Here is a 136,127-nt window from a genome sequence, read left to right on the forward strand (position 1 = left end):
GGCTCTGTGGGAGGCAGCATGCCTCTGAATATCACCTGCTGGGAATCGCAAGTGTGGCAAATGCTATTGCACCCAGTCCCTGCCTGCCTGTGGTCTTGTTGGCCACTGGGAGAACACTGCTGGACTAGATGTGTCTTTGATTCACTAGGCCCATTATCGTGTCCCCATCATTTTCTGCACAGGATTGTAATAAGAAAAAATATGCCCTTATTCCCTTATGGGGTACACAAAAGCCCTTGCAAAGTCCTTTGCAGATTCTCCATTGGTAGGAGTAAAAAACAGAGGCCAACCAGAGAAGATTGAGAAGCAAAGCAGCCAGTAAGCTTGATCTTTATTGAAGCTGTTGCAACAGCGGTGATTTTCAGGGAAAAAGACCCAGAACAATGCAGGCATGCTCTTATAAAGACATTTCAAAATCCCTCCTGGAATCTAGCCCACCCCCAGAAACATCAATCACGGAAGAGGTGTAACCCAAGCTCATCACCCAGATGCATCACAGCTACACCACACAAAAAGGCATTATCTGATGCCTCTTCTCAGTAGCCTGGCCATTCCTTTGAGATGGTAATCTTATTTAATTCCAGGAACAATTATTCCCTCATGCCTCCTTCCTTGCAGAGACCCATTTGGTAAACATTTGGTCATTTTGAGAGTCAAAATGGTGTGAGGCCTGTCTGCCTCAGACATGTGGCCTGTTTGCTTGGAAAATTAATAACAATTTATATAAGCTTGAAATTCTTACAACAGGATCATGGGGCTTTTACTTTAACCCTGCCCCGACTCTAGATTTCAAAAGAGCGTCACCTATCAAGAGGAGGAGCCACTGCCTTGGCCTCTGTCATCTTCGTGGGAGACCCTCCTCAAGCTTCATTCTCCTTTCCCAAACCGAGGGCCTTCAATGCATAATGGGAGGTGGATAGGGCAGGAATAGCAGGCAGCAGAGGGCAGGCATTAAATGTCCTCTTTGAGTTTTCCTTTCAAACACTTGAAAAGGGGTTTCCAGGTCAGGAATATCCTGGACCTTGAGATATCAGGGCCCTAACCTGAAACCTAGGGGTGCTCCCTGGTGATGTGATGTTATTGGGTCAGAGCCCCTGGTGATGCCAGAAGTGATGGCCTGGTGCCTTTTTTAAAAATTAAATTTCTACACCATCGCCATCCAAAGGTCACAGGGCAGTTTGTCTGTCTGTTTGTTGTTATTTATATACCCAGGGGTCTCAATATAAGAACACAAAAACACATACCGTAACAACAAAAACAATACCCACCCCACATAGTTTAAAAGGTCACAGATTGTTTCATTAGCTAAAGGCCTGCAAGAAGAGAAATGCTTTTACCTAAAAGATAAAGATATGTAATGATGGGGTCAGGCGATCCTCCCTGGGGAGAGCATTCCACAAGTGAGGCGCCCTGGGGGCTTTGGGGTATTTGACCAGAATTGCTCAACTGATTTGGGGGGGGGGGGGGCGGGAGCCTACTCCATCACTTACCTGGGTACTTGAAGAGCTGCTTTGTCCCATATGTTATCTACTTGTGTGTTACTTGCACCCCAATCTCTGAGCGGCATAGGTTTCATCTTATTTTGTAGGGTGGGGTTGTGGTTCAGAGGTGCTGAAGACAAGGCCCACAGAGCTGTGGAACTGAAGGGATATTTAGTTCCATCTGTGGCCCATGAACAGTCTGAGTGTTTCTTGTTGCAAAGGGCGGGCATGTGTTTTTCTGGGTCTGGAACTCTGGATTGCAAAAGCAAGGGGAAATAGGTAAGCGATTCCTGTGGTGACTAGGCCTCGCTCAAGCTATGCCACAATGGACTGCGGTGGAAAGAAGGTGCAACGTACGATATTCCCTACAGCCAGCATCACCCCTGCGCCAGAACACAAGGACAGTAAGGCTGGCAAGGCTGTAGCTGAGCCGTGATCATGCACCAAGATCGTGTACCAGGGTGAAGATGATATAAGATTTGCTGGCAGCTCTGAAGACCTTCATGAGGCTCTTTTCAGCTTTATCAAGGAATATGTCGCTCCCCAAAAATAATTGAATTATTTAAAACAAAAACAAAACCCCAACACCGCCTGTCGGCCTCTGACTTTTTCATTTACCAACACAGAACTGGATTTGAATGAGAAAAAAAGTAGTGTGAGGGAAAATATTGAATCTGGAGATGTTGAGAAATGAAAAAGAGGCTGCACCTCAAGTGCTAGAGCTCACTTATTTTTCTCCGTTTTCTTAGCTCCAAGATTCCCAGCAGTTCTTTGTTTCTTCTGGGCGCTTTTGACATCTTTTTTTTTTTTTTTGAGAGAGAGAGAGAGAGAAAGAGAGAAGGGTTTTCTCACCTTGAACATGTTGCTTCTTCAAGGTTGTAGCAGTTTGCAGCCATTTCCCTCTGAACCAATCCTTGGTCTAGAACAGGCATGGCCAAACTTGGCCCTTCAGCTGTTTTGGGACTACAACTCCCACCATCCCTGATCACTGGTCCTGTTAGCTAGGGATGATGGGAGTTGTAGTCCCAAAACAGCTGGAGGGCCGAGTTTAGGGATGCCTGATCTAGAACCTGGGTTCATGAGCAATATTGAAGAGATTGAGCTTTCCTGTACACACAAACACACAGGCATAGTCTATTCCTTGGTGATGCTGAAACTTCACCATTTTATTTTCTGCTTTTTCCTCCTCTCTTCTCTCTGGACTCTTCTGGGCCTTATTCTCTTGATTTTTTTTCCTTTCAGTCCTCCTCTATTCCTTTTAATTTCTAGTCTTAATATTTACTTTATCACTGTTACATAGTAAAGCTTTGAGCTAGCATGGACTGGTGGAAGTATCAGGGCACAATACAGAGTTAATTGCTAAAATACTTACCAGTAGTTGCTTTTCATGGTACAATTGCTACTTGTAATAGTTAAGTTGTGCATTTTTCTGCTGAACATAGTTTAAGCTTGCATATTTATATCCTGTTTTGTTTGCCATATAGTCATTACTTACATACAATGTTCTTTCTCCTTTCCCCAGGATTCTTTTTATGTATAATGTACCTATTTCTCTGTGGTATTATTTATTCTTATATGTTTTATAAACTGAAATGCACTCACTGGTCTTTCTGCTGATGTATTCCAAAAACATTTTAGCCTTGGGCCCCGTTTGATCACCACCCTGTTGCCCATTTGGTCAAATTCAGAACCTCACTTTCTGGCTGTGAGAAATAATCAGAGATCCCAATGCATGCTGTAGGTTGGGTTTCCTCGGTAGTCACTGGAGACAGATGGTGATTTTGGCAATACAAAGTTTACATACACGTGTATCAGTGCCGGATTTACATATAAGCTAAGCAAGCTGTAGCTTAGGGCCCCACTCTCTTGGGGGGCCCAAAAAAATTAAAGGGGAAAAAAACAATGTACATTTCCAAAATATAAGATAAAAAAACAAATAAAATAAAACCTACACACAGCAACAGTGTTTTGTGTTGTGTAGGCTCCTATGATGTAAGTAATGGGCCCCGCGTGCTAGCCTGCTCCCTAAAATACCACTGGTTTGCTCATTTCTATATCAATTACTTGGATAAAATACGTGTTTTGTTATGTGCAAATGGCTTTAGATACCTATTAGGTCCATAAATTACCATATAGAATAGAGGTAGGTAGCCGTGTTGGTCTGCCATAGTCAAAACAATTTTTGTTTTCTTTTGTTTTGCATATAGAATATATTCAACAACAAAAAACAGCGGCAATTTGTTGCTGCGAAAGGACAGCTGGCCCCATTATCTTCAGTAGCTTAGGGCCTCATCAAACCTAAATCCGCCCCTGACGTTTATGCAGGCTGAATGTCAGGTGGCTGGGCTTGCAGCATTAAAACTCCAACAGATCTTCCTCCCCAATGCCATAGCTTTAGATTCTTGGAGACAGCAAGAAAGGCCTCGGTTTCTCTTCTCAACTTCAGTCCCAAGATTGCCACAAGTTCCCTTTTCCCCCTTTCAGCCACAGTGATGACGGCACCTCCAGCCCTCCTCAAGCATCTCTGACTGATACCTCCTCTAGCAAGGGGTCACCAGCTTTTTCTGTATCTTCAATTGCCATACATCCTTACCTATGATATACTAAAGACAGTAATCAGTGAGCTGATTGCTACATGCATTCTTCCTTTTGTTGCCTGTATTATTACTTTTATTTCAAAATACGTTTCCGCGTTTAAAAAGGTGGAGATATCAGATATTTTCTTTGTATTCCCCGCTGCCATCCACCTCCAGATAATGACCAGAGTTACAATAGCACTGGGAGGCCTTGACCCTTAATGACCACTCTTTGGATCAGGGGTTAGCCACCTTTTTCAGCCGGGGGCCGGTCCACCGTCCCTCAGACCATGTGGGGGGCCGGACTATTTTTTTTTGGGGGGGGTGAACAAATTCCTATGCCCCACAAATAACCCAGAGATGCATTTTAAATAAAAACACACATTATACTCATGTAAAAACATGCTGATTCCCGGACCGTCTGCGGGCCAGATTGAGAAGGCGATTGGGCCGGATCCAGCCCCCAGGCCTTGGGTTGCCTACCCCTGCTTTGGATTAACAAAGGCTATTAAAAAGTAACAAACCAATCCACAAAGCACCCTTTTTAGTCTGAATGCCACAGGGTTGCTTAGAAAACACCACACACTTCTTTGTACTTGGGTCCTGTGCAGTTTCACCTAGTCACATTAATTTCTCTACATGTATTGTGCCAAACAAAAGTAGCGGCAATGAAAGTGTTCACATTCAATTGCGTGGGTCTTTTTTTTAATGTAAGCATCAACTATCACAAGCAGTACATTTACAAGTTCATATCCTCTACCCAACAGCAAACCCAATAAAACACTGTTCCTAAAACTTGCTGAATTTACAAATGAATGTTCCGAAAAGCTGGATAAATTATACAACCCTCTCGTTCAATATCCACACTCAAATCTACAGCAATTAAAAAATCCACACAGGCACATTGTTAAGGTAGTCTCTCTTTACACCCCATCTATTTACACTCGGCCTTTGTTGACACAGTTGCTACCGTTCTTTTAACTAACTCCAAGGTTCAACAAACATATCTAAAATATATTTAGCAGCATATCAAAGTATGTTAAAAAGGAAGGACACCTTGTTTTTCTCTTAAATAAAACATCGTGAGATGACGGAAACATAAGAAAAATAGATTTAAGGTTTTTCTGTAAGAATACTGTGGTAGGCAGAGCACTAATAAAATGTTAATAATTCGACAGCATTTTAGTTTCTAGTCCTGAGCACAGAGTAGACACAGCTGCACAACTTTGGTCAGCAAGAGTATAATGCTAACAACTAACGCAGGTCATACGGCATTCATTGTTAGCATGACACAGTCAGGGCAGTAATCTGTCTCAAACTAAGACCCCCGCCCCTCCCTTACACTCCAGTCTTAGTTTCTTACAGCAGCAAAACATAAGTAAACTTTTTAGGACCCCCGCTGCCCTTCCATTAAAGGCTCGGGAAATGAGACAATAGATATGCTGGCGCATTGCATACAACCAGAAAGTGAAGCTCAGCTGAACAGAAGGGGTCAGAGAGTGAGGTACATAGGGCACTTTCATATCCTAGGTTACAGGTCTTGAGACAACCATTCCAGGTGAAAGGCTTCCAGTTTGTTCAACTTACAAGGCTAATAAATGCACACAAATCCAGCCGCTATATGTGAGACAAGCATACCACCAACAGACTAGTGTTTGAAATATAGTACAGAAGGCAGTTCTTAAGGGCAGCGGTTTCAGCAGAATACGACACACTTAAAACGGTACAGTTGAGCTGCATCTTCTTCTTTTCCCCCAGCTGCAAGCAGGTGCCTATGAAGTCTAGCACTCTCGTCTTTAATTGCTGGCCACATCTTCGCTTGCATCACCAGGATCGGAGATCTGTCCATCGAAGCTGCAGGGAGCCTTCCAGATTCTCACAGTTCGATCGCTGCAAGATATTGTTAAGCAATTGAATCTATTATCGTGGAGTGGGAAAAGGAAGAAGCAGAGAAAAGCCATTTCCCCATTTATCTACCCGTGAATTAAGACAACCAAAAACTCTTCCACTGAAATGTTCCCTTAATCAAAAGCAGTCTCTCGAGAAAGCGAATGTGGAGCAGCTCAATGATTTTTAGATACTTGCTAGCTCAAACAGAGCAGAGATTCTCAAATGTGTCCCACAACAATTTAATTGCACCACTGTGAAATATAGGAAACAGACTGAGCAGCAAACTGAAAGAGGCTCTATATCCGGCATCCCCAAACTCAGCCCTCCAGCTGTTTTAGGACTACAACTCCCATCATCCCTAGTTAACAGGACCAGTGGTCAGGGATGGTGGGAATTGTAGTCCCAAAACAGCTGGAGGGCCGAGTTTGGGGATGCCTGCTCTATATTATTGATTCTGTTGGTTCACTAGGTATAAAGACCCAAATAAAATAGTAGCACATAACATTTATAAGGACTAAATAAAAGTCACATAGTCATGAGCAAGCTTTTGAGCTGATCAGAATTATAAGGCTCCAGAAGAGCTCCAGTATACCTGAAAGCTTGCTTAGTATCTTGACATTTAAAGGTAAAGGCAAAGGGACCCCTCACCATTGTTCCAGTCGCGGACGACTCTGGGGTTGCAGCACTCATCTCGCTTTACAGGCCGAGGGAGCCAGATAAAGCATATTTGCATGACCCACCCACCCCCCAGCAGCCCCCATGACTGTCACCCCAATAAGCAGGAAAGGTAAAGGGACCCCTGACCATTAGGTCCAGTCGCGGACGACTCTGGGGTTGCAGCGCTCATCTCGCTCTATAGGCCAAGGGAGCCGGCGTTTGCCCACAGACAGCTTCCGGGCCATGTGGCCAGCATGACTAAGCCGCTTCTGGAGAACCAGAGCAGCGCACGGAAACGCCATTTACCTTCCCGTTGGAGCGGTACCTATTTATCTACTTGCAATTTGACGTGCTTTCGAACTGCTAGGTTGGCAGGAGCTGGGACTGAGCAACGGGAGCTCACCCCGCCATGGGGATTCAAACTGCCGACCTTCTGATCAGCAAGCCCTAGGCTCTGTGGTTTAGACCACAGCACCACCTGCGTCCCTTACATCTTGACATTTACACTAGTCTTAATAAACTATGATGCCACTGCTGTTTTTTAATACATTGTATTAGGTATTATGGCATGACATCAAAGCACTTCCATTTGACAAACAAAGGCTCACTAACTGCAAACAAGCAGCTATGTCACAAGCTTACCTATTTTTATGCTTTTCCCTTACAAGTAACTTATAGCATAATATTCAATAAAAAATACATGTCTCCGTATAAAACAATGAACATTTTACATTAGTTTTTTTTTTTTTTAACAAACCCAACCAACCCAAATAATAACACAGTTTAAACCTCTGCCAGGTGTGACCGTAAATGTGCAGGAAATTAAGTTGGTGGTTCACAATGTAGACAAACCCTTTTAATTTCTGCACATACTGGAAAGCAAAGAAGATCACTCACGGCCAGTGTTTTAAATGAACTGGAATGCTCAGAATTATTTCCAGCTATGCAGCGTGTGCAAATAACATTAAAAGCAACTCACTCCGATGCAGTAAAAATCTGGCCGGAATTGGTGCAGATGGCATTGATGGGACTGTCGTGTCCCTTGAGTTCGCTTATTGGTGCGAATGTATCTACATTCCAGAGCTTCAGAACGCCTCCGCGGCAGCCGCTGAGAAGCACAGGGGAACCGGGCACAAGTCCAAGAGCACAGACCCAGTCCTTGTGGGCATTAGGAACTTGCTGAAAAGACATATCACAAAATCAGGTCGAGAAACAACATCATCCACAAGGAGGGGAAAGGCAAGCAGTTCAGATCTGAAAAAAGCATCAGATAATATGAAGCGGAGGGCAATGCATATGATTAAACTATGGAATACTTAAGTCTACCTCTTAAAAAAACTATGACTTGCTTACTCCAGAGCAAGTTGGCAATATAGCAACTATTGAAATTAGAGTGTGTGCTTTCCTACTCCCACATTTCTCTACTGCATGGTCAAACACATCCTCTGCAATTGTGAAGTTTAGAAACTTCCAGTTAAGAAGGTTGCTGGGAATTCTGCCAGAAGTCTGAGGACCACAGAAAAGTTCTGTCAACATATAGCATGCTGCATGTTGTCAATCCTCTGCTTAGGTGAAGAAAAGCCCAGCTGATTTAGAGTCAAACAAAAAAATTTCAATCCAAACTTTTTCAGATTCTGTTTTCTAGATCCAAACACTATTATTTTTAGCTTTCAAAATTTTCAAGCATCATTTTGGAGTAGCTGAAGAATTTCAATTTGGGGGCAGCTCTGTTTTGCATGGTTTGTATTATATTTTAACAGTACCTGGATGAGGTCCTTTTGAGCCAAGTCCCACTTTTTAATTCCATTATCTCTGGATCCACTAAAAAGGTTGTCTCCCATAATAGTAAGCGCTTCTATGCCATCATAATGGGGAGGCTCAAAGTTGTGTGTAGGGCTTACAGTTCCCAGAGCTCCTTCAGTTACATCAAACATCTGGAATAGGAGCAAAACAATTTCAAATCTGCAACAGAATCTTGGCCAGGAATTGACAAAACATAAATACCCACTCAACACAGTAGCATTATACAAACGTCTACAAAGGATTTGTAATAGTGCAGTAGTACCAACCATGAACTGATTTTAATAATTAATTCAATAAAAATGATGCCTTATCTGAAGTATATAACCCAGCACAGATTTACTTAATTTCCCCCTTTAACTCAAATGACAGGTGTATGGTTTTTTTTTTGGACAAATGTTGCCATTATTATCTCTGTCCATCTCACTATCACAGTATCGCAAAGAATGGACACCAGATTATTACACAGAAAACAATTTGAGGCCTTTTTGCTACACTGTCAATTTCTTATTTTATAGCCTCAATAGCAAACTATCACCAGATGATCAATAGCAATAACTGTGTGTAAACAGAGGTCTCTGTAGGAAGATGAGAAGATTTGACACCCTTTTGTCTATGTGGTAACTATGAACCATAAAAATTATAAAGTATTCATGTCAAAACTAAGGAGAGGCCAGAAGTAACATTTGGGATAATTCTTAAAGAAAGAAGGGAATAAAAGCAATTCCTGAGATTAGGTTGCAAACCTAAGCACAAATACCTGGGAGAAAAGAAGTGACTTTCACGTCTTAGTAAGTCCACATGCATACTAATATTTAGGAAATAACATAAAACTCCCTGGAAGAAACAGTATGTTTTCTTGAATAATGAGTGAAAGTTAATCCAATTTACTTTATTCTCCAACATCGAAACAAAATCCCTAGAAGCTCCCAAATACTTTTTGACTTTGAATTTATATATTTTTTCAGGCATAGGTGAGAATATCAGTTTGACTAGCCTTTTCTGGGAAGGAAAAGAAAAAAGAAAAGACAGACCAGCAGTGCCATCCTATACATGTCTTTATGCACTTAATGTGGTTTACCCCCCGTTGTAGGTATAGGATTGCAGCCTCAGGCATTATTCTGAGTAGAAATGGAGTGCAGTGCATTTCCACATCTTGCAGGGAAAGAACCAAAGAAAATGGAAGCCTATTCTCGAGTTTGTTGTATTACTCCTGTGGTAAAGATGCAGGAGGCAATACCTTGATATAGTGATCCTTTGAGCCAGTAATTATGAGATCTTGCCCATTGGAAATGCGGTCTACAGTAAGGCACATAACTGGGCCGAGGTGACCAGTTAGTTTTCCTGTAGACTGGAACCTAAAAAAAATGAACAGAAGCAGGCAAAGTGACTTAGCTTTAATTATTTCAAAGGAAAAGAAAGCATCTCCCCTGCCCATTTCCCAGAAGTGCACTGGAAATCAGGCTTTGATCCCTGCAGACAGTTATATGGGTACAAGTGGGAGTGAAACACCACATTAGTAACAGCAGGAATATCTAGTTTTGGACAGAGTAGTTTAAACACTGTATTTTGATCTTCTCCTACTGACATTCTTGATGGCAGGTGAATGCTACAGGATCAGAAATAGCTGTAAATACAAGGTTGGGAATTCTACTTATGACTTCTTCTTTTTCCACATTTGTGCCATTCTTTGTGTTATTTGTAACTCTTAATTTTTCTTCTCTGTTTGTTTCATTGGCTAAGTTCATATTCGACGCCATCAGTCACTTACAACCCCGCTTCTGAGGATAGGCAGCATCTCACACCAAAAATCATGGTTAAAAATAGGAGGCTAGCAGAACTTCAACTCCACAGAAAGGCTTAGACATCACTGTAAATCAGGCATCCCCAACCTGCGGCCCTCCAGATGTTTCAGCCTACAGCTCCCATGATCCCTAGCTAACAGGACCAGTGGTCAGGGATGATGGGAACTGTAGTACAAAACATCTGGAGGACCGAAGGTTGGGGGTGCCTGCTGTAGATGAATGGTGATGAATCAGGGAATGCTAAAGTTGCCTGGGCAGCGCAGGGCCTCTTGAGTTCCCAGGAAGAGAGGCACCCGCACAGGGAAGAGCCACAGCACGGATTCATCCCACATAGCCCAGGGCTTCTTGTATAAGCAGAAAGGTATGGGGGAAAGCCATAATGCCTCAGTTCCCACAACACAAACAGATTGTGAGAAGGCCCATAGAGCAAAAAGCCTATAGGCTGTTCCCTACCATGGACTATTGCGTGGACAGGCAGAGTCCCCCAAACCCCAGACGACCCCTGAGCAGAATAATGACACAAGACAGCATGCTATGGGATTAAAATTGGCCACAACTTTATTAAGATTCAGGTGTAGGGACACCTTGGCTCAGGAACTGAGTGTTTATCCTTCCCAGTCCCCAGCCGGGGATCTGGGAAACTTCAGGGTTATCCAGAATGTGTGGGGATTGGGTTAGCTCTGGAGAACATATGTTCAAGCACTGGTGGGGGAGAGCAATGACAACCTCTCGGCATATGGCCAATGCCTCCCCCCAAGACCCCTTTAATGGGGAACCCTGGTATCGCCGTCGCACTAAGGGCATGGGGTCACCGCCCCACCCCCCCATATAGGAAGATGACTAAAGGTCTGAAACCAGCAAAGTTGTGACATTTTGCTACGGGAAAGGCAAAACCTGCCAATGCAGGGAAATTCCTTTCTGGCCCTTCAACAGTGGCCTTGACATAGCAGCACCTGCGTACCTGTGGAGAATAGGTTAACCTCCAAAAATAAGCATTAATTGAGGGAATGGAGGGTGGGAGAAGCTCTGGAGCATGACTGCCACTTCCTAGGTAGGCTACACCTTCTATTGTGTGGGCTGGGTGGTGCCTCCCCTTACCTGGCCAATCCCCTGGCCAATCCCACCTGGGGAGGCATTGCCAGGGGATTGGCCAGGTAAGGGGAGGGACCACCCAGCCCACACAATAGAAGGTGTAGCCTACCTGGGAAGTGGCAGTCCCGCTCCAGAGCTTCTACAGAGAGCACATCGCTGGACTTCGTCAGCGGACAAAGTAGGCCTGGGGCTACACCTTCTATTGTGTGGGCTGGGTGGTCCTTCCCCTTACTTGGCCAATCCCCTGGCAATGCCTCTCCAGGTGGGATTGGGTGGTTAACTAAGGTAGGCGGAGACCCCAGGTATCCCTGCCTGGGGGAAGGCGACTCCAGCCCGAACTACCAGGAGTCACACTGGAATCCAGGGGACGGGATGCGACCACGCAAACGCCGCCCCCCTTTTGATGTGGGGAACGGTCATTGCCATGGATGTGCCAGTTGGCTGCAGCCGCAATGGGCTTCACGGGATCTTCGCATGCTCAGTAAGTATTTTGGAAAGCTTTACCTCTTCAGGTCCCACATTCTCACGGCATTTCCTGCGGCTGCGTAGAGAAACGTGCCTGTTGGGTTTAGAGCTATCTGGTTGATCTGGTTCTCTCCAGCTGGAATTGTCACAGTTCTATTGGTACTGCCAGAACATGCATCAACTGGCATCGCCTGGCCTGAAGACCTGAGTTTTGCACGCAGAAAAAACAAGAGAGAAATAAACTTGCAATGATCTAAGATGGGAAGACACACACCAAGTATTTCCATCAATCCTACAAGCACATTGTATTCTGAATGTGGACAAAGGATGAGGGGAATCATTCTTGCAAAGCGTCCTAGCCTCTTATAAGCAACAATTCCAATGTATTTATTTATATCTCATTTGTATATTTATTGCCCAAATATTCTAAGCAGGCAACTGAGAAAAATGACAAGACATCGTTATGGGAGCCATTCAGGTTCATGGGTACAAGGGAGAACTCAAATGCCACAATATGACCAATGTTTGCTGACTTTTCTAGTTACTTCTAGTTCTAGTTACAGCAAGTAAAATATTCCCCTAACCAGGTGCATTTTCCCTTAAAAAATGGTACTCTCATTTTGACTCCAGAAAATCACTGTTTTATAGTTCAAACTGGGAAAAATAAATACAGTAAATGGACAAAAGTACAAACCTTCCCAGAAAAAGAGCACTACCCAAACACACGTGTAAGTAATCAATCCATTTCAGAGGCCTCCAAAAAAAATCAAGAGTTCTAAAAACTGGCAATCCATCTGCACATGGCTTGAGCCATCACGTGACCAGGATGCATGTACGAATTGAAGACGTCAGTATGTAGGGGGAAACTTAAAATGTAAACTGATGCGTCCAAAGTCAGTGGTAGACTATATGCTTTCCAGTGCCAGATTACTCTCTGGCTAAAAAGGTATCAGGAAACAGGAGCAGTAAAGACATTGCCCTGTGGTTTTGTAGAAGCTTTCAAAGTAAAGTGAAATCCATAGTCTGATTTTTCTATAATAACTCCTGGTACGGGAGAGACTGGGTGAGGTGAACTCAGAACTTGCTGAGAAACAAAACAAGTCTCTTCCTGCTATCTCACATCACTTTCTTTCAGCCTTTTCTACTTGCTACTCTTCACCTAAGCTCGTCGTTTTTGTCCATAAAGCCTCTACTATATGCTGCCCAGGTGCTACGTGCCCACCTGTAAGCAGACATTAAAACAACATTAAAACTACTTTTTCTTTCTTGTATCCCCCCCCACTCCTCCACACTATAAGACACGGCCACCTTTCTTATGCTGCACATCTTAAAATTAGTAAATTCATTCACTTTTTCGACTCAATGGGTTTTACAACGAAGTAGCTGGGTTTTATCCTACGAGCTTTAAGATTAACTACATTTAACGTTAAGTACAATTTTCTCACCGCTTAATGCAAAATGTTACGCCAAATGTTAATATTAAAATTCTGCTTTTCGGAGTTGCAACTTACGTGAGCGTTCGGATGCACTTGGCAGAATCGCGGATGTCCCACACCTTAATATAAGATGTAGAGACTGTGAAGACCAAGCTAGTATAATTACAGTATTTTACAGATACTACGTTGTTGGGATGACCACCCAGAGACATTATTTCCTGCCCAGTCACCAAATTCCATACTTTACACGTGCGATCTAGACAAAAAGAAAGCAGAAAAAGAACAGCAAATTAAAAAGTGGCTACCATTGTAATATACTGTGCAACACAGATAATACTGTTTTGGTGTGTGAAACAACTTAGATACCACCCAATCACCAATAAATTGCAGGAGTAAGAAGCCCCACAAGAGCACAATAGACATTTCTTATGCATTTTACATTGTATTTTATATTACAGTAGGCTTCACTGGTTTTTCACCATACTCTTGTTTGGTTCCCAATTTTGCTGTGGGGATTTCATTACATCTTGAAGGGGAGCTGAATAATGATAATGCTTGGTTTTGCAGTGTTTTGGTAAGGAAGGAAGGGAAGGGCATGAAATGACTGTGGTCCGTGGCGAAATGGCCTGTTTGCTAATTCGGGTACTTCCTATGTGAAATGTTTAGCTTGCTATATGAGGTGTAACAGGAGAAAGGATGAACTAAGAGGGTTGGAGACAACACTTGGGTAATACTTGCTTAAGCAGGGTATGGCAAAATAAGGAATAGCAAGGGTCAGTTGTCTTCAAGATGATTATGCAGGGAGCATGCTGAGGATCGCCTGTTCACAATGCGCATGCCCCAGGAGTCGGGGCGATGTATGTAATGTGCCATAAAAGCTTATGTACGCTATTAGCAATGCCATGGGATGGCTGCTCTGAATCTTTCCGTGTTTTGTGAAACTATAACTGAATCTGTCTTGACATCCTAGGTGTGGTGTGGTGTTACTTGCACCAGTGCTCTTACCTTTCGTGCACACAAAATAAAGTCTTTCTTGATTCAGCCCCCCCTCCCCCCGTGGTGACTGACTTTCCAGCCATGGACCCTTGAAAGGGGAAACCTTCGACCTCAACCAGCGAAGCTCCCACAGAACCAGTGTTCTATATTCTTTGCAGCCTGTACACAAAATTACTTAGCTGCCTCACTCTGAAACAACAGTGGCTTGTGAATAGCCTTGAAGAGAGCTCCACGAAGAGCACAATGTGTTAGTTATCAGGACACCTATGGCAGTGCCCAAATTCCTCATTCCCAGGAAGTTTCTGTGGTTGGTGAATCACCACTCCAGCAAACACTAGGATCCCTGACCATGAGCAATGCAATCTTGTCTAGATTAAGCTCTGATTATTCACCCTTATGCACTCCACTTTAGTTTATCTGTAGGCTTTGTGGAACTTGAGAGCTTGCACATTCTTTAATTTTATTTTTCAAAAAAGAAAATGGTTTTTTTTACAAACATACAATAACAAAAACACAAATCCCATACATTTCTGAATAATGAAAGTCTAATACACATATATTCTAATACACATATATTTGACTTCCCCACCTGCCCTTTGTGGTTTCTTTTAAATTTTAATTTTCATACTGCATTTTCAACATTACTCCATATTTAGGTTATTCCTTAGTTTCTCATAATAATCTGCTTATCTGCTAGTTTTATGTTAGACCTGCTAATGAGCTTATTTGCATACGAGTTTTTCAAATACTCCACAATTTTTCCCCAATCTTTGATTTAAAAAAATATTATTGGTCTAATAGACTTTTACATAAATAACAAACCCTTATCAACACAAGAAATACAGGACAAATTAGAAGACACCCAAATGCCATGGCTAGCACAACACCAATTACATGCCCTCTTAAACAACCCAACAGTAAAATCAACAGCAACTAGACCCCTGACAACCTTCGAAAACCTCATCCTAATGACAAAGGGACACGGCAAAGGAATAGTATCCGCAATATACAAAATACTACTAAAGAATCCCACAAACCCCCTAGACACAATCAAAAGACAATGGGAGGATGACATAAGATACGAAATCAACCCCACCCAATGGACCAGAATGTGGTCTAAACCCCCCTTTAAATCCATATCAACAAAAAGAAGGGAACTCACCCTAAAACTAACCTACAGGTGGTATCTAACGCCAAGAAAATTAGCACAAATATGCCCAGGAACCTCACCAAAATGCTGGAGAGGATGCACCTCCACGGGCACATACTTCCATATGTGGTGGGAGTGCCCCAAAATCCAAACATTCTGGACAACAACCATACGAGAAATAAGCAAAATAACCAAACAAGTGCTAGAAACCACCCCAGAACTGGCTTTACTAAACATCTTCCAAGACAATAATGCCCACTTACAACACAAGGAACTCATAATCCATCTACTCTCAGCAGCCAGAAACATCATAACCAGACACTGGAAAGACCTGTCAGGAGTAAGCATGGACCAATGGTACCAAGTAGTATGGGAAACAGCCCTACTAGAAAAGTTAACCAGCAACCTAAAACTAGCACAGGGACAAGCAGGAGAAGATACCTTCACCCCCATATGGTCCCCCTTCATCACACACACAGCACAACAAGATAATGACAAAAACCTACCGGCAGCATACAAATCAATATGGCTAACCTGATCCAAAACACCCACCCACCCCACTCACACAGAAAACCAAAGATCACCACAGCCAACCACAAAGGAACAAGCACACCCTACGCCAACCGCGACCTCTCACCGCCAAGGAAATACAAGCGAACAACAGAGAACCAACACAAATGATGCTGACACCAAATCCTACATATACTAAGGAAAAAAGAAACAAGAAAATCTCTTTAAAAAAATATTCTTGGTTTCTTATTACACCTGTTAATCTTGCCATTTCAGCATAATCCATAAATTTTATTAGGCATTCTTCCTTGATTGGTACTACATCTTCAAGAGCTTGCACATTCTTACCAGTAAAAGCTTAACCTAATATTTACGTTTAATGGTGCACTGATTGGCAAGACTTTCAGTAGCTTAATTTCAGCTCCCATGTTCCACTATAAAATAAAGGGAAGCTTTTAATGTTTGATGAACTACTGTATTTTTATATTTTGTTGGAAGAATATTTACATTACCTGAATATGCTCCCCTTAATTCCTTTGTGGATAAAGACTGATAAAAACACTACATTTAAATAAGGTAAGGACTCACACGAGAGATTACAGACCAATACTTTTTAACCTCATCTACAGTATGGCTATGTTTGGTTTAAAGAGAGGTGTGGAGGCGATTCATTATTTTAGTGTCTGCTAAATGCAGGTCTACTACATGCGCATGTAAAAAATGTAACATGCAGCCTTACTTAGCATTTAAGGACATTAGCTTTTTAATTAATATACGACAGGCCTGTCCAACAGGTCGATCACTATCTTTTGTTCGATCACAGGGTGTCCTTGGTCAATTATTGCACCCACAGCTATTGGGGGGGGGGAGAAAAAAAAGAAAAGCTCAACTACTCCGGCTTCCTAAAAAAAGCTCAACAGCTCTGGTCAATCCTCCAATGACAATGGTTAGATCACTGCCAGGTTTTTTATACTGGGAGTAGATCGCAGTCTCTTGGGAGTTGGACGTGCCTGATATATGAAGACTACTCACTGTACTATGTGATTTGCCTTTATTCCTACACTTTTCTCTTAAGCCTTTCTGTCCCCTCCACCCCAGTCTCAAAGGTGCCATGCCACTGCCTTCTTAACATTGGTTTGCACATCACTGAAATGTGCTATGCTTTGAGCGGGAGACGGAATTAAAGAATGATCTGTGGTGTTTTGAGCCACAGAGCTTCATTTACACACGAGAGTCTCCAGTTAACATCCCGTTCATCATGTGAGAAATATGCATGATATTTCATGAATGCAAAGACTTTTATTACCCTGCTTACATGATAGGAGCAGTGACATTATCTAGACATAATATATACCACAATTATACTCCTTGTACTCCAAAAAGAACCTGCAAATGTGCCTCACTCACAAGGTGAGAGTAGTCTCACTGCTGGAGTTCTTTTCCTTGAGAACATACAGAAAGATCCTCCACCTTGGGACAATGGGAATCACACACACAGTGAAAGAAGACTTGCTAGTTCACACCCAAAAACTGGAAGAGGGTGATATTTTACTACCTACAGAAGGGATTTTCTGTATATTGCATTTCCTCTGACCAATAAATGAAGTAAAGTCAGTTTGTTTCCCACTCGTTTTTGTTTTAACAGCTAAAATTAAACTCAAGCTAATGTAGGAATTGCCATGTTCTTCTGTACTTCTCTACCTAAAAGGAATCCTGCATATTTCACTAAAAGCGGGACACAAATTCAGGTAACTACTGGGTTTTTTAAAAATGGGGAATCAGCCACTCTGTTTTTCTTTATCCCAGCAATTCTGCAACCTGAAACCTGCATGGCACCTAGGCTGAGTCTCATTCAACCAAATCTGCCATGACCCTCTATACTTCCATCGTAAGACTGACTAAAGGTAGACTGTGGCTTCAACATCAAGCCAGCCTCTTTCTCTCAACACCGCTCCCTGCCTTCTTTAACATCTGGCCTGACGAAGAGTTCTGCAAAACTCCAAAGTTAGCAATTATTTGTGATAAAGACACTGCCTCACGGTGGATCTCTCCATCAATTGCTTGCCTCCCTTCTTAGTAGTCAGCTTCCTCTCTTTGGGTAGCTCCATCGGTATATGAAGAGGATTCAGAAAGCTGCAAGACCAACAAGAGACTTGTCAAACCTTTTGATCCTGTAAAGAGGAGGTCGTCAGTAGAATCGACACAAAGCACAGCCTTCGTATGACCTTCAGCAATGTGAATACAATGAATTGGCGAAGATCTGACGCATTTGGATGAAGAGAATGGGTTGATTATGCCTCTAGAAAAGGAAACAAATGAAGCAGTGGATTAGAATTTGTGACAGGTCCTTTCTCCATCATACATTTCCCCCACCCTGCCAGAATCCTCAGAGATCTTACAGGAATCTGTAGAATAAGGCAGATGAATGTGTTGACCTATTTATATACAGCAGACTGTAAGTTCGGGTATTCTGCTCCTATCACAAAGGAGTTTTCCACCACTAGCACTGATGGTGGGGTCAACCCTGATCATTTTGTTGAGCCAAGAGCACCCACTGGCATTGCTCTGCAAAAGGTGAGGAACAGCACACCTCCGGGCTCTGGGTTTGAGCCCCACTTTAGGTGAAAGATTCCTGCATTGCAGGGGGTTGGACAAGATGATCCTCACAGTCCCTTCGAACTCCAGAATTCTGAGACTTTCCAGAATTCCATCAGATTAGGGCATTGGGTGCCTTCTGCAATCCAGACCACCCACTCATACAGATCCAAATTCTGTGCCAGAGAAACCAGCTCCTCTAGAACATGGCCAGCGGAATAAGAATATGTGGTAGAAAAAACTTCATTAAAATTGTGATGCATTTTCCCCCCAAAATGAAAGGTCCTAATTTTATAATGTCACACTGCTGTGTTTGATGTTTTTAAGACCACACCTTTAGTTCTGTTGATGGGATTCAAATTTGAGCTGATGCCAATTTCAGCCCATTGGAAGTCGTGCGATACAAATTTTCTCTGTGTTTCAAAGCTGGTCTCCCCTTCATTTTTTCAGAGGCTTGTTTCAGGACATTTAACTATTGGCTCTGGTTGAATTTAGCCCTTATTGGTTTGATTCCTTTAGTACTGCTTGATTTGCAAAAAAGAAAGCAGCTGGATTATAGTCATGTGAATTCTGCTATACTCATATGCATAGAAAGGAAATGTTTGTTTTTCCATGCATCTGTTCTCTTGCAATTTTTTTGCATTGAATTTAAAAATTAATGCTTTCAGGGCCAACTCGACCATACGGGCAGCTCAGGAGGCAGCTGCCTTGGGAAGCAGAAGCAAAGCTCAGGGGATGCTCATCATGTTGAAAGCAGCTTGCATGTTGCTTTTAGCATGGAAGGTTTCCACTGCAAGCTTCTATGTGTACTCTCTGTTTACCTGGCTATGTACTCAATCTGCTTGGCAACCCTGTGCTTGCTTTAAACCTTGAGCAGCCCTTGTTTAAGAACACAGTGAGAGCCCTGACGGATCAGATCACAAGCTCGCTTGTCTGGAACAAGGACTGCTCGCCTTAGAAGCTGTTGCTGCCATGGATTTCCAGCAGGGAACCAATTCACACATTAACACACCAAACTGGGTCCAGAGCCTTGGGGAACCACAGGGAATGCCCCAACTATGATTTAGAATGGAGCATGAGGGAGGGGGGCCTGAATTTTGGTGTCACACAGGTCGCTGCTGAAATTCAAGACCCCCAAGGTCCGACACCGATTATGACTTTTACAGTGGTGTCTTGGTTTTCGAGCATCTCGGAAGCTGAACGTCAAACATTGAAAACCCGGAAGTAATTGCTTCCGTTTTCGAATGCGCCTCGGAAGTTGAACGGCTTCTGCTGCGAGTTCTTCAATTTTTCCAATTGCAGCCAGCCCTTTGCACATCAGTTGTCTAACATTTCGGAAGTCAAATGGTCTTCCGGAACAGATTACATTCAACAACCAAGGTACCACTGTATAATATTGTTGGATTCTTGTGTCCTGTTTTGGTTCATCTCTTTGGGTCCCTGACAGGGCAGAAAGGTAGCAGGGGAACTGCACAAATAAATGCACGGAGGAATCGTCCATGTGGGATAGAAGGATTGAAGGCCAGTATTCTTCCTGAAAGGGTGCCTTTGCTTATTTTCTCATGGAGGCAGTTTCAGATGAGGAAAAAATTCCATGTTTTCAACTCACTCTTCTATGAAGGGTTTAGCCTTTACAGAAATTGGAAGTATGAATGGGTGTTTAGACTGACAGGATTCATAAAAAACTGATCCAGGGATGGAGAACCCCTGACCCTCTGAATGTTGTTGGTATTCAACTCCCATCAGTCCCAGCCAACATACAGTGAGGGGGGAAAGTATTTGATCCCCTGCTAAATTTGCCCGTTTGCCCTCTGATGAAGAAATGACCAGTCCATTAATTTTAATGGTAGGTTTATTGTAGCCGTGAGAGACAGAATAACAACAGGAACAAAAAGATCAAATGCTTTCCCCCCTCACTGTAGCTAATGATCAGGAATGAGGCAAGTTGCAGACCAGCAACATCTAGAGAGCATCCCTGAACTAAATTGACTTTCAGTCTGCATGCCATTTTGGGTTCCATTAACAAAAGCATCCATGGCGGAATTAACAGTAGTTAAGTCACAGCTAAAATGTATTCTATCCTGTTAAACGGGGACACCAATATCCCTTGAAGCCTCCTTAGTAGGCAGAAAGGTGAGTGCTGTGTGTGTGTGTGTGTGTGTGTGTGTGTGTCTGTCTGTCTGTCTGTCTGTGTTAAATTTGATTTAAGTAAAGATAAATTGGATGCAAAGTCAGAAGGAAGTGAGTAGCACATACATTCTGAGAAATGCAGTTGAACTTATCCTGGCAAGAAATGTATAGTCAAGGTAGATGCATGCAGCACATGGAGCATTTAGTGTTCCAACGTGATGTGGCACTTGAGGAAGAATGGGAACCAATTCCAGATTTTCCTTACAAATGCAACTGCTTTCAAACAGGGGAGAAACTGAATTCCCTTTGAATTGCTTTGAAGCTCCAGCATTTCAGAAACAATACAGGATTGCAGAGATGCCTATTGAAAGCCCAGTGACGTTGCTTGCTTTAAAAAACAAAAACAAACCACACACACACACACACACCCTAAAGTGGACTGTAGACATGCATAGTGCAAACCAGGTATCAGCAATAAAGAGAAGAGTAAAAGACTTCAGCAAAATTCTCAGGTGACACGGCAGAGAAGAGGTTACATATATCCTTGAAAAGGGCAATGCATACTGGTTGTGTGGCTGATACGCAATAGACTAACATTAAAAAAAAAAACAACTACAGTACAAGGAAGCCCTTACAAATAACCGTACTGGAGAGAGAAAGAGGGATGACTGTCCAAAGTATTGTGACAAACATCGACAAGCAGAAGTGGAATGTGCTGAGAGACGCACACATTGACCTACTTCCTCAGTTTAAATGAATGGAGGAGCTGTTGCAGGCAGAGGAGATCCGTGTGCAATATAAAAGCTCACACACAGCTGGAAAATATGAGAATGCCGTTGATCCTACCCATGGCCCCATCGCACTATACTTTTGCAGCTTTAAACAGCCATGGCTACCCTCAAAGAATCTGGGAACTGTAGTTTGTTAAGGGTGGTGAGTGTACTTAAGGGAGCCCTATTCCTCTCACAGAGCTACAGTTCCCAGGGAAGAGGGATTGTTGATTGTTAAACCACTCAGGGAGTTGTAGATCTACGAGGGGAATAGAGTTTTCCTAAGTACACTCAGCACCCGTTACAAACTATAAATCCCAGGATTTGGTGCGGGGGGGGGAGGGGAGAAGAGATGGATGTTTAAAGTAATATTACACTGCTGTAAATGTATAGTGCATACAATGGGCCAATTTGTCTCAACATGTAATCTGAATACAGGATAATACGAAATGGAACTCCTATCCCTGTCTGCATTTGGCTCATTTAGAAGTTGCTTATATATCTCCTAGCCTCTTTATTTATAGAAAGGAAAAACAGTTATCTTTGCTCAGTGCCTAAGCTACAGGTATAGGAAATAAAAATGCTAGTTATTACTGCTATTTGCTCTTTTTTGGTGAAACATTTTTTTCCTTCAGGTATGTTATTCTGCCCATCTTTAGAATACGATATTAATGTGAACGGCACAGGATATACCAAATAAAAAAACACCCTGACACAGTTCAATATAGCTTTTCGCTATCAACAAAGCAGATTGAGGACAACAAAAAGGTGCATATTGACCTATCGTGTTTTCCAGGGATTTAAAAGAAAGAAAAATATGTGTTTAAACAAAAAGAAGTGAACCACACAAACACAAATTTTGTCCATTGAATGCTATAAAAAGTACACATGCTGGACAAAGAAAAAAACCCAAACCAAATGTTTTACGCTTCCATCACAATAAAAATAAAACGATGCAAGGAACATATGAATGTTTTGGAGAGGGACGGGACGCGGAATAAAGAAAGCCATGCAGAAAAGAGTTAGTTAACTTAAGAACTGCACTAAGGTATTAAACATATCAATAAGATTCCAGAAGATGGAAAGGAGGAAGAGAGAGTACCTGTGTACCTCCGACAGAGAGGAATCACTTTCATCAGACCTACAATGAACGGTGGTAGGATTACGGAAAAAGAATACAGGCATCAGCAGAGTAAAGATTCCATTGCAAAAAAGAATGAACAATCGCATCGCTGTGTAAGGAGGCTGCACCAGTCTGCAGACTTTACTACCGAGTTTAGTAACTCTGGGGGAGTGAGCTGCAAAAATCTCTCTCTTTCCCCAGTTACTGTTTATATCATAGAGACTCTTGTGCAAGCCATTTCCAGCTTCCTCAAGAATTTTTACAGAACTCGGTTGGGGGAGATCCTGATAAAATGGCTGCAACGTGCCTGCTTGCGTTTATGTTAATTCGTGCATGCATTATGAGCGGGGGTGGGGGGGAATCTAAGGGTGCTGGTATCTGCTTTGGAACCATGTTCAAAATTACAGTTATCTAGTTTAAAATAAAAAAGATTAACCTCCTTGTGTGTTCTCCCCACCCCAAAAAAAACTAAATTGAGATTTGGTCGTGTTATTTTTGCTTTTCGCTTTGCAATAATTTAAAAAATAATTTTAAACATAGCAGTACAATATTCCTTTAAATAATTAAGGATATTGAAGCCTTCATTCTGATAACAAATCCGTGCCAAAATTTTGATTTTGGGTTACAATTACTAAAGCTCAAAGCATACAAACAGCCGTAAATGTCAACAGATTGTATCCAATTTAGTCATACTCACGAGTAGTATATGTCTACCACTCATTGAAATGAATCCGCGCAGTTAGCACAGGCCCATTGTTTTCAGTGGATGTACTCTGAGCAGAACTTAGTTGGATACAGTTACAGGTGGGTAGCCGTGTTGGTCTGCCATAGTCAAAACAAAATCGAAAATTCTATCTAGTAGCACCTTAGAGACCAACTGAGTTTGTTCAGAGGAAGAAGTGTGCATGCACACGAAAGCTCATACCAGGAATAAACTCAGTTGGTCTCTAAGGTGCTACTAGATAGAATTTTCGATTTTGTTTTAGTTGGATACAATCCATTATTTCCATTAGTGTATTGACAGCTTTAGAATGGTTACTACTTTTAGCTGGTATATAAAACAGCTACAAGCATTGGGCTTAAACTACGGGGACATTTGCAAGCAACTGTTAGAGATATGTGTAGTAGCTGCAGACTTGCCGGGGAAAACATTAGATTGAAACAGCAGAAAGACCAGCAACAGGAGTAAAGAAAAAAGAAAAAGTAAAAAGCCAACAGCCTACAATCAAAAGCTGAGAGTTAAACAAAACTGGGCAGCATTTGTAATTCAGCAATCTTGCAAGAGAGATTCTGGATCAACTCAAACATGTCGTAATATGAGAAAAATAATACTTGGAAGCTAGCGCCATTGAGATGTCTCCCCCAGGTTGTATCCTATGCCAACAGATCTACCCTAAGACATAGTTACAGGTAGGTAGCCATGTTGGTCTGCTGCAGTCAGAACAAAATAAAAAAATTCCTTCTGGTAGCACCTTAAAGGTAAAGGTAAAGGGACCCCTGACCGTTAGGTCCAGTCGCAGACGACTCTGGGGTTGCGGCGCTCATCTCGCTTTATTGGCCAAGGGAGCTGGCGTACAGCTTCCGGGTCATATGGCCAGCATGACTAAGCCGCTTCTGGCAAACCAGAGCAGCGCACAGAAACACCGTTTACCTTCCCACCGGAGTGGTACCTACTTATCTACTTGCACTTTGATGTGCTTTCGAACTGCTAGGTTGGCAGGAGCAGGGACTGAGCAACGGGAGCTCTCCCCCATCGCGGGGATTCGAACTGCAGACCTTCCGATCGGCAATCCCTAGGCTCAGTGGTTTAGACCACAGCACCATGAAAGCTCTTACCAATGACAAACTTACTCGGTCTCTAAGGTGCTACTGGAAGGAATTCTATTTTTATTTTGTTACCCTAAGACAGGTTGTTTATGGGTGCTGAATGAGAGCACCTGCCAAATTCATTTGTGTAGGAACACCCTAACTGTAAGTATATTGACACCCACCGAGTCGCTGTGCCGTTGAGCCTAGCAAAGAAGTACTCTTGAGACTTAAAAGGGCACGGCATGGGAAAACAGCTGAAAAGGCCACCCTGCCCCACAACTGCCTTGAGATGGGCTGGGGAGCGGGGTAAAAGAAAGCCAGAGAGGACCAGGCAGTGGTGGATGGGAGGCGAGCGCGCAATGGCAGCGCCCTTCTCAGCTGTCCGGAGTCCGCTGCCTTGAAGCAACCTCCTCCCTGAGCCTCATGAGCAGGCCCAGCCCTGGTTTAGAGGGAATGTAACTCATATAGAAGCACAAGTAGTAAGATTCATCAGGAAGCAAGAGATGGAACCGTGGCAATTCCATGCCATTTCTAAAAAGCTACTTTGAGGGGTTGGGAGTGGGGACAAACAAGAGGAGAAATTAGCAGTTATACTTTCAGTCCCTGGCCGGAGAGAGCCGGAGCATTAACATTTTGTAGCTATGTTTTAGGCTTACTATGTGCGCCTTGGGCACACACCCACGATGTGGGGAATCTGGGTCTTTCCCTTTGCGACTTACTTATCCAGGTGAACTGATGTGTTTCCCTGAGAAACAGTGAGACGACTAAAAACATTCAGTTCATTACGGGGCCGGCTTGGTGGGGAGGAAGGAGGTGACAGACTAGCCTCTGAGGTTCCAGAATCTGAGCTACAAGAAAAAAATCAAACATTAAAAGCCTCTTCAAATTAAAAGGGGGGAAAAAAGAAAATGAAATTGTTAGAGAGGTTAAAAAAAAAACTAATGAAACATGCCTCAGAACAACTCATTGGTGCCCTGCTTGCTTAATCAAGAAATGCAGTTTGCATGCTTCCCTGGCAGAACAGAAATATACTCCTTACACAGTTAATTTAAAAATAAATCTTCTGGCCACAAGATGGCAGTGTACTCAAACATTTATTTATTTTTAAAAATTAAGCAATACCTAGAAAAAGGCAGTGTAAAATGAAAGAATTCTAGGATGGAAAAATATAGGGCTGTGTATCTTTCAAAGACATTGAAGCCTTAAAAAAACCCAAATAATGACAGATGTTGCATTGATATTCAATGCAATGAATAGAAACTTCTTGAAGGAAAACAAGTATTCATCTATCGCATTTATATCCCATTTTTCTTCCAAGGAGCTCCAGGAGGCGTACATTTTATCCTGACAACAATGCTTTCAATATTTGTAACTCTCAAGCAACAAAGTTTATTAATATACAATATCTATACATATATATATATATCTTACTGTTTTTGCTCTTTTGTCTTTGGTTTATCTGGAGATTTCTCATAGGTTTTCCTCTTTGATAAAGGTGAGGGTTCTGGTAGTTTCTTTTCTGTCAGAGATGACTGCCTAGACCTGAGAGAACAGAAAATATTGCCTATTTCTTATTCTGCTTATTTCTCTTCACTGAATTTTATTTTCTTTCTTTTTACACTCTTGAGTTCCAATTCTATACAACAGTAGCTGGCAAAAATAAATAAATGAATAAATACGTTTTGGGGTAAATTCACAACAACAATAAACAGCAAAATGGCATTAGGTGCTGTTCTTCATGTACAACATCCAAGTCCATGTCATCATTGTCCAAGTTTCCAAATTACTACCTCATTTCACCCCAGTCACAAGATTACAATGGAAGCTTTGTATATATTCAGCTGCAAGTCAGAGCTGGTTCATATACGCATTGCTTATCACTTGATTTCTGAATGGGTAAGTAAAGTTTATAATGTTCCCTCAAACAAACATAGAATCATAGAGTTGGAAGAGACCACAAGGGCCATCCAGTCCAACCCCCTGCCAAGCAGGAAACACCATCAAAGCATTCCTGACAGATGGCTGTCAAGCCTCCGCTTAAAGACCTCCAAAGAAGGAGACTCCACCACACTCATTGGCAGCAAATTCCACTGTCGAACAGCTCTTACTGCCAGGAAGATCTTCCTAATGTTTAGGTGAAATCTTCTTTCTTGTAGTTTGAATCCATTGCTCCGTGTCCGCTTCTCTGGAGCAGCAGAAAACAACCTTTCTCCCTCCTCTATATGACATCCTTTTATATATTTGAACATGGCTATCATATCACCCCTTCACCTTCTCTTCTCCAGGCTAAACATACCCAGCTCCCTAAGCCGTTCCTCATAAGGCATCGTTTCCAGGCCTTTGACCATTTTGGTTGCCCTCCTCTGGACACGTTCCAGCTTGTCAGTATCCTTCTTGAACTGTGGTGCCCAGAACTGGACACAGTATTCCAGGTGAGGTCTGACCAGAGTGGAATACAGTGGTACTATTACTTCCCTTGATCTAGATGCTATACTCCTATTGATGCAGCCCAGAATTGCATTGGTTTTTTTAGCTGCTGCATCACACTGTTGACTCTCTCCACAGCTATGTATTTATTTACAGCAGGATCCCTCCAGATGTTGCCAAGGGACAACTCTCATTATCTCTCACCATTGGCCATGCAGGTTGGGGCCAATGGGAGTTGGAGTCCAAACAATACCTGGAGTTTCTCCATTCCCAATTAAAATAATTTCTATATGACCTCTTCACTTAAGTCTCAAGGCGGGGTGCACATTAAAAGACATAGCAGTATACAAAATAAAAAAATAATAATTCAATATTAAATACAAAACGATATATAGAATAAAATGCAGGCATAGGAGGGATCCCTCCCTAGATGCCAAGATGAAATCCTCTAAACTAGGCATCCTCACCAATATTTAGGTTTCATGTTTACATACAGGAAGCTTTTTTCTACTTTTGACGGAGGAACAGCCAATCACTGCAATCTGAGTGGTACATCCCAGACACAAATATTTTTCCACCTCAGAGGGAGGGAGGTCTAAGAGGCCACCTTTCATCTACTTGTAAGTCACAGCTTTAATTTTTGAGCTGATATGTGAAGTAAATGCAGAACAAGACATCTGCAAGGAGGAGACAGGAAACCGTGGTTTGAAGTTGGCTTGTTTCAAATAAAAATATGGCTAAAATTATCCACAGTTTGTTGGGTGTGCAGAAATTCAGAAGCTTTTACTTCTGGTTTTGATTAACTATAGTTTGTTGTTATTTTCTGCATTGTGGCCATAATGCCAAAATGAAGTCTTGTGGCACCTTAAAGACTAACAAATTTATTGTGGCACAGGTTCCTGCGGAGTGCGCCTGATTGAATGTGTTAAATCTTTAAGGTATCACAAGACCCTTTCTTGGTTTTTGATGTAACATACTAAGATGGCCAGCCTCTGGAAATAATGCTATGAAGATAAGGGACTGAGGCAAAGACAACCAGAGTCGCCTACCTGCCAATTGCTTGATGACACAATGATGTCAGGTGACGTTTTGGTCCACAGGGGTCTTCAGAAGCCTTTTTCAAAGCTTTACAGACACCCTTTCAGTCTCTGAAAATGCCATTTTCCCAGAGCCTTGCCCTTACCTGCTCCACACGTGACATCATTTATGAGCTCTTGCTCAGTGATGTCATACATGACGTCATGTGTGGGGCAGGTGGGCATGGCTTGACCCAAAAAGGCCTCAGGGGCGAAATGGGGGGGGGGAGAGACTGGTGGCCCTGATTAGGCAGGTGAGCCAGAGATTCCCCATCCCTGACTTAGGCGTACACCCTAAAATAAATAAAGTGGTTCTCAGTAAATCAACCCATTTTAAACACTTTTGTATTTGTTGTGGAAACTAAAAGCAAACAAATATTGCACTGGAGCAAAGGGAATCAGTGCACTGACTTCCAAAACGAAAGAAATGTGTTAAAAATTGCAGCGGTTGGGGGGGGGATTACCTGGACCCTGGATTCCATGACAAAATAACTGATTTTTGTAAGTTGCGTGATGCTCCAAGATCATTGCTGGGTTCTCAGTCTTTACACTCTACTGTTTACCCTGAGTAAAGCATTTTTTTTCAAAGAGTGGTTGCAAAAGCATTGAAGCCAAGACTATTAATGACAGTGCCTCCCAGGAGCAATTTATTGCTTACTTCTACTGCCACAAGCAACATGCATAAAAAGTGAAATTATTAGAAATCATTCTGAGCTGCTTGCTGCTGCAAAAAAAAAAGCATCGATAGCTTTATTGTAGCAAGTCGATTAATACAGGAAGTTACACATATTTTTCACTGTTTGCAATTTAGTTAATTTTACCGAGATCTTCCTCACATATGTGAGGGATTTGTATCTAAAAAGTTCTGTGTTATTTTACATTATCTAGTTCAAAATACCCGTGTGATGCAAGAATAAGACGGAAGCGCTAACTGCTAACAGTAGTCTCATGAACCTTAATTAACCAATGCTATTTACATAAAGAACGCAGCTCATGTTTGGAAAACCAGTGGAACGCTTCACGGGGCGTTTGCCTAAGCTGCCAGTCCCAACTTTCTGTGTGCTGAGCCATCATATGCAGCAGCAAAAATGGAGTATGATATTGGTAGAGTCCCAAGATATTTTAAAAACACTTAACTGAAGTTCACTTCAATGGGGAGAAGGCCAATGTTTCCAATCTGTTTGTGGACCGACTTCATCTAGCAGAGACCTCTAGTAACTTAGAAGGGCAGCCTCTGCCACAACCTTCCATACTGTTTTAGAGCGTATTCCCAAACTTCAGGAACATATTTTCAGGGACCTGATATGTAAGCTTCTGCTTCATCCTACGAGCAGATCAAACAAGTGGAAGAGCCACATCGGATATCATCTAGTGCAGGCATGTCCAACAGGTAGATCGTGATCTACCGGTAGATCACTGGACGTCTGTGGTAGATCACCAGTAGATCAGTGGCTCCCCCCAAAGAAGCTAAAAAACTTTGGCTCCCCTAAAAAATCTCAACATCTTTGCCCTGCACCCCTAAAATGACCTGAACCCCCCAAAACAGGGCTTTCCTTCCTTAAAAAAAAGCTCAGCAACTTTGACCTGAACCCCCCAAAAGGGAGTAGATCACTGCCAGTTTTTAACTCTGTGAGTAGATCACAGTCTCTTAGAAGTTGGCCACCCCAGATCTAGTGGATCCGCTCCAATCAAAGTATTTCAGATAGACTTTAAAACAACTGGGTTTTAGAACAGCACTTAAAAAAAATCTTACAGAAACTGGGGCTTATGGTACATAAATTAGTGCTTGCCAAAGGGGAAAAAAGAAAGATCTACTTAAAAAAAACTAAGCAGCCATTTTGAGGTAACAGCAGAGCAGAAGTTAGAGGATGGCGACGGCGACAGATTTCCCCCGATTAGATCCTAATTAGCACTCCAGACAGAGTTCATAAAAGGCCACAGGTCGATGCAACCTAGCAATCATGCATGTTAGGATGCCAAATGAAAGTTAGTGCATTGTGTGAAACTTACATGCCGCCCGTCTTAGAAGGCAAGGCTGCCTGCGAGGCCTCCCTATCCCTAACAGCAGGATCTCTCAGGTCAATGTTCACTGCACCTTCCTGAGCTTCTGCAACAGGCGGAAGAGGGCCAGCCAAAGCTGTGCTGTCTGCACTGACTTCAAGGGTTAGGTCACTGGTTAGGTCACTGCTATCGGCGTAAAGCAATTCCATCTGGGTCGTCGTCCTACGGCGGGCCTGCAATAAATTGGAAGAGGAGAATAAAAACACTATATTAGATGATGGAGTAAAAAAGGAAGATGGAAATTTGTTTTTGTATGCAGTAGCGGCTGCAAGAATTTTGATTGCATCTTACTGGAAGACACAAGAAGTACCTAGTATACAGGAATGGCAAGAAAAATTATTTAGCTTCCTGGATTTGGCAAAATTAACAGAAGTGATAAGAGGTGGTAGTAATCAAAAATTTAATCAAAGATGGGAGAAATTTGGAATACATATGAAAAAACAGTGCCCGAATATAAAAACTTGGATCCATTTCTAACATTCTGTGTTGGTAAAAAAGGGAAGGAAAGATAAAAAGTCGATAAATTCACATGAAATTTGGTTAAATGGTTGGAAAACGCAGTACCAAGTAAATTAAGCAACCCGGGAGGAGGGCAGGCGGAAGCCTAAGTCAAGTGTACAACTAGGTATTATGATTTATGATTAACTTGGATTGGTTATGATTTATTTATTTAAGTAGTGAATATTGATATTTTATTAATAGATAGCATAAATGAATGAATATGTATGATTTGTTTTGTTCAATTTTCTTTTTGATGTATTATGGTTATGTGTGTGTGTGATGTTTGTTTTGTTGAGCATTGTTTTTAATGTATGAATGTTATAATTCTCAATAAAGATTTATATATTAAAAAAAATAAAAAATAGAAAACACTTTTGCATGAAGCACAAAACAGTCAAGGTCCTTATCCCTAAACCCTGCCTGACTACAATTTAAAAATACAAATCTGCTCCATTTTACTTTGTTATATATATAAAAAAATAATCTGTCACCATTACAAAGCCAGATCTACTTCCAGATTCACCTTAAGTACCTGGCCGGAATCAGGATTCCCAAAGCAAGTTTAGGAGCCTCCCTAGTTTCACTGCAGCCCAGACTGCTGACAGACACATGCAATGCAAAAAAAAAACCCCAAGCTTAGTGCAAAAGTCATTTCTACTTTTTTTGGGGGGGGGGGGAGCTGATTTGCACAACATGTTAAGCCAAACTAAGGCTGTACAATATCAGAGCTCACAGCCTCTTCACTCCTCTCAGGTTCATTTTAATCTCTCAGTAAGCCATAGATGGGCTCCTGGTGTCAAGCAAACAAGAAAGGTTGCAAAAAATGGTTTAAGCAGTACTTGTATTTGGTGGGGTGGGGGGTGGAAGGAGGTAACAGAAGATGCCATAACTGCATAAAAAAAACTGCTATATTAGTACCCACACATCTTACCTTGTTTTTAGGCTTGACTTCGCCGCAAAGCTTCATGAGGTCTGAAGATAAGGAACTGTAAATGAAATTAGCAATTTAGTGGGGATCTCTGAGAAACAAGGCAACTCACTCCCTCCTTGGGCAGCTAGCCATGACAGAGGCTACAGTGAGACAGCTTTGCTTGTTATTTCATGGTTAATACCTGCACATAAATAATTTGACTGCTCTCACCCCAAGCACATAGCTTTCTTCTAACTACGACTTTTAAGCTGACTTTAGGTTAGTTCTGATATGTGAGGCTTCACCTGACGCTACAGTCGTTGGGAGAACATAGTGCACAGCAACCTTTATCAGCCTGAAGGTGAGCTGGGTGGGCCAGAAAATGGGGTGGGTGGGTGGGGGGAAAGGCTCAACATGCTCCCAGCAGCCGGAGGAAAGGGAAGCTGCTGATGCATTTGAGACAGGTCCCAGGGCAAAGGGAGAGGGAACCTGGGGTGAGAATTTGAGGAAGGAAAGATGGTTTGATGGAGTAGGAGAACAGAGTATAGCAGGAAGGAAGAGGGGAAAAAGAAGAAGCGGAGACATCAGAGCGGGAGAGAGATAAGGAAAATTTGCCAAGGGAAGGGACTGGCAAGCCTGAACAGGTAGGTTTGGGAAAGGCCACTATGCTACAAAACAGACATTTAAAGAGAGAGGTGAAGAAAATGGTACCCAGACTGGCAGAGCAAGGGAGCCACCAGACAGTGCCTGAAGTGAAGGCAACACTTTGGGGCTCTGAGGACCCCAGAGCTCTTAAGAAAGGACAGGAAACTTATCAAAACCATCTTCAAGTGAGGAGTAAGCATGTCTGACATGGCCCCAAATTTTGGGTTTGTATCCAGAGTATGCAGAGGCAGGAAAAACAAAGGGTGTGATTGGCCCAGGAAGTTGGTGAAGCAGCCACTGTAGGGGAGATAAAGAGACTCGAGGTCCTTTTTCATTCAGTTATCTGGGAGACCCGGCTAAAGCCAAGCCTCCTGGGTTTATGGGTATGTGAAAATGAGCCAAGGGTTGGAGCCAAACAGTGTTGCTGCTAGTTAGAGGGGGAAGTTCACTACAGTGGTACCTTGGGTTACATAACGCTTCAGGTTAAGAACTTTGCTTCAGGATAAGAACAGAAATCGTGCTCTGGAGGCGCAGCAGCAGCGGGAGGTCCCATTAGCTAATAAAGTGGTCTTCAGGTTAAGAACGGACCTCCAGAACGAATTAAGCACGTAACCAGAGGTACCACTGTATTCTTGAGAGTTAGCTCCTTGCCAAATTGCTCATTCCTCAGTTTGCTTAGAACTCGTTAAGGAAAATCCCGAGAGATGGTCACATTAATTCATTGCGAATAAAAGCCATTTTACCGTAGAGGTAACTATTGGTTACTGTTTGTGTTCTTTTCTCACCTTCCTTCCGCCCCGGGGCTATTCAAAGGAGCATCTTCATCAGTACTATCTTCCACATTTTCTGGAAAATTCCCAAAGTCGTTATTTTGTTAGGCAGTTTCACACGCAGCGTATATCTACCCCAAAGGCTCCTCAGATTACCCAAAACAAGAATAATACGCACTGCCTTCCATATATTAAACTCTCACACTTAATTCATTTTTACTTAAAGTAAGAGTTAAACTGAGCTAGTTTCCCACGATGTCCCTGATGCTGAATCCCGTTGCTTGACTTCTTTACTTTCCCCCAAATGCCCAGGAAGAATAGGTTTTTTGTTCGTTTGTTTTTTGCTTTGACTTTCTTAACCATCACATAGGAAAATTATAAATGTATCACTAGGAAAGCGGGGAGGACAGACATAATATATTTGGCTTTGACATATTATATCCCTGTATACCCGTTTTTCATTATGGCTCTGAATAATTATTCAGTTGAGGGGCAGTGAGAAAGATAGATGGGGTTTGCATTCATTTACCTTCTACTTTGACAAAATACTGCACTCGACAGACAAACAACCATTTGGGGCCTATAAAGCGAGATGATTTCACTACTCTACATTTACACAACGGCTTCCTAAACATCTACAACATCTATAGAGGGAACAGGGAGGAAGAAAAGCTACATAAGATGAAATGGGACCTGCAACAAACAGTGCCAGGGAGAACAATTCGTCTGCTCACACAAGAAAAAGGAACACTAGCATGCTTGTCAATTACAGCCACAATACATCATAAATACGCCGGCATGCAGGGAAATGCCAAATGGACGAGCCCACAATAAAATGTACCACCCGTCACTGAATGTATACCAAGCTTATTTCAGAAACATATAGAGAAAACAGCAGGGAAACAAGACAAAAAGGTAACTGTGGTGTCTCTAGGGTCCTTTGGAGTCCTTACCCTGCTGCCACTCAAGGAAGGCACTTGGTAAAGCAGATTGAACAGATGTCTAGCTACTTTGGTTTTTACCAGTGGAACTATATTCAGGGCCAAGGTTGTAGGGCCAAGGTTGTAAGCTGCACCATTCAGGCAATCTTTGCCCACCCTCACTGTGCTCCTCAAAGCACCATTTTACCCACACCTCTCACTGTACTTCTTCTCTTCGCCCCACACACCCCACCAGTTGCTGTTTTCTTCTTCTTTGTTGTTTGTTGTTCAGTCGTTCAGTCGTGTCCGACTCTTCGTGACCCCATGGACCAGAGCACGCCAGGCACGCCTATCCTTCACTGCCTCTCGCAGTTTGGCCAAACTCATGTTAGTAGCTTCGAGAACACTGTCCAACCATCTCATCCTCTGTCGTCCCCTTCTCCTTGTGCCCTCCATCTTTCCCAGCATCAGGGTCTTTTCTAGGGAGTCTTCTCTTCTCATGAGGTGGCCAAAGTACTGGAGCCTCAGCTTCAGGATCTGTCCTTCCAGTGAGCACTCAGGGCTGATTTCCTTCAGAATGGATAGGTTTGATCTTCTTGCAGTCCATGGGACTCTCAAGAGTCTCCTCCAGCACCATAATTCAAAAGCATCAATTCTTCGGCGATCAGCCTTCTTGATGGTCCAGCTCTCACTTCCGTACATTACTACTGGGAAGACCATAGCTTTAACTATACGGACCTTCTTCTTCTTACTCATCCCTATCTCCTCGATAGGGAGACGTAATGGATACGTCTGCTCATTACTTAGCTCCAGGATTGTAACTTGGGAGATAGACACTGCGCTTCAAGCTCACACGCTCCCTTCCCTGTGACTGGAAGGACAAGGGAGCCACTGAACTGTGGAAGACGAAGAACCGTCTGTTAATTGTTCTACTCACTTACTAAGGGCAGGAGCATGTGAGCCTGAAACCTGCTCCAAGTCTCGTCCTGGTTTTGATTTTAGGGGCCAAGAAACATACACCCTTTAAAGCACAGCACCACATTAACTTGCGACTGCATTCTAGTGGGTATGCATGGAGCAAACCTTGCCCCATTCATATATTTATGTAGTGTGGCACTAAAATAGTGTGGTTTAGGAACTTGACATAAGCTCTTGCTCTTCAGATTGCCTTCAGGCCATCAATGCAACTGAGACTAATGCGGAGGAGGCTGTACAGAACATCTCAATGAAATAAATTTGAACAGAATAGCCTGACCAGTAGCTTTCTTTGATTACTGTATGACATTTTTTTAAAAAAAGCAACCCAGAAAACCACACACCTGTTTTGCAATTCAGTATGAATGTTTTCACTGCCCATTGGCATGTACTGAGTTATAGCCATTGCTTAACTATGCAATACACAACTTGATAAGCCAAGTTTACCCTAACACATGAATTCTAAAACAAGATTCCTATAAAGCACTCATTGTCTCTGTGTTGCTAAAATGAATTAAGAGTTAATGTGGGGGGGGGCGTTTCTGGGGAAAAATGGTTATGTGTGTTACAGCTACAGTAAAGAGAGCCGCACATAAATGTATCAGTGTATCAGCCACAGCGTCCCGGGTGAACAACGAAAAGCTTTTAAGTACATCCACACTGTTTGCATTCGTGTCTGTCTCAGTTGTTAACATCCAATCTTTTGTAAGAAGTTTGCATCTAAGGAAGGAGGACTCTGAGCGTATTTCCTAAACAGTGCATGCAAACTTTTGTGTATGCTCACATTCTAAGATGCGCCAGTTAGTGTACACGTGTATCATTAGTATCTCATGCAGCTGTGAGGTACACAGAAAGCTACATATACTTACCCAGCGGAACGCTATCTAGGTCTGTGTAAAACAACAGCGAGGAGGGAACAAAAAGCAACACTCCAATCAAAACCAATCCATTTGCAGAGTGGGAAATAAGAGAGTCCTATGTTACGCTATAAACAAGATTAAACCTATCAGAACTAGCAGAATAGATGCCATAAAGTACACATGACAAGTTTTTTTTTATAAGGGATGTTAACAATTTGATTAAATCATTAATAAAATTAAATCATTCCAATTTGTAAGACACCCATTTTTATTTTAAATTACCCGAATATTGAATTCAAGTTATAAAACAGTGATTAACTATGAGATTTCCTGATTTTCATTGCTGGGCACACTGTTATTTGGGGGGTGGGGGTGGGAATACCTTTACATGCACAAAAAGTACAGCATCTATTCACAAAGCACCTTATTTGAAACACACCTAATAAAACATGCATCATCAGCAAACCTAGCATGCAGTATAATTCCATTTTGTAGAGTATTCAAATTACCTTGCAAGGCATGGCCTAGCAGAGCATCAAGTTCGGGATTTAATTCTGCCTTCTCTTTCAACATGTGAAACAACAGCTGGTTTTGCGTTGCGCTGGTAATTTCTGTTTGTTTAAGGCGTCCTTCAAGTACTTTAATCTGAGACTCCTTTTGAGCTGCTTGGAGACCCTGTTATTAAGATGCAAAAAAACCCAGCTTGATTATCTATTCTAAATAACTCTGTGTAAGTGGGCAGGCGGATTTATTGTATCTATGGGTGCCATCCTATAAACCAATGGATGTTTCACTACCACTGCATTATCTGCATGTGAACTTTCCTTTGCGGAGACACAATTTGTAACCTTCGGCCCTGGGGTGTCCCTCATACTGTGAAAAACCAACGCAGATATCAACATTTAGAAATACTTTCAACACACAAGGGGGTGGGGAAATGACCCATAAAAACCATTTCCCCCTCAACGTACACCAGAGATAAAGCCTTGCAAATGTGCAATCAACTTTTCCAATCTAGCAAGAAGCTTTCCTGTTGACATGAATCATTTAGGCCAAAATTTGCTTCTCCGTTTTGGCTTTATTTCTGTTAAAGAAATAATGGCACGGTGTAATATGTCATGCGTTGTTGTTCATCTGAGGTTGTATTTACCTAATTTTAAGACCTGCCGGGGAACAGAGGATTGCTATTATGCCCTCGTATGTAAAACTGTAAGGTTCGCGTGATGGTGCTTCACGAGTAACGGAGCAGGAACCCAAAAAGTCTTTTGGTATTTTCATTGTGCAAACTATTTACAGTGCAGAGCTACGAAAAGCATGTCTGTCTCAGTTGCTGGCAGAATCCAGGAGTGGCCCCTTCCAGCTGCTTCCCCAGCATAAGAGCTTCGGCACCCCAAATCTCCTCCTACCCTCCTTGCGTTTCACCCCTCTGCGCAATTGGGGCGCCGGAAATGGCGTGCTTCCCTCCTGACCAGCCGAGCGAGGTGAGCGCAGGGTCTCTGCAACATCCCCAAGCCGTCTCCCCCGCCAGATTCCCTGTTTGCCGCTCCTGGCTGGCTGAGGTGCCGGGGCTCTTTTCAGCATCCCCAAGCCCTCTCCTCTCCCGGCTAGCCCCTTCCCCTTCCTCAACACTGGAGGTATGGCTGCTTTTCGCGCTGGAAGATGTGCTGCTGTTGGGGCTCTCTGTATGCTAACTGACCCTCCGTTCCCCTCAGCGGGCCAGGTGGCAGTTCCCTGACAACAACAGAATTCAATGAGGGTGTACTTTCTTTCCCCCATGACTGTTTATAATTCTTAGGGGGTGAGAGGGGGGCTACTGTATATTTTGGGCACCATCCCATGGGACTTTTGGTTTCTCTCTTCCTCCCTCCAACACCCCCCATGCACTTCCCAAATCTGTCTCAAAGCACGGTCTCCCTACCCTCTGGGGGAGATTTGGGCGGTGCTGGGGGGGTGGGAGGAAAGGAAGGCATATCCACATATGGCTAGTGGGCGCCTGGTTGTGCTATTTCGGATTTCTTTCACATTCTTGGACTATACCGTCTTAAAGTCTAACATGCTTGTGAAGATCCAGCGATGTCACCCAGCCATTAGCCCATGCAACAGTAATCCAGTGCAAGACACAACAGGGTTCCCACCAGGTGTGTTACCTTATTAATGCCCATTGTAAGGAAATGGTCAAGTAGATACCGAGCTTCTGTTAGAGTGCAGGCATTGATTACTGCAGTGACGTCCAGAATCTCTCCTTCTTCCTGCATAAATCAAAGACAGCAGAGTGGTTATTCAGGAAAAAAATCACATGAACGCTATATGGCTATGGGAGTGTTATTCCGATAGGAACTTTTCAAAATTAAAGTGAATTCTATTAAGCCTGGAATATTTAGAAAAATAGCACGAACAAAGCTTCTTTTAAGAGATATGATTATGCGGACTTGCAAAAATCAACTGAGTGCCAAATTTTCAGCACATTCAGCTATGAGTAAGCATAAGGATATTTCAAGCATAATATACTGTATTGAAAATGCAGAATTGGGAAAGGATGAGAGACAGTCCATAATTGACCCTTCAATCTTACGCATGTTTACTCTGAAGTTGTGTTCAATGGGCCTTACTCACAGTCAAGCGCCTATAGGGTTGCAGCCTTGCATAGTTATGTCGGAGGGTGTTCACTTACTTATGGCTTTGATTTAGAAATAAAATTATTATGAAACCGTACAAATGAAAGTTACAGCTAGATCTTTAATCTAGTTCACAAACGCAACAAGAGCTGGCTCTGGTGTTTTAATTCGCATGCAATCCGTACAGCATGTAAATGCAGAAAACTGCGGAGTGCAATTAATAGCTGAATAAAATAAAATTAATTCCCTACCTGAAGATAATTCTTCCACAAAACCTTTGGGGCTGACGTACCTTTGCTTCTTCCATCTGCATGATATTTGCCTGACAGTCAGAAATACTGTCATTGATGTAATCTATATTTGCAGTCAGTGACTCCATCTCTTCATTGATGTTGTGGATGTTTTTATCGGTCTCTGGGCAACCTTCTTTGATAACTCTCTCCCTCCTTTTGGATAGCTTCTCTTTCCTTTGGTAAGTTCTTCACGTTGCTGTAATGAAATGTGTATGTGAAACACAAGCTGGGGAAATCGGCCAGTCAAATGTTTTACAGCAGAATATAAAATGAGATAAAGCAGACATGACTTTTCATTGCATTTCTGTGGGAGGAAGAAACATTAAAGGGTGGCTCATACATGCATGTACATAGCTAATTAATGCACGCTTAATGAATGGAAACTGAATATATATACAGGTCCCACTGAAAAGATCTGTGAAAGCTGGAGGAAGTTCAATGGTGGCTTTATATTTTCCAGGTCCATTTTTTCGCATGTCAAAAACAGCATCATGTTTCAACATGATGGACGTACATGCATGACCAGGGCAAAAGTACTTTATTTTTCACCCAATAGAAAAGTGGCCTTTTCCCAGATGTTGCAAAGTAGCTGAAGGGGTGTAAGAAAAAGAAAGAATGATCGCTCCCCACATCAAATGGGGGGGGTTGACGTTTGTGTGGTCGCCCGCAGCCCCTTGAGCTCCTAGGTGACACCTGGTAGTTCGGACTGGCTGCGCCTTCCCCCAGGAGGGATACCTGGGGTCTCCGCCTACCCCAGTTAAGCGCCCAATCCCGCCTGGGGGAGGCGTTGCCAGGGGATTGGCCAGGTAAGGGGAGGGACTACCTAGCCCACACAATAGAAGGTGTAGCTTACCAGGAAGCAGCAGTTGGGCTCCAGAGCTTCTCCCACCCTCCACTCTCTCAATTAATGCTTAATTTTAACCTCTTCTCCACAGGTACGCAGCTCAAGGCCGCTGTTGAAGGGCCGGAAAGGAATTTCCCTGCATTGGCAGGTTTCGCCTTTCCCGTAGCAATTTGTCACAACTTTGGCAGTTTCAGGCCTCGGGTGGAATCCTTTAGTAATCTTCCTAAATGGGGGGGGGGGGGTTTGAGGCGGTGACTCCATGCCCCCAGTGCAGCGGCAATACCAGGGTTCCCTGTTAAAGGGGTCTTGGGGGAAGGCATTGACCATATGCCAAGAGGTTGTCATTGCTCTCCCCCCACCTGTGGCGGCAAAATGGGGGGTGGGCTCTCTGCTTGAACATATGTTCTCCAGAGCTAGCCCAATCTCCAGACATTCTGGATAACCCTGTAGTTTCCCAGATCCCCGGCTGGGGGCTGGGAAGGATAAACGCCCAATGCCTGAGCCAAGGTCTCCCTACATCTGAATCTTAATAAAGTTGTGGCCCATTTTAATCCCATGGCACGTTGTCTTGTGTCATTATTCCGCTCGGGAGTCGCCTGGGGGTTGGGGGACTCTGCCTGTCCAAAGAAAGAAAGAAAGAAAAGAAAGAAGAAGAAAGAAAGAAAGAAAGAAAGAAAGAAAGAAAGCCCTACCTTAAGTAGTCTATTCATGTCAGTCTCCATATTGGATATGGTCATTTTCTGCATAATGATTTCAGTCACCCTCCGTTCGAGTAACTGCCACTTCATTCTCGCTCCCTTGGAGGTATAACTCTTGTGGTCATCGCTTTTCTTTGATATTTACTCCTGCAAGCAATTCAAAAGATTTATGCCGTTCACCATAAAATGCTATAATATTTTTATTCAGTACCAGTAATCATAAAAGAGAACACTTTTAATATTTGAAATTTGAGGGGGGGTGCAACTCTTTTTCAAAAAAAAATTTTTAATCATCTGTGTTCAGTATCGCAGATTGCTTAAAACAGCCACTGGTTTCCTTTCAGTGTCCTTCTCACTGTATTCAAACTATTTCTTCAGCTGCCTCATGTTAGAGAGATAAAGGAGCAGACCTCAAATGTTCCATTGTATGAAGGTACTTTACTCAAAACATCTGCCAGGGGTCAGCAACCTTTTTCAACCGTCCCTCAGACCATGTGGTGGGCCAGACTATTTTTTTTTTGGGGTGGGGGGGAATGAATGAATTCCTATGCCCCACAAATAACCCAAAGATGCATTTTAAATAAAAGGACACATTCTACTCATGTAAAAACATGCTGATTCCTGGACCGCCCATGGGCCGGATTGAGAAGACAATTGGGCCGCATCTGGCCCACGGGCCTTAGGTTGCCTACCCCTGTTTTAAACCATCACTTGTGCTCTCTCTCACTCCCATGCAATCACCTCTGCTGTTGTAAAACCTCCCTTCTCCTTTGCTCCCCATCACACCCAACCCCATGCACATCCAGGATTATAATGCGGCACCATAAATCCTCCCGTGAGAGTTGCAAAATGACATTTTTTAAAAATGTCTACAGGAAGACAAGACTACAAAAGTAGCACGGTAACAACAGGTTTGCCTATCATTACCTGGTCCCATTGGTCGTGGCTGCTGGCAACGCTTGGACCCTTGCTACCGGTATCCGCACCTTCTGTTGTGACGCTGCTCTCGATCCTTCGTGTCTACCGACGACACACTAGAACCTGGTTCGTGATTAGCCTGCTCAGGCAGACTCAGCTTCCGGTTTGCCCTCCAGCCACCTTATCAGACAAAGGCCTTGCCTGCCGGCGAAGAGCTGTAACCTAAAGCAGTGAGACAACAGTGTCTAATAAGGACCTATTTGATTTACAAATCATGGGAATTTCAAATAATAGTTTGCACTTAATTGCAGCGCTGAAATAATCCGGCACCTCTTCTGTTTTCCGGCGCAGAACAACTTCCTGATTCCTCTTCTGAGCCTCCAGAAGTTTAGCTGATGCTGTAAAGAAAAGCCAATAATAAGCCAAGATTCACTCAATGCATCATTCACTTAATTGTTACAACCAGCCAAAGAAGGGGAACCTTTGCTGATTCTTCCCTCTATAGGGGTAAGCATTAAATAGTCATCCCAGTTCACGTACAAGAACAAGAACAGTCTTATGGACTCAGAAGTTCGTTCCACTATCTCTGAAAGGCTTATTCCCAAATAAGTATGCACAGGATTGAAATCTTTCTCTAACGTGTTAGCAAGCCAGCCCCATGAATTAACTGCTTACCAATACCATATGAAATATCTTCGGCAACGTATCAGCTGAAAACTTTATCTACTTTCGTTGCTGGCTTAGTACAATGAGTAGGCAACCAAATTCAATCTAGCTATTCATGCTAAAGCAGTGATAAATAGCATGTGTCTAACATCTAAAAACCTTTACAGAGCTTTCGAATCTATACAACATAAAAAACCCGCAAGTAGATACATTTATTTAATCACCTCTCGTTTTCGCTGCTCCTTTTTCAGTGAGCAATCTCTCTATTTCTTCTAGATTCATTCATCCGGGCCTTCTCTTGCTCTTCTTTCATTTGCTTCATCAGACGAACCTGTATAAATTATTCAGTCCCCTTTAAAATGCAGCTTTGCTTTTCACACACTCAAATCACGTAGGAGAAAGCTGTTTGTTTGTTTGTTTGTTTTGCTATAAGGCTGGCGCCCTTTTACCATACTTAATAATCCTTCATCGCAATCACTCTCTTGGAGAGTATTGTTGCAATGTGATTTGAAACCTCAACGCTAACAAGCAGTTAGGTAACAGGACCGTCTTCTGAGACACTTGCTAATTCCACAGTTAGCAGGAGTGATTTCAGGCCAACTGTTTGCAAAGCGGGAGGCAGAGTTGTCTGCAGTCTCTGCCCTGTAGTGAGAGTGTCGTGCGATTGCACCCAGCCAGAAATACAAGGAAGCAAGGCAGCTGTGAAAAGAAACTCACCTCACCATTTGGGTGAACGCTTACAAATAAATAGCTTCTCCAAGAAATGTATGCCTCAGTAAGCTACTACTACATCCCTAACTAGCTGACCAAATAGAGAATAATTCAGTCTTGCACTGACCAGCTTTAACACTACTTTTTAAGCAGAATAAAAATCCATCATGCCAGGGGGTTATAGTTCATTGTTCAGGTAGACAGCTGCAGCATTGGATCCTGTGCTTTTTTTTTTAAGTACCTCTCGTTTTTCTTCATCTCTGTCACATCTGCTGCAATTTTTTTCAGTTGTTTTCATATGAGATTGATTTGTAAGTAAACCGTGCGTGTTCTTTCTGAGCAGCCTGAAGCCTCTGCAGTTCTTTATTCATGGATTGGAGCTCTTTTCATACTCCGATTTAACCTTTTCGCCTTTTCTTCTGAGCAAGATTCCACTGAACCTAAGAAATGGCAATGGATTTCTCAGTTATAGATCGTGAACCAATACGGTTCAGTGCCTAACTTGCACGCCATTTTTTTTTTTTTTTTTTTGCCAAGGCTTTAAGTGTGAACCGAAAAAGGGATACGCAAAAAATAATTTCCAGTATCACATCAATCCATCCTTCCTGTAAGTTTAGCATTTTCCATACTGTGTGTCGCGACACGTTAGTGGTCAGCTGCAGTGTGTAGCTGGGCTCATGAATGTTTCCCGTGCTCCTCCCGGGACTGGAAAGGGGTTAGTTTAAGCTCGTGTTTGCTAGTAAAACTGAATTACTGTGAACCACCAAACTGATGCATGTCTAAAAAGTGTGTCATCAACATGGAAAGTTGGGAAAGCTCTGCTCTAAGTGATGGTCAGTGTGCTAGAGGGAAGTTAACTCAATGTTAGGCTGACAACAAGCCTATGAGGTAGCTTAGATTGAGAGAGGGCAAGTGGCAGATTCAGTGGGAGTTTGAACCCAGGTCTCTACTGAGTTATTACACTGGCTATCTTATTTTATTAAACTTTGTATTCCACTACATTTTGAAGGTCGGCAGTTCGAATCCCTGCAGGGGGTGAGCTCTCATTGCTCGGTCCCAGCTCCTGCCAACCTAGCAGTTCGAAAGCACATCAAAGTGCAAGTAGATAAATAGGTATCGCTCTGGTGGGAAGGTAAACAGTGGTTTCCATGCGCTGCTCTGGTTTCGGTGTTCCGTTGTGCCAGAAGCAGCTTAGTCATGCTGGCCACATGACCGGACAAACAACTGTCTGTGGGCAAACCCGGCTCCCTCGGCCTGTGTAAAGCGAGATGAGCGCCGCAACCGCAGGGTCGTCTGCGACTGCACTTAACTGTCAGGGGTCCTTTACTTTACTTTACATTTCGAGATGATATGGAAGTCATGTCATAAGTACAGTATGACTGACACTGGCATGTCCTCACTAAGTCTCAATGTGGCCTATACAACAGCTTCACAATGGTGTTCTCTTACCCAGGTTTTGAAGCACCTGATCTCTTTCAAGTTGGGTATCTCGAATCTTATGTTGTAGCATCATCAGCTTCTCTTATATTGTCTTTTAAGGTCTGAAGTTCTTCGTTGGCTGTTTTCCAGTTCATCTATCAGCTTTCTGTTTTATGGCAATTTCACATGTGATGTTTGCTAGGTCTGCCTGATAGCTTGCTGTAGTTAAAAAAACCCAAAACCCCAAATAAATACAAGCAACACTGCAGCCGATCAGCCTCTATAGCTGCAAAAGGTATGTAACTAGGAAAGCACCTGATAAAAGGATGCTAATTTAAGAAACATGGGACACATTGTTTTTGCAACGATGGTACACTCCCAATACAGCAGCTTAGTGTAGTACTAGAACTTTGAAGCAAAAATCCCAGGTCTGGCAGATGTCAAATGTCTCCATTACAAACTTAGGAATAGTCATTCAAAAATACTTACATCAAACACCTTATTTCTGGAAATGATCATTCAAATTACTAACCTTTAACATTGTGTGTGGGGTGGTTGTTTGCCATTATTATTAAGTATTCAGCTTTTTTTTTAAAACAGATTAACCAATTTACAAATCCCAGATTAACAATTTAAAATTACAATTTAGTTTCCAATTAATATATTGCCCTTAACAGGTGAAAATGATGTCATTACAAGCACTGTCTGTCCTCCACTGGCCAGACTTCCTCAAACTCGGCACCTCCAGGTGTTCTTGGCCTACAAATCCCATGATCCCTTAGCTAGCAGGACCAGTGGTCAGGGATGATGGGAATTGTAGTCTCAAAACATCTGGAGGGCCGAGTTTGAGGAAGCCTGTCCAATGGCAACCCCTTGCTGCAATCACATTCCAAAGAGTAGAACGCATTGGTCTATTATGCGGATCTCACTGCCAGGGTGTTCATGTGACACTGTACAGAAAGCTGCAGTTGAAGTGCATGTTCACAACTGACTGCAAAGAACACCTGCTAGTCTGGAATGCGTGGCTTGCGAATGTTGTGTGCCATGTAACAAATGTTATGCCATAGAAAATGGAGGCGCACCCTTTTAAAATTGAATGTACATTCTAATCAGTGTAGATTTTACATTTGCCCCTGCCCCTGTATCTATAATCTGAACGACAATACTAAATTATGTGCCACCTTGAAAGTAAGTATCTTACTGTGGGACATTTGCAACCTAAACAAGATAAGTATATCATGGTGATGCAGGTTCATTAAGTGGTGCAGAGTCTATGGTCTTTTATTATTTCAATGTATCAAGCTTATTTAATTCATTCCACTAGAATAATTGTATTCCACTCACTTCTGTCTTTGGCTTCACCCAACATTAAAGAAGGCTGGCCACATCTGAATCCAGCTCTTGGGCCAAAAGAAGTTCCCCCATCCCTAATTTAACTCAGGGCGTAGCTTCTAACGGCAGCCTGCACACTTTTTCCCCTAACCCAAAGATGCCCAATTAGGTCTTTGGAAGATATGACATGAGTTCTCTGCATAAACAGCAGCAAAAATCTGTAACATTACTGGAGTTGGTGTCACCTTTTTCATCGGAATCGGAATCGGAATCATCTGAGCTTCCCACAACTTCCATGTCATCTTCATCATCCTCGTCATCTTCCTCGTCATCTTCACGGTCACTAAGCTCCTGGCCTTCTTCCTAATGTAAGAAAAGGAGAAAGAGGATAAAAACTGAATTGCTCCACAAATTCCTTATTTTAAGTACAGAGCACAATTTTAACATTAGTCAGTTCACAACGAACACTTTATATTCTGCTGAAATACACAACTATTATAAGTGAGAGCTGGACCATACACAACTATTATGGTGAGAGCTGGACCATAAAGAAGGCTGATCGCCGAAGAATTGATGCTTTTGAATTATGGTGCTGGAGGAGACTCCCATGGACTGCAAGAAGATCAAACCTATCCATTCTCAAAGAAATCAGCCCTGAGTGCTCACTAGAAGGACAGATCCTGAAGTGAGGCTCCAGTACTTTGGCCACCTCATGAGAAGAGAAGACTCCCTAGAAAGACCCTGATGTTGGGAAAGATGGAGGGCCAAGGAGAAGGGGACGAAAGAGGATGGATGGTTGGACAGTGTTCTCAAAGCTACTAACATGAGTTTGGCCAAACTGCGAGAGGCAGTGAAGGATAGGCGTGCCTGGCGTGCTGTGGTCCATGGGTCACGAAGAGTCGGACATGACTGAACGACTTGAACAACAACAACAACAAACAACAAAATATAAGACTAACTGTGGCAGAATTAGTTGCATGTGCTTTGCTTTAATTACTATTTACTTATGAAGTTTACTTATGTCCTCTCTCTGTTGGTTCAAAGTTTTGCCTTTCTGAATCATAAAAAGGCAGGGAGGCAGGTGAGAGAGTTTATAATATTGACGGAATATATTAAGATCACATACTTAATGCTTCCAGTTCATTGTTCTCTCTTTCAGAAGCACCCTTTTCTTCCCTCTTCTCCTGCTCATTGTCTGTGCTCTCCTCTTTAACCAGTACTATGGTAAGAAATACAAAAAAGGGGTCATAAATACAAGAAGGGGGTTACTTCCCCTCTCCTCAAACCAACAACCTGGCTAAAGCACCAGCCACACCCTGGTGCTTACTGAAAGGACAACGTGAAGGGGCGGGGGGCAATCATCAGTATTCAACATTTTAGCTTCATGGCTTCTTGCAAGATCAAATGCTTTGAAATGGCAAGAAGAACATAAAGATCCCAACGACTGTTTTCCCCCATCATGCGTAAAGTTGCATTCTGGAGATTCAGAAGTGAAGCTAAAGTTAATGGGTGGTAAAGTTCAAATGGGAAAGGGGAAAGCATTGCAGACAGACAACAAACCAGAAAGGCACTGTGAGAACCGCAGAGTGCCTATACCAGCCTTTGCCAACCTTGTGCCCTCCTGTTGTTTTGGACTATAGCTCCCATCAGCCCCGGCCATTTGTAGTCCAAAACTATCTGGAGCCGCCAAGTTGGCAAAGGCTGGTCTATAGCATCCCAGAGCAGCTTAGAGTTAAGCTGGGTGTAATATATAAGCTGGAACCACAGAAGCCAGAAAAATATCCCTAAAATCATAGGCCTGTACATAAAATAATTATGTACTACCCACAGAGATCATTTAAGAACCAGAAGGAACATCAAAACAGCATACCAAGAAATGCAGGTTAGCAAGTGTGTGTGTGTGTGTGTGTGTAACAAATGCCAAGAAAATCCTAGCTATATTACCCAGAAATAAATCCCACTGAGTTCAACAGGCCTCAGTTGTTTGCAAGTGTGTTTCGGGATTGCAACCTTAATCATGGAGGAGTGGGCCCCAGGCAATTTATGGATTCTTCAAAATTAGCTGTCCCACACATATGGATCTTAGATGGGCTGCTTGTGTGATGGCTCCCCCAAACCTTTCTTGGCCAGTTTAAAAGGTGGGCAGAGCAAATCACCCAACATCAGTCCTATGCTGGGTGACAAATTCCCCTGTAATGGAGCAAACTATGGGCTACCAAAGAAAACGCAAGACAAGTGGCCCACAGGTTCCTCACTCCTGTACTCTCGGTTTAGAAATATCCTGATTACAGTTATCCACACACTACAATAATCTCTAACTTGAACATATAATATGCAGTGTGCCTTTGACTTCCACCTGGTCCAAAGTAGAGAGTTACAGTGACTGGTGAATGTAAGCATATTATACCATCATTTGTCACAAGCTATGGCTTATAGCCTGTTTACAAGTCCGATTCAGAGTGCCGGTGCTAGTCTGGGCCTCTTACACATATGGGGACCCTAAGATTATCTTAAGGGGTCCTTCTATTGTGGTAGTGGCCCTTTTGGCTGACAACACTATGAGTACCCCATAACATGAAAGGCACCTATTGAAAAAGTTCCTCTGCTAACAAACCTTGTAGTAAAGATCTTTCCTAGTCAGCTTCTGTGCCAGAATGTGTTTTTTTTAATTTAAGTTTTTTATTGTTTGTTTGTTTTCCACCCTGGGCTCCTTTGGGAAGAAGGAACGGTATGATATAAATCTAATTTGAAAAAAATGATAATAGTAATAAGGAGAAGCCTGTTATCTTCCCAGGCTTTTCAATTATTATTTTTTTGATCTGTTATATTAATCATATTCTCCACTACTGGTCTTAGTATGGGTTTGTTCTGTTGCTCTTTGTATTCTGTTTTATATTTTATTTCATGTTCTGTGGTATTAATTTATTTCGCTTCTAAACCAACTGTGGCCATTGAGCAGTATTTAAATACTGAAAACAATGAAGAAGAAGAAAAAGAAGAAGAAGAAGAAGAAGAGGAGGAGGAGGAGGAGGAGGAGGAGGAGGAGGAGGAGGTGGAGGAGGAGGAGGATTCATCCACACATATATTATGTTATTTTTTATCTATCTTGAGCCTTCAGGATGGAGTGGACGAACAGAAATGTAAATAAATAACATCTAACACATTATTATTTCTTGTCAGACTTATCTAATGTGATAGGGCAGTAAAGAGGAAATAATTGTGAAGCACAGCTAAAAATGTGATCAGGAAACACCAGAGGTCATAAACGAAGGCAAAGAAGATGCAAATAAGCCAGTGGTGTAGGTATAGGACGAGAAGCACGTCTACAACATTTAGCAAGCTCACAAACAGATAGAACAAGGTCACCAGCCAATCAAATTCTAAACCTAAGCACTTAGCCTTTCTTGGTCTCAGCTGAAAGCCACCCTTTCTTAATGCCTCCTTTCCCAATATGACTATTTCTAGTGGCACAAGACGGAAGAGGGGCAAGTATCTTTTTAAAAAAGTGACACTAGCTTGCATGGAGCTAAAAGGCAAGCGAGATGCTTTGCTGCCACAGCTGTTATCCTTTGGATTCCCAGACCTAAACAGATGAATGGGTGGTTTATAGCCTTTTCTTCTCCTATTCACCTGCTTCCAATGTTCTCCCCTCTACGGTGTATTAATAATCCACACAGTCATCTTGGTCCGCCCGCTTCTTGGTATGTTAAGGTCTTCCATGCAATTCTTTGAACTTGAATCAATGCTCTTGTAAAACGTGAGTTCACAACTGACTCACGCTCTATACTGAAGATCATTAATACTTTACAAGAAATCCCATGCCTAATGCATCCTGGGAACAGATTTGCTTTTTCGGAAGCCCCAATCCCACATGAACTCCCTTCGCCCTTGAAGCTAGATTTCAAAACTGGGAATACTGTAACTAGTTTTGCAATCAAAATACACACTGTGGCTAACCTAATCCTAACTCCACAATCCTGAATTCAATAGGATTTACTTCTCAGTAGGCATCGTTAGTTTTGCAGAATTGATTTGCTTGTCTGATTTCATCCTGGTTTGACATACAGTTACTCCACCAATGACACCACCCTTAAGATATTATTCCCACATGCTTCTCACTTATTAATTATTATTATTATTATTATTATTATTATTATTATTATTATTATTATTATTATTCTTATTATTATTACATTTTGGACTTAAGGCCCTGGGGTGTCTAGCAATCATCCTACCCTATTACCCTATTCTTCATCTATTTCAAATTGCAAAATTGGGAAAATAATCTCTGAAGGCCACTGCTGGCAGTGGACAGGTAAGATCAGGACAAAGGCCCATCAAGTCCAGGATCATGTCCACACAGTGACCAACCAGGACTTGACTGGAACAGCTCTCACCCCATCTGGTATTCGGGGGGCAGAATAGAACACAGCCATTGTGGTCAGTAGCCACTGACAGCTAGCAAAGCACAGCCCTATGGAACACGGATTATAATTTTGGCAGAGCAGATTTTAAGGTTAGATTGCCATTAACCTTTGCTTATGAACTTTTTAAAAACAAAAACAAAAAACCTGCAGCGTTTAGGTTTAAGAAAGAAGGTTTGGGTCTAGGTTTAGGAAAGAAGTGAAATATTTCAGAAGATGTGTATTTTCTGCATTGCAGCGAGTTAAGATAGATGAATCTCGAGGTACCTTCCAACTCTACAATTCTGATTCTTCGTAGGTATAACAGGCAAAGTGCTAACCATGGGAATCATTTCTCATTGTTGGTGGGTTGTTTTTTAAATAAAAAATTAATAAAAATTATAGGCTATATCTTAATTGTGTTCATATTTATTTTGCATCTTGATAAGTATTTATAATTATCAGTGGAATTATTAGTGATACTCTGGATCTAAGTCAATCAAGTGTTTTTGCCTTACATGGTGCAGGAAGGTCTACTTTGCCTTAAAGTAATGTAAAGGAAGTTTGGCATAACCCAATTCACTGAATCTGAACCAGAATGAAAAATGTTTGCTGTTCAAAAAGTTAAAATAGTTATACTCTAGAGTTACTGCATATGCTGTGGTTTGCTGATCCACTGTTCAGTTGAATTAGGCCGCTGCTAGGAAAATTGGTTGAATATAGAAACAATTACATTTGTCTCCAGAATATTCATTGATCTCAACAATGGGTATTTTGAAATGTTTACACCCAGCCCCTTTAAACTGCTCTGGTTAACTTTAAACCGAGGTATATGCGTCAGTGTTTTATGTGCTAGCTGTGTGTGTGTGTGCGTGCGCGTATATATAACAGGGAGGGGAATTAGTCTTGCAATAAAAAATAAAAACCACAATCATGTGATTAAATTCTAGGGTTAGATCTATGTGGCACAGTTTGTGGTTTGTTTGCTTGTTTGCTTGCTTGCTTGCTTGCTTGCTTGTTTAAAAAAAAAATGACAGTTTAATTAAAACCTGTGAAACATTCCAACCTTCTTTCTTCTTGACTGCTTTCCTCAAGTTTCTGCAGCCTTCAAAAGCACGAGGGTACAGTATTGGAAGGGCCAAGCCAATGAAGGACAAACCAGACAGTGAAAAGCGAGAGCAACAAGAAGGTTAAGAAAAGATGACACATGAGCTTGTGGATTTCATATGATTTGTTTTCCCCCCTTTCTTTTAAAAGGAAAAATACACTGTCAAAGATCACAAGTTGTAAAAAGGCAATACATTCTTCACAAATGGGACCCTGCAACAAGATGTTGCAGCGCAGAGGCCTCCCTGTTCAGGACATCCATGCACCTTGTCCCCCACTGTTTTCCGTCCCTCCGGAAACAGTCAGCCAGCGTTCTGTGGCCACTAATTGCCCCTCCCTGCCTGAGGCTTTTTTTCCTAAACGTACCGGTATTTTGTACTCCTGAAAACAATGGGATTTTCCCAAGCCTGCTGCTAGCTTTCTCTTGTCTGTGGGTGGAGGCAGAACTTAATAGCTTGGTTTTTGGATATAGAGGGAACAACAGCTGGAAAATTAATAGAAAATAGAACAGACCCTGCATACAGGGAAGGTTTCCTGTGCAGGTCCCACTGAAATGTACATAAGATGCACAGGAAGGCTATCATCCATGCATCTGCAATAGGAGGAAGCCATTTACTGTCATCATGCCTGAGTTGGCTTGCTTGTTCCTATCACAATTGCCTCCTGAAGGCACACGATCACCATTAGTAGTGAAACTATGACCTTTAGCTGCAAGTTTTTTCAAAGTTCTTTGGAGGAACAGCAGACTAAATGACATACATATAGCTATTTGTTCATTGTTTTTGTTTGGGTTGGTTTTTTTTTTTTAAAAAAAGGACAATTGTATCATATTTGTGGGGGGGGGGGTTTATAAAGGTTTGCAAACTGGACATTTCCTTCTGCAGGAAAACTTAAGTTAATGGACAGGTTACACGTGTTTTCAGTTTCAGGAAGTCTTTAAACCACATTACGAGAAGGGACATCTACCCAGCTGAAAAAAATTGAGCCCTAAAATTTTGAAACACACACACTTTAAAAACTTACTCCACCATGCAGTCTGAAAACCCCCCAACTCTTTACATCGTTGTAATGCTGAGATAATTTTTTAAGAATTCAATATATGGCCATTAGTGCTTGTTAGAAAAACAAAAAAGAAAAACACATCTCAGAAGCAATGAAAAGGTGAAACTTCTGCATTAGATGTAGGCATCCTAGCAGTGGAGATCTATGTGCATGATTAAGTTTGAGACTGCTGAAATCTTAATATGGTACTGAAATTATAGACCAACTTGAAATGGAGAATATAATGGAATATGCAGTAGCTAAGGATAACAATGCAGACTTTTTTTAATACCTTAGCTGAGAAAGATATAGGTATTTGGAAGAATCTTCCAAAACTCATTAAGCTCTAAGCATTTAGAATATCATTTAACTTGTAGTGTAAAAAAACCTCTTATTTCTGGCTAGATATTTTTTAAAAGCAGGTTGCTAAAACTCTTTCTGAGCACAATTCAAAGTGTTGGTGCTGACCCTTAAAGCCCTAAATGGCCTCGGTCCAGTATACCTGAAGGAGCGTCTCCACCCCCATCGATCTACCCGGACACTATGGTCCAGTGCCGAGGGCCTTCTGGTGGTTCCCTCGCTCCGAGAAGCCAAGTTACAGGGAACCAGGTAGAGGGCCTTCTCGGTAGTGGCGCCCGCCCTGTGGAACACCCACCCACCAGATGTCAAAGGAAAAAACAACTACCAGACTTTTAGGAGACATCTGAAGGCAGCCCTATTTAGGGAAGCTTTTAATATCTGAAGGACTATTTTATTTTAATATTTTGTTGGAAGCCACCCAGAGCGGCTGGGGAAACTTCAAGGTTTTCCTACAATCAAGCAGTATATAATATTATTTGTTAAATGGAAAAAAAAAAACATCAGCTGTGCAAGGGGGAAGTCGCTTTCACAGAGATGCCTCCCAAAAAGAAAAAAACGAAGAGGTTGCTTGCTTTGCATGTCCATGGTTGGGACACAGCCAAACTGAGCAAGTTTTCACCGCCACTTGTTGCTTTGGTTGTGAGCGCCTGTTCCCTGTTGACTGACAGGTGTCTATGGTTTGAGGGGAATGGCCTCATGGGCTAAACGAGACTCTCTGACAGTCCAAGATTAGCCTGAAGGCCGGCGGTTCCCCACACCAAACCATTAGGGAAGTAAATTGGTTTTGCTCTGCATTGCAGATCTTCCCTTGCATGCAAACCCAGCCTTCACCACAGTGCTTTTGTGGTTTGTCTGTCCACCTCTTTTTCTCTGACCCTTGGATTTTTTGAAAGCAGCCTTGTTAAAGTCCAGAGTGCATGTCCGACTGCACTCCGTTTCCCCTTGCTTCTGTATAATGAAACTCAAGAAAACATGATCACTTGCACCCAAGGTTCCCTGTACTTTTTCACTTTGTCAATCACTTCCTCCCTATTGGTGAGGACCAGGTCCAAGACAGATAGCCCCCTTGTTGCTTCTTCCACCTTCTGGGAAATGAAATTGTAAGCGAGGCAATTGAGAAATTTGTTAGACCTTACATTCTTGGCAGAGTTCCAACAGATATCAGGGTAGTTGAAGTCTCCCACGAGTACTTCAGAACCCAGCACCACAACATGTTTTAGGAACATAGTGTTTGTGGTGAACAAGAGGCCGTTTCCGATCATGCAAATCTTATTACTGGGGGAAAAACTGATAAGTTTCCAAGGATATCTATGTTTCTCCAAGGGGAAGCTGGAAACTGCAGCCATACATCAAAGTTCAGCGATAAGGTGACAGGCACGACGATTTTGCTCTGTATCTCCGAGACATGGTCACAATACTAAAATACAAAACTGGGCTACATGTAAATTGTGCTTCTCTGACAGAACTTCCTAGTTCAGTTATCCTTATGCAGAGCTGTCAAGTCTTGTGAACTTGACCGGAGAATTAGATTTAACTCAAAACAAACTAAGTCTATATTTTCTTTCCTCAGTTACCATTATAAGGGGGAGGGGGAAATCAAAGGCACTGGGGATTTTCAATCAAAAGTTGATAATGATTATGAATTAGACGAAAAGCAGGTTTAAATGGCTCATCTCCAGTCATGTAAAACTAAGTCATTCAAATGAAGCTCTGGAGTTCAGATCTGGTTCCTGGCTACAGAAGAAAATGGCCAACACACAGAGAGAGACTAATGACCCAGTTTAGGATACCTTCTAGATATAATCACCATGTTTGTGGGAAGACCTCTCAATAAGGTCTTCATCTTAGGCTGCTACTTCCACAGCAACCGGCTGTTATATTTTACATTTAGCCAACAAAAAAACCAGCCAGTTAGCAAGCAGTATACACTCATAATCAAACAGAAAATGAATGTGTCTGCTGTGACTGATGTATTTGTTTCACTGTAAACTTGTTGCACATAGATAAAACACAATGTAAGTGTCATTAAATAGGAAATGAAGGACAGCTGTCTACCTGTAGGGGAACTGCTTATAGTTACTGGTTCCTTGTTTTACTTATTAACACAGCCTAAAATAATCTAGTGGTTGATGGAAGATTTTGGGAGGATTAGAAGTTAAGGGGGAAATCAAAGGGAGTATGGAAATGCAGAGATGTTGCAAGGCAGGCATAGGCTGGGTATGAAGAAAGAAAAACAAGCCATTTTAACAATAACCATTGTAAATCTCAATGGCTGCTATAGGTGTCTTTCAAATTAAGCAACTACATTATACCTAGTAGAACTTACATTTTTTAACTGGAGCTCAGTATACTCTTCCAAGTAAGAATATATACACAATCCACTGAGCTAGTTCACATGCAACACTAAACCATGATTTGGCACTACATGCACAAAATAGAATGAGCCTGACAAAAGCTTCAGGTTTGCACATTCCCTTCTCAGCTGGCAGAAAAAACTTCGTTCCACTTAGTTTCACTTCAAAGAATCCTAGCTTACTGTAATGTTTGAACAAAAGGTTGTAGTTTAAAATGAACTCTGCTTAGTTTAACAAGCCAGTTTCACAACCCATGGTCTGGTGTTATCTCGTTTAGACGTTAACCAGGGTTTGCTTCAAACCATCGTGGGTTTGTACATAACAAGCCAGAATTCACTTTGAAGTGAAACTAAGCACTAGAAAAGCTATTTTCCCAGCTGCATGGGAGAAGAAGCCCAACGCTATACTCAGACTCATTTTAGCTTGCTTATGTAGTGTTAACCATGGTTCAGCATTACATGCAAAACAGGCCATAGTTGCAGACTGTAGAGCTGAAGACTTTGCTAAGTGTTTGCAGGATTCATGTGGCAGTTCTTGCAGTCAAGTTCCCATCTCACAATTAACAGCTCCCTGGTTGAAACGGATAGCGTTCTTTGCAAATGTAGTTTTAAACGGTACCTCTTTTTCTTCTTCTTTTCTTTTTTCTTCAGTTTTTCCAAGTCTTTTTTCGCTAAGTCAATAATCTCGATTGTCTCTTTATCGGAGGGAAGCATCGAAGCAGAAAATGAAGAGGGGCCACCAAAGTACGTTGACCTTGTTGAGGCTCTCGACAAGTTGCGCCGAAGGTTTTCATTCACTGCCTCACTTTCCAGTAGTTTTGCCCTGGGCACAGAAAATTGTAGAAATGAAAGCGGAAACGGAAAATGTCAGTATAAGTTTTTGTTGAATTTTTTCTAAAAGAATATTCAAGGTTCTAGCCAACTGCTTCACACAAACATTAGAAGAAAATACTAAAATGGGTTCCTGGGGGTGCCATATGTAAGCAATATTATATTAATGCCAGATGTTTTCACAAGTGATGTTTCGGCACCTTGTACCAATGTACTTTCTTGCTAATGTATTACAGCAACAGCAACACAACTTAAGACTAATAAGCTTATTTCATGGAATCATAGAATTGTAGAGTTGGAAGGAACAACAAGTATCATCTTGTCCAGCCCCCTGCAATGCAGAAATATTTTGCCCAACGTGGGTCTCCAACCTACAACCCTGAGATTAAAAGTTTCATGCTCTACCAACAGCTTTCATTAGATTTACCGAGTGGGCAATATGGGAATACATTTACTGGTGCATGTGATCTGGTTCAGATATAATGCTCAAATATGGCTCTCAGTCTTAACTGAGGGCTACTGAAACAAGCCAACGTAATAAATCTTGATTAGAAAATGTGCTCGTTTCAGTAAACCATAGTGAACTAACCACAGTTTGTCTGGGTTTGAACTCAGCGCTAACTGTGGTTAGCTAAAAATTGAATCAAAAGCTTCTATCCTTCTCCTTGAGGCCATACTAAACGAGGAAAGGGGACGCATGAGCACATGAGCAGCTCCCCGCAAGGTACATTCACAGATTGCTAAATCATGGTCTAACATTTCCAAGCAGGGTCACAAACTCACTAGTGGTAAGAATAAGGCAATAATAATAATAATAATTAATTGGGGTCCTTTGGTGTGTCCCACTGTGATACCAAACACAGATTAACCGAAGATCCGGTGGAAAATGCTCACAGAGCTACGTGAATGCACTTTAATGCAGCTCAAGTACAGGAACTGATAATGTTCTGTTCTAATTATACTTTCTAGAAAGTCAGCTATTTAATTATTGGACAACTGCTGTTCAGGGTCATTAGAAATAACCTTGGGATGAAGAACAATGCTTTTTAGAGCCATGGTGTGTGCCAAACCACTAACAAGAGTCCTACCAGGTTGCACATATAGACAATACATTTTAACCACAAAGACTAGTAGAGCTACACATAGATTCTACATTCGGGGGGGGGGACACACAAACGAGACAAAATCACAAAAGATGTCAAACGAATAATACCTGAGATCCTCAATTTCCTTGATGTAGTTATGAATCATGTTGCTGATTTCTTCATTACCTTCTCCTTTAAAAAGGCAACAACCAATATTAGAGTGTGTTTATCAGAATGGCAGACAGACACAAAATGTTGGTATCAGGATTCCAAAGGGACCAGCATTTAATATTCATAAGTTACAGGAAGTTACAGGGAACCAGGCAGAGGGCCTTCTCGGTAGTGGTGCCCGCCCTGTGGAATGCCCTCCCATCAGAAGTCAAAGAAATAAACAACTATATGACTTTTAGAAGACATCTGAAGGCAGCCCTGTTTAGGGAAGTTTTTAATGACTGATGTTTTAATGTATTTTTAACCTTCTGTTGGAAGCCGCCCAGAGCGGCTGGGGAAACCCAGCCAGATGGGTGGGGTAGAAATAATAAATTACTATTAACATTATTACTGAATGTGTACAAGAAAGGGTTAGTTTGCAGAATGGAGGTGGGGGGGGACAGTTCAGGTTTACTCAATTATCTATGTTTGGGAATGGGCAGAATGTAGATAGGGTTTCACTGGGGATCTCTGGGCAATTTGCAGTAGATTGGAAAGGGTTTCCAATTCTCTCTTGATTAACAATAGCAACAACAAAGCAACATTTTACATCTAAATTAGGCTGCTGAAATGAAGGCTTTTGTGTGAGTTTTTTAGCTTACTTATTTATACCGCTTATATGCCAAAGCGGCTTCTAAGCAGTTTGCAGCTATTAAATCCATTATAGAATGCATATACGGTATTTTTCGGCGTATAAGACGACTGGGCGTATAAGACGACCCCCAACTTTTCCAGTTAAAATATAGAGTTTGAGGTATACTCAACCGCAGATTCTCCAGCCGGCGTATAAGACGACCCCCGACTTTTGAGAAGATTTTCCTGGATTAAAAAGTAGTCTTATACGCCAGAATATACAGTGTGTGTGTGTGTGTGTGTGTGTGTACACACACACACATTCATACATATGTTTTGTTCTTAGTTCAATAATTCTGGTAGTGAAAATAAATTTCGTAGTTTAAATTGTGCTCAGACATGCCCAGTTCTTTAATTCTAGCTGCACGTCTTCCGCACCTAGTTTTAGTTGGCAAACCTTTGGGTTCCAGTAAAAACACACCCCAAAAAAACCCACCCGAACCTAGTAGATCTCACAACACTGAAGTCTGCACTACCTCTGCCTCTGTGCATTACTCCCTTGAGGAAGCCCCTATACTTGTGAAACAAGGAGGTGAACAATGGCCAAGAGCCATTGCAGATAAGAGTATGATACATACAACAGTTTTCAGTGAGAAGAGTACACATTACCTGCTCTGGCAAGGACCTGGTTGGCCTGATCACTCACAAGCTGTGTGATTCGGGCTCTCAGTGCATCAATAGTCTCTTGCATTGCCTTTATCCTGACTCGGAGGTTGTTGTTTTCTGTTTGCAGCATGGCATTTTCATGAAACATGTCATTAACGCTTTCCATACCTTCCTCATCAATAATCCTTTTGCCCTAACAGATGATAAAGACACAACTACAAATTACACATTGTTAACGGAGCTAAGTAAAATGACTTGATGGCTAGAGCAGGGTGAAAAAGAAACCCATTAGTGCAAGAATTTGTGTTTGTGCCCTGAACCCACAATTCTGCTGCAGAGGTTGGGGAACCACTAGAACAGATTTAGAAGAAGAAGAAGAGTTTGGATTTGATATCCCGCTTTATCACTACACCCAAAGGAGTCTCAAAGCGGCTAACATTCTCCTTTCCCTTCCTCCCCCACAACAAACACTCTGTGAGGTGAGTGGGGCTGAGAGACTTCAGAGAAGTGTGACTAGCCCAAGGTCACCCAGCAGCTGCATGTGGAGGAGCGGAGACACGAACCCGGTTCACCAGATTACGAGTCTACCGCTCTTAACCACTACACCACACTGGCTCTCAGTGGGGGAAGGAGAGAGTGAGCTCTGCTGCGCAAACGTGAATCCTAATGCTGATTAAAGCACTACATCAGATACAAGTCCTGGATTTTAGCATTTCTGAGCAGAAATGAGTCAAGATTTGGGGCTCTGTGAGAAGGTCTCCAATAAGTTTATCAGCAAGCGAGGTTTAGTATAAACTGTTACTACTCTGGTCCTTAATTCTGGCCAGGTTACATAAAATCTACCCAGAAGTTCACTGGTTTCAAATGTGCCACAAATGCACATATATTACATATGTGGTAGGAGTGCCAGATCGTTTATGATTTTCAGAGACAAATTATTTGCATAATAATAGCAACAGCAGGATTCACTCTCTCCCCTGTGTTGTTCTCATTTCACTGGCTTGCGAAGCATATCCCTGCAAACTTGATATTTTTAATCTGGTTTTTGCCAACAGCAGAAAGGACAGTGTGGACCCGTAGTCTGAAAGAGTCACAAGCTCTTGTCTGTTAGGAAATGGCTACTTAAGTGTCTGGAGCTAGCAGAAACTGATATGAATTAGCTTATCTGGCACACAGGAAACACTGGAGTTTCCAGAATGTAAACTAAACTTTGCTGATGGCAACCAAGTACCCACCTGTCCCACTCTGAAGCATATGGGATTTGGTTTTGGTTTTGTTTAAACAATTATATGAGGAACACATGCCTCTCTTTACCATGGAGGGTGGGGGAGAGGAGGAACAAACCTGGACATGCAAAACGGTTTAATGTAGCAGCCAAGGACTACTGAGGAAAACATTATAATGAGGATTACCGTTTTATACTCCATGAGTTCCATCTGGAGCCGCGTGATCTCGCTCCGCAGAGCATTAATCTGCTGGCTAGCCCTGTCCTGATTAACCATCACCTTGTTCTTGATATTTCGTGCCCGGTTTGCATACTTCAAAGTGTTCAAGGTTTCCATGAAATCTCTATCCGAGGGGCTTACGCAGGCTATCATGACGGTTTGGCTGCAGGTTAAAAACAGTCCAGGTTTTATCAACGGGAGCAACAACGCAAGGGCAGTGCTGTGTGCCACTGCTACATATAAACAAAGGACGATAAATGCACTAACATGCTTCATCAGAGCTTTAAATCCAAGCAAAACTGTTTTTATTGTTCCCAACCAAAGGTATGTGGAAACGTATCCACAAATTATTTGCACCTTACTAATAATACGGCAAAAAAAGGTTCTTCCTAAATGAATGAATAAATGAAAGTTGCAGCTCGCAGCATTTTAACAAGGCACAATGGTGAACACAGCTGCACAAAACAAAATGAAAATCATGAGTGTATCAGCTGATGAATTCCATCTCGGGCAGAAGACCAAAACCGACCTATTTTTGTTTCTTTACAGAAGCTGCTGAAAGTATAGCTGTATCTTGTAACACTACTCTGGAGGCCTGCACACTTATTCATCATCCTACCAAAATATTTTAAACACAGGCATATCTGCAAGAAGCTTCAAAATTTGATCCTACCAAAATATTTTAAACACAGGCATATCTGCAAGAAGCTCCAAGCAATGAAGTGAATGTACTTAGCAAAACACCATATGGGCAGCAGTGGGTTAACTCTTAGAACGTTGACTGGGCTGAGAACAAAACACAAGCATAATATTATGTCGTTTTGTACATAATCCAAAGTGCTGACCATTAAAATGCTCTCCGATTTTAGTAGCAAGATTACAAAGAGTCCAAATGGAAGTGCATAATTATGTGTGAAAATGCCACCTTGTGGAATTAGTCACCAATATGTTTCCACAGGATCTTTCGTTTGTTCTAGTCCGTCCCCTGTCCCCCCACCCCACCCCGCCTGCTACTATGGCTCTCTGATTTTTATTTTTATTTTTTGCCTGCGCTGCAATTCATTTTGTCGCTATCACTGAAGAGTAAGTTGTGACCTTTCCCAACATCTTCCACCCTCTCCAGCAAAAAATATACTACAGTATAGCTTAACTAAGGAAGGAATGAAAATTGTTACCCATCTGTATTATTACACAACACCATGAATTTGTCTTATTGAGAGCTACAATCTCTGAAACGGAGACTGCCTTCTTGCCTTTACTTTAAATATTTGCACTCTGCATTTATATTTTTAAAAAATAATAATCAAATAGGCTACTATAACGTCAATGCTTATTTGTATTCTGAATACAGTAGTACGTCTGAGGGTTATTCTAGATTAGGCTTCTTTGCAGTGTATACCAATAGAATGTGGTCAATATTCAGCATATTTAGATGCATGAATAAGGTTTAGCAGAGCAATGTACTTATTTTCATTTCCACCAAAGGCACTTGCACTGCTGAACTGAACAGCCATCTTTCAAAAGCAGCTTGTTCTTTCAGTGAAATCACAAGCATGTGCATAGTTTCACTTCACTGGAGCCATTGGGTTGGAGCCAAAGACTGAACAGGCAGGAGGCTGCTTGCACAACCAGTAGTGTGTAATGATAGTGGGGACCTGTTAATATTTCTGCAGCAGGGTCCCTCATCTGCAGCATCCTAGAGTTACCCAATGAGCATGAAAGGGGAGCTTTTAAGCCACTATATGCTCCAAAACTAAGCATTTAAGAACACTGAAAACACAAGGGAGCTTCAGTTTCAAGATAATGGTTTGCAAGTACCGTTACGTCCAATGGAACCTAATGGAAAACACAACTCTGAAAGAAGATGCTACAAATCATTTGCCCATGTATGTGCACAGAAAATAGCAGACCTAGCTGAAAGGCAACACACGGATCTGCACTGAATGTTGCAATGCATCCCTAATTGTTATTACTGCACAACTGTAAGATTACTGTATAGTATCAGAAGGGGCATGGCGGTGTAGGGGTATGGCTGCATCAACAGAAGTATAGCGTTGGGAAGTGAAGAGTCCTGCTGTATTCTGCCTTGGTCATACCACACCTGGATTATTCTGGAACATGTGCAGAGGAGGGTGACCAAGATAATAAAGTATCTGGATATTGCAGGAGGATGTAATGGGCGGATGGGATCAAAATTAAGGGGAAAAGGGCTTCCGGTTTGGTGCCGGATAATGGCGGAGCGGAGCTGAAGAGCTCCGGCTCCCGGGGGGTTTTAGGGGTCTCCTTGTCTGCGCCAAGGGCCCCTTAAAGCCACGGGAAGAGCGTCCCGTGGACCGCGGCCTCGTGGGTCCCAGACGTGCCGTCTCTGCTCTTGATTGACCCTCGTAAGGGGGGGAAATCAAGCGAGCGGAGCTCCGACACGGGACTGAAGAGGCGGATGCACCCCCCCAGGAGATCAAAGCAGCGATTCTGCCAGACCTGAGCACCAAGCTTTTCCTGCTAACTTCAAAGAAAAAAGAAGAACCCCGGCTGCTGTAAGTACGGGACTAATTGGATTTACATTTGAATAATTGGCAACCGGGAGGGATGTTAAAAGGAAGCCCGTTCCTCTCCTTTGTTGTGTAGAGAGGTAATTAAGTTTCAAGTTGCTGCAGCTGCATCACTAGATACAATGCTGTTTGGAATTACTTTGACAGAGAAGATGGATTAAATCCCTGTGAGGGGATTGAAGACTTTGGAAATATCTCTTCTGTGGCTTTTGGAATTATTTTTGGCACCCTGTCTCAGGGAAAATGGCGTTGGAAAACTAGTACGCAAGATGGAAAATTACTGACATTTGACACCCTTTGTCTTCTCCAACCATGCTTGCTTTCGCTTTCAAACTGATTTTAGATCCGGGAATCACCCAGGAACAAAGAACAATCCTTCTGCAATTGGAGCTGATAAATCGGAAAATGGTCTGGATAGGGCGCAATTTTAAAGAAATTTGTTGTGGAACAAGAGAAACCAGCCAGATTTGGGAGAATGTCGATAACTTGGAAGCAAACTTCTCCAGGGAGCTGGGGGAGGTGCTGGAGAAATGGGACGAATTGATTCAGCAACCCCAAGTAAACGGATGGCCCTGGTGTAGTGAGAGACACAGGGCTGATGTTTTGGCTGGAGCTACAATATCCTGTCTCTGGAGTGGGAGTCCAGAGATGAAGGCGAGAAGATTTCTGGAGATACAAGTGGAAGAAAATCAAAATTGTGAAATGGAGTTGCTGGTAGAGGAGAGTTGGTGCCTCTCGAGGCTCCCAAGGAGGAGATTTATAAACTATAAGATGACACTGAACAAGGACAATAGAGGGAAATGTAAAGATGAATGGTGGGGAGGCATGGGAGAGAGCAGAAAAATGGCAAGAAGGGGAATAGGGTGAAAATGATAAAAATTGAATTAGGACGGATTTATGGTACCCTGAAGATAGCGTGTTAAGATTTTAGGATTTTGATGTTAAGTTCTAGGATTTTGATGTTAAGATTTTGGGAATTTTGAATTAGTGAAGAGATATGTAATTGACTAACAGCAGCAATTTAAGTGAAAAGAAGTATAAGATTGATTTAAGAATTATTTTATGATATTATAAGACGTTAAGTTTCCATGATAGTATAAAAGGATGGATAATGAATTGTAATGTTAAAAATAGATGTTACCAAAGTATATTAGTATTGAAGGCAGAGGAGGGAAAGCGGGGGAGGTCCCTTAAGAAGATTAGAAACTAGATTTTGTTAAGTAGTAAGAGACAGATTGGTGTTCCAGTTTAGGTATGTATTTGTTTTTTGTTTTTGTTTTGTATTAATCGTTGTATTTGTTATTATGTTGATGTTGCTGTTGTGTTTTGTTTTTTCTATAGTGTAGAAAACTAATAAAATCTTTTTTAAAAAAAAAACAAAATTAAGGGGAAAAGTATACAGCAGGTATTCCCGCAGGAGAATCCCAGTGCTATTCCTGTGGCAAAGCTTACTATTCTTGAATAAACTAGCAGAGTTGAGGATTCTCAACTACACGTTCTCTCATTAAGTTGCAAGAGTGTTAGAGTTCTACAGCACAACAAACTCTGTCATCTAAATGGCCTTCTTTTTGAAGCCTTTACTGGAAAACCACTCCCTTAAGCTTTCATCCAAATGAAGCTTAACTGCATTACTGTCTCTCTAAAAGGGGTCAAAGTAAGTATTCCTATTAAACAGATCATTTACTTGTGTTCTACATTAGTTTGTTTTCCCTTGTGAGTTTTTTCTGTCCATGCTACTGGATTTTAAAAGGGGTAAGTGGTAATTTCCTCTTTTATTTATGGGGCTGCATCATTCTCCAGGCAACCCAGAGCAAAAAGATGAATTGTGCTACCATGTTTTCTCTGCTGAGGCAGAAAAACCAATTCTATTAATTCAGTTCAGCTATACAGTGGTGCCTCGCAAGACGAAATTAATTCGTTCCGCGAGTGTTGTCATATAGCGGAAATTTCGTCTTGCGAAGCACGGTCGGAGGAAGCGTGGTTTTACAGGGGGGAAACCGCAAAACGTTTTCGTTTTGCGAGTCGCGGCCATAGGAAAATTCGTCTTGCGAGTCACCCTTTCATTAGCGAATGCCTTTCGTCTAGCAAGTTTTTCGTCTAGTGAGGCATTTGTCTTGCGAGGTACCACTGTACGAGAGAGAGAGAGAGAGAGAGAGAAAGAGAGAGCGCCAATGTGGTTCTTATTTTATTTCATTCTAATACACTTTATTTCCATCAATAGAAAATTAATCAAAGTTCTTGTGACATCTCTTTCAAACATGGTTTTAAATAAATAAAAAAAATTTGCTTGGTACCTGTTTCCTCCAAGAGAGTCTTGCAACAGTCGTGTTAATTTTGAATCTCTGTATGGTACATGAGTGACCCTCTTGCTCTTATCTCCCAGTGCACTTATTACGTTGCCCAACGCCAACTATAAAATATGCAACATTTGTTTTAATAAAATTCTGCCCAAAAAAACCCAGCACCACCCAAAAACACACATCAGTATTGACACAATCAGCAGCAGCAGCAGCATTGTGCAGAGTCAGAAAATGTGAGGGAGAGAAAACAAGAGTGTCAGCAGAACTATACTTTGTCCTTTTCCACTGCAGTAGGTTTCACTGTCAAAGACGCAAGCCACTGTTCTATTTTAGAAATGAATTGCCTATTTAGTCACAAGACCTGATGCAAGGTAAACTGCCTGCAAAGCTTCACACAGTTCTCTCCTGCAAATGGAATGGTCCATCTTTGCATCCCGGATAAGTTAATCATGTACAGAACTGTTTTTTTTCCAATACAGAGTTGGCTCTGAAATATCTTTCAGGCTTACTTTTGTAAAACAAACAAACAAACAACTCCCCCTCCCCCCCCAAAAAAACCCCAAGTATAATTTAATATCAACATTTTTTGCTCCAACATCGGACAGCGTAATGTCGCCAGCTCCAATAGCAAGTCAAAGTCAACGTTTATGGCAATGCAGTGTTTACAGCCACTACACTGCAGTACAGATGTTCTACTGTACAGAAGCAATTGCTGTTTCATCAACTATCTCAATTACGGGGACAAGACGGCCGGGCTAAACTGCAACAACTAAATGAAGAGTCCCGTGGCACATTTAAAGAGCTGTTCGTTTATAATGGGGTGGTGGTAGAATGCAAACGGTGGGACAAACACTAAAAAGTAGCGGCCACAGCTGGCTAGTTACCTTCCCCCACATAGCTTTGAAACAACTGGCAAGAATGTGATCCAAGCGCTGCAATCCTTGGTCTTGTCCATTAAGTATATCTCTGCCTCAGGGATTCTTCTAAGGTTTTAGTATTGGCTTACAAGGCCATAAACAGCTGGAGGAAGCCCTGTTAAACATGACATGGCTTGCAGACATCTATCTCACAGTGGTACAGAGAAGGAATTTCTCCACGCTGGTGCCAACCGCATTGAATTTGCTCTCTTTGGAAGACAGTTTGGCACCAACTCCGGGGCTCTTCTATTAAAAATGTTCCTATTTTACCTGGGTATTTTCTGACCGGCGTTTCCGTGCACTGCTCTGGTTCGCCAGAAGCAGCTTAGTCATGCTGGCCACATGACCCAGAAGCTGTATGCCAGCTCCCTCGGCCTATAGAGCGAGATGAGCGCCGCAACCCCAGAGTCGTCCACGACTGGACCTAATGGTCAGGGGTCCCTTTACCTTTATCAGTTCCTGGCATTTCTGCCTACTGTAAATGATATTGCTATTTTAACTCCTGTTTTGCCATTATGGTTTTTATTGTTGTATTTCCATCTGCCCCCCCCCCCCAATTGTCTCACTGCCTTGGTATTTCTTATGTAATGAAAGGTGGTATGTAATGATTTTAAGAAATGAGGACCATCAAAATACTGGCAAGGTAGTACTTACTAGCCCGCAATTGATGGAAATGCCTTCCTTCGCTCTCTCCCCGGTGGCCCCTGTGCGCTTCAATCGTTCGGACCCTGCCAAATCCACAAAATGAAACTTAGCAGTAAGGGTTTCAAACTCATTTAGCTGAGATGACTCCGATATCATTCTGTTATCTGTCATGTTGTCCTGTGGTGAAGAAAGAAGAGGGGTGAGGCTGCAAAGAGAGCCATGTGTTTTTAAAGACCAACAAACTGCCTCTCCCCATTTAAGCCATGCTCTGCAAAGTAAAAGATGAAATTGCTTTTGTCACAAGGACGTTCAGTGGTTGCTCATGAGAAAACAGCCGAACGCAGAACTTCTAAAAACCAAGTTCTTTATTGTGCAGATATTTACAGTGGAGCAAAAGTTCAAACGTCCATCTCATCCCTCCGCAGCGTCCGGGAATGGACCCTTCCGGTTCTTTGTCCAGCAAAAAGGCACGGGATCCTTAACCTCTGCCTCCCTCTTCCACGTCTTTCCTGTCTGCGAACTCAGGGCGCGGGAACCTGTCCCTGTTCCCCGCTTCCCCCTTGGTGCTCAGGCTCTGCTATCCCTTCACAGCCCCTGCGCCGACTTCCTGCCTCCAACTCCCCCTCCCCACTGGAGGAATGGTCGCTTCCTCCTGAGGAGGGGGATGACGAGCTGGTAAACAAAGGGGGCGGTTCCCTGTACTGCAAAAGATCCTGGGATGCTACCTGCCGTGGGGAGGGGGGTTTCCTGACACATACTAACAGGGGACCCACCCATACGGCCATTCTTCTTATCCATGGTAACATGCTTCATTTCTTCCCATTTCTTGTTATCTTATTTAATAGAATAAGGTGAAAAGGCATCACAGGGGGAAATATCAAATTAGCTTTACATGGCCCTGGTCAGAGAACAGAATATCTGTCTGGAAGAGCTACTGGGAAGATCCCGAAAAGGAAACATTTTCTTTCCAGCAACACGGGGCAAAAAGAGAGGAAAACTAGAACAGCAAATGTGGGCCCCTCAAAAACCTCTTTAGGAAAGCAAGTTTTAGAAATCTCTGCAGAAGAGGAGACAGTGAAATGGGGAGTGGGGGGGGGGAATACAACTGCCTCTATGCTTTCTCCTGCTCCCAGAGAATTACAGACGGCATTCACTAGATGATAAACTAGAATAAAGAAGCTATTGTCCTCATTAACCAGAGTCCTAAGCTAGAGCCGTATCTTAAGCTGAAGGTTTACATTAAAAATAATTTTTACAGTTTGCACATGTGACCCACTCTTGCCTCTGGGTAAATAAGTTTTTGCAGTGTTTCAAAAAGCAATGATGTCTATTGGATCTGAAGCAACAGTGGAACTCTTCCAAACCACCTTCAACTCTTTAAAAAAACCAGCAACTCCATCCTTAGGAAAAAGAGACCCTGTAATATTTCCAGCTACCAGTAGAGGGGGGAAATGTGAGTTGTTCATTAATGTTTCAGAAGAGAAGGATCAAACTCCAGCCAATAAAAGTGTAACCTCATAAACCACTTCTATATACCAATTAAAAGGTTTCAGAATCTACAACCTTGCCACTGACAATGACATTTTTAGCAGACATTTGTTATTAGCACGAATTATTTTTCTTGTAAGTGAAAGGATTTTTGTACAGAACTCAAGAGGATAAATGACAAAAATTTATCCTGACATCTGTCGTCATGAGCCCACTACAGTTTTCACGTAGCTGAAACATTTCCAGTATATAAACAAAAGTGCTTGAGAAAAATATGCTCATAATGGCAAAGAACTTTCTTTCTTTTCTGTTAACTCAGCAGAAAGCAAACCAAAGGCTTTCCGCTCCTGTGACCACCCCGTTTTCATTTTAAATGCATATTTTAAAGCCAATTAAAACCAAGGTTCACATCTTCAAACATATGCCTACATGCATGGATGGATAATATATTTTGGAAGCGAAGCAAATCCTTCTAATAAGCTTACTTCGCATGTTTTCATATCAAATTAAATCACTTTTTAAAAGGAAGCTGAAACAGTGAAGGACTGATACTGCTCATGGTCACGATGTTTGTAATTTTAACCAAAAGCGTTCTGTACTTGCCTATTTCTAACGTAACACTTTATAATATAGTATTTAGAGCCTTTAGAACTCCTATAAAGACACCAAGACACATCAAGGACAGGCGGCCAATTATTTCTTAGTGCACTAAGCTTTAGGCTATGAAAGCTTTAAGTGTAAATACACTTTCCTTACAGAGATATCCCCCACACCTTACACAAACAAACACAACTTTAAACGCACACCACCACTTTTTAACTTCCCCAACCAAACAAAACACTAATCCCACAATATTTGGGAATGTAACTGTCAAATATTTGTGATATTTAGACCCGAGACCTACAGGACGGTTGAGGTCTATAGCAACCAAGGCAGATCTGTTGCAATGGGAGCAGGTGAACATCTCAATCAATTTGATTTTATGTGCAAGTTATTTAAATATTATAAACGAAAGGATGACAATCCTGTTTAAACGTAGGTGTGCCTTTGAATTACTCGGGGCTCGTATCTTATTACTGCAACACTGCTGTTTCTTTCTTGTACCATTAGAATCCTTGAGAAGCCCTGGGCTATATGGAAAGAGCCAATATTGCATACGAAATACAATATTGCATTTCCATACGGAAAGGGCAATGGTGGTACAAGCAGGAACTACAATACCAGGATCTCCTTTCACTCTTAACACCACACTGCGACAATTCCCAAACCAAGCAGTATAACTTAAGAAGGTGGACCAAGAAAATCAGTTTCAGCTGTTACTCTAATACAAGATATTTCCCCTTGGTACACACACGCTGCAGTGTTATTGATTTTTTTCCCCCAAGACAAAAATAGCATAATACATACTGCATCAACTGGAGGGCAAACTCTCGTTTGACACAAGTGGACAGTGAAGATGGCATGTGAACGTGAACTCTGAACATTCATCTGAGTGCTGGCAGTGGTTCGAGATAAAGCGCCCAGCTTCAAACACTGCATCATCTGCACAAATGGTGGGAAAAAAGGATATATGGCTGAAATTAAACCTACACACATACACGATAAGCTTAACTAGCCTGCATATGTACTTGTGTGCACTGATAAGAGGCATACTTTTTTAAATGTTTAGTTTTTCTAGTTCTAAGTGTGGAACGTTACGCAACCAAAATGGCACCAGTCACGCAGAGAAGCATATTTAGGGGAGAAATGGGGCATGGGAGGGTGTACTGGAGAACCTTAAACACATGTATGAATACAGAGCATTCTCAGTAAAATATCAACTGACTGATGGGGGAGAAATGGAATAATGGCTGGCTGACACTCTGAACAAGACTATTCCATGCTACATCATTTCATTTGAAGGTCCAAATGGTCATTATTAGTTTTTTAAAATAGCAAGGAATAGCTAGCACTTAAATTCTGGGTTACAGACATTGTCGGAAAGTACAAAGTAACCATTACAGAAGGGGCGTTATTCCATTTTATGTTACAAATCACATTTTGAATCGAGGCACAATGGTTCTTGATGCATTGGTTCTGTGAGTCCAAGCATTTAAGAAATGGAAGCGACGTTTCTATGAGGTCATCCAGAAAGTAATTTAGATTGAAATCCCAGCTACTCCCATACTAAATGCTTCTGAATATATACAATACAGCACACACACAGTGCTCAGGGCTTAGAAGAATTTGACGGGAGAATGCCTCTGTTCAAAGCTTGTGGCTGCCATCTTGCATGATGGCCTGATTTATTTTAAATTCAGTGCACAGGCAGTACAGCTGCCCCACATCTTACAAATCAAAGATAGCAGCAATTATGCCTTCCTTTTATCTCTTTCACGTATGCATGCAGGGGGCCTGGAACATAACCCCCGTGTAAATGGGGAGTCACCTCTATTACTAAGCCTGTTCTTGGGTAAGGGTCAATGTGGTGTAGCAGTTAGACTGAAACTATAACCAGGGAGCTCCAAGTTCAGCCAGGAAGCTTACTGAGTGACCTTGCACTACTCCCTGTTTCTCAGCCTAACCTACCTTCAGGGTTGCTGCAAGGATAAAGGGAAGGGGGAAGGCGAAATCATGCCTGCTGTCTTGAGCTCCTGAGCGGAAAGGAAGAGTATCTATATTTGTATCTATACTGAAAAATAGATACACACACACACACACACACGTATGTTCTTTTACAAAAGCTATCTCATTTTCATTGAGAATAAAAATATTACCTCAGATTCTGAATTTACAGTCCGTGTTGTGACCCCCACCGTGTATATTCCACCCGCTGAATCTTCGTGGATTTTTATGTTTGATTTTTTGTTCTTTGAATCCATGTCACGCGTTGTGTCGAAGAGGTCAAGTACTTCTTCATTGTAAAGCTAATTTGAAAGAAAAAAAAGAGGCCAAATATCAGCAAGGAAAATATAATTAACACAAAATTCAAGATGTACTGTGGTTCGACCAAAATAATTAAGACACAGTTTTCCCTATCGTGGCTGCTGGGTATAGCCATTCTCCAAAAACATGACTGGCCAACAATGACAAAGCTTGCTAATGGAAGTACAGAAAACAGTTGAGCACATTTTGTGAGCAGGAGAAGTATATGCTGTTACAGCAGGTTGAGCAGTGCTTAGAAAATGACACAGGCTTATATTTAAGTAAATCCTACACAGAATAGACCAACTGAAATCAATTAACCTAAGTTAGTCACATCCATTGTCATCAGTGGGTCTACTCTGAGTAGCATTGACTACCACCCATAGCAAGTAACGGGTGGGGTGGGAGGGTGTTGGTGCCATAGCTCCTGCCCAAGTCTGGGGTATCATCACATTTGTCCCTCAAATTTCTTGAGCATTTTGCTTATCTGCAAAAAGTTGCTTCTCAATGCAGAACGGGGAGCAATTTGCAATACTCCACATTTCTCTCCATTATTATTCTATAAGTGTCTCCCAACTCCAGTTTTCCTAAACTCACTCTGAAACAACTGGTGAAAGTTTGGTAGAGCCAAAAATAATAATAATACAGGGCCTATTAAGATATTACACTTTACCCACAGTAGTATTGGGGGTGAGGGGGCAGAGGTTTGCTTCCATGTTGCTCCCTCTACCTCTTACCTGAGGAATAATCAAATTGAACATGGGAACCCACATTGATTTGAATGCAGGATAGTATCTGACCATGAGAGCTAAACCCTCTTTAAGGGCAAGGGAGAAAACAATATTGTGGTCACGATGAGGCACGGTAGCTAGGCATTAATAGAGATTTGATAAGGCTGAAGAAGTAGGAAGTGAGATAATGCTTTCAGTGAGGTTCTTGAGATCCTTTGTACTCTGGAATCTTTCTATATACACAGTATGCATGTTCCCCAGAGAACGGTGTAAGGATGCAAATGCTCTTCTGGGCCTTTGCATGGGAAATGAAGCAGGAAGAGAATTTCCATAACCAGTCACCGACTGCATAGCGGAATAACGTTCCTAGCAAATGTTTATTCGCTAGGCCTCAGAGAGGCATTTAATGCAACCTTGCTCTGGCTTTCAACAAGCAGATTTGCCATGCATGTTACATGAGGACCAGCACCTCCCAGACAACAGAATGAGATACTTGAAAGATCATTTTGATTTGGGGATTCTTCCAATTAGCAGTTCTAAGGCAATATTGAAAACACAATTCAGCAGGGTTTATACTGCATAATTAGCTGGTACCAGTTTAATCTGTCAATGTAATGAAAAGTATCTAAAAACTGAAAGCTTGGATATATTTAGTGTTTTATGGTGAAAGAGGATATTGTTTTACACATACTTCGTTCCTAGAAGTAAAGAGATTGCACCACTCATTATGTCATCTAACTAGCACTTCAGCTTGTCAGACCTGTTAGCTACTGATAGGGATACAACTTCTTCTTCTTTTGCCCATATTTCTATGAAGAGTGCCTCTTTTAAAAAAAATTGGCAGCACTGTAAATGCTTTTTTAAATGAAAAAAAGTTAAGCACTCCTCCAAGGCTTCTTGTTTTTCTGGACAAAGTTATACGCACCTCTGTTTCTGTATTTTAAAATACATCACAGAAACACTTTATGACAGACGTTTTTGTTAAAATACATAGAATCTATGTTTGGAAATAGTAAGTATAAACATTCTACAATTATCAGCTGAAGATGCACTGAAAGTCCAAAGTCACTAAAAATGGCTTTGTTTTGCTTACAAACTATCAGGACCCTGCAAAAAGGGGGAAAAAAGCAACTGTTTAACTATCAAAGTGTTCGGAAAACAAAGTCCAAATTAAGGGGAACGAAGGGGCTGCGTTTATACTGTGCAGTTTGCGATATGTTCCCCTGGACAAATATTAGCCAGAAAGCTTTAATCCAGTGTCCTTAGGTCAAGAGCAACAGGTATAGACCAGTCCAACTCCATAATGTATTTGGTTAATATTTTGGCAGAAATGCCAACAGCAGTCCAGCGTTAATTGCGGGTGTCAGTATTCAAGCATCTGTAACCTGGTTACCCTGCTGTTGTTAAACCCTAACTCAGAAGGGCTTTAAAAAAAATAACTCCCATTAGAATTGCAAATGTAGAAGTGGCAAACACAGTTCATTGGCATCTTACTGACCTCAGTTAATAAAACATGTTTCCTAAGCTTTGAATCACGTGTCATAAATCATCTGAGCTTTAGTGAAAAGGGCAAAATGTCCTCTCTATCCACCCTAGTGTGGGTGTTAAATAGTTTGCAACACTGTAATTTTACAGTGTTCCAAAACATAGATTTCTAACGTAAGGTAAGCAAATCTCAACTTCCCTGTCATTCTTCCTGCCTAAATTACACAATAAATAATAATAAACATATTGCCACAATTCATTCCATTGGGTTTTTCTGCAATATTTAAATTGTATGCTGACAAAACAGATTTAAAATTTACCTCCTTGCCAATCAGAATTGAATATGTTGTGATTAGGATCCCCCAATATCATGGGGGAAATAATTATTACCATGAAAGCTTACCTCTAAGAACTGAGCATTCACTTTAAATTCTGGAGGTGGAACCCCTTGTTGAATAGCTGCATGTGTTTTTCCTTCAATACATTTATACAGGTGTTTTACAGCTCGTGGTATAATGCCCTGTTCCTCTTCCATTATGTTAACATCAAATCCAGTCCCCATGGTGTATGTTTTACCGGCTCCTGTCTAAATTTAAGAGAACAAACAGCATTAATGTGCAACTAAATAATGTTTATCGTATACATCTTAATCTAGGGTCAAAAAACATAAATAACACTCTATTGCTGATCAAAAAGACTTCTGGCTCCAGCATCTTACTTTACAACTTTCTAAATAGGCTGTCTCAAGAAAAAAAAGTAAGATCTCTACAGCATTTGGATGGCATAAAAACATCTGGACTGCAAAATTACATAGTGAAGGGAGATGAGGATCTAACCCCTCCCCCCCAAGAAACAAGTGATGTCAAAGATGACACTTCTGGAAGAGTCCTGAAGCAGGAACAGACTGGGTTCCTATCAATAAAACATGTTTTCCAACGTTCTGCAGTGGTTAAAAAGAAAAATGAAAACTGGGTTATTGGGTAGATTATGTCATGCTAAAAGGGTGTGTTAAGTAACACACTGCAGGAAAATAATGATCTAAAAAGGCAGTCACCCACTGGAACTTCAAACCCACCTTCTCTTCAATCTAGCAGTCCATCAGGTGTCAAAGTATCAGAACCAAACAAGAGAACAACACAGTTGCTTAGGCAACATGTGGCTGCCTGCCTGCCCTACACTAAAGGTAAAGGTAAAGGGACCCCTAACTGTTAGGTCTAGTAACGGATGACTCTGGGGTTGCGGTGCTCATCTCGCTTAACTGGCCGAGGGAACCAGCGTACAGATTCCAGGTCATGTGGCCAGCATGACTAAGCCGCTTCTAGCGAACCAGAGCAGCGCACGGAAACGCTGTTTACCTTCCCGCCAGAGCGGTACCTATTTATCTACTTGCACTTTGACGTGCTTTCAAACTGCTAGGTTGGCAGGAGCAGGGACTGAGCAATGGGAGATCACCCTGCTGCAGGGATTCGAACCGCTGACCTTCTGATCGGCAAGCCCTGGGCTCTGTGGTTTAACCCACAGTGCCACCCGTGTCCCTACGCTAGCAGTTCCCAAAACACTGGGAGCTAATTTAAAACTCTGGGAGGGAAACACATAACTTGTTTTTGTTTTATTATGTATTTTGAGTTCTCGTTTTGTATTGAACCGCCCTGTGATCTTCAGATAAAGGGTGGTACACAAATTTAATTAATGGCAAATGTGGATCTGCCTGGTCAGTGCCTGGATGGATAGGAGAGTGCCGGGAAGAAAAGATAAAAAGAACACAACTTGATATCCCAATATTGATAACAAGAGATAACCATCAGTCAAGTCATTTGAGCAGGGGTGGCGAACTTGTGGCAACTCCAGATACTAAAATGCTCTCATCATCCCTGGCTATATTGAAAACAGCATTTATGCCACATGGGGAGAGGAGGGACAAAAGTGAAGAGGAAAGGATGGAATACAAGTCCAATCTGAGCTGGACACATCCACTTTTGAACACACCTATTAGAATTTGAGGCCACTGTAATTCAAGCTGGAGGGTTTGCATTTCTGAGCACCCTCTGCTTCAAACATACTGCTCTGCACCTGCTTAAAAATACACCACTGTTTTAATATACCCCAAAATGAGCCTTGAAATCTTGATAATTCTCCCATGTTGAAATATATTTGTTTTCACCTCTACTAAAACGTGAAACTCAAGCATACCTGCTTGAATTATTACAAATACTCCTTACGAGCAGCTTTAATTTTTTTTAAAAAAAATCAGAACATTGTTTGGATTCACCGAAAAGCAAACAATTAATTTCGAAACATTCATAAAGTTTACCTGCCCATAAGCAAACACGGTAGCATTGTATCCTTCAAAGCAGCCTTCAATCAGTTTTTCTATGCATTGTATATAGATTTCTTCTTGCTGGGATTCAATATCAAATACATAATCAAACGTGAAGGCCTTATCTTTCCCCAGGAACACTTGAGGTTCTCCAGGTGTGACAGATGTGCAGATATGGCATCCTTCAATCTTTTCTTTGGCTAGTTGAGGTCTGATTCTGAGGGGGGGGAGGAGTTGGAGGAGGAGAAATAAAATGCAAAATATTACATCACTGGAACAGAACACAACAACTTAACGCTTCTTATTTGGTACTCAAGTCCCCAAGGTGACTTTGTCTTTTCAAGTTGGCCCGATTGCCTTCTAAGATTACAGTCCCATTTACATTTTCTCATGAGTAATCCCTATTGAACTCAGTGGGATTTCTGAGTGAACTGGCATATAACCGGTAATTAATAACTTACAAAAATCAGCCCAAAAAAAAAAACCATGGCAGAACAGAGGACAATCAGGCCTACTGTATCCACATTATTTTTGAACTGCTTAAGCCTGCCAAAGATAACAACATTGACTTGAATAGACCTACTATGGTAACAAGAATAGAAGGGAGATTATTTCAATTTAATTTTAAAAGCCTTTGCCCCACGGCGGAGTAAAAACAAATTATTTTTGTTTGTTTTTTAAAACAAGTAGTCTCCAGATGCTCAATAGTTTAAGAGGAGGTTATTCTAGCTTGGATTATATGGTGCAGCAGCACTAAACTAACAAGGGCCTGTTTCATCTCCCAAGCAGCACAAAAAAACAACCTACTGGTAGTTTTCTCATTATTTGTGAAAATCCTAACGGATGTTAACCCAAACATGAGCACAAGACTTTTTTTTTCCTTTTCCTTTTTGTTACCATTTATAAAGTTACCTGTTTCCACAAGAACCCAACTCGAATTCATGGTAACGTCTGGGCAAACAACTTGTCACACACAAGTATGTTTTTATTTAAGACACAACTTCAGTAGGCTGCAATTCTGCAATTTCTGCTTAGGACTTCCGTGTGTGTGTGTGTGTGTGTTTTAAACCATGTTTTCACTCAAAAATTGCAGCTCCCAGTGGCTCCTTTTTGTGAAAAACTATTGCAAGTCACTTCATTGCATGCATCTGCCTTCAACATGTGGTTTGAAACTTACCACCACCATTTCAAAATCTGATACAAGCTAGGTGGTTTTCAGTACGAACACCCATCTGATACTACAACATAATGAATCAAATGCCAATCACACAAGGGGCACCAAAGAAATTATTCTGAATTTGCATAAGATTTAATGTAAATCAGCACATTTAAAGAAGCCCGGAGTTTCACCCACCAAGCACAGGTTTTAGCTCAGTTGCTAGAACATAAGACTCTTAATATCAAGTCCACAGGTTCGAGCCCTATATTGGGTAAAAGATTCCTGAATTGCAGGGGGTTGGACTAGATGACACTTGTGCTCCCTCTTCCAACTCTATGGTTCAATTCTATGGTTCGAACTTGGACTTCTTCAGAACTGTAAACATAAACAGTGCAGCTGCAGTGATTGATGACAGACTGTGTATTCAGCTTCTTTGTGTCTGGTAGTGAATTACATTTTCCCATCAATAACTGGAAACATTTGAAAGTATCTAGGAGCAATCCTACACTGGGAGTTAGAGCAATGTAATGCAGTTGCTTTTCACTTAATTTTCACCAAATTTTACACACACACCATGGCAGAAAACGTGCAGATGATCTAACAATAAAAACTTCACAACCACAAGGTATCATACCACACATCATGACAGCCCATACAGTAGTTTATTTATGATGCTATTGCCAATTTAATCCCTTTCCAAGTAGACAAAGTTAGCACATGTCCTGAGCAAAACCTGCAGTGCATGATGAAACTGGAAGAACCATTTGTGACTATTCTTAAGGGAAGAATAATAATTTAAAAAAAACACGAAAAACGCTCCAACAACCTGTCCACTAGGGAAACAAATTTACAATACGGAAGTCTACTGTGCCAATATAAACATTCATGTAATCTTACAGTGCAAGTGATTTCTCCCTTCTACAAGTCTACTCTACAAAACATCACCTGTGATTTATGCCAGTAGTAACTTGGGAGTGGCAAAATGTTTCAAGAAAAGTCCAAGGTGCTTATTCTGTCATCCTTGTAGAAGGAGCTGGCTATCAGCTTGCCGCCTGCGAACTAATAGTTGTATAAATGAGTCCCAGGGTGGTCTTTTAGGCATTCTTCCATCCTCATGATGGCTAATAATCTTTGAGTAGTTCCCACACTATAGAAAGAACATTTAGAATGACTCAGTGGCACCAGAGGAGTGATTCCGTCACAATCAATGAGGTTCTGAATCTGACTGTTTGGGGCTCAGCCCCCAATGTGGTGCCCATGGGCGTCATGTAGACACACACACACATACACTTGATGCCTGCCAAGATCCCCACTGCTCCTATTTAAAGGGAAGATGGAGGAGGAGGAATAATAATGATAGTATATTCGGTCTTTTTTTGTTGTATTCCTCCCCTGGGTGGCATTGTGTGCGAGCGCAGTGCCTTGAAGTACTGGAGTTTATCTTGCAATATGGTTTTATTTTTGCTCCTTTTAACATTATTTATTGTTGTTTTCATTGTACGTATATTCAGGCATTGTTTTGACTGCTCTGGGAAGTTGTAGCAGTCTGAATAGTGGAGTATAACTCTCCTAAATAAAGCAGGCAGGGGTGAATATTGGTCACATATTAGGTTCCCCATCCCTTTTAAAGACCAAACTGCGGGAGGCAGTGAAGGATAGGCGTGCCTGGCGTGCTCTGGTGCATAGGGTCACGAAGAGTCGGACACAACTAAATGACTAAACAACAACAAGAAATAATAATTTAGGGTTCTCTTTTTTTAAAAAATATTTTGATTTTTTAAAATGTGCTTTGTTTGTATTGGGTTGGATGAAAAGTAGAGGAAACATTTTGCAACACAGCAGGGTTTTTCTGCCTCTTCTTCTCACTTCTGTTCCTTGCACACGCAGATAATCTCAGCTTGAGGGTAGGAGACCCTCCAATATGATATGGGATGGGATGGGGCACAGGGGGCAGTAGTTGGATGGGTGACACCTTATGTGGCTGAAAGTCTTGTGAAAAACTTCATGCAAACACATTTGGTGGTTCTCTCTCTTCTGCTTTTATTGTGATTAAGTTTTGCTTGTTGCTTTTTGTTGTTTTTTTCAATGGCTTTTACATTGTGTTACCTCTCAGAAAATGTTTGTTACTGGGTGGCATACTAAGGGTCAAGAGATATGAAGGAAAAGGAGGGGGTGGTTGTTGTTTTTAATTACACACAAACCCCCGTTTTTCCAGGTTGCTTTTTCAGGTCTTCACATCTCTACAAATACAATTTTAAAAGAAGTATATGTACTTTTAAAGACTGCTATCTTACTTTGAGCTCCCCTTCCAAGCCAGGGGGGGGGGAACAAAATTTATTTTTAATAACATTTATATTGGCTAGTTCCTAGCAAAGCCATTAATTTCAGCATGTTACACAGGGGCAAATAAACCAATTCCTAGACATTCCTAGACATTCTGTAATGGACCTAAGTTTGTTTGTTTTTGTTCTGTGAACTGCCCTGAGACCTCCGGGTATAGGGCAGTATATAAATGCAAATAACAACAACAACAAATAGGAATATGTATTTAAAAGAGCGATATTAAAAACCCGGGAACTGACAAGCTGTCATTTTTCACTGGCAGATGAGAAAGAGGAGTAATAGTCATAATTTAATTAAAAGCAAAATATGGCAGCAGAGTAATTGGATTGAATGAATCATTATTTCTGTCAGCCATCAGCCATAGCAATAAAACAATAATACGATATACAAAGATTATAAATAAAAAGTCAGTTATATAAAATACATTTTAGGGTTTTGAATCAATAGTCAAATAGTGGATCTTATTCTGATTGCCCCAGCTAAAAACCTCGCAGCCTTCGCTGTCACCTTTGCTGTCACCGGAGTAATTGCATTTGTCTGGCAACAGTTCACATATGTCGCTGTCATGGTTTGGCTTGGCTTAATAAGATTTTCTTAAATTAATTATCCTTTTCTGGACGTCTCATCAGAACAAGCTTCTGTACCCATTAAGTGAATTCACAAGAGCCAGGCTTATTCAACTGCGCCATAGTTTTAGAGGCAACCCATTTATATATGTTGATTGGGTTTCCTTGGACCTCTTGCCTTCATCACTGGGCAGTTGCTAACCATAGCTGGAAGGATGTCAAGCTGTGTTCTCCCCCCCCCTCCCCAAAATAATCCTTTGGCCATTTTGTAATGGTCTGCCAGACAGCTCAGTACAGACGGCATCCTCTTGTGGCTTGACAAGCTCTTTTGTTTGCTTGCCAAGAAAAAAAAGTAAAGGGGGGGGGGGAGAGAGAGAGAGAGAGAGAGAGAGAGAGAGAGAGAGAGAGAGACTGACTGAGTGTTGGGTGTCAAGTAAATAGATCTCCTCTAAGCAGGTACCCAACTTTCTCTTGGAAGAACCGTACACAGAAGACATGTCACATGCAAAACATATCCAGTATTTCCATGTAAATTCTTCCTATATCATTTCAACACATTGCTCACTTTAATGTGTTTCATTAGCAATGTCATATTACACTGTTATGCAGCCAAACAGTTATTATTGTAGCACCAAAGCAATATAAAGAAGCACATGGCACCTTAGAGACTACCACTCTTGAAATTTTTCACTCACAATAAGCAATGTGAGAGTCAGGGAGGTGAACTCATGAAAAGCTGGGGATCTCGTGTCTCTCTCATAGGAAGTAGGATGCTTGAGTTTTTCACGAAAGTTTTCAAAGAACTTTAGGGATGCCTTTCATAGTTCAGCTTTGAGATACAGAGTGGTTGGGTTGGGTGTGTTTTTTTTAAGGATTCCTCCCCACAAATAGAAATAGCACAGGGAAGCTAAATAAAACATTTACTCTATCCTATACCAAAATGTCTTTATCACCTCCATTTAACATCCACAATCCATTTCTAGCATTTCATTGGTTTTGTTTTTCGCCTTTCTGTCTGTCACTTGGTGGGTCTGTCAATCAACTTTTACAAATTGTTACATATTTAATACTCCAGGAGGGGGGGGGGAATCCTTTACAGTTTATTGTTGACTATTTCAAATGAACAGAAGCTGCTCTGTTTTTAAACAGAAGGTAGGCTGTTCGCGCAAGGGCTGAAATGCTGCTATGAGCTGGTAAAATCTCACCATGCAACAGGCAGAAAAATGTCACTTCATTTCAGGATCACAAAATAGCCCAGACTGAAAATTATATGCTTGCCCATACTGTACTTGGAGCAGAGTTACATTTTTGAACATTCCTGAATAGATCAATGCTTGGTTCTAAATCCACCAAACATGTTACTCTCTGGAAGAGATGGGAGGAGCACACTCAGCTACAAGGGAAAGGAAAGCGGGAGGGAGGTAACAACCACATGCTGTCCACTTCTGTGGTTTCTACTGACAGATTCACACTGGCTTCATATTAACTCCAGAATTTACTTAAGGTCCTAATCACCCTTGTTTGTTTGTTTTGTTTTGTTTTGTTTTGTTTTGTTTTGTTTTGTTTTGTTTTGTTTGTTTTAAAAAGTCCTATATCTGCTGAATGGGTTAATGTTTGTAAAGCTGTATTATTTTCTTACATAAATACACCTGAACAAAATGGAAATACCTGGAGAGTTATTGAAAGGCATGCTTTGAGGAAAATAACCAACACTGAGACTCTCATACGCAGGTGGTGCTCAGGGATGCGGGTGGCACTGTGTCTAAACCACAGAGCCTAGGACTTGCTGATCAGTAGGTCGGCGGTTCAAATCCCCACAACGGGGTGAGCTCCTGTTGCTCGGATCCAGCTCCTGCCCACCTAGCAGTTCAAAAGCACGTCAAAGTGCAAGTAGATAAATAGGTACAGCTCTGGCGGGAAGGTAAACGGCGTTCCATGTGCTGCTCTGGTTTGCCAGAAGCAGCTTAGTCATCCTGGCCACATGATCCGGAAGCTGTCTGCAGATAAACTGCAGCTCCCTCAGCCTATAGAATGAGATGAGCGCACAACCCCAGAATCATCTGCAACTGGACCTCTAACAGTCAGGGGTACCTTTACCTTTAACTTTACAGCAATCACACCGATTTTTCACCAAAGCAAATATAGGATATTCCTTAAGTTTCTGAATTCTGAAGGCCATTTCACATGTTACAATAAAGTGCGTAGACCAGATGCACACAAATGTTGCACTGCTATCACACTTGTGATGCATCCCCCCTGAAAGTAACTTGTAGGGCATGTACTTTGCAAACTGCAGCTGGCACAGTTCATCCCTGCGGGCTTGTTTCTGCACTTTGCACAACTAATGTGTGCATTGCCCTCTCGTTGCAATGTACGAAGCTGTCCTGAACCTTCACGAGAAGGAAATACTTGGGAAACAGAGGGCAGATTAAGGTTTAGCTTCTTTTCTTCTTTGATCCAGAGATTAAGATGTTGCTTTTAAAAGGGGGGCATATATAAATGACATGTCTAAAGATCCACCTGGAAATTTGATGCACCTTCAGGTATTACAACATTAATCCATCTAGCTCAGTATTGTCTACACCAGTGGTGAGAAACCTCAAGCCTGCAGGTCCCTCTGGGGTTGTCCCACAAGGCCATTTTTGGTGTAACCAGCCTCATCTTTTCTGCTTCTGAAGGAAGTTCAAAAAGATTTCAGGCCACAGCCATAAAGGAAGAATAAAGGCGAGTATGCCACTTGCTTCCTTTGATCTGTTGCCTCGCATGGCGAGAGAAAAAGCCACCAAATTCAGAAAGTGCTGAATTCAAGCTCCGACTGTGAAAGGAAGACTCTTGAAGTTTCAAACACCTGGCATCATAGGACAGCAAGCGACTGACAGGTGGACAATTCCACCAACCTATCAAGTGGCCCAGATCAAGTTGGTCTACGCCGATTGTCTACTGCTCTCCAGAGTTTCAGCCTGGGGTCCTTCCCAGTGTTACGTGGAGATTGTAGGGGTTGAAACTGGGATTTTCGGCTTGCAAAGCTTTGCGCTCTACTTCTAAGCCGGGTAAAGAGGATCTTGGAAAACATGAGGCCCACAGTCCTTCTTGGGCAACCTCCCAGAAGCCAAGTATCAAAGCTGGGGAAGGCCAGAGGCAAAAGTGGGCCGAACTCCTGCCGCACCTACATGTTAGACTTTCTACACACACACAGCTCTATTCAAGCAAGCAAACATCATTATAACAGATCAATAATACATTTCTGCAGGAAAAAAGCACTCAGGTAAGGCATAGAGCAGGGCTTGGGAGAAGTGTGGTCTGGAACAGGGGCTTGGCTTATAAAGGCAGCATATGCCCTCAGGCTGGGGGGGGGGTACGAGGGTCATAGCTTAGAGCAAGACTGGGAAGCCCTCAACTCAACTCTATATTGGCTGATTTCATAATATGCACATTCGAAATAATATGCTCGAAATGAGGACTCAGCACACACCAACCCACTCTCACAACCTTTCCTTTACAATTATGCATAGGGCAATTTTGAGCACGCAATGACCTAAATCAGGGGTAGGCAACCTAAGGCCCGTGGGCTGGATGCGGCCCAATCGGCTTCTCAATCCGGCCCGCAGATGGTCTGGGAATCAGCGTGTTTTTACATGAGTAGAATGTGTCCTTTTATTTAAAATGCATCTCTGGGTTATTTGTGGGGCATAGGAATTTGTTCATCATATATATATATATATATATATATATATATATATATATATATATATATTCCAGCCCACCACATGCTCTGAGGCTCTGAGGGACAGTGGACCGGCCCTTGGCTGAAAAGGGTTGCTGACCCTTCAGAGTTAGATACAAAGGGTATGCGTTTATGTCTGTCCAAACACACACCAGACATGTTGAGGGGGATTCTAATTTCTAACCAATTTCATCTGTTCATCTTACAGTGTTAAGTCGCTTTGAGACTTTTTCATATAAAGCAGCTAAGAAATGAAGCAAACAACAAAATTAACTTGTCCACGCATGTTCAAGCTGCGTTGTACGAAATTCATACAACTGCTGAGGATTTAGCTGGTTATATTGCATAGCATGTTTCATGCTACAGTCAATTTCTTTTGCTTTGCATAATTTGTGGAACAATTCTCCCCTTATTCACACAGCTGCTACAAGTTCATTTCTCTGCCAGTCTCTCTCCACCCCATACAAAGTGGTGAACACCTGATCTTGGAGTCTCGCCTATCAGTTCAACGCCTTACTGCTGTTCCTTGGCAGCAGGAGTGGGAGAGAGTCTAGCTTTCTCAGGGTCAAAAACTCTTCTGTTAAATCAGTCCTTGTTTAAGGGAGAGGAGGGGGACAGAGGAAGAATGAGAATAGTTCCAAATCATGCATTTCCCAGCTGCTGTATAAAAACCATTAAACGCAAATTACTTTAACAGCAGTTCCCCTACAAGCACTAGGAAGGGGGAAAGACTTTCTAAAATGCAAGCTTAACTTCCTCAGCTGTGAGTTTATGTTCAAAGATAATGTGTCTGCCTAAATCAGTCTTCAAAGAAGCAATAAAATTTGTTACAGTGGTACCTCTGGTTACGTACTTAATTCGTTCGTTTGTATTCTTCCAACAAGCTGGGGATCATGTTTTTGTTTCCTCTCAGTATGAACGAAGAGGGTGCAATTCTCTAGTACATGTACATAGGAAGACACAAGTAAAAAGGAAAGCAATTTGCTGTAACTTAGGGCCAGGAGAGGCAATTTGTTACAACTGCCAACAAAGCCACTCTCAACAGCATCCCTGCTTGCCCCCAGCATCTGACATGAATGCTGAAAAACATGCCCACTTTTTTCTACTTCTCCATTTCAAGTGGTCCACCTGCTTCCTGCATCCCTCTGGAAATTCCTATTTATTGCCATGTTTGTATAATGCCAACCTGCTGCCTATGAGGTGCTTCCCACTGGGAAATGACTCAGAGAGAGCTGCAACAATAGGTTAACACCTTCCTGTTCAAAGGTAGCCCACTGACTGCACTAGGAGACAAAACAGGAGTATAAGGTCATGAGCAGCCCCACAGACTTTCCCAACCTTGGGTCCCCAGATGTTGTTGAACTACAACTCCCATCATCCCTGACCACTGGTCCTGCTAGCTAGGGATGATGGGAGTTGTAGTCCAACAACATCTGGGGACCCAAGGTTGAGAAAGTCTACGGGGCTGCTCATGACCTTATACTGCTGTTTTGTCTCCTAATGCAACATGATAGCTTTCGGTAGAGCATGAGACTCTTAATCTCAGGGTGATTTTTTGCCCAGGGTAGGGCTCGAACCCTACCCTGGGCAAAAAATTCCAGCATTGCAGGAGGTAGCACTAGATGACTCATGTGGTCTCTTCCAACTCTACAATTCTATGATTCAAAAGCAGAAGTTATGTTAGTTCTCTGCCTGATCCTAGTTAATATTAGATTATATAACAATGTTCAGTTTAGCCGCTACATTTTAAGAATCTAAGAGAGAGCCATGAATATGATCAAGAGGTCAAAAGCCATAAAGTAAGTGTGGTATAGTGGTTAGAGTAGTCTTCCACAACACACTGTCCTCCAGATTTTTGAACTACTATCTCCCATTGTCCCTGACCTTTTGCAATGCTGGCTGGAACTAATGGGAATTGGAGCCCAGCAACATTTGGAGGGCACCAGGCGAAGAGCACTGGTTTCAAATGCCAGATTAGGAATGGCGATGCCAGAGTTCACATCCCCACTAAGCCATGAAGTTCACTGGCAACCTTGGGCTTAACCTCTCTCTCTAAGCCTTCCCCACCTCACAGGGTTGAGGGAGATAAAATTCGAAGGAAAAAAATGGAGCATATACATATAATAATTAAAGTGCTGGTGTTAGTTCATGTTAATTGATATCAACCTTCCATGAACTATTTGACAGCAAGCAGTGATCCTCTCACATAGTTTTGGTGATCCACTGTTAAGCTCCAGCATGTCCTCTGGCAAGACATCAGTGTAGAGTTTCCTTTCAAGTCTCTCTCCCATCATGTAAGCCCAGGGGGAAGGAAACTTTCCCAGCAGTAGGTGGATCCCAACATCACCCACTCCAGTATCCCATTTTGACATGTGGGTGAGGGTGCTCACCTATCACCTGATGTTATTACACCGGGTGATAACTTCGAAGGGGCCAGCTAACAGGGGTTGCAAATCGACAAAGCTGGGTCTTCCCCAATGGCAAACTCCTTAGCAGTGTAGCCCCATTTGCAAAGGAACAACCAGGAGCTCGATTCAAGCTCCCAATAGTTCCTTTACAGGTGCAGCTTCACCTGCCCCTCATCACATATGTCAGGTGAGCTGTGGGTGAGTATGGTTTGTAGGAAAACTGCCTTGCAGACCAAATTAGGACCTGTGCCAGGCCGATTTAGGTTCCTTACCCTCAAAATAGACTAGTCCCAATAGCTTTCAAACTTTTTAACTTGAGTAGACTCTTTCTCCTCTCACCTATCTGCTGAGGGGTGCCTGTATCTCTGCACCACATGGCTTTCTCTTCCTTGAAAAGAGCATTGCACTGCTGACTTACAATACGTACGTAATCCAAAACCCTTCTGAGCTTTGCCACTGGTTAATAAAGCTCCACTCTCTGTCCTCTTCCTCTACAATACATTTGTCTGAAATAGAACGCCACCTTAACTGCTTTCATCCTAATTATCAAGCTGGTTTTAATTCTAATCTGTCATCTGAAGTTTCTCTCAGTCACTCCCGTTTTTATTTTGTATGCTCTGTCTCATCTACAAATTTGTCAAGAATACTCAGTCACCCTAAACTTAAAAGCCTTATGTCCTAAGTCTATAATTTGATACTTGTACGGACAAGGCTGTGCAGCTGAGAGGGGAAAAGGAAAGAACAAAGAGAAAAGGAGAGTGAATTATTCATTTAGTGAACTTTAGAGTGATTCCTTAAGATGAGCCATGGAGAGTCACAAGCACATAAATGAAGATTATAAAAATAAATAAAGAGAGGGTGACAACGAGAGTCTCCAATACATGACCAGACAGCACTAACTTTATGTAGTCAATTGTGTGTAAGGAAATAAACCTTCTGTCTCTTTGGGATCAAAGAGGCAGGTAAGGATGGGAGAGTAATTTGATTCAGTTTACATTTAAAAGCGAATTTACTAAATTTGCAAAAAATAAAATAAAATAAAGCCTCGCCAAGAGCTACCTGACCGTCAGCTGCATCTTGCCAAAAAAAGGTAAAAGCCCAATGCTCCCCTACTATTCTTCATGCCTGATACCCTGCAGAGGCACCGATTCTGCGGGGTCCTGCTTTGCAAGCAACTTCCCCGCAGAGTAGCACCCCACACCACAGGGCCTATGTCTCTGCACAACAGCTGAAGTGGAGGCATTGATCCTGAAGAATGTAGGATGCTCACTTGCAGAGAAGCCATGGCTTTTTTTTTAATTAAAAAAACCTAATGAGACATTGGCCTGCCCCTGAACTAATTTGGGACTGGATCCAGGGGGGGGGGGTTGTCCCAAGTTGGTCCAAGGTGGGTTAGGCTGACTGAGGCTCCTTGAATTGGAGCATGGGTAGGCAAACCAAGGCCCGGGGGCCGGATCCAGCCCAATCGCCTTCTAAATCTGGCCCGCGGACAGTCCGGGAATCAGTGTGTTTTTACATGAGTAGAATGTGTGCTTTTATTTAAAATGCATCTCTGAGTTATTTGTGGGGCATAGGAATTTGTTCATTTCCCCCCAAAAAATATAATCCGGCCCCCGCACAAGGTCTGAGGGACAGTGGACCAGCCCCCTGCTGAAAGTTTGCGGACCCCTTAATTGGAGCGCCATGGGGAGGGGCATGGCTGTACACAGCTGCACTAGAAACCTCATCTCTCTCCACACCCATCATAAAGCTGAGAGGCAGAAGAAAAAGCCTCACTTTTATTTTGCATTTAGTTTATTTATGTTTATTTTCCACAGTGAAATGAGCCCAAAGTGGCTAACACACACCTATTCACATAATTTAACATTTTTTTGGGAGGTGGGACACATTTGTTACAATATCTGCAACGTAAGACTAAAAACAATTCAGTCAACAAGAAGTCCCAGCAAAGGAAGAATAGATACAAAAACTTGCAGAAATGGTGAAGCTTGCCGGAAGAGTAAGAAATCAAGATAACAAACTATTTATAAAGGAATGGAAATGGTTTATTGAATATTTACAGATAAATTGTAAACGGATAAGAAGATTGGCAGGATTGTTGTAATAAACTGCAGCTTCATAAGTACATATATTTAAAGAAGATGAATAAATGAGTAAATTAAGTTAATTTGGATATGCAGAAGATATTAAAAATAAATTTAAGGAACCGCAGAAAGAGGAGGAAGGAAGTGAAGTTTCAAAATGTCAAAATGATTGTAAAATCAGTGGAATGTATAAACCTGAAAAGTATAAGTATTTTTTTTTAAAAAAAAATTAAAACAAAAAAAACAATTCAGTAAACATGTGGTAAAGTTAATGTTACGGTAAAATATAGTCTTGACAAATACCAAGTACAATGCAAAGTCAAAATTAACAGGCCAAAACAAGCCTTACTTTACTGCCGCCGCAGCTTAAATAAAGCTCAGAAGAGGTGGGGTCTTCTGACCAGACCATGTGATTTACAGCCAGGTCCCTCATCTCTCCTTCAGACAAGTCTGACAGCCACAAAAAGCAAGGGGTGGGGGAGAGCAATGATGCTAGGTAGTCTTGCCCAGCTGCTAGTGCTGATTTTACTGCACTGCTTTTAATCAAGGTCTGGGACAAAGCAGAACCATAAGTCTCCTCCACAGGCCCAAAAGGAAAGGATAACTTGCTGACATATAAGGAACAATGAAACCATCTGTTCGTGAATGCCAATGTGTATCATTTAGCTACAGTTTTATAATTCGGAACGGACCAGAAAGAGTTAACCGAAGAATCATCTCTGTGATTTCCAGCCCAGTGATTACCAAAGTAATTGATTGATGGTAAAGAAGACTGAGCCCTCACATATCAGTTGCAAGAGTTCAGTGAACACAAATTCGCTCCGACCACGCTTACCCATCAGAGGTATTAAAATTGATGCTGATGGATAGGCTTCCTAATTGAGTCAGACATAAATGCAAATGGCGTCCCGTCCAGTATGGAACAGACAGGTGGCTCACCCCCTTCCTCATCACCCAATGTCTAAGACGAACAAACAGAAACATTTGTGCAAAAGCTTCTTTATGTTCAAATAAGGGAAATCTGGGTGGGGGCAGTTGCAGCTGTTCCTTTGTTCAGCCCACATACAATGATTCCTCGGTGGGGGGGCACCTTAATCTATGGATAAAATGAGGTATAATCACACTTAACACATGTTACTCGAAAACCCAACCACCTTTCTGTGATTCCTGAAATGTGCTATTGGTCCAAAATATAGCAACTGAATAAATAAATAAAAATCCCCCCTCCATTGTTCTCAGATATGATTTTTAGCCCCCACCCCCCGTTAAACACATTTCCTCAAAAAAGACCCTGAGATATTATTGTTCAAGAGGCATAAAACAAATGAAGTACAATTTCGTTTCCATTTATCTTTTACGTCAACTAGGGGGAATGTCAATGTGGTTGTGCTATGTTGGTGGCAGATGCCCAATGCTCTGTGTCATGACATATGCAGGCAGCCCCGGTACAAAGATCCTTGGAAACTGAAGAGCCTCGTGGGAAAGTCTGTGTTGCATGATCACACTAGAGACTGCCACATTAAAGTAGAACATCCATTTCATGCATCTGATGAAGCAGAGCTTATTCCACAACTTCTGTAGATGCTATTTCCCATTAGGCCAATGCTTCTGAGAAGGTACTGTGAAACTCAAAAGCTGTTGGTAACACACCAACCCAAGCTTGCCTAATGATATGTGTTCATTTTTTGCCTACTTGCCCATCTTCTGGGCAAGTGCCTACTTTACGTATTTCCATATTCCAATACAATTTTAAGTATTGAGTTACTAGGGTTGGCGCAACAAGTCAACTGATCAGCAAGTATTTGACCAAGGTGCTAGTGCAGAGGAGAAACTAGCCACAATCCCTGGTTCAGCATTGCGTTTGAACTTGAGACTATGGTTAGACAAACAAACCATGATCAATAAGCCAAGAACAAGTCTATGGTTTACTGTCACAGCCGAATGTGTGTGTGAGAACCACTGCAGTATTTGAAGCACGAAGTTAGTTTTCAACTACCATTTTTCTCAAGTTCACAAAGGTGGATTCTGTAAAAAGGTTACTGGGCTGCTAACTTTTGGAGCTACCATTCAGAAATTAACAGCTGCAGTTTGTTTGCCTCACACAATGTCAGAGTTAGCTAATGTCATCATCTTTAGCCAAGGGAGTATTTAAATCTTTTCCAAACTTCAGGAAAATTCTGTTAAAAAAATGTTATATACCCGCAACTTCATTTTTTTTAGCAGTTTATTTACCAAAAAGAAGTCATGTTGAAGAGGAGCAATACCCTTACAGTTCGAATTCTAATATTAACAGAAACCTCCTCCCCCGTTTAACTTCCAAATCATGCCTACAATTAATCTCTAAGAAGGACTGGGTTAGATACCAGTTACAGGTAGGTAGCCATGTTGGTCTGCCATAGTCAAAACAAAATAAAAAATAAAAAAATTCCTTCCAGTAGCACCTTAGAGACCAACTAAGTTTGTTCTTGGTATGAGCTTTCATGTGCATGCACACTTCTTCAGATACTGGGTTAGATACCAGTTTTTTCTAGAGAGATGATATGCAGAAGCTTGATTAGGAATCAATACCCTAAAATCCATTGTCCCTTTTCTCAATAATCCCTTAAGGATTGTCTTGAATGTCATGTAGAAGACAACTAAACATTAAAAAGTAAAGGTAAAGGGACCCCTGACCATTAGGTCCAGCCGCAGACGACTCTGGGGTTGCGGCACTGATCTCGCTTTATTGTTTTTTGTTTTTTTTTATAAAGAATTTATTGGCATTTTCATAACAAAACATACACCCATACCCACACCTACAGATAAAAAACAAATACAAATATTGCCAGGATTCTTCTTCTTGTTTGTATACATAAAGAAAAAATTCCTTTTTCCAAATCTTGACGGTTGACTCCCCCTGCCTTTTCACCTTCGGTTTTAAATCCATAATCTACTTTTTTTAACAACTTTTCTCTAAAAATTAACTTCAGTTAAAAATAAAACAATCATCTTAATCATCTTACTCTATCATAGATCTTAACAGAATATTCTCATAAAATCTAGACTAACTTCTTCTATCCTTTATCTTGCTGCTAATAACATAGAATCTCAAATATCTCCTTTACTTATTCAAAATAATCTTAAAACTAACAACCTTCGCCCTCCGATTTCAGAATACCATAACAGACCATTTAAATTCTGCATTTAATACTTCACCCCACTCCCCCTCTGTCCATTGTCCTTCTCTGTCTATCGCCGGAACCAATCTTCCAATTGTCCTCTTTTCCCCTATGTCCACAGATCCAGGCACAGTTCACAACAGACCTTGCATCGAGCTTCAGGGTACACATCTCCTCTTCTTCAGGCTCCTCCGCTTCTTTGTAACATTCTTCTTCTTTTTGTAAATATCTTAATTCCTTGTCCCTTGCCCCCGAGCTCACACCTCAGGGTCTGGATATAGCAAATCTTGCCGTCCCGGGGCTGCCACCCCCAAAGAACGGGTCTTTTTCCCGGAGTCGCCCTGTCATCTCTCTCCATCCTTCAAGCATCCCTTTCAGCTCCTTGCCAAGGTTTCCTTCCATTGTATTAAACGTTTGGAAAGCCTCCTCTGTGGGCAATAGATTTTTTTTATTTATTACTCGACTCAAGACTTTCAATTTCCGATTAAACAGTTCCAGCTTCAAAACAGTAAGCCTTTCTTCATCCGTTAGTCCAGAGTTCAAAACAAGTTCAAACACAAAGTCCAACATATTGGGGGAGGGGGTGAGTGTCAAATTTCAGTTCCTGTCTCTATGTTCCTCCCTTTGTTACAATTATTTCCCACGTCAGTCCAAATTTTCCATCGCCATTTTTCCTGAAGCCAGAGCGCAAAGACCAAAACTTTAAACGGAGATATTTTCTGCAAACTTGCTCCCCAAAGGGAGATCTCAACAGTCTCACTTTTCAAAGTTCAAATACTTTGTATCCATTACTGTAGCAGCAGTCACTTAAACTGGTTATTTTCTTTCCCCCGAAGAGAGGGAGGCAGGCTTCCTTTCCTCTTCCCCCCGGATCGTCCGAAGAACATAAAATCAGTCCATTCAAATACTCACAACCACCGGGTTCTTTAATTCCATTAAACACAGGTAGAACTTTGACGCTCGTCGCGGGGGTGACCGCCGCATTTGCGTCCCGGTTGGGGCATGTCCCCTATAGCCCGGCTCCGTTGTCCCTTCACCCCCACTCCCCCTTTACAGGGGGAGCGAGGGAAGGGTTCAGAGCACTAATGGGCACAGCCGGGGAGCCCAGGGTGCGGGACGCTCTTCCCGCACCCCACCGGAGCCCGGCTTTGCAGTAGCGGGGCTCCAACCCCCGGGACGGACTGGGTCGCCTCGCAGCCGAGGCAGCCCACGACCGCTCCGCGATGGCGTCGCCACCGGAAGTCTGATCTCGCTTTATTGGCCGAGGGAGCCGGCGTAAAGCTTCTGGGTCATGTGGCCAGCATGACTAAGCTGTTTCTGGCAAACCAGAGCAGCGCACGGAAACGCCGTTTACCTTCCCGCCGGAGTGGTACCTATTTATCTACTTGCACTTTGACGTGCTTTCGAACTGCTAGGTTGGCAGGAGCAGGGACTGAGCAACGGGAGCTCACCCCGTCGCGGGGATTCGAACTGCCGACCTTCTGATCAGCAAGCCCTAAGCTCTGTGGTTTAACCCACAGCGCCACCCGCGTCCCAACTAAACATTAAGTACATACAATATACAATAATTACATTCATAGATCAGTTTTGTCATATGAAAGTAATTCAAGTGTATATAAGTAATAAGTATTAGCAGCACTATATCTTTGCGAAGGTATTGTATGTGTACCTACAAAATTTATAAATAGAGCCCATATCCCCGCTGCCAAAAAAAAATAAAAATAAAAAATAAGCAAGATTTGCCACACTACTGAGTTACAAACTTTAGCACCAATAAAAGGCTTGACACAAAATAATTGCTTTACAAACAGCTCTATGCAATCCTAGCTATACTGCTTTCAGATCACAATGAATTTCCCTGTCAATTTATATACCTCCTGTCACTGCACGATTCATATACAATCACTGCTGTTTCAGCAAAAAATAAGATTGCCCTTTCTGATTAATCATTTATTCTAAATATGCAAGAGACAGACGAACAGGTTCAATCTATAACAATGAGACTCTTGAGACTATTATTGAATACTTCTAGCAAGCATTGACAGAATAAGAGGAACTTGGAACACAAAAATGGCAAAATTGTTGCACCACAGAAAACTAAATTCTGGGCTGCCCCATAGAACTGAGACATTTCAAAAGCTCTTGCAAATATCCATAGCCTAAGGATCCCTTTGCTAACTTCCATATATGCAGGCTTTCCTTGTTTAATGGCATTGCCATGGTGACATCCTTGAAATCTAATTCCGCAGCCATTCACGTTGTGGTAACTCAGAGGTTCATTCAATGCCTGGAAGAAGACTGGATGCTAAGACTCTAGCACGGCTTTTCAAAGAAGATGAATTAAAGAAAAGTAAGGAAAAGTTAAGGGGTGGGATGTTTACGTCAGGAAAATACTGAACAATTCAAGTAAGTTCTGTAGTTCTGTCTCTTTCTGTGAGAGTCAAGAATGCTTTAGCACTAAATATTCTGAGAATGACCGGATCCATAACAAGCCGTAATGAAGTTTGCCCATCAGGTATCAGCTATGCCACAGAAATATTGAAAACCAACTGAACCTAACTTCCTGCAGCTAAACCAGAGTTGCCTAAAGCAAAACAATCCATAAACATTTATCCAAGCTTTGTTGGAAATGACCACAGAGATTCCTTATGCATGAACCAATTTCCATTGTTCAATTGACTTAATGTCCAGAACCAACCTCTCCTGTACAGTGGTACCTCGCAAGACGAATGCATCACTAGATGAAAAACTCGCTAGACGAAAGGCATTCGCTAATGAAAGGGTGACTTGCAAGACGAATTTCCCTATGGTCGTGACTCACAAAACGAAAACGTTTTTGCGGTTGTTGTTTTTCCGTCAAACCGTGCTTCCTCTGACCGTGCTTCGCAAGACGAAATTTCCGCTATACGACAACATTCACAGAACGAATTAAGTTTGTCTTGCGAGGCACCACTGTATCTACATTTGTGCCTAAAGTTGAGTAGGGCAGCCTTCCCTCAACACAATAATCTCCAAAGGTTTAGGACTAAAATTCCCAAGATGCCTGACCATATGGGCTTTGCTGGCTGGGGTTCATGAGAACTGCAGCAAAATAAATCCAGGGGCATCAGGTTGGACTTATGGACTGCCGTGGACTGATTGGACGCAGAGGAATGATGGGAGGAACCATCTGGGGAATCACCCTGGGAAGAAGGCGGCTCAGAGCCCTGGGAGTGGGACAACAAAGAGAGGCCAGAGGGAGAAGACTGGGAAGAGGAGGTGTTGGAAGCTGAAGAGGTAACAGGGCTTATTTGAGCTGGGAATCTGTGACAGAGAGAAGTCCAGAATCAGAGGCAGAATCTGAAGCAGGAGGGTGGGAAGAGAGAGACCAAGGGGCAGAGATGGGTGTCTCCCCCCTCCTGCTGCGACAAGCTCCCATCCCCTCTTGTCTCCTAGAACCAGAAGAGGTATGAAAAGGGCAGCGAAGAAAACATCTGCATGCAGGCGCAGCCTCCAATCGATTGGAAAAAGCCCTGGAGAGGAGGGTACGTAGATAGCTGAGAGGAGGCCTGGACTTTTATCTTGCTTGTGGGTTCCTAGCCATCCTACCAAAATGCCCATGCACTGAAATACCCATGAGTCCATACCAGCTATAATGGGAGCAGGTATTAAAGAATTCTGTTATTCTCAAAATTAGAGACATTAAAAAACCAAGAATGTTCAACCTATGACTTCACATACCAAAAATAATAGATGACACCAAATCTAGTTTACTACGAATTAGTAGCATTTGTGGCACGAGAACCATTTCCCTGTGGCGTGATCAGCTACCATGACAACATGTCCTGCAGGTGAGGTATAAGGATAAGTAAGTTGTGTGCAGGTGAGTTATAAGGACAGGTGAGTTGCGTGACTGTATGAGCCTTACCTCTCTATTCAGTTCCTAGGAGGGAAGCATAATTGGTTCTAGTTATAAATCTAAGCATCATTGGTCATGGGCTACCATTTTGTGGTTACAAAAGAAGATGTGTATGTCCAACCACACTACTTGACGGCCACAAGCACTAAACAGCTTGGTGTGAAACACGTGGCCATGCTCAGATCTTGAGATTATATAGGCATGAGCAGAGCATGATGGAAGTAGACCACAGTCCACTATAATGGATCCACAACAAGGCTAAAAACCTTTGTAATGAGACAGGACCATATATCCTGCACTTCCTCCAGGTAGTATGAAATAGTATGACTACTGGTGAGTATGAATACTGGTCAGAATAGTATTAGGGAGCATTGCAATACCTCCCCTGAACAGAGACTCTTCCGGACAGTAGGCTAAGCCTTAGAGACACTCGGGCTGCACAAACAACATATATTTAAAGAGCATTTTTTCCTCCCAAAGAATCCTAGAAACTGTAGTTTGTGAAGGGTGCTTGGAATTACAGCTCCCTGAGGATTTCCAGGATTATTTTTGGTGGGGAGGTTCTATAATAATAATAATAATAATAATAATAATAATTTATTTGTAGCCTGCCCATCTGGCTACATACTGATGTGTATGCAGTACTGGAAAGCAGCAAAAAAATTCTTACTGCTTTTCGAGCAAGGAAGCTTTATGGAAGTCTCCAGGGAAATTCATTAGGAGACAAACAGGATGTTAATGTCAGATACGTTTAAACGTCATCACACCAAGAAGCTTACTGTCTAGAATATAATTAGATTGCTGTTTCAGCACCAAATCCTAGAGAGATTAAATTCCTATTGAATAAGTGCAGTAGTCAGACCTCCAAATGGATTACATATACAAATCCCTTCTCCATTGAATGATCAATAGTGTGATGCAGAGGGCAAGTTCCATAAATAATGCCCAGGAAAAGAAACGTCATTTGAATTATGCATCTTGAATAAAGCATCAGCAACTATTAATCTGATTTTTTAAATGGCTTTCTTCCAGTTTTATACTGCTGGAAAATACTACTCAGTCATAACTGTATTAGGCGAGACTAAAGATGCAGGCAGTCACTGTCCGATAGGTGTGCAACAACGCATTTGTGCATAACATCGAACCCGGAAGTGACCCAAAAATGGCAGAAAAGGGGGTGGAACGGGGTGGGGATGGAACAGGATAGGGCAGCCTTACATGGGCCCTGCCAACAAGCATGGGGGAGGGGGGGTCCCAGAATGTAACCCCACGCAAATTGGTTGCTGCCTGTACTGTAGCGCCACATTAAAATGCCCCATATGCAGCACAAGAGAATAAACATTATAGGTAAAAACAAAAAAACAAAAACACTAGAACGTGTACTCTAGATCATTAAAACAAATCATGCTGTTATTATGATGTTACAGGCAAGGCCGGACTGCATTTCGGGCAGATGCCAAGCAACAATTGCATAGGAACATGCTGGGGGGCGGGGGTTATCCAATTAGCACACCCATATTCTCTGGAGGAAGAATTAGCTTATCAATTAATGTCTTGTGATCCGTCTGAATCGAGGAAAGCATTGGTAAGCTTGTGCATTATATGTTTGTGCAGTGTTCTTGTGAGCTAATGGGATATTTCAAGTCCAGGTAAATGGAGACAAGGCTCTTGGTTGAAGCCTACAAGAGTTGGTATTTTCATTTACTGGTTTCCTTAAGAAGCACCCCAAGAAGACAGAGGCTACAATCCTAAACAAATTTAAAAGGTAAAGGTAAAGGGGACCCCTGACCATTAGGTTCAGTTGCGGACGACTCTGGGGTTGTTGGTGCTCATCTCGCTATATAGGCCGAGGGAGCCGGCGTACAGCTTCCAGGTCATGTGGCCAGCATGACTAAGCCACTTCTGGCGAACCAGAGCAGCGCATGGAAACGCCGTTTACCTTCCCGCCGGAGCGGTACCTATTTATCTACTTGCACTCTGACGTGCTTTCGAACTACTAGGTTGGCAGGAGTAGGAACTCAGCAACGGGAGCTCACCCCGCCACGGGGATTAGAACCGCCGACCTTCTGATGGGCAAGCCCTAGGCTCTGTGGTTTAACCCACAGCGCCACCCGCGTCCCTTAAACAAAACTTAAGTTCTGCTGATAACTGCTAAACTTGCTGATAAAGTAAATATGGTTAAGATCAGCAATTCTACATTTATACTGTTAATGACTCCAGCTTTCATGTTGACCCTGTTACTTTATTTTTAAATAAACTACTTGATGGTGAATTCCGATCAGCTTATCACCCATCTCAGTGATCTTTTCAAGCAGTGCTTATCACTACTAATCACTGACCGTTTACTTACTTTTACCATATCACTGGGGCACTGAAGTCACAAACCATTGCACAGTTACTATGGAGTCCCGCTGAGCTAAGTGGTAGTTATTTCTCAGTAAGCGTGATTGGGGAGTAAGAAACATTTCCAACATCTGTCATTTCCCTGCAGTTTATTCCCAGCTCCCTTATAACTATCAATATTAGTGAAATATACAGCATGTGGAAGAACTACCGGTAGGAGCACAGGAAAAAGGACAAGCCAGGAAGGGTTTGGAGAGACCCCTTAAATATGTAGAAAATTGTGAGCTTACTCAACACAATGAGTCTCAAGGCTATCTCTACAGGAATACATAAACACATATTAAAACAATAAAATAATAAAATTGCCACAGCCTATACCTGTATCAAATTATGCACCTTGCACAGTATAATTGCAGAATCATGAAGCACACATCATGCTATGCTGCTGATCCTATTACCTCTTGCTATCTGTGCTTGTGCTATCTGCAACAGGTCGAGAAATGGGGGAAATTATTTCTATGTTTTACGACAGTCACTAACAAACAACGGGCTTAAAATTATTACATTTCAGAACATGACAACATTAACAAGAGTTTATCATTGCTAAAGGAGTAATAGAGGCTGGAAAGATGGAGAACTGCTAGATGGATCTTTCCAATCTTAAAAATAAGAGTTTATGGATTATTATTATTATTTTTTTAAATGGAAGAGTAAAATATTTTGATATGTAGGACTGTGTGCAGCTCTTAAGTTAGATCCTTTGTCTTGCAAGTTATAGCATGCAGATCTACTTCTTTTGAGCTGCCCTTGAACTCTTTGTTAGACAAGAATGAATGAAAAGCGACTAAATAAAGTTGACTGAATTCACCACAAGACACCAAGTTCAGTATTTTCTGCTGGGGAGTTCTCAGACAATTTCAGGATTCAGATTTTTGTTGCTTTCCAGAAAACTGGGCTCTTTAACTGGCTCCAAAGTTTGGTCCATTAAATAAATGGGGGGACCCAAGTGGTAGGAACACTGATGGGGCCATGACGACTTTGCCCCAAACCATCCTTCCATTGATGTAAAATTGAAATATTGATAAACTGTTTTTACAAAACACGACACACAACACTCACTGTGCTAACATGATGTAATGCCAGAGCCAATGTTCCAGCTTTCCCAATTATTGCAACCCTGAAGCTATCATCTTGCACACAGTCTATTCCAAAATAGTATGCATAATTATGGGGTAGCGAACAGTGTACCAGATATTCCTGTTGAGTGAAGCCTGAAAGCCCTAAAAAGCCTTCTGGCAAATAATCTAAGCAACTAATATCAAACTTCCCAGAACAACAGTCATTCACTGTTGTCATTCCCCTAATGCAAGACAGTAGCTTCAAATTATGACTCGGTGATGAACCACAGATTCAGCTAAAAGGTTTGCCATTTCCTCTGCGTCTTTGATCATGTACAATTTCTCAGGCAGTGTGTTTCAAGTTAATCATAATCAAGCTTTTGCAACGTTATTCAGGCATTTAAAATCTAAATGGTACCTTTGGTGGGTATTACACAGAAAAGAAATCAGTGTTTGATTATACTTAAGAAGTTTCAGGTGCCTATTTAAAAAATAAGACATTTGATACCTGCTGAGCCAAATCACATATTGATTCCCCTACCCCTAGACGTATATAATACATAGGAGTCCAAAAGAAACACAATTTCAGTTCCGATTCAACTGCTCTATCCAAATAGGTAAAAAGGTAAAGTTAAAGGGCCCATGGATGGTTAAGCCCAGTCAAAGGCGACTATGGGGTTGTGGCGCTCATCTTGCCTTCAGGCCAAGGGAGCCGGCATTTGTCCACAGACAGCTTTCCGGGTCATGTGGCCAGCATGACTAAACTGCTACTAGCACACGGAGGACTATGACGAGTGCCAGAGCGCACGAAAATACAGATTACCTTCTTGCCGCAGCAGTACCTATTTATCTACTCACACTGGCATGCTTTTGAACTGCTAGGTTGGCAGGAGCTGGGACAGAGCAACGGGAGCTCACCCTGACATGGGGATTTGAACCGCCGGCCTTCCAATCAGCAAGCCCAAGAGGCTCAGTGGTTTAGATCACAGCACCACCTGCATCCCTTTCTATCCAAATATCTAGTTTTATATCCCAAGGTTATTGGAATCCAGTGAACTATGTGATCAATGCCTCTTTCATGTGTATCCACAGCAGTTCAGGAAGTGTTTCCTTGTGTGGCATAGCCCCATAAAGCTCTGCTATGTAAATATTCATACTGGAATGCCAACTCAATGGATCTCTTTCATCTATCCACTGCCCCAATTTAAAAACAAAATCCTGCGATACATTTCTATGTGTGGAAATAGGCTTTTGAAACTTGCAGGTTTCAAAAACACGTTGCAATACAACATGGGAAGGGGATGTTCCAAACCCAAGTTAAAAGTTCCTGATTCAAACATACAAGACTTCAGACGTAACCGACGAAGCTCTTTGGATTGTATCTCGGATATACTGTTCCAATACTAGCAGTAGCAGCAGCAGAAATATTATTAAAAGTATCCTACGTCATGAACCAAGCATGGTTGCCACATTAAAGCCGTATCATGTTAATTTCCATCAAGAAGGATGGAATATTGCTTCAGTCTTATTTCTCAAAACAGTTAAGTGCATAAGAGAACAGGCCTGTCACACAATTAAAATTTGTTTCTTTTTCCAAGGAAAGGATTCTAAGCTTGCATGAGCCTAACTGTGACATTTGATCTGAATCGCAGCGCCTCTCCTTATGCCGTATATATTCATTCCATTATTCAAAAAGGTTTTGCTATGTGGCATCAGGGGCTGCTGTTAGAGAAACCAATCAAAAGCCCTTTGAGATGAGGCAAGCCAGTTTCATGCTTCTCCACGACACAAGCCATCACCTCAAAGTAGGAAAGAGCTGGCTACAGTGTGATGTTTCACTTTTTATATGCATACATTGTTCTCTCCATACACACAACACATTGGTGCAAACTCTGGGCGTCCCCTTCTTCTTTTGATAAGCTGGATAGCTCAGTTGGTTAAAGCGTGGTGTTGACAACGCCAGGGTTGCAGGTTCAGTACCTGTATGGGACAGCTGCATATTCCTGCATTTTGCAGGGGTTTGCACTAGATGACCCTCAGGGTCCCTTCCAGCTCTATGATTCTCTGTGATATCCCTGCCCAACAACTAATTTATCTGAAAGGAGTGCTTCTCCCAAGACGCTCCTACTCACATGTTAAAATCGGCTGATGATAATTTCCATTATTTGCGAGAATTTAGACACAGCTGGCCATATTCCGCCCCCACCCCCACGCGGGGAAACATCACTAGCTGATATTATTAACTTTAAGAGAGCAGCTAAAACTTCTCTTTTTAGAAAAATGTTTGGATTGCTAAAATACTCAATTAAACCTATTTGTGTTGTTTTTGCTTGAATTTTAATTGACTTTGTACTGCCTTCTATTCTTTTCTTTTTAAAATACAGTGATCATAAACTACTGTAGTAGTGCATTCCAAGTATGCAGATATAAGAGGCAAGGGTCAGCAAACTTTTTCAGCAGGGGGCCGGTCCACTGTCCCTCAGACCTTGTGGGGGGCCGGTCTATATTTTGAAAAAACAAACAAACAAATTCCTATGCCCCACAAATAATCCAGAGATGCATTTTAAATAAAAGCACGCATTCTACTCATGTAAAAACAACAAACAGGCCCCACAAATAACCCAGAGATGCATTTTAAATAAAAGGACACATTCTACTCATGTAAAAACACACCGATTCCCAGACCGACCGTGGGCCGCATTTAGAAGGTGATTGGGCCAGATCTGGCCCCCGGACCTTAGTTTTCCTACCCATGGGTTAAAGCATAAGTGGTATCCTAGTGGCTGGACCAAATTATATGATATACCAATGTTACAGAAGGGCATCCCATGTCGCAGTTGGCGATGCTGTGCTGAAGTTGGAAGGATGTTATAGATAACATTTTGGCAACAATATTAAAGACTGGGCTGTAATCATTTCCACCTATGGCCAATTAATCCCCCCCCCCACTATAGTCATCTATCAATAGTAAGTGTGGATACTGTAAGTACAATACATCTCACTGATTTTAAGTACAAAAACCATCAACCTATAGCAATATGAGGCATTTCCTTTATATGACTACTGCCCAGTTACAGAGCTGGTGACACCCTCCATGAGCCCTAAAGCAAATGCACGTGAATTCAGTGACAACATTAATGTGACATCACCACAGCACTTTGAAGAAAACGAATCCTTGCAGTATTCACTGGGTTTCATCCTACAGCTCACTAGGCGTTGCCTTTTCATGCACGAGAAGCGCTGCCAAACTCACTTGCAATACAAGTATTACCAAACGTCAGTAACCAAAACCTCTGCATGTTCAATATCAAGACGCTGTTTAGCCTCATGAATGCTAAATAAGTGATAAGTTCTGGCAGAACAGCGAAAGCTAAATATGTTTCTTGCAGCATGGTGTTTCAGCTAAAATAATCATTGTGATGAATTGATTTCATTCGTTCTTTTATACAGCTCATTATTTTTTGAACTATATCGTTATTTCATACAGTTGAAACCCAGATAAAGGCGGGGGTTTGTGTATTTTGTAAATGCGTTGTTACTTCTGTTAGAATTTTATGAAACAGAAAGCACTTAGGGGGCAGCATCTGAATGGGTTTCACACTGCAGCATCACCCTTGTATTGGTGGGACAAGGTGATGGCTGTACAAGTTTAGGCAGAAACGTTTGCTGCCATGTTTTAGCCAAGTAAATGACTAACACACTTACAATGCTCAGAATTCATTTCCCCCCACCCACCCAGAAGTTTCATATACCCGGTACTTGGAAAGGTTAATTTCCAGACATTTATAAACTGCTTAATATTTTGAAAACACCTCTTTGAACTGGATGTGTTAAACCTGGATGGTCTAGTTCTCAGTTCTTGTACCTGTGTGAAGTTAAGGTTTGCTTACTGCAGCATACTGGTGCCCCTCACAAGATAGCAAAGGTGTAAGAGTCTTACCAGACAACTTCAAAATCCCCGCCTCCTTCCGTTAACTATGGCACTATGGGGCACTAACCCGAAACCCCTTATTCATTCGTAGAGTGCTGCTTGATCAAACTGGAAACACTACTCACATATATGTCCTTGGGAGTATTGCTAGATAATTAAACGTGCCCATCTTTCCAACGAGAAAGCTGTTAACATGGAAAAACTTATTTGATAACTTCCGAGGGAGGGGATGTGGCAAGTTCTCTGCAGCAGCCTAGCCAACACGCAGGTTCTATTTGTAAAGGCTTCATTAATTTTTTAGTGCCGGAGGATGATGTTGCAGTTTTCCATCCCTGAGCAGAGAGCACGAATGAATTCACTCGCTGGTACTTCTTTATACAATTGCAACCAGCCAATCCAGCTACAGTCCTGGGCTGGCTCTAGGGCTGCAACAATAGCCCCACAGACCCAGCACAGCAGTCTCTGGAATGCAATTCATCACAAGCCAAAAAAAGGGACAACTTAAAACAAACAAACAAACACTGCACACACTGTCCGTGCAATCGCTTAGTGTTTCAAATCCCAGGCAGGAATACATCGATCAACCTTTTTAAGTCTTGCCCCCACAGACCAGGCCTAAAAATCTGGATTCTCCTTCCTCCCCTCGTCCACACCAGCACACCACCGTGCGCACACGCATCAGTTTCTCGGACACAGCTGATGCACCATTAAACACCAGAGATTAAATATGCAGCATGCATCCGAAGGAAACCGAATTCCTCCGTGCAACAGCTGCAAGCAGAGAGAGCCCAGCTCTTGGGTCAGGCCAGCAGCTGAAGCTCGTGCAGGGGAAGGCTGATCCCGCCAGCATCCCAGTCCGTCCTCGCCACTTGGCGATCGGGCAGCAGTTTCCCAGATCCACCTATGGAGAAGCGGCCGCTCTCTGTGACCAGCGAAGCCCTTCCTTGAATTAACCTGGCGGCCAACGGCCTCGGTGTGGCTGCTGGCCCTCGCAGCAGGCCGTTAGCTGGCAAGGCGGCTCCCTGCTGCCGCCTCAGCTACCTGCCAGCCCCGCTCCAAACGCGAGGAGGGAGCGACGGGAGAGGGGCTGCAAACAACATGTCCCCCTCTCGGACCTCCTCAGGCCTGCGTCCCAGAGCCAGACCCCCGCCACTCTTTCCCCCTCTCTCCCAGCGCCCCCGGCCAAATCTCCCCAGCTCTATTTCCCCCACAACCTCACTTCGCGAAGAGACAGCAGGTAACAAAGAAAAGAGGGAGAGAGAGGAAGGAAGGAAGGAAGGAAGGAAGGAAGGAAGGAAGGAAGGAAGGGGGGGGGGGTTTCTCGAACAAGAAGCGACAACACGAGACACGACGCCTTACCTGACAGCAACCCGGACGGAGCTCTCGTCTTGGCCGGCCGACATGGCTCAGAGCTGGGAGGCGCGGCGGGCTCGGGAGAAAGAGCGTGTCATTTAATTCGAATTACGCACGAAAAACCAAAGGTGAGAAAGGACAAGCGGCGGGAGCGAAGGAGGCGGGAGCCGCTGGCCGCTGTTCCGCGGGGAGGCGGCCCGAGGGAGCTGCGCGCCTCACCTCCGGCGCCTCCTCCACCTTCTCGTCTCTCCAGCCATTTTAGGTGACTGGCTGGCTGGCTGGCTGAATGAATAGGTAGCAGCCAAGCAGCAGCAGCAGCAGCAGCAGCGGAGAGGGTTGACACTCCGCCCACCGCGGCTCGTTGCGCTCCCGGCCCCTCGAGGCGGAGCGGCGCTCGGTTTAGCCTAGCAGCAGCGAACGAGCTGGCTGGGAAGCGCGAGAGGCCAGCCCTCCTGCCCTCCCTCCTGGCTCGGGGCCGCTGCCCCTTCCTTCTTCAGCCCGCCTCCCCGACCAGCAGTCGCCTCGCTCGGCACCAGGCGCGCAGCTTGCGTCTCTGTCTCTCTGGCTGTGCCCAGGCGGCGGCGGCTTCAGGTTTTCTGCAGCCGCAATGCAGCGTAACCAAGCCCGCCCTCCCCGCTCGCCTCAGCAGCTCGCAGGCCCATTTCGGCCGAGGGCTCTGAGGCGGAGCCGCGCACTTGCCTGCCCGCTCTTGCCGCTCGCGCGCGCTCTGTGCGCAGCTGGCAGGCTCTTTCCGAGCGGGGAGCGAAGAGCGCGCGTTGCTTTCCCCTCAACTGAAGCGGGCTTCGTTTCCTCGGTCCCTGTCGTCGCCGGACCCTACATTTTCTAATAATATTAACTTTATTTTTTGTATCCCGTCCATCTGACAAGGTTGCCCCAGCTTCCAACACATATGAGAACATAATAAAATGTCAAACATTATAAAACTTTCCTATACAGGGTTGCCAAAGGTTGTGTAGTTCTTTATCTCCTTGACACCTGATGGGAGGGCATTCCACAGGGCAGGGGCCACTACCGAGAAGGCCCTCTGCCTGGTCCCCTGTAACCTCACTTCTTGCAGTGAGGGAACCAGGAGAAGGCCCTCGGAGCTGGACCTCAGTGTCCAAGCACGACAATAGGGGTGGAGACACTCCTTCAGGTGTACTGGGTTGAGACAGTTTAGGGCTTTAAAAGGTCAGCACCAACCGACCAACACTTTGAATTGTGCTTGGAAATGTACTGGGAGCCAATGTGAATATTTCAGGACCCGTGTCATATGGTCCCGGCAGCTGCTCCCGGTTGCCAGTCTGGCTGCCGCATTTTGGATTAGTTGTAGTTTCCGGTTCTCCTTCAAAGGTAACCCCACGGAGAGCGCATTGCTGTAGTTCAAGCAGGAGACAACCAGAGCATGCACCACTCTGGTGAGACAGTCTGCGGGCAGGTAGGGTCTCAGCCTGCGTACCAGATGGAGCTGGTAGACAGCCGCCCTGGACACAGAATTGACCTGCACCTCCATGAACAGCTGTGAGTCCAAAATGAATCCCAAGCTGCACACCTGGTTCTTCAGGGCACAGTTACTCCATTCAGGACCAGGGAGTCCTCCACACCTGCCCGCCCCCTGTCCCCCAGAAACTACTTCTGTCTAAAAGGGGAGGTGGGAGAAATCTGTCCTGACAGCTTTTGGAACATAATTTGTATATTTAACAAGGTGTGCGCACACCTCTAAACTCGCAAGCGCATTGCATCTCCCCCTCAGAAAGTACTGGGCCAGTTATAGAACTCAGGGTCAGCCATTTTGGCATCTCAGGTGAACCACAGAATGGCGCCCCTTCCCCAACAAGGACAAAGGGGTGATTGATCTACAAAGGAACAAGGAGGTAGAAATAAATATCTACATTGAAGGGGGTTGAACTAGATGACCCTCTGGGTCCCTTGCAATTCTAGGATTCTGCCGCTGCCCCGTGGATCCTGCTGCCAGAGGCAGTTGTCTCACCTTGCCTCATGGGTGGGCCGGCCCTGATAGAACTACCTGTTAAGCAGCAGTGCCTTGAGGGCAGAAGTCCAAGGCAGAATGAGCAAGTTTAACACATTATGATAGACGTGGTATATGCTCAATAAACAGATGACCTGGAAGCAATCAAAATGGCATATTGCATATATAACTGAGCAGGGTACTTCATGGTGAGTACCAACACCTATTTTGTAAAAAGAAAAAAAAAGGCATTGGATATAAGGCTGCAAAATGGAACTTTGCACTTGTATAATGGGCATCTATCCATTTTTGGTTCCTTTCACCAATCTTTGTAAAGGGTCATGTTTTCCTGCCCCCCCACCAACTCAAGATGTTGTTGAACTGTTGATATAGCAAGAGGTAGATATGCAGATCAACAAGGTTAGCCGTGAGACCCCACTTAGATTTTTGAGCTCACCGATTCAGCAAATCCAAAGACGTCTCTCAATATTAACTGATTCATATTGTCACTATCAATCTCAGCAAATGTCATCCACTGGGCCAAGTAAGTGTTACGACCCCAGAGTTCTACAGCGAGCAAGACCCTAACTAAGGGTCTGCATCTGACAAAAGTTTGTGACACTGAGCCTGATGCTGGCGATCAGGTCCACTAAATCTAAGATTCGTGTACAGGAACCTCCATCCTGGCCCAGATCTCACAACACCAGGGGGTATAGAGGCAGAACTCAGACCCACACAGGCACCTTTCCCTGGGTGTAAGAAACCAAGCACCTCCCCACATACCTCACCATTGCACTAGGCAGAAGATTGGGAAGGATAGAAATGTCTGTCTGCAGGATTGAGAGTTGGCCCCTTAAGGGCTGCAGTTCTCACAAAAGGTGTGGAGCAGAAGGACGGTGGTCGGGAGGCAGAGGCTCAAACGTCCTCACTCCATCACTAGCCATTGTTGGGGCAGGTTGCTCACTCTGCGGTGCTACAGCATCTGATTTTGCCCACAGACCTATTCACAAGGACAGAACATTGATGTTGTAGACCTTTGCTGCCAGCCATGGCAGAGCTCAGTGGAGGGAGAAGCCACCCAACCAGCCGAGTCTCAGGGGCGGTACTTGCCTGGAGGCAAAGTCCATATACAAGGTCCAGTCCAGTCCTAAGGTCAGGAATATCTCAGTTCACATAGTCAAATGATCCGGGGGAGGGGGTCAAGAAAACCAAGGGTCCAAGCTCACAAGAAGTAGCAAGGTCTGGCCAGGAATAACAAATGTTGTTTCCAGCAACTGGCTGAGGCTGGAAACCTTGCTTAATAAAGCTGGAGCCAGCTGGTTCTCATCAGGAGCAAGAAGGCTGATCAGCAGCAGGTAAAGTCACTTTGCCGTCTGCTCCTTCAGGCTGCTGCTCATCAGGTGAAGTTGACCCCTGGCCCATGACAATTTAGGTCTCCTCCACATAGCCAGGTCAGAAACCAGCCCGGAAAGGGTTGAAGAAGGATCTACCACCCATGAACCCCAGGAGTTGCAGCATATGTTACCACCCTTCCTTAAAAGAGAAGACCTAACACTAGCTCATTTTATTTTATAAGTGACTGAATCACTAATGTCTTTAAGGAGGACAGAATTCTCCGGTTCTCCTGACCCAATGGCCACTTCCTTCAAGTTAACTTTGACTTTCAGGAGCCATGATGGGCAACACTCAAAACTGAATGTGATAGCCTTCAAAGTGCAAAATAACTTGTTGACATTTTCAAGAGAGATTAGGCTTCATGGCCACAAGCAATCCCCAAACCTGGTGATTAAATCTTAAATACTTAGGATATTGATGTAAGTTATTGCTGCATGCATTCTGACAGGTGCTCCTTGTAAAAAAAAAAAAAAATCTCCTTATGCAGTTCAATCCTGAGCAGTAGTAGGTGGACGTGTTGATGATTCAAACCACAATAATGTTAAAACAACTTGGTGACCGAGTATATTGTGGAACACACTAATTTGCAGAATTGAGAAACTTCAGGCTTTGACCTTTGACGGCCATAAGGAAAAGAGCAATGCAGTACTTAAAAGCAACAGAGAAACAGGTGTATCCTGTAGTCTTCATTAGCCATTTCTGAGCAGCAGTTTATATCATATAAATTAGTCATCCTAGTCAACATTCTGTGACTCAATGTAATCCTTTTAGAGCTGATCACCACAAAACCAATGCTCGCTCCAGGATATAATAAGAATTAAAGTAGGCAATGCGGCAATGCAAGGCAAATTATTTCAAGCTGGTAAAGTCTTATTTTCAACTATGTAGCAGATTATATATATATATATATATATATATATATATATATAATCTTTAAGATGATAACAATGTCAGAAATGCCTCCTGTGAAATATGCTACTCAGTAACTTTTCAGCTTTAAGTGAGGATACCATGAATCCCAAGGACATGATCATGATATTTATAAATAAAATATTTTTAAAAAATGTTCCTGAAGAAATGGACTATTACTTTATTTGCATTACAGAAAAAGTCAAATGACTGAGAATGCTTCAAAATGATACTTCCATGCTTAAATCGTGATCTAGTTCCCAATAAGTTTGAAATTTATTCCTAATCCTAGCTGTAACCACTCAACTATCAAATTACCTAAATTTACTTTGGATACCGATTCTGAAATCAGAAGGCTGTTGTTGTTGTTTTTACTACGGTTCACATGGAACTGTAAAGTTACTTGTACTTTATAGACTTCTAATTAAATGATTTGAGGGTTTTGATCTATGTTTATTTATCTATAAACTTCTTCTGCCTTTTTACAGCTACGGCTACCATGCCTGAGCTCAGCAGCTTTTCCTGGCATGTAAACAAATGGGGAAAGCTTCCATTCTGATTAAAACCTGTGCATTGGGTTGTTAGCTCTTAAAGGCGCAGGAGAAATAACTCAGTTCTCTTTGGTTGGTCATATTCACAGAAGTCCACACTATCAGAGCTGCAGAACATGAATCTAAGCAGTACTATTTTAAGAAGTGTGCGCAAAGGGCGGAGACCTAATAAATAAGTGTTTGTAAAGCACTGTGAGAACTTCACACAGAAAGCGTTACGTAAGATCTGCAGAACTGAACACATTAACTTTGGCTAACAGCCTAAACGCACTTGTTCCAGCAAAGCCGTACTGATTTAATGTATTTAGGCACTTAAGAGTTTTAAGGACAATATAATACATTGTATTTGGAAAGAATGTATGCCATTATGAAACGCCATTTCTAAACTGAATAGCTGGTACGTGGGGAAGAAATTATGAAGTTTAAGGGCTCTTCTATACAGAAAGTAAATTGCACGAATTTCAAACAACCAGTTTTCACAGGCACCGCATTTGCTTATCACTTGTTGTACGCAGACCGCATATTATCCCAGGCTCAGGTGCATGCCTTTGTTTACAGAAATATCACATTTTTAGCACTCAAAAGTAAAATGTTGGATGCTGAGAAAAACACATGTGGCAAATCTAAGAACTGGATGTGTTTGTCAGTAACATTTACTGTATGCATGACAATATCCCGGCAGCACCAGCTCCCCCTCTGGTGTAATCCAAGTAGGACTTCATATGTTAAATTGAAAAATGCCCATTTTTGCTGCAACAGAATGACCTGGCTACTCTTCTGGAACATGTTTCTGGTTGTATTTCTAAACACAAATATTCTCGTGACACCGTAACAGCAACCACAGAAAGGCCTGAATTAAATAGGGACCATGTCACTGGGGGAAGTGTTCAACTGAGTTTGCTCCCAGGTTAGTTTGCAAAAAAGACTGAGTCTCAAGAGGAGTTGAAAACGTTGGCAGCATTAAGATAAATTCAACAGTGCTAATAAGTTTTGATGGATGTAATAATGGAATACTGAATGGTTTAGCTTATGTAAAATATGCAGGGATTTATGGCATGCAAAATGAACCATGGAAAGAGAAGAAGGGGAGTCATTGATATTTTAAGGATGTTTAAATGAGTATTCAAAATTGTAAATCAGAAAACTTAATAAAAAATTATAAATAAAAAAGAGTCTCAAGAGGAGTAATCTTAGGCCTGCAGCCACTGTGAGAGGAGGACTGCGGAAAGCACAGTGATTTGCTTTCATTAAAAATAAAATGATTTTTATAAATTGCTTACTATTTTTTTAATGCACCAAATAGTAAGAAAAAGCATAGAGACAGTATTTCCCCTTGCTCAGTAAAAAAAAAGAGAGGAAAAAAACACCTTGGATTGTAAAGTGAACAAAGACATGCATTAGCCCCAAATACAATTACCACAAAAAATGATGTAATTTTTGAATTGTGGTACAGTTTTCATTATATATTGTTGTGGCACACTTCAAATATACTATGGAATAGTTTTGCAATAACCTTAGCTCTGTGTTATTTCTCATAGGAATTGGCCAGCAGCAGCTGTTACATCCATAATTTTAAAAGGCTGTAAAAATTAGCACAGTGCTTCTCCAGCTTTTTTCATTGCAGCATAACAGTAGTCACACCCTCTTTGATGCTTGTGCTTGTATCAGTACACACCATGTTAGGGCTACACATAAACTTAACCTGGACAAGACAGGAGTCCTATTAATGAAAAATGTTGATTCTGGGGTAGAAAAATACAGTAACATGTTTTAGATAGAGTTGCATTCTCCTTGAAGACCAACACTTTTTCTCTCTAGTGAAGCCTTGTTTGCCAGGTGTTTGTTTTTTTTCCCTAGAAAGGAATTCGCTAGCCACAGTAATTCATGCTCAAATCACTAGATTGCTGTAACATGCTTTATTTGGGTCTGCCTTTGAAGAGTTATTCCAATTTACAATTGTTAAAGGTAAAGGTAAAGGACACCTGGACAGTTAAGTCCAGTCAAAGGCGACTACGGGGTTGCGGTGCTCATCTTGCTTTCAGGCCGAGGGAGCCAGTGTTTGTCCACATACAGCTTTCTGGGTCATGTGGCAGCATGACTAAACCGCTTCTGGCACAATGGGACACCGTGACGGAAACCAGAGCGCACGGAAACGCTATTTACCTTCCCGCCACAGTGGTACCTGTTTATCTACTTGCACTGTGTGCTTTCAAACTGCTAGGTTGTCATGTGCTGGAACAGAGCAACGGGAGCTCACCCCGTCGCGGGGATTTGAACCGCTGAGCTTCTGATCAGCACCCCCAAGATGCTCAGTGGTTTAGACCACAGTGCCACCCACATCCCCTACAATTGGTATATCATGCTGTTGGACTGATGGTTAACTAGGGCGAGAACATACAGCAGCAATCTAAAACAACAACCCCATTGGCTCCCTGTTGGTTTCTAGGCCCAATTCAGAATGCTGGTGTTGACCCATTCCTTGGAGGTACCCAAAAGACTGCTTCCATTCGTATACACCTGCACATTACACCAGACCAGATTTATACCCAGCACCTGGGTAATGGAAGATTATACAACAGGGAATCTGTTTCAGCCTGAAGGCCACATTCTGATCTGGGCCACTTTCCAGGGATAACATGCATTTCTTCCTGTCATTAATCCTGCCCTGTTAAGTCCCTCCCACCGCCTTCCTGCACCAGTGTTGGTTTCATAATGTAGCTTTCCGCCCATGCTCATTAGTAAAATGTGCTGTATTCCTCTCACAATCTCAGTATAATCTACCTCACAGAGTTGTTATGCAGATAAAGTTGCAAAGGGGGTCATGAACACTGATGATCTCTTAGAAGGGTGGAATATAAATGCAACCAATAAAAGAACAAATTATCCAGTTCCACCTGTAGCTCAGGGACCATCAACACACAGAAATAACTACCTGGTGATCACTCTGTTAACTGTTCAATAACTGAAGTTTACCAGAATAACCTCTTTATTTCAGTTTCTCTCAGGAATTGCACCATATTGATTTCTGGATGTCCCAGCAGTTGCACAACCCAAAGTTTGCCTTGAGTGTACTCTTAACCAACACAGAGAAGTTTTTGCAAAATCCTTGCCTATACCACAAACACCTTTGTTTGTCTTCACCCATTGTAGGGTGTGGTTTTTTGTTTTTTTTAAATGGCTGGTGAATTCCATATATCTGCAGAGTGCTGGATGATTCCAGAATGCATGTCCTCATTAGACTAGCATATAAAATGCTAACCTACTTCTGTACATAGAGCAATCCATTGTATCTTGTGTGATAGTCAGCTTTCCCAATATTCTGCTGATTAAAGACAGAAAAGCTCCCAGATTAAAAAAAAATTCTTACCATCAGATAAAAGTAAAAAAAAAGTCTTCATTCTCTGTTATTGTATTTGAAACATCTGTCTGAAATACAGCTGGTAATATCTATAGATTTGTTCAAAATCCACCAGAACCAAGATGCAAATCCTTGTTTTATACAAGGTTAGAAAACTCCCTCACAGTTTGGAATCAAATGAGATATTTTTGTTGAGGTGAGTTCAATCACCTAAGTAGGTCTGGCCTTACCATTGGGCAGAATGAAGTGGAGATCTATGAACTCTAAGCCAGTCTGCTGCCCTCATGAGGCCAGTGATCTATTACCAGTGTAAAAATAAGATTCAACGGCCAATCTAATCAGCTTCTGCATATAATAATAATAATAATAATAATAATAATAATAATTTTTTATTTATACCCCGCCCTTCCCAGCCAAAAACCGGGCTCAGGGCGGCTAACACTAATTAAAATCACAGCAAAAACATAAAAACAATCAATTTAAAATACAGATTAAAATACAAATTTAAAAATTCAAAATTAAAACTGCAGTATCATTTCCAAATAGCCCACCAATAAAAGAATGAAACATAACTATCAAACAGAAACCAACCCAAAGGCCAGGTGGAACAGCTCCGTCTTGCAGGCCAGTACCGAAAAAGCCCTGGCCCTAGTTGAGGCCAACCTAGCATCTTTGTTGCTCGGGACCTCCAAAATATTATTTGAGGACCTTAAGGTCCTACACGGGACATACCAAGAGAGGCGGTCCCTTAGGATATGAAATAGGGGGGTACCTTGTCCTTTGCCTTGGGCAGCAAGATGTCAAATGTCCATTTGTTTCAGTGCATAAGATTGCAGGCTTAAATTATTTGCAGCTCAAGTCTGTGCATGTTTACTCTGAAGTCACATTGTGTTCAACAGGATTTATTCCCAATGTAAATATGCAGAGGATTGCAGCCTCTCAGAGCAACTGCAACAATCTATACATCCATTGTTTCACTGATGCTGCAATGCTACAAGATCAGAAACCCAAAGCAGTGCATAAGTTAGCTGTGCGTAAGTTCCCTTCATTGGTGTTTTATCTGTGGCCTTTACCAAATTTTCTTGCCCGTTTCCCATTTGTTTATCTCTAACCTGTCACTCTGCATGTCTATCTTGTCTGGTAAATGCTTTGGATGGGTATTGTCTCTGTAGCTGTTCATTAGCCAATTGGTCCCAGTCCCCTGCCTGGAAATCTGCAATATAAACCATTTCTCAAAAGGCACTCTTCTGCAGGTGGGAAACCGCAATGTAAACAATCAGTGATAAGGGAGCCTAGGGCAGGTAAAAATCTGTATCTAGCCAAACAATCCCAACTGCTTTTTAAAATGGCATAAACAATTCACAAGGGAATAGCAGAAGCACATGTATTTACAGGCCACGAAGAGCCTAATGACAACTCACTCTTAAATGTTTGGTCAATGTTGTACACATCGGCCCATGAATTAAATACTTTCTATGGGATCAAAAGAATGAAGGGCAGGCATGAGTGAAATAGAGAGGTGTCTACTGGGTGGCCGAAAAGATCACTCTTCTTTTTTATTAAGTGGAGTTATCTATGGTAAGTAGGCATGTGAAAAGCACATGCTACTAAAACGCAAATTATATTAAACTGGGTGGAGTTGCAAAGTTCAATACAAAGTTCAATACAATACATACTTATATATAGTGAGAGAGTGGGGAGGGGTATTACTCAGAAGGGTGGTAGGAATGGGTGATCAGCTGATAGGTGTGGAAAACCTGTTGACGACTCTTAACGGTTGCAATTAGTCTTGCAGGGAAGGCAAGGGGTGAGATGGCTAAATATAGCTTTGTCATGTAGAATGAGATAAGAATCCAATGTCTTTGTTCAGACCAGGTTTCTCCATGGTTTTAAGTTTGGTGATTAGTTGCAATTCAGCCATTGTTCATTAAGACAGTGTTATGTCACATTTCTAGATGGAATGGAGACTGAAGCCATGGCAGGCAGGTCCTGGGGTGAAGTGGTTGTTATCCCAGGGGGAAAAAGTGGGGGGCTTTTTCTTGCAACATAAGAAACAGCAATTCCAAATAAATGGTGGAAAAAACATTTGCAAAAGCACCTCCATCTCCAAGCCTCTCTCTGCAGCATGCAGGACCTGAGTCATGCCAAGTAAACCATCAGTGATGGTCAGAAATTAAATTCAGTTCACGTGAACTTGTCTAATTCACTTTCTGAATAATATGCAAACCTAAACACAGCCATGCTTTGAAAAACTCGCTTCTCTGAATTTTGCAGTGCAGTTCTCCACCCCTGTGTACAAAAATGCATAGGCTAGGGTAAGATGCACATAAAATGCATGTGTTATTGGGGGGGGGAACATTCTAAGGTGCATTATATATGGGGAAATTGCTTTGCAAAAAATGTGTATGTTCAGAGAAAATTGCACTAAAATGCTAACGAATCTTCATGAGGACATTTTTAAAAATTCACATACTTATGTGAACTGAATTTAGAACTGGAGAAATTAGAAGCTGATAGAAGCCAAAAACTGACAGCTTCAACCATCCCTATAAACAATAAGAAGAAAAAGAAGAGATCAGCACAGTTATAAAGTTTACAATGTTACAACAGAAATGGAAGATGGAAGGAAAACTTAGGAAGACAGGACCAAAACTTGGTTTCAATGAGGAGTTCTAGTCTTCACTCTCTGTCAACAAAGCACAATTTCCCAAGATGGCTTGATCTCCAAGGCAAATATATGTACAGGTATTTACACAAATTTAAATAATTTTGGTTTTTGACAAGGGCAGTGCTTAGTATAATAATATAATAAGGCACATTAAAAAAAAATCTGGAGCATTAGGAAGACTGCAGTACCAAAAGCAAGTGTTGTGTTTGCCAGAGCAACCTTCTTCCACAACAGCAAAGTTAGCAACACACCTAATCCTGAGCTTTGCAGGAAAACATGCACTGGAGTGTCTGGCAGTTAAGGAAGAGAGATATTTCCTCACATTACACCCCCTAGAGCCATTTCCTCAAGATAGCAAATTGACAAACATTGGCATCTTCTGTATGTTTTGGATCTGACAGAGACCCAAGTTTCTATCTGATTGGACAGTTCCCCCCCTCCTACCTGTCAATCACCACCCATCCTGGAACACAACATAAAAATGGGAAGGTTCAAGCTGTCTTCTTTTCTTCTGCCTGAAGCCATTTGCTTGTTTATTTCAACCTCAGTGGGTCCTATGCATCTTATCTGCTATATATTTTAGAAAGTGGCTTGTCTGTCTGGGTGCCTTTTAAAGGCTCACAATTCGAGCAAAAATTTTTTTGTGAAGGAGCAGACAATACTGCAGATAATTTTTAAGGAGCCATATTGCAGTTGCCAAACTCTGCCAGAGAGGTTTGTGAGGGATTTCTCAGGGATGTCTCTTTTTGTACTAAGTTTTATGAAACACTTTATTCATGCCTTAGGAGAAGCCCTATTGACAAACAACAAGGGAGTTCACAGAAGGCCAAGAGGGAGGCAACTCTGCAAGGCTGATGAATGGATCAGTCAACAAGCAGACTCTGCAAGGATGATGGATGGTTATGTGGGGGAAGAAAACAAAATCCTAAGTAAAACACACATAACTTGGCTAAGAAACAAATTAAGCAGTTTGTGACAGATGCCTAGAAATATTTGGATGGTGAAAACAAGGCTGGAGGTAAATTACAGTATTTAGGGTGGAGGTTATGGTATAATTATAACTAATAGGACGAAAGGAAAAGAGGGGGGGGTGGAATTACTAAACGCCACTAAAAAAGATTCTCAATCATGAGCTCTAGTGAAAAGGCTGTTTTTGGGAGGCATTTAGAGCAATAAAATCAGCTGATGCTGGAGTAGGGATAGCAGAGTCACGTGTAAGAGAAAACTGTGCTCCTGAACCTTTTAGAGTTGTATTGGAAAGGGAGTTTCTGCAAAGGCAAAATGCCCTCTTCTAGGCAAAATCCCCCAGGCCCCAATTCTACACAGCTTTTAAAGGAGCAGGACTGAGTCTGCCATCCAGTTTAGAAATAATTAACCCTAAAAAGGGAGAGCAGGAGCCTTGAAGGGACCCATTACCTGGTCAGCAGACGGGTTACCTGGTCACAAACTATGGTGAGATGCATTGTGCGTATACTATATTTGCATCTATAGGTACAAATTGGCAATCTGTGTCTGCTTTTTTGATGATGCGTTGTTTGCATGCATGACGTGAACACGTCAAACGGCGTGCACACATTGCCACGGGATATTGAGGGGGGACAGCCCCCTCCTTGAAAATTTAAGGGGGCCCAAGGCCCCTTGCCCCCCCCCATTGACACCCCTCAACCTGTGGAAGATAGTGTTGGTAGATGTGTGATTTTAAGCAACACACACACACACACACACACACACACACTCTATCTGGCAAAGCAAACACATATATCATCTTACTTGCAGTCTCAGCCATTCATTTATAAAGCCTATATGCCATTTTTTAATTCAGAAGCACCATTTCAGACTGCAGTAGACGACAGCGGGAAACAAAGAGATCTCGAAAGGTGAAGCTAAATTCTCAGCAGAGTTTCTTGCCCACATTCAAGTTCAGATTGCGAAAAAGCAAAAAGAAATGTTGATAGCATATGCTCTGTGTGTGTTTCTTTAAAAATGTGCATTACTTTAACACGGGGTTGTTTTTTTCAAGTCGGAACTCAGTTCAGGCCCCGCTCAGGTGGGTGCCACTCGCATCACATTATAATAGGGAGGTGTTTGTTGTGAGTTCCAGCAACTCTTCTAGAAAAATAGCACTGCTTTTGCAGTGCAATTCGCTGTCTACCAGCTCAGGCTCCCTGATCAGAAGGGGAGGTCTTGCTGGTTCTGTTACCATTGGATTCTGCTGATTTGGCGCTGAACGAGGCCGCCTTGGTAATGGGTCCCCATTTGCAGAACGCGTTCCATTATGACACACATCTCTCTCCCTCACCATTAACATTCAGGAGGAATACTAAAATATTCCCATTAATCCAGGTATTTTGGGGTTGAAATTGCTAGATCTGACTAGATATGTGATTTTTTTTTTAAAAAAAAATTGCGGATGCTTTTACTGTTTTAAAATCTTTCTACTTATTCAGTCTTTTAACTGTGCTGTTTTGTCGCTCTGTTGTTTGCTGCCCTGGGCTCCCTTGGGAGGAGGCGTGGAACTGAAATGTAACAAATAAATAAATGTCTACTCTGAAGTAAGCATAATAAACTTTCCATAAAGTTTATTCCCAGGTAATGCTTCCAGCCACAATAACTCTTTTCTTATTCTTAATTTGATTTATTACCTGCCCTTCACCCTAAAGTCCCAGGGCGGGTTACAACTATTCAAAACCCAACATTACGAACCGTTGAAAATGAATTAAAAGCAGGGTGGGTCCTAAATATATACATCTCAGGTGTCAAAGGCCACAGTGAATAGGTACATCGCAGAGTAGTGTGCAAACCTACCGGTACATTTCTCAAATGCATTCAGTTCCGTCCCTCAATATACTGACAGTCTGGAGATAATCTAGGAAACTGGCATCTCTTGTTCACCTGGGACTTTCAGAAATTTTGGTAGGTTTTCTCCTCTGATAAATAAAGGAGCAGATAGTGCCTCTGCATGTTTGGAATGCAGCAAGGAGAACTGTAAGTACTCAGCTTGGCCATGTTAAATCCCCACAAATTAGGGATTCTGGAGAATTTATGGGAAACTATTTTGCTTGGAGAAATCTTTCTACTGTCAACCGACCAGAATATCATGCCATTCTGCACCTCTCTCCAGAGAAGCTCCACCGTTGCCTGGTAAAGCAAGAAATTGTGCCGCAAGCTGGTGTTTCACAGGATCGTGCATTATCTTCATATTTGTAATCTTAACATAGGTTATAAATTGCAGCTCTCTGAACTGAGAGGCATTCAGCCTCTGGTCCCTTGCAATACTAGTTTAAATGCTCTAGGTTAAAAAGGTGCATGGATGGAACATGGGTGTGTCTGCATGGAAATGGGTGGAAGCAATTTTCCCAGGCAAGCAGGCATTTTCTTCTTGCATCTTACTTTGTCTTTGCCATTTTGTACAAGCAAGCTGGCTTCAATACAGTTGTTGTTATTCAGTCGTTCAGTCATGTCCGACTCTTCGTGACCCCATGGACCAGAGCACGCCAGGCAAACCTGTCTTTCACTGCCTCCCGCAGTTTGGTCAGACTCATGTTGGTAGCTTCAAGAACACCGTCCAACCATCTCATCCTCTGTCGTCCCCTTCTCCTTGTGTCCTCCATCTTTCCCAATATCAGGGTCTTTTCCAGGGAGTCTTCTCTTCTCATGAGGTGGCCAAAGTATTGCAGCCTCAGCTTCAGGATCTGTCCTTCCAGTGAGCACTCAGGGCTGATTTCCTTAAGAATGGATAGGTTTGATCTTCTTGCAGTCCATGGGACTCTCAAGAGTCTCCTCCAGCACCATAATTCAAAAGCATCAATTCTTCAGCGATCAGTCTTCTTTATGGTCCAGCTCTCACTTCCATACATCACTATCAATACAATAGCTCTGCCATTTACTCACATTCCTGCAGCACTCCCTGTTAATATTTCACATTGGCCTAACAGACATGATATCTTCTGCTATGCAATATTTTTTTCTGCAACTTATTCTTCACCCTTTCAGACCTGTCCATTTTGAATTATTCCAGCCACCATCCTCTAGTGTGCAGCCTGCTTTCTAGATCCCATCTCAGAATCAGCATTATAGTTCGTTGCTCTTAGGTTTTCACTGTTTCAGATAGAATTTTCATGTCCTGCTAGCAATATCCAAAGTCCAGCCACGTTACAATGCGCGCAGTCCTAACATATCAAGTTGACAGTCATTAGAAGCAGTCGCCATCTCCTTTCTAGTAACTTGCATGCATTTTTAGATGTAGTTGAGAGCACCATCTAGTGCTAACATGCGTTTGCTGATCCATAAACAAAGTGCACCCACCACATTGCATATGCTTTCATTTATTGTTTTCCTGAAACCTACTTGCTTAACCAAACAGAATCTTTTTCAGGGACAATGAGAACGCATCATTCCATCCACGCCAGATAATGGTGAACGTGATTCTCAAATTGACTCTGATGCATACATCTAGGGTGGTGAACATAATACCTTCTAGATGTTGTTGGACTACAACTCCCATCTACCCCCACCACATAGCTATGCTGACCTCAGGAGATAGGAGTTGTAGTCCACAACATCTGGAGGGCACCTAAACCAGGCAACCCCTGGCTTAGGACTTATCCTGCAGCAGCAGCAACAACAACAACAACAACAACAACAACAACAACAAGCAAAGTATCTTCAAGACTTTGGGAAAGGATAGAAAATTGTTTTGTTGTTGTTGTTTTTGGAATTTTATTTATGCTTTTCAGGTCTATACATTTCACTAATTTTACAATCATTTTAACATTTCAAAACTTGATTTCTTTCCCCCTCTTTCTGTGGTTCCTTAAATTTATTTTTAATATCTTATGCATATCCAAATTAACTTAATTTGTACTTTAAATATATACTCTTATCAAACTGCAGGTTATAACAATTTATCTGTAAATATTCAATAAACCATTTCCATTCTTTTATAAAAAATATTGTTATCTTGATTTCTTATTCTTCTGGTAAGTTTTGCCGTTTCTACACATTCCGTAAGTTTTTGTATCCATTCTTCCTTTGCTGGGACTTCTGCTTCTTTCCATTTTAGGGCAAGTAACATTCTTGCCGCTGTAGTAGCATACATGAATATGTTTCTATACAGTTTCGGTAGTTCTGTCCCTATAATTCCCAAAAGAAAAGCTTCCCTTTTTTAAACAAAAGTTATTTTAAACATCCTTTTCAATTCATTATATATCATTTCCCAGTAAGCTTTAACCTTACTACCAGACCCCCACATATGGAAAAAAGACCTTTCTTTCTCTTTACATTTCCAACACTTATTTGATTTAGATTTATACTTTTTGCCAATTTACTCCGTGCTAGGTACCATCGAGATTTCATTTTATATAATTTTCTCTTAGACCATAACATGCTGAAAATTGTTAATGACAAAATTCATTAAATAAACTGCAGGCAAGATGGAGGTGCTGCTAGGTGAGTGATGCTCAACCCATCACACACCCCTGAAAGGAAGGCATTGCACTCCTCCCAAAGGATCAGGTCTGTATCTGTGGTTGCTTATTTATCCAACACTTATCATTACAGGAGTGAGTGGCCTCTGTGGCTTGAAGCCCCTCCATGGCTTGAAGTTGCGACCATACATGAATGGAGATAGCTTGGCTACCATTACGCTTACTCTGGAAACCTACCATTTAGACAAGGGATGGGGGATCTGTGGTACTCCCTATGTTGTTGGACCATAAGTCCCATTGTCCATGACCATTGACCATGCTGGCTGGGGCTGCTGGGAGTGGGAGTCCAACCCAATCTGGAGGGGCACCAGTCCTCCCCCTCTGGCTTAGACCATTGCACTACATTCTATGTGGGGTTGCCTTTTAAAAACAGCCCAGAAATTGCACTTTGTCCATTACAGGTCCAGAAGATTGTTAATCGGGACTGGGCGATTTTTATCACATTACATCTTCAAGAGCTGCACTGGCTCCCAGCCCATTTCTGGGGCCAAATTAAAGTGTTGCTGTTAAACTTTGAAGTCCTTAATGGCTTGAGTTACCCAAAAGCGTGCCTTCTTCCATATGTAGCTCTCTAAGACGTTCTTCAAGAGCCCTGTTCCAAATGCCTCCATGTATTCCATGGGTGTCCATTCAAATTTATTTACTTTCCCTGCATATAAATACTATCTTATTTATGTCGTGTTCTGTTAACTCTTCCTCGTGTGCTTCTTTCATCTCAAACCTGGTGGCGTCAGATGTTCAGTTGACTGGAGATATAGTCTAAATCTAAAACATCTTGAGGGCACTGGGTTGGGGGAAATTGATTTGAATCTACTGAATAAAGAAAATTAGAGAAGTCACAAGTGTTCCTAGCACACTGTTGCTAACTTATTCAGCAGTGCAGCGGCCAGAAGCCAGATATTCTGGAAACAATCCTTTCCCTCCTACTGCTTTCCCAGAAAATCTTGTTTATGCTTTGGGAAATCATGCTTTTCTTTCCTTCCTTCGTTTCCTTTAATTTTCCTGCTTAGGAAAAAAAAAACCTCCGTAAAAGGCAAAACACGCAGGAAAAAATTGTGGGGAAGTGCTGGATGCCTAACAGCTATTATCGAGTATTCTTTTCTATTATATGCAACTGCATCTTGTGTGAATTCAGGGCAAGGTGTTTTAGAAGGAATCTGAATAAATGCCTTTGTGCTCTTCCTTCTCACCCGCACTTCTAGAGATCTTGGTTGGGAGCTAATTGAAGATAACCAGGGCTGCAACCTTTCACTTTCACCCCAAATGCTTGCAACATCTGCCCAAAGAACCAATCCTAGCAGGCGAAAGGTAGAAATCTGAACTCTTCTGCACACCAGTCAAAATGGGATAGCAGGAACTATAAGAAGAACCCTGGTGGATGAGACAAAAGGCCATCAAGTCTATAATTCTTCCCGAAGATGCCTCTGGGGAAGCCATGGTTAGTGTATCTCGTGGGTAGGCAAACTAAGGCCCGTGGGCCGGATCCGGCCAAATCGCCTTCTAAATATGGCCCGGAGGTGGTCCGGGAATCAGCGTGTTTTTACATGAGTAGAATGTGTGCTTTTATTTAAAATGCATCTCTGGGTTATTTGTGGGGCATAGGAATTCGTTCATTTTTATTTTTATTTTCAAAATATAGTCTGGCCCCCCACAAGGTCTGAGGGACAGTGGACCGGCCCCCTGCTGAAATAGTTCATTGACCACTGGTGTATCTACTTGTCTGTATTGTCTGCCTGAAAGGCTTTCTAGGGTTTCAGATAGGAGTCGTTCTACATCTGTACTTGGAGATGTCAGTGGTTGAGCCTGGAATTTTTCAGTGCAAACTAGATATTCTACTGCCGAACCCTCCAAATACGCATCTCCACAAACATGTGGAAATACGTATTTGGCAATGAACTGAACAGAAAGCGAATCTCATGAGAAATCTTTGTTCAAAGATTTAATCAGTCTTCCTTTTTCAGGGAGGAGCAGTTGAGAAATCCATAAAGCGGGGAAAACATAAAGCCAACTGTTCTCCTTGTAAAAGGTGGTTTACTGGACACTTAAGATGGGAGAAAATGCATTGAGTGTCCTGGGAAAGAGTTGCTGCTGCTGTTCCCCAGACCATCAGACACTTTTGTGCCTCCCCATGGACCAGCCAGGGGTGGGGAACATGCGTCCCTCAGCTTACTTTGTTGGGGATCTCCATCTAATTTTATGTGAAGAGAAGGAGGGTGGGAGGGGAGAAAATAGGAAAAGGGAAAGCAGATGGAACAACAGAAAGGGGAGGAGGAGAGGGGGTGGCAGACAGAGAGAGTGAAAAGGGTGTGGCCCTGCTAGGGATGGGTGAGTCTGCCAAGTTCGGTTTTTCTCGGTTTCTCATTTTTCTACTCTCCAGTTCACTTTGTGATGTTCATTTGCATTTTAGCGCAATTTTCTCCTGAATATACACATGGTATGTATGCAATTCTGTCTAAAATACACATTTTTGCACTAATATGTGCATTTTTATACACACCTGACCATTGTATTTGCATTTTTGCACACACCACTTGGCTAAAGGACTGCACTGCAAAATTCTGAGAAGTAAGAGTTTCAAAGGATGGCTGTGTTAAGATTTGTCTGTTGCTTTAAGAAACTGCAAATTATGTAGGTTTGCCTTTAAATACAAACTGAATTTGATGCTCCACCCCATCCCAAGTCCCTGCCCATTTGTGGCTGTGACCCTCCCCACTGTGGATAGGAACCCTCCAGCTGATTTTAAAGGCAATTATAAAGTCATAGTGTCAGCACTTTGGGATTAGCCATTTTTCTCCATGCATGGAAACATTAATAGATCCAGAGTTTTTGGATTGGATTGAAAGGCCAGGAATAATTTCTTTGTTTATTGAGCTGGGCAGGGAGGATAAAAATTGTTCTCTTCTACTCATTTGAGCCACACCACAACCCCTTGTGGGTATCCTAGGTTGCGTCAGTTTGCATTTCTTAGTGCAGAAAGTATTGATCTGATGTGTAGATGTCTTTCCTATTCTAATTAATTCAAGAGGGTTCTGGAAGCTTCTCTGTGTGAAAGCAGCAAGCAGAAGGTTCATGATGTTTGGGTTATTACTTCAGAGAAGCTGAGTACAGCTGGTTTAAACTGGTTCTGTTATCTCTTCTTCTTCAAGGTCATGCTGACTATAATAAGAGGCTAGAAGGAGCCCAGGTTTCACTTTCTCTTTCTATCTATTTTCCTCCTGGTGTGGTGTAATTATTATAAGTTATTGTAAGTTTAAGTTAAGTCTGCTGCAAATGGATTTCTTATGGCCAGTGCCAATCCTGAATGTATTGGATTTGTGACCTTTACGCTCATTTACCTTCAGTAGCAGTAAAGCTCTGCTGGACGAAATACAATTGCCTCTGGACTTGGGGGGGGGGATCCTGCAAGTTTTTACTCTGCTAACTATACAATAGAATCTGCTCTGGATCAATACTGAGTAGAATTTCAATGACAGTAAGACAGTGACTGAACCAACAAAACCCAAGGGCTTCATAGCTGAATGTCAGGTCCTGATCACACACTCTAACCACTTGACCACACTGTCTCACATTCCTATAGCAGCAGCACAAACCAAATGACATAGTCCAAGCCATATGCCATTCCTCATTCACACAAAGAAAAGCATCACACATACCACATACCACTGGTGACTGGGAGCGGCCGCCGAGACCACATAACACCAGTCTTGAAAGACCTACATTGGATCCCAGTACGTTTCCGAGCACAATTCAAAGTGTTGGTGCTGACCTTTAAAGCCCTAAATGGCCTCGGCCCAGTATACCTGAAGGAGCGTCTCCACCCCCATCATTCTACCCAGACACTGAGGTCCAATGCCAAGGGCCTTCTGGCGGTTCCCTCACTGCAAGAAGCCAAGTTACAGGGAACCAGGCAGAGGGCCTTCTCGGTAGTGGCACCCGCCCTGTGGAACACCCTCCCACCAGATGTCAAAGAGAAAAACAACTACCAGACTTTTAAAAGACATCTGAAGGCAGCCCTGTTTAGGGAAGGTTTTTAATGTTTAATAGACTATTGCATTTTAATATTCTGTTGGAAGCCACCCAGAGTGGCTGGGGTATAAATTATTATTATTATTATTATTATTATTATTATTATTATTATTACCCATTATGATCTGCAGGCAAAGGTCTGCTCCACTTGCCACAAATATATGAAGTAAAACCCATAATTTATAGAGCTGCAACATTTACTCAGTTATCTGATTAACTATTAAAAATCTTTTGACAGAAAGAGTGGGCATGATTATTAAGCATCCAAAATAATGAGACATTGCGCACAGTTACAGAGACTAAGTATTCTCCTGCCCCCAAAGTTACCAGTCTAATAACCAGGGCTTTTTTTCAGCTGGAACTTCTCTCAGTTGGGTGTCATTGCGGTGATAAGAGACTAAGAGAGGCGCTCATGGTGAGTTCTGGCACCTCTTTTTCTAGAAAAATAGCTCTACCCATAAATAATAACTATAAAAAGGTGGAGAAGAGTAAAGAAAAATGAAAGAAAGAAATCAGGGATAAGATCAAACCTATCCATTCTCAAAGAAATCAGCCCTGAGTGCTCACTAGAAGGACAGATCCTGAAGTTGAGGCTCCAGTACTTTGGCCACCTCATGAGAAGAGAAGACTCCCTAGAAAAGACCCTGATGTTGGGAAAGATGGAGGGCACAAGGAGAAGGGGACGGACGACAGAGGATGAGATGGTTGGACAGTGTTCTCGAAGCTACTAACATGAGTTTGGCCAAACTGCCAGAGGCAGTGAAGGATAGGCGTGCCTGGCGTGCTCTGGTCCATGGGGTCACGAAGAGTCGGACACGACTGAACGACTGAACAACAACAACAACAACAACAACAACACTGGAACAAATATAATTTTAAGAGGGAACTCCACAGAGAATTTGAACAAAAGAGCGACCAAAGAAAACGTTCACAAATGGGACACAAGGTTTTATGGAGCAAACAAGGAACTAAGGGATGAAGAGATCATAGAAAGATATTTATGCAAAGAGGTCACTTTCATAGGAAAGATATGAGGAAACCACGCAACTGACAGTCTTAAAAGCTAACAAAGCATCTGGAACTAGAGGATAAGGAATCTGTGAAAATAAATCATGGAAAGAGTCATATGATCAAAAATAATAAATAAACGAGCCAAAGAATGAAAAGCAAAAATAATTGCCCTGGAATGAGAGACGGGAAAACCAATAAGCAAGTAATTACGATAATCCAAGGGAAGCAGTGAAAGAAAGAATGGAAAGAAAAAGAAGAAGTCTTAGAAGGATAAAGGAGCAAAAGAATCAAAAGTAGTTACTAGAGCAGAATTAAAAGAGGAAACTGCAGCAACATGAACAGACATTGCAGAAACAGAAGACAGATACTGCATTAGGTGAGCTGGAAAAAAGTTTAGATTGATGGCTTTGGTTGGCATTTTTGGAGCTAACTTCTTACTGTTTTATTGCAGTTTTATTTGTTTGAATAATTCATTTTATAATGTTTGCCGCTACTGCGGTCCGTGTTTTGTTAGCCCCCAAAATGGAAAACGAGTGAGGTCTCAACTAAAGAAGAATGGCAACTTAAGCTGATGAAATATGTTCAGCTTGTGGACTTAACATATAGAATAAGAAAATAAAATAAAATAAATTCCTTCCAGTAGCACCTTAGAGACCAACTAAGTTTGTTCTTGGTATGAGCTTTCGTGTGCATGCACACTTATTCAGATACACTCATACCATCTGAAGAAGTGTGCATGCACATGAAAGCTCATACCAAGAACAAACTTAGTTGGTCTCTAAGGTGCTACTGGAAGGAATTTTTTATTTTATTTTGTTTTGGATATGGCAGACCAACACGGCTACCTACCTGTAACTGGAAATATAGAATAAGAAAACATGAAGAACATACGTTTAGAGAATATTGGAAAATGCTTATTGAATATATCAGTGAAAATTGTGTGCAGCTGAAAATGCTGGCAGCATTAAGATTAATTTAACAGTTTAAATAAGTTTTGGTGAGAACAGGATGGGCCATAATGTTCTTATGACACATGTGTGCAACAACTAAATGGGACTGGGGTGGACTTTGGTAATATGGTGCCCTGAATGATGACAAAATTTGCCACCCCACAACTTTGAGTAGGTACCCATATAGATAGAAGTTGTTGCTGTTGTTGTTGTTGTTGTTGTTGTTGTTGTTGTTGTTGTTGTTTTGCTCCCCCTCAGCTTGGTGCCCTGTGTGGGGTAACCACCTGCACCATCCTAAATCCGGTACTGATGGGGCAGACCAGGTAATGACTGGTGCAGAAAAAACGATATGCTTACGTAGTTGTTTAGGGTTAGCCCTACATAAAATCACCTTTGGTACCGATAGGTCCTCTCAGGTCTCCACCTGGAAACTGCCAGGAACCAAACACACAGTAAATAAGTTTTAAGGCAGGGCAGCTGTAGAACGAGTAAAGCTCCATTGTGGTTTCAACATCTGCCAAGATGTGCATGATCAGTAAGGAGGGTGGGGAAAGTAAGCAGAAGAGCAGATAAACTAGAAATATAAATAGCTCCACTGAAGCCACAGATAAGTGCAAGTACGCTCAAGGCATTTGTACACGTGAGGTGCCAAGGTCAGAGATGTCTCAAACCAAGACTTCCAACAACCAGTCGTGTACCTCGTTAGTGCTCTGTTTCTACTGCCAAATGGATAGCCTGAGCTCTGGTCTCCAGGGGGGGCGAGCAAGGCTCCAGTTTGAGTTTGCCTGAGTGTTCAGTCAGCTGACTCCAGTGGCCAAACCCTGTCCACCAGACCCTATAAAGCAGGGGCCATCAACCTGGCACCCATGAAGGCTTCCGGTGGTGCCCCAGACTCTGAATGAATGGGGCCTCCCACTGCTGCTGTGCCGCTGCATGCGATTTCTGTTCTCATCCTGACGCGAAGTTCTTAACCTGAGGTACTATTTCTGGGTTAGCGGAGTCTGTAACCAGAAGTGTCTGTAACCAGAAGCGTCTGTAACCCGAGGTGCCACTGTATAAATTTTTTATTAATAAGTAGCAATAAATAGTCAATACTTTTGATGAGCTGAGGCAAGTTGCTTGACCCATGCTTTCCCACTGGGAGTGAAAAAAGAATAATCCTCATGGTCAGCTCCGTTTAGTATTAAACGTTTCCCTCTCCGTTAGGCCCGCCCCATTAATCCAGTCAGTCTAGTCAGATTTGGCCTGTGTTCTGGAACATGAGGGTAGGAATACTAGCATAAATGGTAATGTTCACAGGAGGCGTAATTTGTCGATCTGCCTGTGCCACTTTGGTCCACTGTGACACAAATTAAGAATCTCCTAATAAACCTAGAGAGCCCTGCAACATGCCATATGGCACCCATATAAATGAAGATTAGACAGGAGTAGAATTCCCTGTAATATGATTATGGTATATAAATAGGAGCAGCAGAGACTGGGACAGCACCTCCCCATTCATTTTGCACTATCCTGGGATGCACAACCTTTTAACAAGCTGGCTCAGTACATACAGATTTGTTTAAAAGTCGCAGCTATGACGGCAGGCCCACCCTCTGCCAGGGCCAATATGCTTGCTGTAAATCACGAAACATCCTCTAATCAGATAACATGGCAACCTATTTAGTGCAGTTCTTTTGATCAAACCCTCCCCTCCCCGAGCCTGAGGATTAAAGAAAGCTCAGATGAACGTTAGCGTTTCAATTTCCGTGCCATATTTATGTATGTGATTAAAACACTCCACCTTTTTGCCCCACCTCCCCGTAGTTCAAGGCAGCTTACAACAAATCCCATTTACAAGCAACAAAAGATAACAGAAGTTAGTAACAACAACACGAGGACACAATCCAGCAAAAATTAAGCACGTTGATCTCAATGGGGAAAATGAAAGCACCTCTCCAGTTCCTCCATTGAAATAAATGGGTATTAAAATGCATTAAAAGTGGCTGGATCATGCCTATGACAATCTTTTAAAATATAACTAAAATAACAGCTGCTGGGGGGGGTCATCTATCTTATCTTACTGGTTCTGCGATATACCACACCTTCAGTCATTATTCAAAGGCATTGAGGAACAGGTGTGTTCTGTGCTCCTTGGAAACCACAAACGTCACCTGTCGTTCCACAGCCCCAGGGCCAACACAGTAAAAGCCCTGCTCCTAGCAGATATTATTCTAACTTCACACTACAAGAACAAAACCCTACATAGTTAAAAGATTGCACTTAGCAGAGGAGTGTATATGGGTCAGGCTCTGAGTGAGGGGGGGTTCTATGCTTGTGCAAGGTTTTAAAGGTAAGTATAAGGATATGTCCAATTTCACAGTAGGAATGAACTGCTTTCAAGAAGTTAGTAGGGTAGATTTTTTAAGGCTGCAAACACACCATACATTTAATGCACGCATGCACACACACACACACACACCCTGGAATCATGGAAACTGTCATGTGTTAAAATAAATTAAAAAATTGTCCAGTAGCACCTTAGAGACCAACTAAGTTTGTTCTGGGTATAAGCTTTCATGCACACACCCAGAACAAATTTAAAAGGTAAAGGTAAAAGTACCCCTAACCACTAGGTCCAGTCATGGGCGACTCTGGGGTTGTGGCGCTCATCTTGCTCTATAGGCCAAGGGAGCTGGTATTTTGTCCGCAGACAGCTTCCGGGTCATGTGGCCAGCATGACTAAGCCACTTCTGGCGAACCAGAGCAGCACACGGAAACACTGTTTACCTTCCTGCCGGAGTGGTACCTATTTATCTACTTGCACTTTGACGTGCTTTTGAACTGCTAGGTTGGCAGGAGCTGGGACTGAACAACGGGAGCTCACCCTGTCCCGAGGATTAGAACCACTGACCTTCTGATTGGTAAGCCCTAGGCTCAGTGGTTTAGACCACAGCGCCACCTGCGTCCCATAGAAGAAACTTAGTTGGTCTCTAAGGTGCTACTGGACAATTTTTAATTTTTAAAATTTATTTCGACTGCGTCAGACCAACACAGCTACCTACCTGAATCTAGTGTCATGTGTTAAGTGTGCTGGAAATTATAGCTCTGTAAGGGCTAGAACCCAGTTCCCAGGATTCTTTGGAAGTTAATAATCTGCTTTAAATGTATGGTTGTGTATGCAGTGTAAGAGCAGAGTATGACAACACTTATCTTATGACAGATGTTGGGTAGAGTTGAAAGCAAATGCTCCATTCGTTAGGAGGGTAAAATCTGAGCTTCTCCTGTTGGTGATTTTCTTCATGGCCTTAAAATAAAAGAGAAGTCAAAGGGTTGCTATGAAAGAACCTTGGAAGCTGAGCACTGGATGAGGTTTGCAGACGAGGTTATATTAATACATGGACATGCTCTTTGATGTAAGAGTAAGAGGATATAGTAATTATAACTGATCCTCCACAGACTCACGTGTGTGGGTTAACACAAAGAAAATTGGCCTGTGCTTGTTTTTGAAATGCAGGGCTTACACATAAAGAGCCCAGTAGCAAATTTAAATCCCATCATTAGGCAGATTAAATGGAACATAGGAATACGTTTTTCAACCTTCTTTTTAATACATTCCAGCTCCTTAAGGAAGCTGGCACCCTCTTCCCTGTTTCTCAATAAGACAGACCACAGACTGCAAGGTAAGTTTAAAAATGCTTTACTTACAGTTACTAAATCCCAGACTTGCAGTTTCCTTTGTAGCAACAATAACATGCAGGTAAACGTTCTTAGTTGAAAAATATACAGCAAGGCAGCCTCAGATCTGAGTCAGAGAACTATGTTAAGGCATGTCTGTTTCTGTCCTCAGCGGGGCGGGGCGGGGCGGGACGGGGGGGGGGGGATAGGAAACAAGCTTTGCATCACAGAGCCTACTCTAGTAATTTAGAACTCTGTGATCCTGAACCCCTTCACATAATAACTAGCATTGTTAGATTTGACTGCAAATCTCCCACACTCTTCAAATGACAAAAATGGTTGTTTATCAAGAGGTAACTTATCACCATGTGCATGTAACCAACTGCTAAGCTGGTCCTCAGCAATGTTCTCCTAAGTGTCATAGAGGGTGACATCACTCTTAGCTTCCTGGGATTTCCAACCCGGTTTGAATGTACCAAGCAGTATGTTCTTTCCGACCACCTCACAGAATGGTTGCATGCACATCACCTCAAAGTACCCTGCGGTGAACGGTAATCTGTATTCACTGCCCATTGCCTGCAGTTAAGTTGCATTCCATATGGACAAGGAACCATTGCGTGAACCAGCTGCCCAAGTCACATGCAAATAGAATGTATGGGACTCACACTGGAGCCGAAACAAATGGCTCCCCAAAATTAAATTAGCCCTGTAAATGCTATGCATATTAAAAGAGATTGCAATTGCAGTTCTCCAGTTTATGACAGATTACCACAGCGTGTCTGAGTGCTGAAACAACTTGTCCCTGGTTTGGGATGTGGGTTTGAGCATAAGAGACAACTCTGATTGAAGTCGCTTTTGCAGCCCAGCCTTGTTTCATTATCATTTTAAGCACATAACATCACTGCTCAGGAACACTGAACAGCAGCAGTTTTCCTTATAGCTGCTTTAATACTGAAAAGGCAAAAAAATAGGTTTTAATCTTTGTTGCCTCGGGGAACCGTGTTGCAGCACAAGGGACATGCGCATAGCGGGTGTGTTTCTCTCATTAGAAAATGCAGCTTTGGTTTCAAATTAATAATTTTGTGGCTACAGAACCGAGCTCGCTAATGTCCTTTGATGTGTGAGCAAAGACGCAGCTCTATCCCTTAGAGGCTCAGTTCATAAGCCGCTTAGACTTGTTACAGCAGACATATAATCCAGGGGGCAACACAGGGCCATCCCTACTTCTGACACTGAAAAGTGTGGCTCGGGAAAACACTTACATAAAAGTGTCCCCTAAGTACTGCCAAAACCAAGGCGAGTGACTAGCTCATGTCTAACATAGAAAAAGAAGTACAACAGGTCATCTCCTCTGTATTCAGCATATTACATCACAACGTGTGAGCCAGGCCAAACCACAGCCCCAAATTGACTCGAGCATTAACTCAGAGCTTCCTGGGAGTCGTGGCTCAACCAGTCCTACAACTTCAGGATTTCAGAATTAATGTTCTTGTATCAACTTTGATTCAAATGGCAGGATTAAACTGATAAGTGCTTAGCATGTACGATTAGGAGGAGGCTGAAATTTTTACTTACCTACTGAACTTGGATGCCAGAGTTCACACAGAGTTGTTGTATTTGGGTTTGCTGCTCAGTTTCTTCAGCATCAGTACCGGTATTTCTGCCTCAGCTTCAGTATCAGTTTGTTGTTCAACGAACGCAGAAATCTAAGCCAGGTGGTTTAATATTTTTCTCCTATTGACCTGGCCTGCACAGATATCCCCTCTTGCTTGCCCCTAAAACCTATCAACCTTTTTCGCTGCCCATCAAAACCCAGTACGGCCTACTGTTGATCTGCCCAAATCTTAGCTCTCTTCCTTGACCTGCTTAAAAATGTGAAAATTCACCTTCTCACTTTCCAAAATTATATTGGGGTTCACCTATTCAGAACCCAACAATCCATCATCCACTGATCAGGTACTTTTACAATCACCGATTGACAGGCCTAGGACCACACAGAGCCACTTACTGACACATTTGCAATTAAATTTCCTTCTAGATTAAAGGAAGCTGCTGTTGTGGCTAATTTTGTACATTTAAAACGGGGGCCAGAACTGTTTATAGCTCCATGCTGAGAGGGGAAGTTTAGTGACTGTGGACCTCTGAGGTAATTTTTGGAAGGCAGGCCTATCCATGATGGAACTATGTCAGGCCTTACAAAATTTACTTCAGGGATAGTCAACCTGTGGCTCTCCAGATATCACTGTATTGCATCCCTGATCATTAGACATGCTGGAGTCTGGCAACACTTAAGAGATATTCAGGTTCCCCTGTACAGGTTAGTTTTTTGTTTTTGTTTTTAACCTGCTAAGAGGATTATAGCCAACTAATCAAGATTGGAAAGAAGTACAGTGCAGGGAAAGAGCTTTAGGTATTATTAATTATTTTTATGATTTTATATCCCTCCCTTCCTCCCAAACCCCTCAGTTAACTATATCATTATGTAAGGATAATAATAGTCATGGGCGCAACAATTATACAATAATGATACAATTTGCAGTATTAAAATACCATATTAGAGCACTTGCTTTGTTTCTGTGGTTTTTATTCTATATGAAGGTCAATTGTGTTATACTTTTTTTTATTTATTTATTAATTTACTGTGAATACCACCTTTATCCAAAGGTCACAGGGCATTTTAAACATTATATTTTTGCAACGCGGCCTGGGATGATTTGGTGATTAAAAGAACTCATCTGGCATTTGGTTTTCTGTATGCTTGGATTTTTGTTTTAAAATATGGATGAACACTTGTTTGGCAGATGGGAAAATATATGGCTTGCCTTGAGTGTTTTTGGGTGTGTGTGTGTGTGTTAGTTTTTTTGCAAAATTAGGCAAGATATATGTACCTAAAATAAAAATATTTTAGTGACCCAAGGAACTTACTTCCCAATTAGATTGGCCAGATGCAAAAGAGGACAGGGCCCATGAACCTTGAAAAACTGTGAAAAGTGGATTTCAGTAGGTACAGCTGCTGAAATTGCCCCTTCTCCATGACCATCAAAGGTATGGAAGCACTGTTGTCTCTTGTTGCATGTAAACATGTTGCGTCCACATGAGTAGTTGTACCAAAACAAAGTTTGGGATGCTTGCTTCAATCTCCATTCCATTTAAAGTAATGCAGTGTGGATATACCCCACTTATTATTCTTACTGACTTAACTAGAGGAGGAAACCTTACTCATGGGATTGGGGAGCAATTCGATTCAGGTCTCATTTGAAGCTGAATCTATAAAATTTGCAATTTCCAAAACAATATGTGAACTGAGGCACACGTATCCTTTGCTATGCACTGACTACGCCAACCAAACCATGCTTACAAAAATGCATCCACTGGGGGGAAAGTATGCATAAAAATGAATATATTGAGGACAATAACGCACAAAAATGCATTATGTTAGGGGAAACTGCCTGCAAAAATGTGTACATGAAAAATGTGTTTATTAGCAGAAATGCGCCCTATAATGCTGGTGAATTTTCATGGGTTTTTTTTTTTAAAAAAGAATGCAAATTGCTGCCAAATGTAGAGTACTCAATTTAAGTTTAGTAAAATGAGAAGCAAAACAGACAGGGTCTTCCATTCTGGGCTGGATTAAGACCTTTAGAGGCACTAAGCACTTAAAAGAATTGGGTGCCCCCAAATATATCTAATTGAAAATATAAACAATAATAAACTGTAAAATAAAACTTTATTTTTCGGAACCAAACCTACAGTAAGATGGAAAATAATGTTTGTTTTTTGTAGATTTGTATAAAGAATGTTTATTTTTCTTCAGCTGCACCATGGTAAATCCAGCAATGGAAAATTTCTGTGGTGCCCCTCTTGACGTGCTTATATTGCTTAACGGTTAATCCAGCGCAGCTTCCATCCCTGCTTATGAGTAATTGCTGTGTAGCATGAATGTGACCAGTCGGATCAGGCCTTTTGCAACTGGAGCTGTGTATCCTCTAAACTGGTTCTGTTGTTTAAATAAACTGGCTGCCACACACCTGTTTGTGCAGGCCCATTGCGAGGTTTGTTTCCAGCAAGGCATACCTGCTGTAATCTCCGCACTTTGCAAACTGTGTTTGTAGCATCCATCTTAGGAAGGGCAGAATTGGCGTGAACACCTGGCTTCCGACAAGCCTCTACAAGAAGCAGCAGATTTATTTTCTGCGGCTAATGAGGCATCGTAAGCACCTGCTCTGAAAGTGCATTTCCTTAAGACAGCTTTGTGTACCATCAGGCTGTCAGAGTATCTTTTTGCAATGGTTTATTTCTGGGCGTGCCACTATTAAGCACTGGACACAGCAAACCCAGCAGGGCTTTTGAAAATGTGCCAGTCACAAGACAAGCAGTTCTTTGGAGGGGGGGTGGGTGCTAAAAGAACATTTGTGCAGTTCAAAAATGCAAAGTTGCATTTTCTTTGGTGGTGTAAACAACTGAATAACAATTTTTTAAAAAGGAAAGTGACCACAGACACTGATCACAAGCTATTTTTCTCCCCTTGCCGAAGACTTTCCCGGTGCTGTGCTTCTATCCTCCATAGCATGCCCACCAATGTTTGAAAGACGAAGGAAATCATTTTAGAACAAGGGGAGCCCTTTTCTGACAAGTTGTGTGACATTGCCGATATCATGAAAAGGGTCAGAAAATATCCAATATGTGTCAAGGCAGGAGTCTGGAACAGGCCAGCAATAACGAGGTGCCAGTGAACTCTTTATTCAAAGGGGGGGCAGCTTAGGTCTAGGGATCACAGCAACCCTTCTCAGTAGGCCTTGCCCCAATGAGGCAGTTGCGAGGACTGAAGTTCCTCACCTTCCCACTGCTCTCTAAGACTCCTCCTCCCTCAGGTCCTTCCCAAGCAACATGAGACTTTTTCACCTTGTCTGTCTTTGCTCTACCCTCTTCATGCCTCTTCAGGTTCTGGGGGACCAGCAGGGGAGCTGGCCGCAACAGGAGGGGGAGACTCCCTAGCTTCTAAAGCAGAGGGCCTTCTCAGTAGTGGCGCCCGCCCTGTGGAACGCCCTCCCATCAGATGTCACAAGAAATAAACAACTACCTGACTTTAATAAGACATCTGAAGGCAGCCCTGTTTAGGGAAGCTTTTAATATTTGATGAATTATTGTATTTTAGTATTTTGCTGGAAGCCGCCCAGAGTGGCTGGGGTATACATAATGTATTATTATTATTATTATTATTATTATTATTATTATTATTATTATTATTATTATTATTGCCTGCTTCATCTCAGTCTCCTGCTCTCACCTCCTCTCCTGCCTCTGATTCTGGACTGCTCTCTGCCAGTGTCTTCCTGCTCACTGAACCCACTGCCAATCCGTTGGCTCTCAATGTCTTCACCGGGGGGGAAGGGGGTTCCTTAGGGGCTCCCCAGCACACCTTTGCATCATCAGTCCATAGAATCATAGAGTTGGAAGAGACCACAAGAGTCACCTAGTTCAACCCCCTGCAAGGCAGGGATCTTTTGCCCAACTTGTGTCTCGTGCTCTACCAACTGAGCTACCACAGCATCCAATACATATAATGTTCTTAACAAGAACCTTAGCTATGCTGCACAACAGATTTGCGACTGAAAGTTGGGGCTGAGCGATGTCTGGCTTTCAACATCGTGATATATCAGTAGCTAAACATTGTGAAATACCGATATAGCATGGCGTCTGAAATAAGGATGTAACTTTGTAGAGGCGAACGGGGTCATGTCCCGGAAACTGCTACTAATTAGGGATCTAAAATTGATACATTTTTACCTGTAACATATTGTTACAACTGTTATTTTATAGGACAGTCGTACCTTGGAAGTTGAATGGAATCCGTTCCGGAAGTCCATTCGATTTCCAAAACGTTCGGAAACCAAAGCGCGGCTTCTGATTGGCTGCAGGAACCTCCTGCAGCCAATCGGAAGCTGTGGAAGCCCCGTCAGATGTTCGGCTTCCAAAAACACGTTCGCAAACCGGAACACTCACTTCCGGGTTTATGGTGTTCGGGAGCCGATTTGTTCGACAACTAAGGCATTTGACTACCAAAGTACCACTGTACAGAGCAACGGGGAGAAGGAATCATGAGAGAAGCAATGACTGGCTTCACGGTTTTCTCACATTGCAATTTTTTGCATAGCACACACACACACATACAGTGATTTGTGATATATCACCATGTTGATTTCAGTAAAGAGGAGTTAACGGCTGTCTCTGTGCAATTCTTGGCTAGGGGTCAGTAAAGAGCTACCTTTCCACAGTCCACTCAATAAGTGTACTAGGGCTAAACCTACCTTTTTCAGTTCCAAAAACTGTGAACAGCTTCAAGATTACAGAACAGGGCGAGCCGAGGTGCTTCTCCTGTATCATTGAGCGCTCCTCACCAAACACGAGTAGCCTTTATTCTGCTTTATCCTGGTGATTAATAAACACTGAAAGCATCAAAGTAAACACAGCACAGTTTATTTAATGCTGGATTGAACTACAGCTGTAATAAAGCAACTTTATTGCTTCCAAACCTGGTCTTCTTTTCAAAACTTGAACAAAAACAGGACAAGGCCAAAATGAGATATTTTAATTGATTCATCAAACTTTCAGAAACAGGCACATGTACAGGAGTAATTTAATTTGATGTCATACAGCTTGTAAATTTTAGGAAGCTTCTAACACATCCACTATGATAGTTCAGATTTCTTCAAAGCTCTAACCTATCTTTAACAAAGGAAAAGAGAGAATAATTTCCCCAATGTAATCCATTTGCTGTCCTGATTATTTAGATGCTATTCTAACTGGTTTTAATGAGGTCAGTGAAGTAGGACCACACTTGAAGAGAAAGTCTCAAAAGATACTAGTTTTATTTGCTGAGGGAAAATATTTTAGTAAATTGATTTTAATAGTCCCTATTAATAAATGCCTTTGTTTTATTTTAAGATCCTGTTTAAAAAAAAAATCTCATCTGTTTTGCACTTTGCATCCCACCTTCAACATGGTTTGCAACAGTTTTCCATTAGCACTCTTCTTTTAAATAAAATAAAAATAAAAATCCAATGCTGTGGCAAACCCTGTTTTTCTCAGTGTGCCAACCTGCTTACATTTGCAGAACCATGGTCCCATTACCAGTCAACAAATTAATGTTGCAAGTAAGACCCATTAACAGCTTCTCCAAGTCTTGATTGCACAAATCAAGTTGTCAACACTGGCTTGAATCCAACAGTGCCCTATGTAAAATTCAGGTGTATAGCATGAGTTTACCATGCAAAACATCTCAGTCCAATTCCTGGCACCTACACATATTGCCAGGTAAGACTCCAGCTTCAAACTCTGGAAAGGACTGTCAGTCAGTGTAAACCAGGGATGGGGAACTTGTGGTCCTCTAGATGTTGTTGGACTTTAATTCCCATTAGCCCCAGCCAGCATGGCCAATAGTGAGGGATGATGGGAAGTGGAGTCCAACAAAATCTGAAAGGCCACAAGTTCCCCATCCTTTGTGTAGATATATTGGACTAGATGGGTCAAAGGCCCAGCCTGGGAAAATATAGCTTCCATTACTGCTGGGATGGGTGTGGGATCTCCAATTGCCAACAATTCCCACTCACACAGCTGCAATCTCCCCCTGCCAGTGGCGGAGGAAGCCGCCTGGCTATCCGGGGCACCAAACCCGAAGGCACCCCCCTCCCCGGGATGGGGTGTTGCTATGTATTGCGCATGCGCC

The 136,127-nt window shown here is 42.3% G+C and overlaps 1 protein-coding gene across 1 annotated transcript; it reads right to left on the bottom strand.

Annotated features, from left to right (window-relative positions):
* Nucleotides 1–4,749: 4,749 nt before the first annotated feature.
* Nucleotides 4,750–102,703, bottom strand: KIF21A (kinesin family member 21A). The gene is given in 47 exon segments (XM_033163529.1): nt 4,750–5,947; nt 7,584–7,783; nt 8,368–8,538; nt 9,645–9,762; nt 11,806–11,970; nt 13,278–13,458; nt 18,021–18,157; nt 22,456–22,494; nt 25,005–25,133; nt 25,717–25,827; nt 29,799–30,022; nt 31,282–31,336; nt 32,691–32,751; nt 35,440–35,460; nt 35,940–36,105; nt 37,578–37,679; nt 38,338–38,516; nt 38,519–38,534; nt 39,875–39,987; nt 39,990–40,027; nt 40,808–40,895; nt 40,898–40,969; nt 40,972–41,020; nt 41,129–41,187; nt 41,190–41,196; nt 41,689–41,717; nt 41,720–41,795; nt 42,481–42,562; nt 42,564–42,615; nt 43,625–43,699; nt 43,702–43,759; nt 43,761–43,813; nt 45,172–45,289; nt 46,057–46,145; nt 50,396–50,405; nt 50,407–50,434; nt 54,810–55,013; nt 56,235–56,298; nt 57,559–57,748; nt 58,968–59,163; nt 63,844–63,959; nt 65,421–65,588; nt 68,307–68,441; nt 69,656–69,805; nt 72,423–72,605; nt 74,331–74,553; nt 102,428–102,703. Coding segments are annotated over 47 exon segments (4,938 nt in total). The 5' UTR covers nt 102,472–102,703; the 3' UTR covers nt 4,750–5,853.
* Between the last annotated feature and the right edge of the window lie 33,424 nt (nt 102,704–136,127).

The sequence above is a fragment of the Lacerta agilis genome, chromosome 10 (genome assembly GCF_009819535.1).
Source record: "Lacerta agilis isolate rLacAgi1 chromosome 10, rLacAgi1.pri, whole genome shotgun sequence".
Lineage (NCBI taxonomy): Eukaryota > Metazoa > Chordata > Lepidosauria > Squamata > Lacertidae > Lacerta > Lacerta agilis.